Genomic DNA, 144,179 nt, shown 5'->3' with positions numbered 1-144,179 from the left:
ATTGCTATTGACTCTATATAAAGAGCTCCACCCAGTGCTCTGGGTGCAACACAGTGCCACAGCTTCAAGGCTGCAGGAGACCAGAGCAGACACTGGAGTGGTAGCAGCACCAAGGACATCGGCCCAGAGGATGGTTGTGTGGGATGGCTGTGCTGGTACAGAGGCCCAGAGGATGGCTGTGCAGACAGAGAGGCCCAGAGGACAGCTGTGCAGAGTCCCAGAGGGTGGCTGGGCAGACAGAGAGACCCAGAGAATGACTATGTGGGCAGAGAGGCCCAGAGGCAGAGACTGGCTTGCTGCATGCAGACTCTCTCTGAGTGAATGGGATTTTAGTGATTAACCTGCCAGTGTGGAAGTAAAGTTGGGTATAACCCTTTCACCCAAAAACGTTTTACTGTCATTTTCTTTGGTCACATTGAATCCATAACGAACTTGCCCGGGGACTAAAGCCTATTGGCAAGACATGTGGCTTTTCTTCTTTTCTGAAACATGGTAAGATATAATCTCTTAAAGTTTTTTAAAATTCACCTGTTCAACTCTGGACTTTCAATCATTTTAGAGAAGAGATGTTTCTGAGTATTGATTAAATTTCTTTAGTGACTATTGGTTTATTCAGGTTCTCTTTTGCCTTTTGAGCAAATATAGCTAATTTTTTCTAGAAATTGATCCTTTACTTCTCAGTTTTCAAATTTAGTGTCATGAAATTTTCATAGAACTTTGTTATTTTAAAACACCTCTAATCTATCATTCGCTATGATATCCTTAACTTTCCTAAGATTATTTTGTATATTTGTTTATATTTTGTCTTGATTTTTATTACCTATAGTTTATCTATTTTATTAGTTTCTTCAAAAAACTAGATTTTGGTTTGATAAGTGCTAATTTTTTAGGAAGCTAAAATTTATTTTTTAATTAATTGTTTCTATTCACTTTCAACCCACTCCTATCTGCCTATTCTAACCACCCTTGTCTTCAAACTGCTCTTGTTAAAGTCACTATTAATTTTGATGTAACCAAATTAAATGGACACTTTTATCTTCCTATCCCACCTAACTACTCAGCAGCAATCAAGCAATATAGAAACCTCTCCTTAATTTCTCTTTCATCAGATGTAACTACTTCCAAATTTTTCAGTTGATTAATATGGCACTGATATCAAACTAATCCTGCAAAATCATGCTTATATTGCTCTTTAATAATTTTCTTTTTAACATTATCTATTGGGTGTCTACTATGGAAAATAAAAATTTAGCTTTCTTTTCTATCCCTGCACACAGACACACATGTTTCTCATCCCTCCTCCCATTTTGGTTAGATCGTAATATCATGCATTATTTGACTTACATGTGTTATTCACAGAAGAATTATGGAGTAAACTACCCTACTTTTTCAATTCTTCACAACTGTTTTTCTTTGGAGTTGATCATTGTTGGGGTTTTGTTTGCTTATACTATCACTGCTTCATTCCAAACTCTCTGCCACTAATTTATATCTCTTAAGATGTTCAGACACATCAGGTATTTGATCAATTCCACCTTGAAAAAGCTCTCCAGGAACCTTCTGATCTGCTCCAATATGGGATAGTTGTTCTCTATGTCTGTGCGTACCATCATCTTAAGATATTTTTATCACTCAGGATTTCCTTCTCCACTCTGCTATATTTGGTCTCTTGTTTTCTATATACCCTATCTTCATTTATTCTGTTGGTTCAGTGGAGCATATCCTCCAGTAATATCCTGTGAAAAAAAAATGTGTTGTAGGTAAATTATTTGAGGCCTTTCATACTTGAAAATGGTTGTTTTTTTTAATATCACATTTTATGGACAAGTTTTCTGCATATAGAATTCTATTTTGGCAATAATTTTTTCCTGGAAATTTGGAGGCACTTCTAATGAGAAGTTTAATCCTATTTTTATTTCTATTCTTTCAAGTAACTTCTTTTCTTCTCTCTAGGTCCATCTTTTTGTCTTCATGTACTAAAACTTCACAGTGATATTCCCTGGTCTGTATCTATTTTTATTAATTATGTTGGGTATTTAATGTGCCCCTTCAATATGGAAATTTGTGTCCTTTAGTCAACATTTTCTTATTTGTTTAATAATGAATTCCTATTTTCTCTGTTCTCTCTTTCTAGAATTCCTTTTATGTAAATGTTAGACGTCTGGGACTAATTCTCTAATATCCTTATATTTACTCTGCTGTATTCCATCTTTATTTTTATTCTTTTTTCTGAGAAATGTTCCCAACATTATTTTCCAAACTTTTTATTAAGTTTTTTCTGTTCTCTCTTGTTTTTAATTTCCAATATTCTAGGGTTTTACCTGTTATTTTCAAATATTTCTTTTATACAGTATTTTTCTTGTCCTATAAATTTAATCTTTTCTCTGATCTCATTGAAGATATTAATACCATGTTTTAAAACCTTTTATCCCCTGCATAGTGTTGGTTTCAGCCAAGCTGCTTTTCCTTGTCAGTTCTGGTCTCTATCATTTGTGCTCAAGGCTTTCCTCAGATGTATGTTATCCTTGGCTGTCCCTATTTGAGTGAGATGACAAAATGCTGATGAAATTTCGAATACATAGGTGGGGCTTTTTACATGGGAGCCTTGCTCAAGGCTAATCTGGCTGTACATTTTGGGGGGGATATTCTGTTGATAGTATATTTAAGTCTTTCCTCTTCACTGTTCCAGTTTTGAGGGGAAGCCTCTTCAGATCTCCCACCTTGAAAGGTGAAGGAATGTCCACCAGCATTCTGGGAGCAAGCTGAATGAAAGAAGGGGATGGGGTGGGGTCTCAGTATTTTGTATGCATAGATTCACTTAAAGTCCATTTTCAGTAAAGCACTCCCAACCTCAGCTGTGCCTGTAATGCTCCAATATAGAGGTCCCTGTTTTACTCTCTCAAAATAATTAACCACCACTTTTCTGCTTGGATGGAGAGGGAACAGTTCTCTTAGAAGCATGGGCATGGGGAGAGGAATCTAATGATCTGAATTCTTCTTAGTGTTCCATTAATACTTCTCATGTTTACAAGCAGCCCTACATTTTTTGTAATCATTAATCTACAATTACATGAAGAACATCATTTGTACTAGGCTCCACCCTTCACCAAGTCCTGCCCACAAGCCCCACTACAGTCACTGTCCATCAGCGTAGTAAGATGCTGTAGAAACATTGCTTATATACTTTGTGTTGTACAGCCCTCCCCATACCCACCCCCACATTATACATGCTAATCGTAATGCGCCCTTTCTTTCCCCCTCCTTTATCCCTACCTTCCCAACCATCCTCCCCAGTCCTGTTCCCTTTGGTAACTGTTAGTCCATCATTGGGTTCTGTGATTCTGCTGTTGTTTTGTTCCTTCAGATTTTCTCTGTTCTTATGCTCCACATATGAGTGAAATCATTTGCTACTTGTCTTTCACCACCTGGCTTATTTCACTGAGCATAATACCCTCTAGTGTCATCCATGCTGTTGCAAATGGTAGGATTTGTTTTCTTCCTGTGGATGAATAATATTCCATTGTGTATATGTACCACATCTTCTTTATTCATTCATCTGCTGATTGACACGTAGGTTGCTTCCGTTTCTTGACTATTGTAAATAGTGCTGCAATAAACATCTGTCTTTTTCAAATTGGGCTGCTGCATTCTAAGGGTAAATTCCTAGAAGTAGAATTCCTGGGTCAAACGGTATTTCTATTTTGAGCTTTTTGAGGAACCTCCATACTGCTTTCCAAATGGTTGAAACACATTACATTCCCACCAGCAGTGCAAGAGGGTTCACCTTTCTCCACAACCTCACCAACACTTGATGTTGTCTTTTGGATGGTGGCGATCCTTACTGCTGTAAGATGATATCTCATTATGGTTTTAATTTGCATTTCTCTGATGACTAGCAATGTGGAGCATATTTTCATGTGTCTGTTTGGCCATCTGAATTACTTCTTTGGAGAACTGTATGTTCAGCTCCTCTGCCCATTTTTTAATTGGATTATTTGCTTTTTGTTTGTTGATGTGCATGAGCTCTTTATATATTTTGGATGTCAACCCTTTATCGGATCTATCATTTATGAATATATTCTCCCATACTTAGGGTAACATTTTGTTCTATTGATGGTGTCCTGTGCTGTACAGAAGCTTTTCAACTTGATATAGTCCCACTTGTTCATCTTTGCTTTTGTTTCCCTTGCCTGGGGAGATAAGTTAAAGAAGAATTCACTCATGTTTATGTCCAAGAGATTTTTGCATATGTTTTTTTCTAAGAGTTTTATGGTTTCATGAATTACATTCAAGTCTTTGATCCATTTTTTTTCTATCTTTAATCTACAATTACATGAAGAACATTATGCTTACGAGGCTCACCCCTTCACCAAGTCCTCCCACATATACCTTCGCTGTCACTGTCCATCAGCGCAGTAAGATGCTGTAAAATCACTGCTTGTCTTCTTTGTGTTGCACAGCCCTCCCCGTGCACTACACACACAGTATACATGCTAATCATAATGCCCCCTTTCTTTTTCCCTGCCCTTATCTCCCCCTTCCCACCCATACTCCCCAGTCCCTTTCCCTTTGGTAACTGTTAGTCCATTCTTGGGTTCTGTGAGTCTGCTGCTGTTTTGTTCCTTCAGTTTTCCCTTCTTCTTATACTCCACATATGAGTGAAATCATTTGGTACTTGTCTTTCTACGCCTGGCTTATTTCACTGAGCATAATACCCTCTAGCTCCATCCATGTTGTTGCAAATGGTAGGATCTGTTTTTTCCTTATGGCTGCATAATATTCCATTGTGTATAGGTACCACATCTTCTTTATCCATTCATCTACTGATGGACATTTAGGTTGCTTCCATATCTTGGTAGTGCAGTGACAAACATAGGGGTGAAACCGTCTTTTTCAAACTGGAGTGCTGCATTCTTAGGGTAAATTCCTAGAAGTGGAATTCCTGGGTCAAATGGTATTTCTATTTTGAGCATTCTGAGGAACCTCCATACTGCTTTCCACAATGGTTAAACTAATTTACATTCCCACCAGCAGTGTAGTAGGGTCCCCCTTTCTCCACAACCTCGCCAACATTTGTTGTTGTTTGTCTTTCCTATGATCGTGATCCTTACTGGTGTGAGGTGATATCTCATTGTGGTTTTAATTTGCATTTCTCTGATGACAAGCAATGTGGAGCATCTTTTCTTGTGTCTGTTGGCCATCTGAATTTCTTCTTTAGAGAACTTTCCATTCAGCTCCCCCGCCCATTTTTAATTGCATTATTTGATTTTTGTGTGTTGAGGTGTGTTAACTCATATATTTTGGATGTCAATCCTTTAACGGATCTGTCATTTATAAATATATTCTCCCATACTCTAGGATACTTTTTTGTTCTATTGATGGTGTCCTTTGCTGTATAGAAATTTTTAGCTTGCTATAGTTCCACTTGTTCATTTTTGCTTTGCTTTTCTCTGCCCAGGGAGAGATGTTCATGAAGAATTCACTCATGTTTATGTTCATGAGATTTTTGCCTATATTTTTTTGAAGAGTTTTATGGTTTCATGATTTACATTCAGGTCTTTGATCCATTTCGAATATACTTTTGTGTATGGAGTTAGAGAGTGATCCAGTTTCATTCTCTTACATGTAGCTGTCCAGTTTTGCCAGCACCATCTGTTGAAGAGACTGTCATTTCCCCATTGTATGTCCATGGCTCCTTTATCGTATATTAATTGGCCATATATGTTTGGGTTAATGTTTGGAGTCTCTAATCTGTTCCACTCGTCTGTGGCTCTGTTCTTATGTCAGTACCCATTTGTCTTGATTACTGTGACTATGTAGTAGAGCTTGAAGTTGGGGAGCGAGATCCCCCCCCCCCACTTTATTCTTCCTTCTCAGGATTGCTTTGGATATTCAGCGTCTTTGGTGTTTCCACATGAATTTTTGGAATATTTGTTCCAGTTCATTGAAGAATGCTGTTGGTAATTTGATAGGGATTGCATCAAATCTGTATATTGCTTTGGGCAGGATGGCCATTTTGACGATATTAATACTTCCTAGCCAAGAGCATGGGATGAGTTTCTATTTCTTAGTGTCCTCTTTAATTTCTCTTTAGAGTGTCTTATAGTTTTCAGGGTATGAGTCTTTCACTTCCATGGTTAGGTTTATTCCTAGGTATTTTATTCTTTTTGATGCAATTGTGAATGGAATTCTTTTCCTGATTTCTCTTTCTGTTAGTTCATTGTTAGTGTATAGGAAAGCCACAGATTTCTGTGTGTTAATTTTGTATCCTGCAACTTTGCTGAATTCCGATATTAGTTCTAGTAGTTTTGCAGTGGAGTCTTTAGGGTTTTTAATGTGCAATATCATGTCATCTGCAAATAGTGACAGTTTGACTTCTTCTTTACCAATCTGGATTCCTTGTATTTCTTTGTTTTGTCTGATTGCCATGGCTACGACCTCCAGTATTATGTTGAATAACAGTGGGGAGAGTGGGCATCCCTGTCTTGTTCCCGATCTCAGAGAAAAAGCTTTCAGCTTTTCATTGTTCAGTATGATGTTGGTTGTGGGTTTATCATACATGGCCTTTATTATGTTAAGGTACCTGCCCTCTATGCCCATTTTCTTGAGAGTTTTTACCATGAATGGATGTTGAATTTTGTCAAATGCTTTCTCAGCATTTATGGAGATCATCATGTGGTTTTTGTCCTTCTTTTTGTTTATGTGGTGGATGATGTTGATGTATTTTCAGATGTTGTACCATCCTCGCATCCCTGGGATGAATCAAACTTTGTTATGGTTTATGATCCTTTGATGTATTTTTGAATTCAGTTTGCTAATATTTTCTTGAGTATTTCCGCATCTATATTAATCAGGGATATTGGTCTGTAATTTTCTTTTTGTGTACGTCTTTGGTTTTGGTATTAGGGTGATACTGGCGTCATAGAATGAGTTTGGGAATATTCCCTTCTCTTCTGTTTTTGGAAAACTTTAAGGAGATTGGGAATTATATCCTCTGTATGTCTGATAAATTTCCGAGGTAAATCCATCTGGCCTGGGGGTTTCTTTCTTGGGTAGTTTTTGATTACCGCTTCAATTTCATTTTTGGTAATTGGTTTGTTTAAATGTTCTCTTTCTTCCTTGGTCAGTCTTGGAAGGTTGTATTTTTCTAGGAAGTTGTCCATTTCTCCTAGGTTTTCCAGCTTCTTAGCATATAGGTTTTCATAGTATTCTCGAAAAATTCTTTGTATTTCTGTGGGGTCGATCGTGATTTGTCCTTTCTCGTTTCTGATTCTGTTGATGTGTGTTGATTCTCTTTTTCTATTAATAAGTCTGGGAAGGGGCTTATGTATTTTGTTTATTTTCTCAGAGAACAAGCTCTTGGTTTAATTGATTTTTTTCTATTGTTTTATTCTTCTCAATTTTATTTCTTCTCTGATCTTTATTATGTCCATCCTTCTGCTGACCTTAGGCCTCATTTGTTCTTCTTTTTCCAGTTTTGATAATTTTGACATTAGACTATTCATTTGGGATTGTTCTTCCTTCTTTAAATATACCTGGATTGCTATATACTTTCTTCTTAGACTGCTTTTGCTGTATCCCACAGAATTTGGGGATTTGTGTTGTTGTCATTTGTTTCCATATATTGCTGGATGTCCATTTTAATTTGGTCGTTGATCCATTTATTATTTAGGAGCATGTTGTTAAGCCTCCATGTGCTTGTGAGCCTTTTTGCTTTCTTTGTACAATTTACTTCTAGTTTCATACCTTTGTGGTCTGAAAAGTTGGTTGGTGAAATTTCAGTCATTTTGAATTGACTGAGCCTTTTTTTGTGTCCCAATATGTGGTCCATTGTGGAGAATGTTCCATGTGCACTTGAGAAGAATGTGCATCTTGTTGCTTTTGGATGTACAGTTCTATAGATGTCTATTAGACCCATCTGTTCTAGTGTGTTGTTAGTGGCTCTGTGTCCTTGCTTATTTTCTGTCTGGTGGATCTGTCCTTTAGAGTGCGTGGTGTGTTGAAGTCTCCTGAAATGAATGCATTGCATTCTGTTTCCTCCTTTAATTCTGTTAGTATTTGTTTCACATATGCTGGTGCTCCTGTGTTGGGTGCATATATATTTATAATGGTTATATCCTCTTGTTGGACAGACCCCTTTATCATTATGAAATATCCTTCTTTATACCAGGCAAAGATCCCACCAAAAAAGAAAACTGCAGATCAATATCTGGTTACTTTCCTTGTTTTGAAGTCTATTTTGTCTGATACTAGTCCTGCAACACCTGCTTTTTTCTCCCTGTTGTTTGCATGAAATATCTTATTCCATCCCTTTACTTTTAGTCTGTGCATCTCTTTGGGTTTGAGGTGAGTCTCTTGTAAGCAGCATATAGATGGGTCTTGCTCTTTTATCCATTCTATTACTCTGTGTCTTTTGATTGGTGCATTCAGTACATTTACATTTAGGGTGATTATTGAAAGATATGTACTTATTGCCATTGCAGGCTTTAGTTTCGTGGATATCAAAGGTTCAAGGTTAGCTTCTTTAGTATCTTACTGTCTAACTTAAGTCGCTTAATGAGCTATTATAAGCACTGCCTAATGATTCTTTATTTCTCTCCCTTCTTTTCCCTCCTCCATTCTTTATATGTTGGGTGTTTTTTATTCTGTGCTCTTTTGTGTTTCCTTTGACAGCTTTTCTGGATAGTTGATTTTATTTTTTGCCTTTAGTTAGTATTTGGTTGGTCTGCTTTCTTTCCTGTGATTTTATTTTCTCTGGTGACATCTATTTAGCCTTTGGAGTGCTTCCATCTAGAGCAGTGCCTTTAAAATTCCCTGTAGAGGGGATTGTATTAAAGATGGCAGCATGAGAGGAGAGACAGAGGCTTCCTCCTAAAACTCAATACAATTAGAAAATTTAATTGGCACAACTAGTCCTGAGAGAGTAACAGGAAAGTGGACGTTGTCAGGCTGCAAACACCTGGAGAAAAGAGCAGACCTCACTGAACGGGGTAACATACCAGAGCTGTGGCTCCACAGGTCTTGAGCTCTTCCCTCACTCCAGCTAAGTGGTGGAAGGAAGAGAAATGGAGCAGGGATGGAGTGGAAGACTTGGGACTGCTGAATACCTAGCTCTGGAGATCTGCTCTGGGAGCACAAACCTACATTTCATAGTGCTTTCTTGAGACTCGCATGACTATTGGGTTGGAAAGTTAATACAGACACAGTTCCTGGGGAGACTGGGATTCTGGCCACTTGTGGAAAGGAGGAATCCTTATCCAGCTGCTCTGGAAAAAAACTTATACCTGTGTAACCAGCAAACTGGCTCACGCAGTGGAGACAGGCACAGCAGTCGGGAGGTGGGGAATAGCTCTTGCCTCCCCCCAGGCACCAGTACCACTCTCATGTGATGCCCGACATTACTTCAGGGGCTGAGCAGCTCCAGAATAGAGCTTCTGGACCCTAGAGGGCACCATATACAAACATGAAACGCCAAAGAAACCTTGTCCAGATTAAAATTATTAATACAACTCCCAAGAAAGTTTTAAATGATATGGACCTCATGACTCTTCCTGAAAGGGAGTTCAAAATAAAAATCATCAACATTTTAATGGAGGTACGGAAAGACATCCAAGAACTCAGGAATGAATTCAGGTCAGAGATCCAATCATTGAAGATGATGATGGAGGGTATTAAAAGCAGGTTGGATACAGTGGAGGAGACAATAAATGAAATAGAAACTAGAGAACAGGAATACAAAGAAGCTGAGGCACAGAGAAAAAAGAGGATCTCAGAGAATGAAAGAATATTGAGAGAACTGTGTGACCAATCCAAGCGGAACAATATTCACATTATAGGGATACCAGTAGAAGAAGAGAGAAAAAAGGGATAGAAAGTATCTTTGAGGAGGTAGTTGCTGAAAACTTCTCCAATCTGAGGAAGTACAAAGTCTCTCAGACCATGGAGATCCACAGATCTCCCAACACAAGACACCCAAGGAAGACAACACCAAGACACATAGTAATTAAAATGGGAAAGATCAAGGATAAGGACTGACTGCTAAAAGCAGCCAGAGAGAGAAATAAGATCACGTACAAAGGAAAGCCCATCAGGCCAACATCAGATTTCTCAGCAGAAACCTTATAGGCCAGAAGGGAGTGGCACGATGTATTTAATACCATGAAGCAGAATGGCCTGGAACCAAGATTACTTTATCTGGCAAGATTATCATTTAAATTTGAAGGAGGGATTAAACAATTTCCAGATAAGCAAAAGCTGAGAGAATTTACCTCCCACAAACCATCTCTACAGTCTATTTTGGAGGGACTGCTATTTGGAAGTGTTCCTAAGGTTGAATATCTGTCAGCAGAGGTAATATCCACACGTAAAGAAAGTAGAACAGCTAATTATGAAGCAAATGCAAAATTAAATTAACTATCCTCAAAGTCAATCATGGGATAGACAAAATACAGAATTTGGTACCTAATACATAAAGAATGAGGAGGAAGAAAATGAAGGAGAAATCGAAAAGAACCTTTAGATTGTGTTTGTAACAGCATACTAAGTGAGTTAAGTTAGACTCTTAAATAGTAAGAAAAGTAACCTGGAACCTTTGGTAACCACAAATATACAGCCTGAAATGGCAATAAGTACATACCTATCGATAATTACCATAAATGTGTATGGACTGAATGCACCAATCAAAAGACATAGAGTCAATGAATGGATAAAAAAACAAGACCCAACGATATGCTGCTTACAAGAGACACACCTTAAACCCAAAGACATGCACAGACATACAGAGGATATAATTCCCAATCTCCTTAAAGTTTTCCAAAAATAGAAGAGAGGGAATATTCCCAAACTCATTCTATGAAGCCAACATCATGCTAATACCAAAACCAGGCAAAGACCTCACGAAAAAAGAAAATTACAGACCAATATCCCTGATTAACATAGATGAAAAAATACTCAACAAAATATTAGCAAAACAAATTCAAAAAGTCAAGGGATGGAAAAAGATATTTCATGCAAACAATAGGGAGAAAGAAGCAGGTATTGCAGTACTAGTATCAGACAAAATAGACTTCAAAACAAAGAAAGTAACAAGAGATAAAGAAGGACATTACATAATGATAAAGGGGTAAGTCCAACAAGTGAATATAACCATTATAAATACATATGCACCCAATACAGGAGCACCAGCATATGTGAAACAAATACTAACAGAACTAAAGGAGGACATAGAATGCAATGCATTCATTTTAGGAGACTTCAGCACACCATTCACCACAAAGGACAGATCCACAAGAAAGAAAATAAGTGAGGAAGCAGAGGCACTGAACAACACACTAGAACAGATGGACCTAAAAGACATCTATAGAACTCTACACCCAAAAGCAACAGGATACACAATCTTCTCAAGTGCACATGGAACATTCTCCGGAATAGACCACATAATAGGCCCCAAAAAGAGCCTTGGAAAATTCAAAAACATTGAAATTCTACCAACCAAATTTTTAGATCACAAAGGTATAAAACTAGAAATAAATTGTACAAAGAAAGCAAAAAGGCTCACGAACACATGGAGGCTTAACAACACGCTCCTAAATAGTCAATGGAACAATGACCAAATAAAAATGGAGATCCAGCAATATATGGAAATAAAAGACAACAACAACACAAAGCCCCAACTTCTGTTGGATGCAGCAAAAGCAGTCTTAAAAGGAAAATATATAGCAATCCAGGCATATTTAAAGAAGGAAGAACAAACCCAAATGAATACTCTAACGTCACAATTATCAAAACAGGAAAAAGAACAAATGAGGCCTAAAGTCAGCAGAAGGAGGGACAAAATAAAGATCAGAGAAGAAATAAATAAAATTGAGAAGAATAAAACTATAGAAAAAATCAATGAAACAAAGAGCTAGTGCTTTGAGAAAATACTAGCTTGGTAGTTTTTGCCTCTAGCCAGACATATTCAGAGAAAAAGACAATCAACACACATCAACAGAATCAGAAACGAGAAAGGAAACATCACAACAGAACCCACAAAATACAAATAATTATTAGAGACTACTATGAAAACCTATATGCTAAGAAGCTGGAAAACCTAGAAGAAATGGACAACTTCCTAGAAAAATACAACCTTCCAAGACTGACCAAGGAAGAAACACAAAATCTAAACAAATCAATTATCAGTAAAGAAATTGAAGCTGCAATCAAAAACTATTCAAGAAAAAAACCCACAGGCCAGATGGATTTACCTCGGAAATTTATCAGACATACAGAGGATATAATTCCCAATCTCCTTAAAGTTTTCCAAAAATAGAAGAGAGGGAATATTCCCAAACTCATTCTATGAATCCAATATCATGCTAATACCAAAACCAGGCAAAGACCTCACCAAAAAAGAAAATTACAGACCAATATCCCTGATTAACATAGATGCAAAAATACTCAACAAAATATTAGCAAAACAAATTCAAAAATACATCAAAAGGATCATAAACCATGACCAAGTTTGATTCATCCCAGGGATGCAAAGATGGTACAACATCAGAAAATCCATCAACATCATCCACCACATAAACAGAAAGGACAAAAACCACATGATCATCTCCATAGACGCTGAAAAAGCATTCCACAAAATTCAACATCCATTCATGATAAAAACTCTCAACAAAATGGGCACAGAGGGTAAGAACCTCAACATAATTAAGGCCATATATGATAAACCCACAGCTAACATCATACTGAACAGCGAGAGGCTGAAACCTTTTCCTCTGAGATCAAGAACAAGACAGGGATGCCCACTCTCCCCACTGTTATTCAACATAGTACTGGAAGTTCTAGCCATGGCAATTAGACAAAACAAAGAAATAACAAGGAATCCAGATTGGTAAAGAAGAAGTCAAACTGTCAGTATTTGCAGATGACATGATATTGTACATAAAAAATCCTAGAACTGATATCAGAATACGGCAAATTTGCAGGATACAAAAATAACAGAAATCTGTGGCTTTCCTATACACTAATAATGAACTAATAGAGAAATCAGGAAAATAAGTCCATTCACAATTGCATCAAAAGGAATAATATACTTAGGAATAAACCTTACCAAGGAAGTGAAAGACCTATACCGTGAAAACTACAAGAGACTCTTAAGAGAAATTAAAGAGGACACTAACAAATGAAAACTCATCCCATATTCTTGGCTATGAATAATTAATATCGTCAAAATGGCCATCCTGCCCAAAGCAATATACAGATTTTATGCAATCCCCATCAAATTGCCAACAACATTCTTCAACAAACTAGAACAAATAGTTCAAAAATTCATATGGAAACACCGAAGACACCGAATAGCCAAAGCAATCCTGAGAAGGAAGAATAAAGTTGGGGGGATCTTGATCCCCAACTTCAAGCTCTACTACAAAGCCACAATAATCAAGACAGTTTGGTACTGGCACAAGAACAGAGCCAAAGACCAGTGGAACAGAATAGAGACCCCAGATATTAACCCAAACATTTATGGTTAATTAATATATGATAAAGGAGCCATGGACATACAATGGGGAAATGACAATCTCTCCACCGGATGGAGAATGTAAGAGAATGAAACTGGATCACTGTCTAACCCCATATACAAAAGTAAATTAGAAATGGATCAAAGACCTGAATGTAAGTCATGAATCCATAAAACTCTTGGAAAAAAACATAGGCAAAAATATCTTGGACATAAACATGTGCGACTTCTTCATAAACATATCTCCCTGGGCAAGGAAAACAAAAGCAAAAATGAACAAATGGGACTATATCAAGCTGAAAAGCTTCTGTACAGCACAGGACACCATCAATAGAACAAAAAGGTATCCTACAGTATGCGAGAATATATTCATAAATGACAGATCCGATAAAGGGTTGACATCCAAAATATATAAAGAGCTCATGCACCTCAACAAACAAAAAGCAAATAATCCAATTAAAAAATGGGCAGAGGATCTGAACAGACACTTCTCCAAAGAAGAAATTCAGATGGCCAACAGACACAAGAAAAGATGCTCCACATTGCTTGTCATCAAAGAAATGCAAATCAAAACTACAATGAGATATCACCTCACATCAGTAAGGATTGCCTCCATCCAAAAGACAAACAACAACAAATGTTGACGAAGTTGCAGAGAAAGGGGAACCCTCCTACACTGCTAGTGGGAATGCAAATTAGCTCAACCATTGTGGAAAGCAGTATGGAGGTTCCTCAAAAAGCTCAAAATAGAAACGCCATTTGACCCAGGAATTCCACCTCTAGGAATTTACCCTAAGAGTGCAGCACTCCAGTTTGAAAAAGACAGGTGCACCCCTATGTTTATTGCAGCACTATTTACAATAGCCACGAAATGGAAGCAACCTAAATGTCCATCAGTAGATGAATTTATAAAGAAGATGTGCATATACACAATGGAATGTTACTCAGCCATAAGAAAAAAACAGATCCTACCCTTTGCAACATGGATTGAGCTAGAGGGTATTATGCTCACTGAAATAAGCCAGGCAGAGAAAGACAAGTACCAAATGATTTCACTCATATGTGGAGTATAAGAACAAAGAAAAACTGAAGGAACAAAACAGCAGAAGAATTACAGAACCCAAGAATGGACTAACGGTTACCAAAGGGAAAGGGACTGGGGAGGATGGGTGGGAAGGGATGGATAAGTGCAGGGTACAAGAAAGAGGGCCTTACGATTAGCATGTATAATGTGGAGGGGGGCATAGGGAGTTATGTGCAACACAGAGAAGACAAGTAGTGATTTTATAGCATCTTACTATGCTGATGAACAGTGACTGTGATGGGGTATGTGGGGGCACTTTGTGAAGGGGGGAGCCTAGTAAACATAATGTTCTTCATGTAATTGTAGATTAATGATACCAAAATTTAAAAAAATAAAAAAATAAAAGGTGAAATAAAGATAGTCCCACATAAACAAAAACTTTGAGAATTTGTTGCTAGATGGCTAATCTTACAAGAAATACCAAAGAAAGTTCTTCATGCTGAAAGAGTCACCATACAGTAATTTGAATCCACCCATAGAAACAAAGAGTATTATTAAAGTTAATTATACAATAAAAGACAGTAGAATTGTGTATTTCTACTCTTATCCTTTTAACTGATTTAAAACAATATGTATATAATTTTATTATTGGGCTATATATAGAAATGTAATATATTTCAGATATATGACAATATATTATCAACCCAAAGGAGGTAGAAAGGAACAAAGTTGTTAAAGAAAAAAAAATGGTAACTTAAATGTATATGAATAAATGAAGAATTAATGGAACTGCATAAATTTTAAATAATTTATCACAAGCCTATTTCTATTTGAAAGAGACTGAATCCTGCCACTGGTAATAAGTCCCTGTCTTGACAATGGGTTTCAGCCCCGGGCAAGTTCACTGTGGATTCACTGAGAGTGATGAATGACAATGGAATGTTCTTGGAGTAAAAGAGTTTATTACCCTGCTTGCTATCCCAGCAATAGTTTGAGCACTAGAATTTTGTCTACACCAAACAGTCTGCTGGTCTGTAATACTCCTTTGTGTCTGCTTCTGCACAGAGCACTGGGCAGAGTTCTTTATATAGTAACTCAGTCAATAATAGCTTAATGCCTACAAGCGTGGAAGCAGGTGTGGAATTAGTAGCCTAGCAGCAGGCCAGTTACATAGTCAAGTTGTTTAGGGCCAGGTGATGATCCTGGGAAGAGGAAACCCAACTTCCCCACACTCCACCCCTGCAGGATTCTTGCCTCACAACCTATACACTCTCAGTCTTCCACAATGGGCCCTGTGTGAGAAACCTGGAGCATTGTAACCACATTCCACAACAGCAACAGAGGATAACAACAACATAGAGATAATAACAAAAATTAAGACACAACAAAATTTTGATACAGGTAACAATAATTTTGATAATCCTCAAGCCTGAGGAGGTTATTTCAGATATATTCAAAATCAGATATATTCAGATGAGTTCATGACTCACACTTAGTAGTGGTACTGATAAGGAGCTCCATGTACCCCAGCGAGTAGCAGATTTTTGCTAGGGGTGAGTGCCCAATCCACAAAGCCCTTAAGGGTGATAAGACACATGTTTTAATGACACCAGCATAGACAAATCCTGTCCATCAGGTAGGATGCATGTAAAGAGTTGTCCTGTGATAGGACTATAACAAGAAGGGGACCCTGCCCACATCTAGTATACCATACCTTTACCCTTCTCCCCGTGTCAGTTACTGATGGGTCTATATATAGTGCTACTAGAGGTGTATGCCCTGGCCATAATGATAAAACAAACTCCCGCTAAGGTGCTCCTACCTTCTTGCCTTTCAGGATATACTACCATGATCTTAGGGGGTCACTCTGCTCTTACTCCAGAAATGCACAGGTGGCCAGCTTCCAGGCATTGTTGGTCCATGTGTCGAAAGGTCCAAGGCCACATCCACTCAATGCTGTATCCAGGGTTTAATGCAATTGGTGCTGGCAGCAAGATATTATTCTGGTGGCCAAACCTCAGCTTTAATGATTCTTCATTGGTTTGTACTTGCAGTTGTGCAGGGGAGGCATCAATATACGTTAGCATGTCTATGGAGCTCAGTAGAGTGTCTCATTCAAACACCATAGCACTATCCATCAGCAAACTGACCATCCCCACAGACTGTTGGTGGCTGACTTCATTCAAGATTTTAACAAAACATTGTACCTCTCTATCATGCCAGCCATGGTAGGATTATATGGCACATGAAACATCCATTGATTCCCAAATCTTGTACCCATTCTTGTAGTGCTTGTCCAGTAAAGTGTGTGCATTGATCACTCTCAATTACCTGTGGTCAACCATAGGCTGGGCTGCAAAGAGACACTACAGGCCTCTTTTGGTCATCTGTTGGTCTGAACAATATGTAGGAAAATCAATCAGAAGTCCAATAGCTGTGTACACACAAGCCATGGAATATTGGTACCCTTCTCACATGGGCAGAGGCCCAATATACTCTATCTTCCACCTGATAAGGGGTATCAGCCCCATAGCTACTGTCTCATGCTGCTGTGGAACTCGGTTCAAGTCCGTTTTAGAGCACACGACACACTGCTGCCAGAGTCTACTAACTTCTACAAAGGTCAAAGGGAAGCCCCACTGATGGGCTACAGCCCACATTGTCTTTTGCACCACATGCAACAAACACTGATGTAACTTAACCATTGGGCTACATCAGAGGCAGGCTTTCCTTCTAGCCAACATACCTGGGCCAGTTCATCTGCTTCATCATTTCCTGGGAATACCAGTGGCAAATGACCTGTCACATGATATGCTGTAACTGTTTTAGTCTGACCACAGGCCCATAAGTCTTGCCACAATTCTTGCTCCCAAAGGGTCCAGTGACGAAACATTCAGTTGGCATGGTACCATGTCGGTAGTCACAGGGTCAAGTCCCTATAGATGGCCCAGGTGTCAGCACAGACAGATATTGGGGAGGGCTCCTGGCTGATAACAAGCCACACTGCCTGCAACTCTACCCATTGGCTGCTCTTCCCCTTACCAACTTCCATCCATATTGTCAGTCTTAGGATGGAAACGGCCCTCCATTTCAGGGGCTGCCCATGGCTGGAGCCATCTGTGTACTATGCATCTTCAGGTATAGGGACTCTTCTCTCCTGAGAAGGGATCTCTGTGACTAATGGCTCTAAAGTAAATTCTTCCTACCTTTCACTAGTATGTGCAGCCCAAAAAAACATTGGCATTCTTTGCTGAAGGGGCTACTAGAGATGGTGCTACACTGCTGTAGGTAAGCACCCCACTTGGCCAGGGTAGGTATTTGAGCCACACCACTCCTTGGCTTTTGGGTATGATCTCATACCTACCCCATGATGGAATAGGGGGTTATTACCTTTTATGTGGCCATTCCAGTGACGGGTTCTGCAGCCAGCAAGTTGTGATACATGACAGCAAGTTGTTTTTCTATCAAGGTGTATTGTACCACTACTCCTTTCCAGAGTTGAGACCAGTATCCAATAGGTTGGCGAGTTCACTCAAGCTGATGCCAGAGACCCCAGCCATAAGCATCTTCAGTCCCATGAACTTCCCGCTTACAGGGCTTTGATGGGTCTATCACACTCAAAGCCTGCATGGCCTTGAGTGCCTGCTTTACTGTAGTGAAGGCAGATGCACACATCTCATTCCAGTCCCACCTGATGCCCTTTCATACCCACCAGTATAAGGGCTTCAGAATTTGTGCCATGCAGGGGATAAACACTGTCCAGTAGCCTAGAAGACCCAAAAACTCCTGTAACAATGCCACAGTTGTAGGAATAAGGAAGAACTGGACTTTATCTGTGACTGCTTCTGGTATAACTTTAGTCTAACCCAACCAGACACACCTGAAGAATTTGACTGACACATCAGGTCCCTGAACCTTGGGGCTGTTCACAGCCCATCCTTTCTCCTGTAGATGTTGCAGCACTCTAGGTGCTGCACCTTATAGATCTGAAAGAGAATCAGACGGGAACATAATATCATCAATATGATGGTATGGCCTCACCATTGGTGGTTTCTCTCATGCTGCCAACTCCTAGGCTACAAGTCCAGTACAGATGGTGGGACTGTGGAGGTGCCCCTGAGGAAGGACAGTGAAAGTACATTGCCTTCCTTCTCACATGAAGGCAAATCGTTCCTGAATTTTCTGTACTATGTCAATTAAAAAGAAGGTATTAGAATGGAAAAGATCCACAACATAATGATATTTTCCTAGTTTGTGATGAGGGTATCCATCAGGTCTGCAATAGAGGGGATGACAGAATTCAGAGGGGGTATGACTTTATTCAATTCTCTGTAATCCGCAATCATATGCCAGGAGTTGTCTGGTTTTTCTCCTGGCCATAGTGGGAAATTGAATGGACTATGGGTGGGCTCTATAATATACACCTTTTCCAGTTTCTGAAGGGTTTCTCCAATTTCTTTATGCTCTTCAGGCAATTTGCATTTTTTAGTATTATTCACACTCTGAGGCATAGGAAAAGCTATGGGCAGACACTTAGCATGTCCCCTCAGAAACTGCCTTCACCATACATAGCTTCAGTCTGATCTCACCTGCAGTGGTCTGCAACTGTAAGCCCTGCTGGACATATATCCCCAAAATACACTCAGGGACAGGAGAGATATACACCGTATACTCCTTTGGGGTGGATGCCCTATATCCAAAGGGGTTTGAGCTTGTCTCAGTCAGATAGCCTTACTCCTGTATCCATCTACAAGAGTGGCAGTCCAGGAAACCACTCAGTGTTGCCATAAATCAGTGAAGATTCAGCTCCTGTGTCTAAAAGAGCCAGGACACATTGTACATTTACTGTAACCAATGAATTCATATTTCAACATGTTACCTCTGGTCACACCCTTGTCTCTCAGGGCAGGTACTTCAACCCTCCCCTCAGTCAAACCGTGTTCCCAATTACCTTCCTGTGTCGGCTCAAGTGAGGTTGGCTCGCTCTCCAGCAGGAAGTCTTGCAAACACACAGGCCAGACTTGTGGCTCTCTCTACAGGCTCTGCTTCTTGGTCCTCAGTGGCTGGAACTGCTGCTCTGGTTTCAGTTGTTGCCATAGCTCCAGTAAGATTCTATTTGACTTCCCATCTAATTTCTCTCTATCTTCTCTTACTACTATTAAATGAACTCATATCTGGGTCGTCTCGACCTTCATGGGGCCCTTTAAATTCTTCCTCTAAGTACCAGACTGTATTACCTTTCATGATCTCATTGTTTAGCCTTTCCCAAGTATCCTAACATGGGTAACTTCACTTATGTGCTTCCCTCAGAGAGGCGCATGAATGGCCCCTAGAGGCCATAAGAGGGACATGGGAGCCATGTGAAACACCAAATTTCTAATACCAGCAGCAAAAGACTCCTCATCTGAGCCATAATTCTCTGGATTATAGATGGAATTTTTCATGCCTCACTCCTGTAGCACCTGTTGGAGCTTACCATACATCTGCCATCTAGCAGGAAAGGATGGTAAATCACCCTTATTGGGCCATAAATGTCAAAGCACAGCCATACCCAAATCAAGGAGGAAGTGATGTTCTGGGGTCGGATGTGAATTTTGTAATCACTGCCTCAATGCAGGATTAATTGCCAGGGAAGCTGGCTTTCCCATCTCTGATCCAGACAGTACAATTCCATACCCTCCTACATCCCAAAGACACAAGATCCAAGCTGATATTGACCCTGAAGGCTTCTGCCAAGACCAAGAGCCCAAATCCACCAGTTCAGCCTGAGTATAGGGGCAGAGTGAAGAGTGCTCCATGACCTAGGGGAAGGGCTGCACCTCTTCCAGAGGAACCCGTGGTTGCTCCATATTTATTTTATTTACTACAACTGGGAAGGCTTTCAATAGAAGAGTGGTTGGTGCATCTGGCACCATCTCTTTGTCCTTCAATGGCTCCTCTTCCATATCTGGGGCTGATGGCACCTTTCTCTCCACTCCCCTGAGTGCCTCCACTGCTACACCCTTTTCCTTTTCTGAAGTACTTCACAGCAATGCCAGCTCAGTCTTCAAAAGCTCACATACCTTCACCTCAATACCTCACAGCTGAAATTCTCATGCTGCCTCTTCCTTTGCTTCCCTCAGGAGTATGTCCTCCTCCATGGTCTTTGCTTCCTTCAGACGACCTTGCAGTACCACTGTCTCATTCTCCAAAGAATTTTTACATCCTCCACTGCACTTCACAGCTCAAGTTCTTGTGCTGCCTCTTCTTATGCTTTTTCCAGGAGTCCATCCTTCTTCTTCACGGACTTTTCCTCTTCCACTGTGCCTCACAGCAATGCCATTTCATTTTTCAACAAATGTTTTACTTCCTCCACAGTACTTCACAGCTTGCATTCTTGTGCTGCCTCCTCTTGTATCAGTATTATTTCATTCTTCAACAAATCAAAAGCACTTCACAGCTTGTGTTCTCATGCTACCATTTCTCATGTCTCTTGCAGGAGCACATTCTTCTCATCTGTAGACTGTTTTAATACTGTGAGAAACAGGCAACCCATGGTTCCAGCTCCCTCATGGACACTGTGTTTCTCAAATGACCTCCTTATTATGCTTAAGTCCACCTCTACTGCCTCAGGTGTCACCTCCACCTGTCCTCAGTCCTGGGGTGGGACCCAACCCTCTAGGAGGCAAGACACCTCAGACCACATGCCCATTGGACTTGGGGCATATCTTGCCAATGGGTTTCATCCCCGGGCAAGTTCGCTATGGATTCAGTGTGACCAAAGAAAATGACAGCAAAACATTCTTGGGGTGAAGGGGTTATACCCAACTTTATTTCCAGGTGGCAGGTCAGTCACTATAATCCCATTCACTCAGAGCGAGTCTGCATGCAGCAAGCCAGTCTCTGCCTCTGGGACCCTCTGTCCTCACAGCTGACCTCTGGGCCTCTTTGCACAGTTGTCCCACACAGCCATCCTCCGGGCCTCTGTGCACAGCCGTCCCGCACAACCGTCCTGCACAGCCATCCTCTGGGCCTCTGTCCTCAGCGCTGCCACCACTCCAGCCTCTGCTCTGCTCTCCTGTATCCTTGCAGCCCTGCCACCATGACGTGCCCAGAGCACTGGGCAGAGCTCTTTATATAGAGTCAACAGCCATGTATTCCCCACAGGTGTGCAGTGAGCTAGTCAACCAGGGCCAGGTGAGAATCCTGGCCACAGGAACTCTCATTTTATCCACACTCTACCCATCCAGGATTCTCTCCTCTCAATCTATGTGCCCTTAGTCCTCTGCAATGGTCCCTGTGCAAGGAAGCTCTAACATTGTTCTCCAGCCTCTCCAGCAAAAACTCTTGCAGACACACAGGCCAGACTCGTGGCTCTGTCCCTGACCTCTGCCTCTTTGGTCTTAATGGCTGGAACTACTGAATTGGTTTCAGTTGTTGCCACAGCTGCAGAGAGATCCTACTTGGCTTCCCATCTAATTTCCTTCCATTTGCTCCTGCCCATATCAAATCAACCCACATCTGGGTCCAGGTAACCCTCACGGGGACCCTCAAATTCCTCCTCTAACAGGTCTTATTTCTTTCTGGGTTCTCGTTGCTTTAGCTACTGTATGTGTCACCTCGCATTTTGTAATCGCTGCCTCAAGGCAGGCTGCACTGTCAGGGAAGACAGCTTTCCCATCCCTGATCCCGACAGAACAATTCCATCCACCCCTAATTCCCACAGCCACCGGCTCAGCCTGAGTATAGGGGCAGACCATAGAGTGCTCCACGACATCGGGAGGGGGCTGCTCCTCTCCTTGGGGGACATTCAGCTGCTGGGTTTTTATTTTCTTTACAACCACTGGATGTGCTTTCAATACAGTAGGCGCCAGAGCCTCCAGCACCACCCCTTCATCCTTCCCCAGCTCCTCCATTTCTGGGGCTGATGGCATCTTTCTCTCCCATCCCCCAAGTGCCTCCTCTGCTACAACCTTTATGTTTTCTATGGTGCCTTGCAGCAATGCTACCTCAGTCTTCAGAAGGTCTCTTACCTTCAGCTCAATGCTTTGCAGCTGATGTTCTCGTGCCACCTCTGCCTGTGCTTCCCTCAGGAGCTCGTCTTTTTCCTCTATGGCCTCTTCCTCCTTCAGAACACCTGGCAGTGCTGCCATCTCATCTCTAATGGCACCTTGCTGCCAGCGCTCTCCTGCTGCCTCCTCCTGCATCAATGCCATCTCCTTCCTCAGGGAATCCACACAGGTTTTCAGCTCACGTTCTTGTGCCACCATTTCTTGGGTCTCCTCTGTAGACTTTTTTAATACTGTGAGAAGCAGCCAACCCACAGTCCCCGCTGCCTCACGGGCACTCTGCTTCTCAAAAGATCTGCTTACTATACCAAGGGCCAACCCTACTGCCTCAGGTGTCACCTCCACTTGCCTCCAGTCCTGGGGTGGGCCCCAGTCCTCTAGGAGGCAAGCCACCTCAGACCACATACCCATTGGGGGATGATCCACTGTCTCCCCATTCACAGGGGCAGCCCCCTGAAGCACCCCTCCCATAAGGGCAGCCTGTCTTTTTCCTTGGTCAAGAATGAACAATGCCAACTTTCACAAATTGCCTTGCCAATGGGTTTCATCCCCAGGCAAGTTCACTATGGATTCAGTGTGGCCTAAGAAAATGACCGCAAAACGTTCTTGGGGTGAAAGGGTTATACCCAACTTTATTTCCAGGTGGCATGTCAGTCACTAAAATCCCATTCACTCAGAGCAAGTCTGCATGCAGCAAGCCAGTCTCTGCCTCTGGGCTTCTCTGTCTGCACAGCCAACCTCTGGGCCTCTCTGCACAGTCATCCCATACAGACGTCCTCTGGACCTCTCTGCACAATTGTCTCACACAGCCATCCTCTGGGCCTCTCTGTACAGTTGTCCTACACAGCCATCCTCTGGACCTGTCTGTACAGTCATCCCACACAGCCATCCTCTGGGCCTCTGTCCTCGGTGCTGCCACCACTCCAGCCTCTGCTCTGCTCTCCTGCAGCCTTGCAGCCCTGCCACCATGGCATGCCCAGAGCACTGGGCAGAGCTCTTTATATAGTCAACAGCCATGTATTGCCCACAAGTGTGCAGTGAGCTAGTCAACCCGGGCCAGGTGAGAATCCTGGCCACAGGAATTCTCATTTTATCCACAGGGCATAAGGAGACACTCAACTGTCTCCCCATTCATAAGGGCAGCCTGAAGTATCCCTCCCATGAGTGCAGCCTGTTCTATTTTTCAATCAGCAATGAATCCTGCTGGCTATATCAGTTTTTACCTGAGAGTTTCAGCCCTGGACAAGTTCACTATATATTCAGTGAGACTGACAAATGACAATGGAACATTCTTGGGGTAAATGGGTTTATACACAGCTTTATTCTCCTGGTGATAGGTCGAGCACTAGAATCACATCCGCATCCAACAGGTCCATAATCCTCCTTCATCTTTGCCTCCATCCAGAGCACTCAGCAGAGCTCTTATACAATGACTCAGTCAATAATAGCTTATTGCCTGCAGTGTGTAAGCAGTAGCCTAGCAGTAGGCCAATTACCTCATCAAGTAGTTTAGGGTCAGGTGAGGATCCTAGCCATAGGAACTTCCATTTTCCTCACATCGTCATGCTCTTATGAAGGGTTCCATGTACTTGTAAAAATTTAGTAAAGTTGGTATGCTTTTATCCTGTTAATCTGTCAGTTTAATTTTTCAAAACCAACCAGGAACCCTAGAAGAGTCAAGGAAAACTTTTTGCACTCCTAGAGAATTCAGAATGAAAAGGGAATATCATCCCAAGTAGAGAAAGTGACACATTCACAGAAAAAGACATTCACTCATTCAACAAACATTGAGAACCTTATTATATGCCAGCAATATTTGAAAGCAGAGCTGTGAAGAATACTTTCTGCCTTTGTGATCCTTATATTCTATTTGGACAATACAGGTAATAAACTAAACATCAAGAAACAGATTAGGCCATTTCAGATAGTAAGAAATGTTATGAAAAAAATAAAATAGGATAATGAGAGTATGGGGTCAAATCATGGCTTGACTCCTATTAGCTATGCAACTTTAGGAAGGTTGTTTACCTTCTCTGTACCTTAGATTCCATCCTTATCTATAATATGGGATAATAACAGCATTTACTTCATAGAAACATTGTGAGCATGATTAATGTATATATAAAGGGCTTTAAACAGTATCTGGTACATTGTAAGACATAAGCATTTGTTATTATAGGCATGTGTGGGGAAAGTTGGGGTTCCTATGGCCAGGATCCTCACTGAACCTAAACCACTTGATGATGTAACTGGCCTGTTGCTAGGCTACTGTTTCCACCCCCATAGGCAATAAGCTATTATTGCACTATGTATAGAGAGAGCTCAGCCCAGTGCTCTACATGGAGGTAGAGACACTAGTGCTTGACCTACCACTGGCAAAACAAGCCGGGTAATAAACCCTTTCACCCCACGAATGTTCTACTGTCATTTATTTGGCCACATTGAATCCATAGTGATCTTGCTCAGGGCTGAAACCCATTGGCAAGAAAATTGGCATACTTGGGAGTATTCACTGTTGACCAAGGAAAACAACAGGCTGCCCTTATGGGAGAGGTGCTTCAGTGGGCTTCCCCTATGAATGGGAAGACAGTGGATTGTCCCCAGTGGGTATGTGGTCTGAGGTGACTTGCCTCCTAGAGGGCTGGGCCCCACTCCAGGACTGGAGGCAAGTGGAGTTGACACCTGTGGCAGTAGGTATAGCCCATGGTATAGTAAAAAGGTCTTTTGAGAAGCAGAGTGATTGTGAGACATCAGGGACTGTGGGTTGGCTGCTTCTCATAGTATTAAAAAAGTCTACAGATGAGAGGCACACACTTCTGAAAAAGACACAAGAAATGGTGACACAAGAATGCAAGCTGTGAACTGCTGTGGATTCATTGAAGAAAGAAATGGCATTGATATGAGAGGAGGCAGCACAAGGACACTGGCATTTAAGAGGTAAAGTCCATGAAGGAAAAGGATGGACCTCTGCAGAAACCACAATAAGAGGCAGTTTGAAAATGTGAGCTGTGAGGTCCAGTGAAGGAGGTAAAAGATATCTTACAGAATGAGGCAGCAGTGCTGCCAGGTGCTCTGAAGAAGGAAAAGGCCATAGAGAAAAAGGACACACTCCTAAGAGAATCACAGGAAGTGGTGGCATGAGAACGACAGCTGCAAAGCATTGAGGTGAAGGTAAGAGAGCTGCTGAAGACTGAGCTAGCATTGCTGTGAGGCATGGTAGAAAAAGTAAAGGTTGTAGCAGAGGAGGCCCTTGGGGGATGGGAGAGAAAGGTGCCATCAGCACCAGAAATGGAGGAGCTTGGGAAGGATGAAGGGGTGGTGCTGGAGGCACTGATCTCTCCTCTATTGAAAGCATGACCATTGGTTGTAAAAAAAAATAAAGACACAGTAGCCGAGGGTTCCCCTAGGAGAGGTGCAACCCCTCCCCAGATAATGGAGCACTCTATGCTCTGCCCCTATACTCGGGCTGAACTGGTGGATTTGGGCTCCCAGTTTAGGCAGAAGCCCCGGAGTCAATATCAGCTTGGCTCCTGCATCTTTGGGTCTTAGGGGTGGATGGAATTGTTCTGTCAGGTTCAAAGATGGGAAAGCTGTCTTCCCTAACAGTGCAGCCCACCTTGAGGCAGCGATTACAAAATGCACATCAGACCCCAGGTAGTCTCTCCCACCTCTATTGGCTTATGGCTGCACTTCCTGCTGTGTGGCCCAGTCAGGGTGATCTACCATCCTGCCCTGCTAGATGGCAGACGTATGCTGAGCTCCAACAGGTATTACGGGAGCTAGGCATAAGAAATGCCATCTATAGTACAGAGAATCATGGCCCAGATGAGGACCCTTTCACTACAGGGATGAGAAATATTGTGCTTCAAATGCCTCCCACATCCGTCTTTGGGTCTTTAGTGGCCATTCTTTTCCCTCACTTAGGGCAGCCCATAAGCAAGGTGACACATACAGTAGGAGACTTACGAGAGGAAGAAGCAATGAGAACGTGGACAGAAATAAGGTCTGCTACTCACAAGAAGAATTTAATGGGCCCCATGAAGGTTACAGGGACCCAGATGAGGGTTAATTTTATATGGGCAGGAGCAGATGGAAAGAAATTAAGTGGGGAGTCAAATAGGATCTTACTGGAGCTATGGCAACAACTGAAACCAGAGCAGCAGTTCAAGCCTTAAGACCAAAGAGGCAGAGATCAGAAACAGAGCTGCAAGTCCAGCCTGCGTGTTTGCAAGACTTCCTACTGGAGAGTAAGCCAACCTCACCTGAGTCCATAAAGGAAGGTGATTGGGGAATGTGGATTGACTGAGGGGAAGGTCGAGGTACCTGCACTGAGGGACCAGGGGGTACCAGAGGCCACATGTTGAAATAGATATCCACTGGTCCCCAGTGAACATATGATGTGTCCTTCGTCTGGTGAATACAGGTGCTGAATGTTCACTGATTTATAGTAACCCTGAGTGGTTTCCAGGGACCCCCACTATCATAGATGGATATGGGGGTAAGGCTAACAGAGAGAAAAAAGCCCAAATCCCTTTGGGTAAAGGGCGTCTATCCCCAAGAGTATACTGTGTATATCTCTCCGATACCTGAGTATGTATTGGGGATTGATATATTGCAGGGTCTATGGTTGCAGACCATTGCAGGTGAGTTTAGACTGAGAGTACATATGGTGAAGGCAGTTCTGAGGGGACATGCCAGGCACTCACCCAGAGTTTTAACTGTGCGTCTGTGGGTGACTAATATGAAGCAATACAAACTACCTGGAGGACATAAAAAAATTGGAGAAACCCTCCAGGAGCTGGAAAAAGTTGGTATTATAAAGCCCACCCAGATTCCTTTCAATTCCCAAGTGCAGCCAGTAAAAAAAAGCCAGATGGCTCCTGGCATATTACTGTGGGTTATGAGAATTGAATAATGTCATGCCCCTATGCAGGCTGCTGTACCCTCTATTGCAGACCTGATAGATAACCTCAGCTATGAACTAGGAACACACCATTATGTGGTAGATCTTGCTAATGCCTTCTTTTCCATTGACATTGAGCAGGAAAATGAGGAATAGTTTGCCTTCACATGGGAAGGACAGCAATGGACTTTCATCTTCCTTTCAGAGGGATTCATCCACAGCCCCACCATCTGTCATGGACTTGTAGCCCAAGACTTGCCTACATAGGAGAAACTGCCAATGATATGGCTGTACCACTGTATTGTTGATGTCATGCTCATGTCTGATTCTCTTTCAGATCTAGAAAGTGTAGCACCTAGACTGCTGCAACATCTACAGGAGAAAGGATGGGCTGTGAACAGTACCAAGTTTCAGGGACCTGGTTTGTCAGTCAAATTCTTGGGGGTCATCTAGTCAGGTAGGACCAAAGTTATACCAGAAACAGTCACAGATAAAGTCCAGGCCCTTCCTACCCCTACAACTGTAGCACTGTTACAACAGCTTTTGGGTCTTCTAGGCTACTGGACAGTGTTTATCCATCACTTGGCACAAATTCTGAAGCCCTTATACAAGTTGGTATGAAAGGGTATCAGGTGGGACTGGGATGAGACATGTGCATCTGCCTTTACTAAAGCAAAATGGGCAGTCAAGGCCATGCAGTCCTTGAGTGTGATAGACCCATCAAAGCCCTGTGAGCTGGACATTCATGTGACTGAATATCGTTATGTCTGGGGTCCCTGGCAGTGGCTTGAATGAAATCGCCAACCCATTAGATTCTGGTCACAACTCTGGAAAGGGTCAGAGGTACGATACACTTTCATAGAAAAACAACTGGCTGCCATGTATCACACCTTGCTGGCTGCAGAACCCGTCACTGGAATGGCCCCAGTAAAGGCAATAACCACCTATCCCATCTTGGGGTGTGTACAAGACTAGACCCAAAAGCCAAGGAGTGGTGTGGCATAAACACCCACAGTAGCCAAGTGGGGTGCTTACCTACAGCAGTGTAGTGTCCTCTCTAGTAGCCCCTTGAGTGAAGAACTCCAATGCTTACTGGGGCCAGTGACATATACTAGTGAAAATCAGGAAGAATTTATTTTGCACCATTAGTCATAGAGAGTCCTTATTGGGAGGGAAGAGCCCCTATACCCAAAGATGCATGGTACACAGACAGCTCCAGCTGTGAGCATCCCCCAAAATGGAGGGCCATAGCTTTCCATCCTAAGACTGTGACAATATGGATGGAAGATAGTGAGGGGAAGAGGAGCCAATGGTCAGAGTTGAGGGCTGTGTGGCTTGTGATCAGCCAGGAGCCCTCTGCTATAGTTGTCTGCACTGTCAGCTGGTCTGTCTATCATTGGCTACCAACATGTTACCATGCCAACTGGCTGACTGGTCACCAACCCCTTTGGGGGCAAGAATTGTGGCAAGACCTATGGGCCTCTGGTCAGACTAAGAGAGTTACAGTATATCATGTGACAGGTCATTTGCCACTGGCATCCCCAGGAAATGATGAAGCAGGCAAATTAGCCAAGATACGTTTGCTAGAAGGAAAGCCTGCCTCTGATGTAGCCCAATGGTTAAGTTGCATCAGTGTTTGCTGCATGTGGGGCAAAAGACAATGTGGGCTGTAGCCCCTCAGTGGGGCTTGCCTTTGACCTTTGATGAAGTTAGTAGAGTCCATCAGAAGTGTATTGTATGCTCTAAAATGGACTTACACCAAGTTCCACAGCAACATAGGACAATATCTAAGGGGCCAATACACCTCATCAGGTAGAAGATAAACTATATTGGGTCAGAAGGATATTGGTATGCTATGACTTGTGTAGACACAGCTACTGGAATTCTGGTTGCTTTTCCTACATGTTGTGCATATCATCAGACAACCAAAAGAGGCCTGGAGTGTCTCTTTGCCACCTATAGCTGACCACAGGTAATTGAGTGTGATCATGGCACCCATTTTACTTGACAGGCAATGCAAGAAGGGGTGCAACAGTTGGGAATCAAAGTGAAGTTTCATGTTCCATACAATCCTACCACAGCAGGTGTGCTAGAGAGGCACAATGGCTTGTTAAAATCCAGACTAAAATCAGATACCAATAGTTTGCAGAGATGGTCAGTCTGCTTATGGACTGTGCTATGGTGTTTCAATGAAGAGACCCAAAAAGGGAGCCCTGAGCCCCATAGACATGTTAACACATATTTCTGCCTCCCCTATACAACTGCAAATACAAACCACAGAAGAATCACTGAAGCCGAGGTTAGGTCACCAGCATAATATCTTACTGCCAGCACCAACTACACTAAACCCTGGATACTCCATTGTGGATGTGGCTTTGGACCTTTCAACACATGGACCAATGATGGCTGGCTCTCCTGGCATCTTGAGGGCAAAGCCTGGAAGCTGGCCTCCTGTGTATTCCTGGAATAACAACAGAGTGGCCCCCAAAGGTCACAGTAGTATATCCCAAATGGCAGAAGGTAGGAGCATCTTACCGGAAGTTTTGTTTTATCATTATGGCCAGTGCATATACCTCCAGTAGCACTATATATAGACCCTTCAGTAACGCCCACAGGGAGAGGAGTAAAAGTGTGGTATACTAGACCTGGAAAGGGCCCCCTTCTTGTTACAGTCCTATCATAGGACCACTCTCTTGCATGCATCCTACCTGATGGACAAGATTTGCCTATGTTGGTGTCATTAAAACATGTATCTTATCACCCCTAAGATCTTTATGGATTGTGAACCTCCTCTGGATTGAGAATTATTATAATTTTTCTTACCTGTATGAAAACCTGGTTGTATCTTAATTTTTGTTACTATATCTAAGTTGTTATTATTCTCTGTTGCTGTTGTGGAGTCTGGTTACAGTGCTACAGCTTTCTCATGCAGGGACCATTACAGAAGATTGAGAGCATGTAGACTGTTAAGCAAGAATCCTGGAGGGGTGGAGTGTGGGGAAAGTGGGGGTTCTTGTGGCCAGGATTCTCACCTGAACCTAAACCACTTGATGATGTAACTGGCATGTTGCTAGGCTACTGCTTCCACCCCCATTGGCAATAAGGTATTGTTGCATTATATAGAGAGCTCAGCCCAGTGCTTTGCACAAAGGCAGAGATGCTAGTGCTTGACCTACCACTGGCAGAACAAGCTGGGTAATAAACCCCTTTGCCCCGAGAACTTTCTACTGTCATTTCTTTAGCCACATTGAATCCATAGTGACCTTGTTCAGGGATGAAACCATTGGCAAGACAGTATGTATGTGAATGTTGGGATGTGGGGACTACATTAGATAGGGGAGTAAGGGAAGGCCAGAGTTGGGACCTGAAATGATGAGGAGCCAGCCATGGTAAGTTCTCTGGGCATTGCATTCCAGACAGTAGGACAGTTGTGGAGAAAGTGAAGGTTCCTATGACCAGGATTCTTACCTGGCCTTGTTTGGCTTGCTCACAACACATGTGTGGGCAATATGTAGTTATTGACTCTATATAAAGAGCTCTGCTCAGTGCTCTGGGTACAACACGGTGGCACGGCTGCATGCCTGTAGGAGCACAAAGACTCAAGTGGTGGCAGCACTAAGGACAGAGAGTGATATGGCTGTGGGGTCAGAGAGGCCTGGAGGAGGAGACAGAGGATTACATACCTGAAGACTGTTAAATGTAAACACAATTCTAGTACTCGACCTATTGCTGGGAGAGCAAGCTGGGTGATAAACTGTTTCACCCGAATAACATTCCAATATCATTCCTTGGTCTCACTGAATCCATAGTGGAGTTGCCCTCAGCTGAGTCCCATTGGCAAGACTACAGTTAAAGGCCTTGATTCTGTAAGGAGCTTGTGATATTAAAGGAACAGAAATAAGGACCAGGGCCAAACTGGCAGAAGCTGAGAAAACATGATGAGAAGGGGACAGGAGTTTCTCGCAGGTGACTGGCATCAAGGCAGAAAGACAGACCAGAGAAGATCTAGTGAAGAGGCCATGGGAATGGTCCCAGCAACAGAGGAGGAGTAAAGTATATGTGGCATTAAACAGCTATGTAGGAATCTAAAAAGAAGGCAGGATGATGGAGAACAGAGACAGGGTGAGGGGAGAAGGAATTATCAAGGAAAGATATCCAGATTCTTATTTGGGTGAAATGAGTAGATAGTGGTGCCATTAAGTGAGAGAGGGGAATAAGAGAATGAGCAGAGTGGGGTGAGAATAGAGAGAAACTATTAGCTTATTAGACATTCTGAGTTTGAGGCTCTCAGAAACATTCAAATCTTGCCTCTGTCTCTCCTAGCTCAGTGACCTTGGGCAAGTGTCTTGCCAATGGGCTTCAGCCCCGGGCAAGTTCACTATAGATTCAATGTGACCAAAGAAATAAAAGTAGAACGTTCTTGGGGTGAAAGGGTTTATACACAACTTTATTTCCACATTGGCAAGTCTATCACTAGAATCCTGTCCACTCATAGTAAGTCTCCAGGCATCAAGCTGGTCTCCACCTCTGGGCCTCTCTACCCACACAGCTGTTTCAGTCTCTGTCCTTGGCACTGCCACCACTGCAGCCTCTGCTCTAGTCTCCTGCAGCCTTGCAACCATGCCACCATGTCGCCCAGAGCACTAGGCAGAGCTCTTTATATAGAGTCAATAACAATGTATTTCCCAAATGTGTGTAGTGAGCTAGCCAACTAGGGTCAAGTGAGAATCCTGGCCACAGAAACCTTCACTTTATCCATAGCAAGTTACTATTCCTCTCTGTGCCATAGTTTTCTCATCTGTAAGAACTACCCTTGCCTCAGAGACATTGTGAAGATAACATGAGGTAACAACTGTAAAGCACACTGAACAGGGTCTGGCTTACAGTAAAGTAATTAGTAAACCTTAATTATCTTGAAGGCATGTAGTCATGAGCAAGTCTGAGATATAAAGTAAAGTTGCCTGGAAAGTAAAGTGCAGGGAAAAGACAGGTAATGAATAGTGAGAAATAAGACAAGTCAAATTGTTAAAAGCCATGAATGCTCCCTAAGCTAATGAATGCAATGGATGCTCTCAGAGAGCAACAGATTTGGAGCCTTCCATTGCAGCTCTAGAAAGGGACCTAGGTGTAGTGTAGCATAGCATGTTTCCTTAAAATCTCAATTAAAGGCTACAAGAAACATCACCTGTGCAGACGTGTTAATGTGGGATGGAGAGCTTTGTCTAGGAAGAAGACTGGAAACAAAGCAACTGAGACAGTTAAGGAGGCACCCTTACAGAGGAAGACTGAATACAGGACTGAGACAGATGCAGAAGACACTCCAAGTCCTGCTACTGTGACTGAAAAAGTGTCTTTGATTCTTGGGCCTCAGTTTCCCATTCTATAAAATAGGGAGAAAGGATTGGATCCAGGAATCTCTCTGGTCCCTTATAGATTAGACATTATAATTATGGGATCCAGGAAAGCAGGCAATGGAGCACTACTCCTAGATGGCAGAGAAGGCTTGATTCAGGTCTTGAAGGCCCATAGAAAAGTCAGGAAGCAAGTTCTAGGCCTATATCTGCCCAAGTGCTTGTGTGACCTTAGACAAAGTCCTTTTTCTCTATAGGACTCCACCTGTACAAAGAAAATATTGGTCTACTCTTGACTCATTCTGGGTAATTTCTGAGGCTCCATTTCAGACCTACTGAATCAGAGACTTTGGAGGTGGAACACTTTAAGAAGCCTATGAAGTGACTCTGACACATACTAAAATTTGAGAATCATTGTTCTAGATGTTTTAAAACTTTTGCAGGAAGGGAACTGAACTTTTTTCCTTCTTTTAGTTTAATTCCCATAGAACTCAATGAATTTTTGTTAACACCCCATAACCACCATCCAGAACAAGAATATTTCCATGACCCCAGAATGTTTCCTTATGCCCCTTCCTAGTCAATTCTTCCCACCCAACTCTCCACAACCATGCCCAATCTAGAACTTCATACAAATGGAATTGTACAATGTTTTACATCTGCCCTTTTTTGTTCAATGTAATGCCAAGATTTATTCATATTGCATTAATCAGTACATTATCTCTATCATTGAACAATTTACTATTATATGAATATACTATAGTTTTGTCCATTCTCTAGTTAATATTTGGGTTGTTTCCAAATTGGAGCTATTGCAAATAGTACTGCTGTCTTCTGGTGGAAAGAAGCACTCACTGCTCTTGGATATATACTCAGGAGAACCATCATCCCCCCTCCTTTTTAAATTAAATCTCTTTATTTTGAGCTCATTATAGATTCACATGCAGTTATAAGAAATAATACAGAGAGGATTAAAGACAGCAAGCAGTGTGAGGTGAGACAGAGGCCTCCTCCTAAAACCACATATAATAATAAAATATAATTAATACAACTAATCCTGAAAGAGCAACAGAAAAGAGGGCTGTGCCAGACTGCATGCACATGAATAAAAGAATAGACCTCACAAAACAGGATAATGTACCAAAGCCAAGGCCTGGTGGGACCCAAACTGTTCACCCACCCCAGCTCACTGGCCGGAGGAAGAAAAACAGAGCAGGGAGGGAGGGGAGGCCTGGGAATGCTGAACACCTAGTGATGGAGATTTGCTCTGGGACCACAAACCTACGCTGCAGGGTGCTCTGGTGATTCAGGTGGTTGGAAAGCTAAGACAGGCAGAACAACTAGATAAACTGAGACTCCAGCTGCTTGTGGAAAATGGGGAACCATATCCAGCTGCTCTGGGAAAAAAGAAAGGCAGGCATTCTGAGAGACTTCCTAACAGCAAGAGGGCTGCTAAAGGGGCAAGGACTGCACAGAGCTCACTGCTCAGGAGAAAGGACAGGTAGACAAAATTGTCCAGGTGCACTCTGCCCAGCAGGTTGGGAGCTTTCACAATTTTTAAGCACTCCAGAACCCTGGCTGGCTACACAGCTCCAATACCCCCTTCTGTGATACAAGACTGCTGCACCTTCCTCCTGGCCAGTCTGCATCTGGCTCACAAATTGGATAAACCTGCCCTGGTATTAGGCCAGCCATAGGGGAGCCCTGCCTACAGCAGGTACCAACACAAAGCATAGAGGCTTATACCTGTGTGCTCAGCCCACTGGTTCTGGCAGTGGAGACAGGCATATCAGGAAACAGCTCTTTCCTCCCCCCAGGCACCAACACTGGTCCCCTGTGATCCCCAAAATAGTTCCAAAATAGGCTGGGAAGCTCCAGAAAGGAGAGCTTCTGGGCACTAGAGGGGGCCACAAACTAATATGAAATGTCAAAGTAACCTGGTTCAAAGCAAAATCATACATATACCTGAGAAAGAGTCAAATGAAAAAGACCTCAGGAATCTTCCAGAAATAGATTTCAAAATAAAAATTATAAACACACTCATGGCAGTGCAGAAAAATATGCAAGAACTCAGGAATGAATTCCAGTCAGAGATCCAATTATTACAGAACACAGTATCAGAAATAAAACATACAATGGAATGCTTTAAAAGCAGATTATATATGGTGGAGAAGATGATAAAAGAAATAGAAATTAGAGAAGAGGAACACAAAGAAGCTGAGGCACACAGAGAAAAAAGGAACTCTAAGAATGAAAGAATATTGAGAGAACTGTGTGACCAATACAAATGGACAATATTCATATAATAGGGGTACCAGAACAAGAAGAGAAAAAGGGATTCAAAGTGTCTTTGAGGAGGTTAATTACTGAAAACTTCCCCAATCTGGGGAAGGAGGTAGTCTCTCAGGCCATGGAGGTGCACAGATCTCCCAACATAAGGGACCCAAGGAAGACAACACCAAGACATATAATAATTAAAATGGCAAAGATCAAGGGTAAGGACAGACTATTAAAAGCAGCCAGAGAGAAAAAGAACACATACAAATGAAAACCCATCAAGCCATCATCAGACTTCTCAGCAGAAACCTTACAGGCTGGAAAGGAGGGGCATGATACATTTAATGCAATGAAGCAGAAGGGCCTCAAACCAAGAACATATTATCCAGCAAGATTATCATTTAAATTAGAAGGGATTAAACAATTTCCAGATAAGTAAAAGCTTAGAGAATTTACCTCCTACAGTCTATACTGTGTATTTTGGAGGGACTGCTATAGATGGAAGTGTTCCTAAGTTTTAAAAGCTGTCACCAGAAGTAATAAAACCACAGTAAAGAAAGTAGAACAGTTAATTACTAAGCAAATGCAAAATTAAATCAACTACCCAAAGTCAGTCAAGGGATAGACAAAGAGTACAGAATATGATACCTAATATATAAAGAATGCAGGAGGAAGAAAAGGGAGGAGAAAAAAAGAACCCTAAGATTGTGTTTGTAATAGCATACTAAGTGAGTTAAGTTAGACTCTTAGATAGTAAGGAAGTTACCCTTGAACCTTTGGTAAAAACACATCTAAAGCCTGCAATGGCAATACGTACATACCTATCAATAAACACCCTAAATGTAAATTGTCTGAATACACCAATCAAAAGAAAAAGAGTCACTGAATGGATAAAAAAGCAAGACCCATCTATATGCTGCCTACAAGAGACTCACTTTAAACCCAAAGATATATACAGACTAAAAGTGAAGGGATGGAAAAAGATATTTCATGCAACTAACAGTGAGAAAAAAGCAGAAATTGCAGTACTTGTATCAGACGAAATGGATTTCAAAACAAAGTTACAACAGACAAAGAAGGGCATTACATAATGATAAAGGAGTCAATCCAACAAGAAGATATGACTATTATAAATATCTATGCACCCAACACAAGAGCACATACATGTGTGAAACAAATACTAACAGAATTAAAAGGAGAAATAGAATACAATGCATTCATTCTAGGAGACTTCAACACTCCACTCACTCCAAAGGAAAGATCAACCAGACAGAAAATAAGTAAGGACACAGAGGCATTAAACAACACATTAGAACAGATGGACCTAACAGACATATACAGAACTCTACAAACAAAAGCAGCAGAATACACATTCTTCTCAAGTGCACATAGAATATTTTGAGGAATAGATCACATACTAGGCCACAAAAAGAGCCTCAGTAAATTCAAAAAGACTGAAATTGTACCAACCAGTTTCTCAGACCACAAAGGTATGAAACTAGAAATAAATTGTACAAAGAAAATGAAAAATCCCACAAACACATTGAGGCTTAACAACATGCTCCTAAATCACCAATGGATCAATGACCAAATAAAAGCAGAGATCAAGCAATATATGGAGACAAATGACAACAATAATTCAACACCACAAAAATCTGTGGGACGCAGTGAAGGCCATTCTAAGAGGAAAGTATATTGCAATACAGGCCTACCTCAGGAAAGAAGAACAATACAATATAAACAGTCTAAACTCAAAATTAACGTAACTAGAAAAAGAAGAACAAATGAGGCCCAAAGTCAATAGAAGGAAGGACATAATAAAGATTAGAGCAGAAATAAATAAAAACAATAGAAAGAATCACTGAAAGCAAGAGTGGGTTCTTCGATAAAATAAACAAAATAGATGAACCCCTAACCATAATTATCAAGGAAAAAAGAGAGCCTACCCATATAAACAGAATCATAAATGAGAAAGGAAAAATCACTACAGACACCACAGAAATACCAAGAATTATTAGAGAATACTATGAAAAATTATGTGCTAACTGTATAACCTAGAAGAAATGGACAACTTTCTAGAAAAATAATACTTTGCAAGGCTGACCCAGAAAGAAACAGAAAATCTGAACAATCTACCAGAAATTAAATTGAATGGTAATCAAAAATCTACCTAAGAACAAACCTCCTGGACCAGATGGCTTCACCACTGAATTTTATCAAACATTTAGTGAAGACCTAATACCCATCCTCCTTATAGTTTTCCAAAAAGTAGAAGAAGCAAGAATACTTTCAAACTCATTCTATGAGGACAGCATCACTATAATACCAAAACCAGGCAAAAACATCACAAAAAAATAAAATTACAGACGAATATCACTGATTAACATAGATGCAAAAATGCTCAACAAAATATAAGCAAACCAAATTCAAAAATATTTCAAAAAGATCCACCATGATCAAGTAGGATTTATTCCAGGAATACAAGGACAGTACAATATTAGAAAGTATATTGCAATACAGGCCTACGTCAGGAAAGAAGAACAATACCATATGAACAGTCTAAACCCAAATTAATGTAACTAGAAAAAGAAGAACAAATGAGGCCCAAAGTCAGTAGAAGGAAGGACCTAATAAAGATTAGAACAGAAATAAATAAAATATTAGAAAATCCATCATCATCATCCACCATATCAACAAAAAGGACAAAACCCATACAGCTGTCTCCACAGATGCCAAAAAAGCATTTGACAAAATTCAACATCCATTCATGATACAAACTCCCAACAAAATGGGTATAGAGGCAAGTACCTCAAAATAATAAAGGCCATATAATGACAAACCCAAAGCCAACATCATACTTAACAGCGAGAAGCTGAAAGGCTTTCCTTTAAAATCAGGAACAAGACAAGGATGCCCACTCTCTCCAATTTTATTCAACATAGTACTGGAGGTCCTTGCCACTGCAGTTAGACAACACAAAGAAATAAAGGGCATTCAGATTGGTAAGGAAAAGTTATACTGTCACTCTTTGCAGATGACATGGTATTGTACAAAAAACCCTAAAGAATCCTCTCTAAAACTACCTGATCTAATATCAGAATTCAGCAAAGTTGCAGGATACAAAATTAATACACAGGAATCTTCTATTCCTATACACTAATGATGAAATAGCAAGAGAAAGCAGAAAAACAATTCAATTTCCAATTGCATCAACAAGAATAAAATACCTAGGAATAAACCTAACCAAGGAAGTGAAAGACTTATACTTTGAAGTAGAGCAAATCACACTAAAATTCATATGGAACCACAAAAGACCCTGAGTAGCCAAAGCAATCACAAGAAGGAAGAATAAAGCTGGGGGATTATGCTCCCCAACTTCAAGCTCTACTACAAAGCCACAGTAATCAAAACAATTTGGTACTGGCACAAGAACAGATCCATAGACTAATGGAACAGACTACAGAGCCTAGATATAAGCCCAACCAAAATTGTAAATTAATATATGATAAAGGAGCCATGGACATACAATGGGGAAATGACAGCCTCTTCAAAAGCTGGTGTTGGCAAAACTGGACAGCTACATGCAAGAGAATGAAACTGGATTATTGTTTAACCCCATACACAAAAGTAAACTCGAAATGGATCAAAGACCTGAATGTAAGTCATGAAACTGTAAAACTCTTAGAAGACAACATAGGCAAAAATCTCCTGAATATAAACATAAGCGACTTCTTCCTGAACACATCTCCTCGAGCAAGGAAAACAAAAGCAAAAATGAATACATGGGACTACGTCAAACTAAAATTCCTCTGTATGGCAAAGGACACCATCAACAGAACAAAAAGGCATACTACAGTATGGGAGAATATACCTGTAAATGACATATCTGATAAGGGGTTAACATCCAAAATACATAAAGAACTAAATACACCTCAACACCCAAAAAGCAAATAACACGATTAACAAATGGGCAGAGGACATGAAGAGACAGTCCTCCAAAGAAGAAATTCAGATGGCCAACAGACACATGAAAAGATGCTCCACATCACTAATCATCAGGGAAATGCAAATTAAAACCACCATGAGATATCACTTCACACCAGTAAGGATGGCCAGCATCTAAAAGACTAAGAATAACAAATGCTGGCGAAGATGTGGAGAAAGGGGAACCCTCCTACACTGCTGGTGGGACTGTAAGCTAGTTCAACCATTGTGGAAAGCAATATGGATGTTCCTCAAAAAACTAAAAATAAAAATACCATTTGACCTGGGAATCCCACTCCTTGGAATTTACCCAAAGAATACAAGTTCTCAGATTCAAAAAGACATATATAACCCTATGTTTATCACAGGTCTATTTACAATAGCCAAGATATAGAGGCAACCTGTGTCCATCAGTAGATGAATGGAAAGAGAAGATGTGGTACATATACACAATGGAATACCATTCAGCCATAAGAAAGAAACAAATCCTACTATTTGCAACAACATGGATGGAGCTGGAGGATATTATGCTCAGTGAAACAAGCCAGGCAGAGAAAGACAAGTGCCAAATGATTTCCCTCATTTGTGGAGTATAACAATGAAGCAAAACTGAAGGAACAAAATGGCTGCAGACTCAGAGACTCCACGAATGAACTAGTGGTTATCAAAGGGGAGGGGTGTGGGAGGGCCAGAGGGGAGGGAGAGAGAAGGGAATTGAGAAGTATTATGTTTAGTACACATGGTGTGAGGGGTCATGGGGAAGACAGTGCAGCACAGAGAAGGCAAATAGTGAATCTGTGGCATCTTACTACACTGATGGACAGTGACTGCAATGGGGTATGGGGGGGCTTGATAATATGGGTAAATGTAGTAACCACATTGTTTTTTCATGTGAAACCTTCATGAGTATATATCAATACATTAATAAATAGAAAAATAATAATAGAGATCTCATGTACACTTAACTCAATTTTCTCCAATGGTAACCTCTTGTGAACTGCAGTACAGTATCACAAACAAGATACTAACATTTATACCGTCAAAATAGATTGTCACTTTGTTTTTAGATTCTACGTTTAAGTGAAATCATATGGTATTTGTCTTTCTAAGAGCAGTAGACTCAGACACTGAGATGTGGTGGTTACCATGCAGCAGGGGTTGGTTAAGTGGGTGAAAAGGTGAAGGGGATCAAGAGGCACAAAATCTCAATCATAATATAAATTAGTCATGGGGATCAAAGTACAACATAGAGAATATAGTCAATAGTTCTGTGACATCATTCTGTGTTGACAAATAGTAACTACACTAGTGGGGATGAGGACTTAATAATGTAACTGTTAAATCACTATGTTGTATACTTGAAACCAATATATTATATGTCAACTACACTTCAATTAAAAAATAAACAAAAAAGTGAGTATCACTGCAAGAATCCCTCATGTTGCTCTCTTACCACCACACCTTTGTCTCATGTTGCTTCCTACCCAACTCCACCTATGCTTCCATAATTGCTGACAACCTGTTCTGTTCTCCATTTCTATAACACTGTCATTTCAAAAATGGAGAATTTTGATAAATGGCTTATCATTTATACTTATACTGGCTTAAAGCAAGACAAACTTACTACCTCACAGTTCTAGAAGTTATAAGTACAAAATGGGTTTCATTGGGCTTAAAACCAAAGTGTCAGTACAGCTACATTCCGTGTAGAGGTCCTAGAGGAGAATCCAATTTCTTGTCCTCCCAGGTTGTAGGGCTGCTTGCATTCCTCAGCTTGTGTGGCCCCTTCTTCCATCTTCAAAGCCAGCAGCTGACTCTGACCTTCTTTGATCTTTTTAACACCCTTGTGATTACAGTGGGTCTACCTGGATAATCCAGCATCATCTTCCTCTCTTAAAATCCTTAACTTAATCACAACCCCAAGTCCCTTTTGCCATGTAAGGTTAATATATTTATTGGCTCCGTGGATTAGAACATTTGACATTTTGGGGATAGCCATTATCCTGCATACCACATCCATCTTCCTGGAAGAATTAGTCCACCTGTCTTCCCTTTTTAAAACAAATATGCATAGCCCAACATACAAAGCATACAAAAGCAGACAGCCCCTGGCTGGAAGTGCAGGGGACCCAAGTTCCTTCAATTCCCAAGACAACATTTGTGATGATCATTAACAGAAACTTCTAAGGTTACCCCTTGTACACTGATGTTTTAGGGCCCTAGAATTCTATTTGCTACTTTAGAATGGAAGCTGTACAAGTATCTTCTCTTTCAAGGACAGGTCTGTTCTCCCCTGGACCCTGGTGAGAATAGTAAGAAGAAGGTACAGAGTAGTGGTTCAGAGCACAGGCTCATTTAGTAGATGGCCTGTGCTGATGTCCTGGTTCTACTACTTTCAATTTCTGTAACATTGGACAAATTCATTATATATCTTCAGAACAGAGGCTCCAAAATTTACACATTGGAATCGTCACACACACTGAAGCCTATGTCCCACTATTAAATTAAAATATGATCTGAGGATGTGGTCTGGGCTTTGGAATCTAAGATTCTAATATGCAGTAAAGTTTGGGAGCCACCGCCTCAAAGGGTTACAGCAGTAAGGATTTGTTTCTGTTTTTATTTTAGTATATTTGAGAGACAATATAATAATGGTTTCAGGTGTACAACATAGTAATTCTACAATTATATACATTACTAAAAGTTCATCACATTAAGTGTAGTTACCATCTATCATCACACAAAGATATTACATCATTGACTATTACTTTATCTGCTACACTTTCATCCCCATTATTACTTTGTAATTGGAAGTTGGTACCTCTTTAACCCTTTCATATTTAGGCCATCCCCCAACCTCCTTCCCTTATGACAACCAAGTGTATTCTGTTGTGTTTGTTCATTTGTTTAGTTGCTCACAGACTGTATCACTTACTTTTCCTTACAAGTATTGGCTCACCAAAATAGAACTGGTAAGTCAGACAGTGTTCCAGGTTCAAGACAGCCTGGAAGGTTTATCTGGGTCTGGGTCTGTTTCCACATCTACAAAATTGGGATAACTGTATCATGGCTGCAAATCTGACATGCTTTATAAACTGTAAGTTACTGCTCAACAGCTTTTGTACATAACACATACATACTCTCCATCTTCACTTCACACTCCACTCCCCACCAACTTTTACAACAGGGATTAAAGTAATTTCTCTGTCCTTGGCACTGCATTAAGTGAGGTATAAGGAGGTAGACAAGCTGGAGAGCATGTGTACCCAAGAAGAGTCCAGAAATACAAACCACCCATCACAAGTAACTCTGAAGTCCCAATGCCAAGCAAGTCCAGGAGCCTCACACAGTCAATGCAGGACTCACCTATACTGGAAAAGTCAGCCTGGAGCTAAGGGAAGGGCATAAGCCATTAAATCAAACAGTTCCTGTACCCTCTGGCAGTTATTCTACTTTTTCAAGTCCATTCCCTCTTTTATAAAATGAAGTCATATCCACTCCCCATAGGACTGAAGTGTGGATGAAATGAGACCATCAGAAAGTGGTCTATAGAGTGCAAATTACAGTGAAGTATCTTCTGGCTACCACAAAAGAAAGATCAAGTCACAGTGAAGTCTTCCTAAATTTTATTGGCATTGAAACTGAACATGGGTTGAGCATAAACCCCTCCAAATACAATTTTTAAAAATCAAAAATACACATACACAAAAACCTGAATACAAAATCTAACCTTTCTCCTGAGACTCCCTGGGGGTGGGTTACTGTCCTTAAGGTATCTAGATTGCCCCACAATTCCAGGTTTGAATTTAACTAATATAAGGCATATTAGCAAGAGAGTGTCAATACATTTCACAGCAATGCACATAAGCCTCCCCAAGGTCATGTGAGGGATTGTGGGGGTGGGGGTGGAGGAAGATCAAAGCCATGGGCTCTGGGCTAGAGGCAGTGCATGGAGGGATGTGCATGGAGGGACAGTATGACCCCTTGGGGACTGAACTCTGGAGAGAAGGCAAAAAAAAAAAGAAAGAAAGAAAGAAAACAATAAAACCAAATACCAAGCACTTTAAGAATGGATTTTATGACCTATAATGACAGATGACATCACTAACACTGAAAGCTTCTTACATTGTTTCTGGCAAAGTATTCTTTTATAATATAGTATATGCTTCCCAGGTATGGGGGTGGTAAAGGAATTAAGCCAAAATGATCCCGCCCTAAGACTAATATCTTCTAAGGGTACGTTAGCAAGAAACATAGAAATCAATATTGAGATAGATGCCACTAAGATACATAATACTGGTAGAAAGAAAAAGAGCACACATGAGACAGAGAAGAGGAAGAAGATGCTCCTGGGTCAGGGTGTGGAAGAGACCAGGTCAGAGGCCCCAACAGTTCTCTGGTTTACAGTTCCAAGGAATGGCACAGATGGTGGCAGGACCTAGATTAGAGGTTTGTCAAACACAGTCAGCACCCAGCCACCATCTTGGAGGGTGGTTACAGGAATTAACCCTTGAAGGAGTTAAGCAAACTGTGGCATCCAGGCCTCCCTCTTGTCAGTACACTTAGCTTCTTCCACCCACTCACCATTTGAGCCAACTGGCATCAACTCCAAGCCTCACCATACCAAGACCTGGATGGCCCTGAAGCAGGAGCTATGACCCAAGTAACTGTTAGAAGAAGTGGCCTGGGACCCCTGGCAGGGAAAATGCTGAATCCAGGTGTCAACAATTCCTTCCTTTGACAAAAGTCCTGGATGGGGCTGGCTGGGTTTTTGGATAACCATCCTTACTGTTCTAGCTGGAGGGGATGTGGGGATTGAACTGGGGAGGGACAGATCCCAAGAAGGTATGAAGAACCCAGAATACTAAGAGATAACCTCTTCCCACTGAGGTCACTTAAGCCTAGGCTCCCATAAGATATTGAGGCAGGACAATACAGGGGAAGAACACAGCTTTGAAAATCACTGTGTCACAGTTGCTTGAAGTGAATTGCCAATAGCCTTCTAGACTGTTGATGAAACATTGTACAGGCACTGTCTACCCCCACCTTACCCAGGAGAAAAACTAAGTCACTGAACTTAGGGACAAGGCTTACTGGGACTGAGTTTATAACAGGCACAATATGGGAGGTAGAGAGAAGTATGACAGAGCATCTTTTTTAAAAAAAAGAACCCAATCATTACAAAGCCTAAATAGGTCTAGAAGGAATGAGCATTGGGAGGCCTAATCCTAGGTCAGTTAACATCTTAGAGCATATAGCCAGGGCTCTGCCTCCTTCTCTAAGTCCTGTGACAAACACTCCAATTCTGAAAATCACAGGACCCTGAAGAGGAAGGTGGTGATGGGGCAAGGATGAGCTAGTTTTCAGCTTACTCCACACTTGACTCCTGCAGCACAGTAAATGTGGGGATTGCTTCCCAAATCAAGTCAGAAGGTGCCTCTCAGCTGGGGAAGTGGTCTCTTCTAAGGAAGCTAGATTGGATGGGACATAGAAGCAGGGTCCCACGGGCACCATAGTGGGTCACATCTCTCTGCCCAGAGTTGTGAGTGAGGGCTGAGAGCTAGGTTTGGTCTCATGGCTGAACTGAATGCTTAGCATGACTCCAGGGCTGTTCTAGTTAGTGGCTCCAGCACAGTGTGAGTTAGGCAAGAGTGTAGGACTATGTGGGAAAGGAAGAAGAGAGGAGGGGTCCCTAGAGGCTGAGTGTCCATTACATGGACTCAAACTCATCAATGCGCTGCTTGGTGTTGCCCTGCCGGATCTGGCGCAGGGTCTTGTATTTGTCTCGGCCCAGTCTCATGTTCTCAGCATGGATCATGTCATTGGCAGTCTTCTTGGACTCATCACGGGCATTAGCCAGCTCTGAAGTGAGGGCCTGTGAGGGTGCAAGGGGAAGAGGAGTTAATAGCTTCCTCCTCATTTTACCTCCCCTTATTTAACCACATGTATTCCCTCCCTCCCTCTCTCTCTGTTCCTCAACCAGCCCATTCTCTCTCCACCCACCTTACTACATGCATACACTTTTTTGAGACCCATTTCCAGCCCTGTTAGGACTATAGTGTGGCAAGAATAAAACAAAAAACACAAGCTCAGGGAATCAATGACAGGTATTCCCTGAGAGTAAAACAATGTGTGAAAGATTCAGGTAGGAATCAGGTCAGCTAAGTATTTTCTGAGTATGAGGTCAATGGAATACGGGAGGAGGATGGAGCAGAGAAAGGGAAAAGGTAGCCCAGAGTCTGTTTAATAACTGAGAAGGCCTACCTTTTAACCTCTCAGTTGAGAAAGGCTCAGGTTCTCATATAGCACTGAGACAGGCTCCTCTACCTAACCCCCATGATAAGCCAGGGAAGGCCAAGGGCTACTAAGTCAAAGTACATGGTCTCCCTGTTGGTCCTGCCTGGATACCTTCAGGTGCTTCTGCACACGCTCATTTTTCTCTGCCTCAGTGGTGCGTTCCTCCTCACTGCGGTCCTTGGCCATGGCATCAGACCGTAGGTCAGCACTGGCCTCTGCCCCATTCTCATCCTGCTCATCTTGCTCATTCTCGGCAGGCTCTGCCACATGAGGTGTACTCATAGCAGTCTTCAGCTCAGCACGGGTCTTCTCCAAGTCTTCTTGTACCATCTGAGCCTGTCCAGTAACAGAAGGAGAGAAGGACCAATAGTCAGACCAGGATAACTTGCAGCATCCTACACATGCCTAGAATGGCTCACTAGGAGGTACCAGGTAAGCCAAGTCTCTTCAACTGCCTGAATCTTAGTTTCCTTAGCTGTACAATAGGAGCAACTGTACCAGTTTCCCTGGGGTAATGGAGAATTCTGGTAAGTATCTGAGAAATAAAGCCTTGAGCTCCTTCTCCTATGATGTCCACTGTCAAGGAAGGATAGAAGGGGTATGGAACCCCAACCTAAGGAATTTAAGAAACTAGAACCTATGCATGTGGCATCACTTCCCATGATGCATTGCTATGGGCACTGTGTCTTACCTTCTGCTGCCATTCCACAGCTTCACTCTCCTTCTTCTGTCGGGCCATCTCCAACTGGGAGATACGAGCTGTCAGCTCTGCCATTTCCAAGGCCTATGGATATATTGGAAGCTTGTGAGTCTGAGTCTTCTGGTCCTCAGGGACCCCAGTTCCCCTGGGGAAGCAATAGGGAGAGCATGCTGCTCCACCTGCTTGCTATCCTAGAGGCTCTTTTTACCACAACTCATTCAGAAAGCACAGAGGGCCATTCCTATCCTCAGATCTACCATAGTACCCTATTAACTCAGAACCATTTCCTTCTAAGTCAGAGCTTCCCAGCTAGACTATAGACTTCCTGAAAACAAATTTCTATCTCTTCCTCACATAACCCTCCCTCCCTTTCCCATCTCCTCTTTCTCTCCCCTTTTCTTTCTCATTACTGCCCACTGCACAGCTAAGGACTTCAAAGTAAAGCTTTGAAGATGACTGTGTCACTGCCTGAAGTGTAAGACACCTCCCATTATCCTAGAATCTCAGGGCTCAATTAAGACTCTTCCCAGGACAAGTATGGAAAGGACACTCAAGGGTCACAAGGTGATCTGAGCAAGAGGAAAAAAAGCTTATGCATACACTTAACATTTTGGGTAAAGCTTCCCCCTGAGAATTAGGTCTTGCTTCCCTGCACAACCCTCCAAACAGTACAGGGGAAGGACACAGGTCAAGAAACTTGGACCACAGGCTCTTAACTTCTGTGTCACAGAACCCTTGGAAATTGTGATGCAAATATAGATGCTCACCCTGCACCCCTGAAAAATGCATAGACACATAGTTTTACATATGATTTTAGGAAGTAAACTGGTTCAGAGAGGCAAAAATGGTTTCTTATCCTTACTCAGCCACAACTGGGTGACCTTTGGCAAATCTCTTAAACCTCTCTGAACCCTAATTTCCTTAACTGGGTATATTATCCCATATGGATTAACCCCATTTGGTTACTGGGAAGAAGAAATAAGAAAGTAAGGGAAAGGGAAAAGTTGCTAAGATAGCTTGTAACACACAGCAGGTAGTCAATCAAGTGTATTCCCTTCCTTTTCTTTGTCAGGTCATCAGCTCAGATCCCCAAGGGCTAAGAAACTACAGAAAAGGGTTAGGAAAGCCTGTTTGCAAACGTTCCTGGGCTACACTAGTGACTTATCAGCTTACTTCTGAATGAGGCATACACTGAAGGCAGAGGCAGCTGTGAATAGGCAGGCAGACAGGGGAGGAAATTCAGGTCTCATAATCCCAGCCCGTTTTATAGCTTTACCAGCTGTTCCTGAGTCTTCTTCTGGTTTCGGGAGGCCTGCAAAAGGGCCTCTTTGGCCTCTTCAGCTTCTTGACGCTCTTTGGCCAGTTTTTCAGCCTCACTCTGGGCACGTTTCCGTTCCTGTTCAAGTTCCAGGGCTCTGCGGGTCTGTTCTTCCAGCTCTACCAAGAGAAGGAGGGGAAAATGCAATGAAGAGTGCAGAGATGAAGAAGGGACTCCTATCTTCTTTCCTGGAAATGCTTCACTCCAGAGCACAGCTGGAAGAAATCTTTGGGCCCTCTTCCTCTTGCCCATTCTTCATCTATCAGTAGCCACATCTGGATTATATGGCCTACATTTGCAGTTCGGGCAGAAGGGTCTCCATCTCCAACAAGTCAGGCTCTGAGAAAACTCAATCTCAAAGATGGCTCAAAGACTCACCTTGCTGAGCCTTCTTAGTCTGTTCTTCAATCTGCTTCAGTTTCTCCATCAGTTCCTCCTTCTCCCGTTCAATCTTCTCCTTCTCCTTTTCTGCCATCTCACGCTTCTTCTTCTCATTTTCTAGCAGAGCACTAGGAAAGGAGAAAGGGATGGAATAGGATAGCACAGCCACACGGAAGCCTTGGAATCCCCAAGGCTCTCTGGCATTAGACTCCCAGTCTCTACCCTTCTAAAACACTCAGGCATTGTGTGTTGGGACCACTCTACCTTATCTCCACATCCTTGCCCTCACATCATAGCCCCACACAGGCCAGTACAATCAGGGCCCTGTCAGTTTACCCCAGAGTCAGGAGACCCAACCTGGACATCTGGCTCTGCCATTAACATGAAGGTAATGTGAGTAAACTTTGTTATGTCACCTTTTTGCTCTTGCTCTCAGTACCCCTATGTGTAAAATGGCCTAATTAAGTACTTCCCTGTAGAACTTATGAAGTTAAAGGGGGACAAGTTTTGGCTCTGTGCTGGGATACTGTGCTTTAAAGCATGGTGATCTCTATGACTAAGGCATCAGTCCTCAGGCTTAACTCTACCTGCCCTCTGAAGCCCAGCTCTAGGTTACTTTTTTCCAGAATGTGTTGCAAATATAGAATATACATTTGCTTTTTCTTGCCCCAACATCTCTTCTAGGAGGCTTTATTTTCTTTCTTGGCTAGATGTCTTTCTTGTCTCTGAGCCCTCAGAATACTTGGCCTATCTATCCTCTCTCCATTCCTCCTGCTATTTTTATCCATAGCACTTCTGACCATCCCACATTCTACTTAAGTTGCTTCTTTGTTCTGTCTGTCTCTTCCTACTAGAATTACAGCTTCATGAGAGCAGGGATTTTTGTCTGTCTTTTTTTTCACTGCTCAGTACTTACTGAGTGAATGAAATGACACAGCAATTGTAGCTTAAACAGTTACGTATATACTTCTTTCCCCCACTAGACTATGAGGTCCTTGAGGACAGGTTCCTGCCAGATCCACCTGTATTAACTGCCCCCAATCTCAGGAAATTTTTTTCTGAATAAATGTGAACCTCAGTGTCTAACCTCTCATACATGACTGGAAGCTTCCTGAGGTTCCAAATTCTTTATGACAGAGTACCTACTAGAACACTGCTCTCAAACCTTAACATATATTGGGACCCTATTTTTTAAATAACTTATTGAGGTGAACATCACATAATGTAAAACTGACCATTTTAAAGTTAACAATTCAGTAGCATTTAGTACATTCACAATGTTGTACAAAAACCATGATGATCAGCTATGGAAGTACATTTTTCTGATAATGTTCCTTTCTCTTAAAAAAAAAAAGGAGTTCCTGTGTGGTGATCTCCAATAGGTTCTTCACAATGGTATAAAGGTCATATCAAAGTGTGGGCAAAGGGTTTGTTTGTGTTTATATAGAGGATCAAAGCCTAATTTGGCTACACAGAAAACGAATTAAGATATGATATGATGAAGAACTTCCAACATTAACATCCTCTGGAAGAGTCATTCCAGAAGATGAACATCAAAAAACTTCAACAAAGATCCTGGCGCTGCTGCAGTTGTAGCTGCATTCATCCCACCGGTTCCTGGACTTGCCATTGGAATGAAGAAGGAGATATCTAAGCTGGCCTGTGCATACAGTAAAACAACAAATTTGACTAGATTTATACTGTCGGAACTCAACCAAGAATTAGGAGAAGTGCAAGTTGCAGTGCTCCAAAATCGTGCAACTATAGACTATCTACTGTTAAAAGAACATATGGGATGTGAACAGTTCCCAGGAATGGGTTGTTTTACTTTGTCCGATTTTTCTCAAACTATTCAAATTCAGTTAGACAATATACATCATATCATTGATAAGTTTTCACAAATGCCTAGGGTACCTAACTGGTTTTCTTGGTTTCATTGGATATGGCTGGTAATTGTAGGTCTGCTTTTGTTATGTAGCTGTATTCCTATTATGTTAATGTGTGTGCACAATTTAATTAGTAGTTTAAAACCTATACATGCTTATGTTACTCTACAAGAAGATATGTCAAAGAAATAATCAAACTTCCCATGTTTTCTTCCATCTGCTACTTCTATAGCTTTTCTTCTTCCTTCCTAATTACAACCCTTTAGTAGAATTTGTGTCTCATATCGAAAATTACTGAGTATCATAATTCTTCCAAGTGTTAAAGATACCTCAAGACAAATGCTGGGCATGGAAGCTACAGGGCATAAATCTGCAAAGAAGTAAAAAGCTAACCTTTTCAAACAATATTGCTTCTCTCGAACTTACCAACTTTACATTTCCCTGTATGGCCCCGGAAGATGACTGGTTAGCCAGAGATGGGTAAGATTCCTCAAGGGAGGAACAACCTAATACAGGCACAGTCGCAGGGGGGCCATCAGGAGAGAAATTGGGGATCAACAGAGGGGAGGCTTAGAACCTCACCCCTCCTGTTTTGAGCGAAATCTTCTGCATCCGTGGATGTTTTGTTGCCCTTGTCTAGCTTGGATTAATACTTAGTCTATAGGCACACACCTGATCATCTACATTTGCCCTCTTACAGCACTAAAATTAAGTTTTCTACCTTTATCTTGCATCTACCTACCACTTCAGCATTTTATTAAAATAATAATAATAATAATAATAAGGGAGAAATGTGGGATTCACATATAAATCAAGTATAAAAATCAAATGAATAATCATATCTGACTTGATTGTTTATAGTTCTTTTGATGCGTGATCAAAACTGAAAGTTTCTGTGATATGACTGCCTTTGCACTGTTCACCATGTAAAAACTTAATCATTATGTAAGAACTTGTTCACCATGTAAGAACTTGTTCGGTATGCTTCAGAAGATTGGAGACTGTTGAGAAAGAGGCTTGGGGTTGATTAATGACTGTGCATTGAGTCCCCTATACAGAATTTTAACAACCATTTGATCAATAAATATGAGAGACGCCCGTTCAAAAAAAATAAAAATAAAAATAAAATAAAATAAAATAAAATAAAACTTAATAAAAAAAAAACCATCCCTATCTAGTTCTAAAACATTTTCATCACTCCAAAGTAAAACTCCATACCCATTAAGCAGTTTTTCCCATCTCTACCAGCCCCCATCAACCACCTATTTGCATTCTGTATCTATGTATTTACCTATTCTGGATACTTCATATAAATGGAATCATACAGTATGTGAAATTTTGTGTCCGGTTTCCTTCACTTAGCACAATGTTTTAGAGGTTCCACTTTGCTTGGTTCCTTTTTATGGCTAAATAACATTCCACTATAGGACTATACAATTTGTTTATCAAGTCATCCATTGGTGGACACTTGGGCTGTTTCCACCTCTTGGCTCTGCACTGTTATAAACACGTCTACACATGGCTTGTTTGGACACCCGTTTTCAATTCTTTTGAGTATATATCTGTAAGTGGAATTGTGGGATCATATGATAAAATTCTATGTTTAACTTTCTGAGGAACCACAAAACTATTCCCACAGCAGCAGAACCATTTTACATTCCTACCGGCAATGTACATTTCCAATTTCTCTACATTTTTGCCAGCCCCCAGTTATGGTATTGTTTTTATTTATCATAACCATATTAGTGAATATGAAGTGGTACCTCACTGTGGCTTCGATTTTCATTTCCCTAATGACTAAGGATGTTTTCATGTGCCTGCTGGCCATTTGCATATCTTCTTTGGAGACTTGACCATGTTGGATGTTATGCAGATTCTGAATCAGTTGGTCTGATGTAGTCTCAGATTCTGCCTTTCTAACAAGTTCCCAAGTTGATACTGATGCTTGCTGAGCCTTGTTGCACTTTGAGTAGCAAAGGGCTACAGTGCACAGGGACTTGGTGAGGAAAATTCTGGTAGCTTTGCCCAATTCCACTCAAAAACCCTATAGAATCCAGATTTAAATGCTCATGGAGTCTTCTGCTACTACAACTGTAAATTATCAGATAGCCCACAGCAATGAAGAGTCTGCCTAGAAGAGCAAAAACATGAGGGTCATAGACAATGGGGAGCTATGAAACACCCCTCCCTCCTAAGAGCCTGTGAAATCCTAGGCTTCTGATTCCTAGTTCCTGGAGATGGGGATGCCTGAGGGGGTGTCTGTCATCCCTGAACAGTTTCTCTTTCTCTCTGTGTACCAGGATGACTGCATGCCCTGCCTTTAGCAGGCCTGGCACCTTTGAAAAATTAAATTTCTTTCCCTGACTGTACCCTATAACCCAGTTCCATAGCACCTACCGCTCCATTTGCTTCTGATGCTTCTCCTCCCGGGCCTGTGCCTTCATCTGCTGTACCTCAATGGTGTCAGGCTTGCGGCGGCGCATGTACAGCTCATGATTTCCCATGCACAGGGCCAAGATGCGCTTGTTAATCCGTAGCCGGGGAGCATAGAAGACAAAGTCCTGGTGGGGAACCAATGATCACAATTTGAAGGGATAGAAGAAGGTGAGTTTCTGCCTTCTGAAAAGCTAAATCCAAAAGCACTAGAAAGATTTTCTCATGTTATAGATGGGAAGATTAATTATCAGAATAGTGAAGTGACTTGCCCAAGGTCAAAGAGCAGGTTAGTGGCTAACACAGTACTAGAACACAGGCATCTTGGCTCTGAAATCAGTGCTCTTCCCATCAAACCTGTTTCTTTCAACCTTTGCTTATGAAAAGCATCCTAAAAATACTCTCATTCCAGTTGAAAGACAGGAACTGACTTTATCTTCTAGTTAGGGATCCTGCTGAGTCTCAGGGGCCTCTCTTAGAGGTCCAAAAACAACAAAAACCACACACACGCACACACACACACAAGAAAGTCCAGTGAGTTTGAGTTCATTACTACAAATATCACTGGACCAAGGTCATTGGCTGATGTGCTAACCTGCCACTGAACCCAAACTACTACTGTCTCATATAGCTTGGGGTGCACTGGAAGTAGCACAAGCTCCAGAAGTTTTTTTTGCATATCTTTTTTGTATAACCAATGTATAAATGCCAGCTCAACCATTTTTAGCTGTGTTATCTTGGGCAAATCACTTCATCTCTCCGAACCTCAATTTCACTGATTACAAAATGGGTATGCCACCACATACCTGACAATGTTGTTGAGAGTTTAAGGAGACAACACACATAAAGTGGCTAGCAGAGGTAGTTCAGAGAGCTCAGGGCTGGAGAACAATGGCTGAGGCCTCATGAGAAGGGTCTGGGCCATTATGCCTTGCTGGACACAAGGTACATGAGAAGAGAAGACCCTCATCCTACTCCCAATCACCAACTTTCCAGTCTTGCCAACTGCAGGCAACTGAGTAGGTGTCAAGTGTGGCAAGCAAATTAGAGGAATGACTGGACCCAAAGCACTTTCTTGTTCTTCAGTTGCTCTGGAGAGAAGTCTTGAGAAGATAGCAGCAAAGTTATACCAAAAAGAAAGTCTGCAGGATCATCTTTGTATCTGAACTTCTCCTGGCTCTGTCCTTTGTGCACAATTAAATATAAATCAAGTTCATAAACAATTTCTACTTTCTGGATCCTAAAGGCTTTAAAAGATAAGAAACACTCTGTTTCCACCCCAGAGCCTTTGGTAGCAGAAGAAAGTGGCTAAGAGGCTACACTTGGACTGTCTGTGGCTTTCCCTCATCCATGCTGCTCCTGAGACACAGGTAGCAGGGTGGCACCAGGTACAGGATGCCATCTGGCCACTTCCTGGCTCATTTTTGCCTCCTGTTCCCACCCCTACACAAAAAAAAGTCAGAGAAAGGAGACAAAAAGACAATGACAGGATTGTTCCCAGCATTATCCAGGTTTTGCCAAGCACCTGTCTTGCCTTGGGGAGGTGTCACTTACCGGGGCTTTTTTGTCAATGGGTTTGATGACAAATTTCTTGTCATTGAAAGAAATGTTTCTGATTTCACTCCAGGGGAATCCTATCTTGGGAGTCAGTCTGTAGAAATAAAGACCAAGAATATCAGGAAAGAACAAGATGAGAAGGACATAGAGCATTGGTGCCTTGCTTTCCCCTCCACCAACTTCTCCCTTAAGATGGCAGACTCACTGACAGCTCAGCCAGTATCATCACATGCCACTAGGTCAGTTGACAGCACTGAGAATGCACAATGCTCCAACGAACATATTATTCCTTGCTTTTTTACTGTAACTTTTGCTAAGACATGGACCTTGTAACAATCTCTCACAAGAATCCCCAATCCTATTTAACTGGGACTCCTCTATCCAAGGTTGTAAAATTTGGAGAAAAGGTAAATAATGAGCTTCAAGATTCAGAAGTTACATTAACAGTAATCTATTGATCTCCATCCTCACCAAGGGAAGACCAAGGGGGAAAAAATAAGCCAAATGAGATAAAGCTGTAGCAAGAGCAATTATAGGCCAAAAGGCATTTAACATCATATGGGAGTAGTCCTAAAAATTAGATTCTATGCCAGTGCTGTCCCACAGAAATGTAATGACACCCACACATGTAATTTTAAATTTTCTAGAAGCCATATGAAAATAACTAAAAAGAAATAGATGAAATTAATTATGCTAACAGTTCATTTAATCTGGCACATCTTTTAAAGATATAAATCAGTATTTTAAAAAATACTAATGAAACATTTTACATTCAGTTTTTCATACTCAGTCTTCAAAGTGCTGATGTGTAGTTTATACTTACAGCACATCTCAATTCTGAGTACCCACATTTCAAGTGTTCAATAGCTATATGTGGCCAGTGGCTACCAAGGTGGACAGTGTAAGTCTAGTCAATGCAAGATGTAAATGCCTGAAGGAGGTTATGCATCCTGTCATATCTGGGCTGCTCTAAACTAGGCAGAAAAAGAACTATCCAGGTGGGAACTAGGAGATATAGTCTTATTACTCCATGGTGAGCCCTAGTGCTATTTAGAGTGGCCCAAATAAACTAAAAGACCTATGAGTTATACCTGTCATTTTGCTCATAAATGTTGAGACCGAGAGCATCTACCCCCAGCCACAGTTCTGAGCCTTTTTTGTTCTTGATGCTGAAGTAGTTCACACCATACATCTCCAGGTCCTGGGAAATCTTCAGATACTCCAGGACAGCATCCTCCCTAAACAACAGAATAAGGGGTTATAGAGGGGACCCTGTGAATTAGACCTAGGGAGATAGAAAGCCTACATGCTGTGTACTTCTGACAAGAATCTTGTCATTATGGGTGGGAAAGGGGATGGAAGGTGAGCAGATGATGGTGAAAAGCGTACAACATGACTTTTGCCAAGCAAAACCTGCTGACAGGAGCCTAAGGTCTGAGTTTCTGCAATATAATGAGTTGTAAGAAATACATATTTGGTCATTCATCCACAGTTCCTAAAGATACTGCAGTCTTAAAAGGTGAAATGGGTGGCTCATCATACTAATGAGAGACTTTTGGACCCCACCCAAGGGCAGCCTATAGCCAAGAATTTAGTCAATCATGACTATGCAATGAAGCCTCACAAAATCCTCTGAGAAGAGCTTATCATCACTCTCTTCCATCTGACCCTGCTTCTTGGTGAGACAGAGCTTCTACACTTGGGGAACCAGAACTCCTCCATGTGCCAGCAAGCCAGGTCCCAAGTTCCAGGAGGATAGAAGCCCCTTTATTTGGTACATTGCCCTATGTCTCTCTTCATCTGCCTATTAAAACTTGTATCCTTTTTGCTATCCTTTCTTAAACTGGTAAATGTGTTTTCCTGACTTCTGTGAGCCACTCTAGCAAATGAATCAAACCTAAGTGGGAAGGTTATGGGAAACTCCCATCTGTAGCCAATAGGTCAAAAGCATAGGGAACAGCCTGGGGCTTATGACCAGCATCTAGAGTTGGGGATGGAGGGCAGTCTTGTAGGATGCAGCCCTTAACCTGGGAATCTTAGGCACATTCTTAGTGGTGCCCAGATGGGGTGGTGATGCAAAAATGGAAAGATTTATTGCCCAATTAGACAACCCCCAAATAGTTTACCATGTTTAAAGAGCTCCTTCCCTATTTCTTTCTTGGGGATGAGCCTCTGGTGGCCCAGAAGCTCCCTAGAGATCCTGAGATCCCCTCCATTTCTTTATGGTCACTTTGGGCTACCAGTTCACAAAAAAACAGGGCTTTATAATGGCCCTGATTTGCCTTCTATCTCTAATTTGCCCTGTAATCTGCATTCCTGTTCTTCTCTCTCCAACATCCTCCTGTGTCCTTAGCCCTCTGCCACTTCTCCCTGTGGTACCACCTCATTCTTCTGGCAATGACAATGGAACCCACAGCTTCTAGGGCAGGCTTACCTGAGCATACCCCGATGCTCCTCATGCCACACCTGGATCCGCTCCTCCCACTGGTCCTTGTTGAGTTTGTGCTGCTCCAGGACTCTGGAAAGACAATGAGTAGTGAGTGGTTTAAAGTACAAAGCCCAAATGCAGGGATAAAGAGAAGCCCACTTAGCTTGCTGAGAGGTTGATGCAAAGAGGATGTAGAGTCAACCCACTGGGGTCACACTGGAAGCAGACTAAAATTACAGCAGGAGGTATTAATTGGACATAGGAAACTGCCACAGATGTAGGAGAGGTATAAGAATGGGTGACCAAGAAAGACAATGGAAATACCTTCCTTTGTATCTTTAACCAGAAAATCTGTAGTGTACTGTGGTCCCCAAGCCAAGCAGTAATGTATCAAGACTCGGTGCTGACTAGAGGGCCTGAGAGTATGGATAGGCCTCACAGAGGCATGCACATTCTCTCGTAGATCCTTGTGGGATCAACAGTTTGTGCTTGTGAGAACTCAGAGATGAGATTACAGTGTTTGGCTACAGAACAGAGAAATGAAGCCAAATGGCTTTGGGAGAAATTAATAGGTTCAACCTTCCAGATTTACTAAATCATAATCAAAGTTTACTTTAAACAAGCTACCTCAGATACCACAGGAGTGACTCAGGTAGAGTACCAGGGCACAACAATCCCTACCAACATCAGGTGAGTTCTGCATATGGGACTGAGGCTCCCAGAATGAAGAGGTTTTCTGTCCAATGCAAAAGCCTATGAAAGTGACCACTGGATACACTGAGAAAAAAACTAGGGTTAAAAAATCAGGGAGGTGGAGCCAAGATTTTAGCGTGAGTAGAGGAGCGGAAATCTCCTCCCCAAACCACATATATTTATGAAAATATAACAAAGACAATTTTTCCTACAATAGAGACCAGAGGACACAGGACAACATCCAGACCACATCCACACCTGCGAGAACCCAGCGCATAGCAAAGGGGGTAAGATACAAACCCCAGCCCGGCAGGACCCGAGCGCCCCTCCCCCGAACTCCCAGCAGGAGGAGAGGAGTCGAAGCCAGGAGGGAGAGGGAGCCCAGGACTGCTGAAAACCCAGCCCCAGTCATCCGGACCACAGCGCAGACACAGTGCATGAACGGGGTCCTGGATACTAGGGAAACAGGGCAGCAAGACCAGTGAGTGGGTCCCTGAGGCCGGCGCCTGAGGACAAAGAAAAGCGAGAGCTTTTTTTTTTTATTATTATTTATTTGATTTTGTTTTGTTTTGTTTTGTTTTGGCTAGTGCTTTTTGGAAGTCTTAAAGGGACAGGGCGGGACACTTAGTTCAGAGGCAGGGAATCTGGGGATCTCTGGGCACTCTAATCCCCTGGGCAGCAGGGAGCATGGATGCCCCTCACGAAGATAAATAGCTTCCCGGCCGCTCCCCCTCCAACATGTCTACACCATTTTGGAGAAGCTGCCCGAGACAGGTCAGGCCCACAGCAACAGCAGAGATAAACTCCATAGCAACCGGGCAGGAATCAGAAGCCCTGTCTGCGCGCAGCTGCCCAGCACAAGCCACTAGAGGTCGCTGTTCTTCCAGGAGAGGAAGGCCACAAAACAACAAGAAGGGAAGTTCTTCCAGCTGTCACTCGTCCCAGCTCTGCAAACTATTTCTATCACCATGAAAAGGCAAAATTACAGGCAAACCAAGATCACAGAGACAACACAAGAGAAGGAGACAGACCTAACCAGTCTTCCTGAAAAAGAATTGAAAATAAAAATCATAAACATGCTGACGGAGATGCAGAGAAATATGCAAGAGCTAAGGGATGAAGTCCGGAGGAAGATCACGGATGCCAGGAATGAGATTACAAAAGTGAAACAAACTCTGAAAGGATTTATAAACAGAATGGAAAAGAAGCAAGAGGCCATAGATGGAATAGAAACCAGAGAACAGGAACGCATAGAAGCTGACATAGAGAGAGATAAAAGGATCTCCAGGAATGAAACAATATTAAGAGAAGAGTGTGACCAATCCAAAAGGAACAATATCCGTATTATAGGGGTACCAGAAGAAGAAGAGAGAGAAAAAGGGATAGAAAGTGTCTTTGAAGAAATAATTGGTGAAAACTTCCCCAAGCTGGGGGAAGAAATAATCGAACAGACCACGGAAACACACAGAACTCCCAACAGAAAGGACCCAAGGAGGACAACACAAAGACAAATAATAATTAAAATGGCAAAGATCAAGGACAAGGAAAGAGTTTTATAGGCAGCTAGAGAGAAAAAGGTCACCTATAAAGGAAAACCTATCAGGCTATCATCAGACTTCTCGACAGAAACCTTACACGCCAGAAGAGAATGGCATGATATATTGAATGCAATGAAACAGAAGGGCCTTGAACGAAGGATACTGTATCCAGCATGATTATCATGTAAATATGATGGATGGATAAAACAATTCCCAGAAAAGCAAGAGCTGTGGGAATTTGCCTCCCACAAACCACCTGTACAGGGCATCTTACAGGGACTGCTCTAGAAGGGAGCACTCCTAAAAAGAGCACAGAACAAAACACCCAACATACTAAGAAGGGAGGAGGAGGAATAAGAGGGCAGAGAAGAAAAGAATCTCCAGACAGTGTATATAACAGGTCAATAAGCGAGCTAAGTTAGGCAGTATGATACTAAAGAGGCTAAAATTGAACCTTTGGTAACCACGAATGTAAAGCCTGCAATGGCAATTAGTACATATCTATCAATAGTCACCCTAAATGTAAATGGACTGAATGCACGAATCAAAAGACACAGAGTAATAGAATGGATAAAAAAGAAAGCTGCTTACAAGAAACTCACCTCAAACCCAAAGACATGCACAGACTAAAAGTCAAGGGATGGAAAAAGATATTTCATGCAAACAACAGACAGAAGAAAGCAGGGCTTGCAGTACTAATATCAGACAAAACAGACTTCAAAACAAAGAAAGTAACAAGAGATAAAGAAGGACACTACATAATGATAAAGGGCTCAGGCCAACAAGAGGATATAACCATTCTAAATATATATGCACCCAACACAGGAGCACCAGCATATGTGAAACAAATACTAACAGAACTAATGGGGGAAACAGACTGCAATGCATTTATTTTAGGAGACTTCAACACACCACTGAACCCAAAGGAGAGAACCACCAGGCAGAAAATAACTAAGGACACACAGACACTGAACAACACACTAGAATAGATGGACCTAATACACATCTATAGAACTCTACATCCAAAAGCAACAGGATACACATTCTTCTCAAGTGCACATGGAACATTATCCAGAATTAGACCACATACTAGCCCACAAAAAGAGCATCAGTAAATTCCAAAATACTGAAATTTTGGACCACACCAACTTTTCAGACCACAAAGGTATAAAACTAGAAATGAATTCTACAAAGAAAACAAAAAGGCTCACAAACACATGGAGGCTTAACAACATGCTCCTAAAAAATCAATGGATCAATGAACAAATTAAAATAGAGATACAGGGGAGGCGGAGCCAGGATGGCGGCGTGAGTAAAGCAGTGAAAATCTCCTCCCAAAAACACATAGGGCTATGAAAATATAACAAAGGAAAATCTTCCTAAAATAGAGACCACAGGACACAGGACAACATCCAGACCACATCCACACCTGCAAGAACCCAGCACCTTGCGAACGGGGTAAGATACAAGCCCTGGCCCGGCGGGACCCGAGCGCCCCTCCCCCCGGCTCCCAACAGGTGGAAAGAAACCGGAGAGGTTTTTTTTTTTTTTTTTTTTTTTTTGCGAGTGCTTTTTGGAAGACTTAAAGGGACAGGGACCCCATTGCTAGGGGGGCAGGGTGGCGGGACCGGTGAGCAAGTGCCTGGAACTGGCACCTGAGGACAAAGAACATCGCATGTTTTTCCCCACGGGACTGGTGAGCGGGTGCCTGAGACCGGCGCCTGAGGACGGAGGAAATCGCGTGTTTCCCCCCCCCTTTTTTTTTCTTCTCTTTTTGGCGAGTGCTTTTTGGAAACCTTAAAGGGACAGGGACCCCGTTGCTACGGAGGCAAGGTGGCGGGACTGGTAAGCGGGTGCCTGGGACCGGCGCCTGAGGACAAAGAATATCGCGTGTTTTTCCCTGTGGGACCGGTGGGTGGGTGCTTTTTGGAAGCCTTGAAGGGACAGGGACCCTGGTGCTAGGGAGGCAGGGCAGTAGGACCAATGAGCGGGTGCCTGGGACCGACGCCTGAGGAATAAAAAAAAAATTGCGTGTTTTATCCTTTTTTTTTTCTCTGTTCCCTCTCTCATTGTTGCTGTTGTTGTTTTGGTTTGGAGAGTGCTTTTTTGAAGTCTTAAAGGGGCAGGACAGGTCACTTAGACCAGAGGCAGGGAATCTGGGGATCTCTGGGCACTCTAACCCCCTGGGCAGCAGGGAGCACAGAGGCCCCTTACGGAGATAAATAGCCTTCAGGCCGCTCCCCCTCCAATGGGGCTCCACCATTTTGGAGGAGCAGCCCCAGCCAGGCCACGCCCACTTTCACAGTGGAGATAAACCCCATAGCAAGTGGGCAGGAAGCAGAAGCCCTTTCTGCGCACAGCTGCACAGCACAAGCCACTAGAGGTCGTTATTCTCCCAGGAGAGGAAGGCCACGAACCAACAAGAAGGAAAGCTCTTCCAGCAGTCACTTGTACCAGCTCTGCAAACTATCTCTATCACCATGAAAAGGCAAAACTACAGGCAGACAAAGATCACAGAGACAACACATGAGAAGGAGACAGACCTAACCAGTCCTCCTGAAAAAGAATTCAAAATAAAAATCATGAACATGCTGACAGAGATGAAGAGAAAAATGCAAGAGCAATGGGAAGAGATACAGAGAAAAATGCAAGAGCAATGGGATGAAGTCCAGAGGGAGATCACAGATGTCAGGAAGGAGATCACAGAAGTGAAACAATCCCTGGAAGGATTTATAAGCAGAATGGAAAAGATGCAAGAGGCCATTGAAGGAATAGAAGCCAGAGAAGAGGAACATATAGAAGATGACATAGAGAGAGATAAAAGAATCTCCAGGAATGAAACAACACTAAGACAACTATGTGACCAAGCCAAAACGAATAATATTCGTATTATAGGGATAACAGAAGAAGAAGAAAGAGGAAAAGGGATAGAAAATCTCCTTGAAGAAATAATTGCTGAAAACTGCCCCAAACTGGGGGAGGAAATAATCGAACAGACCATGGAATTACACAGAACCCCCAACAGAAAGGGTCCAAGGAGGACAACACCAAGACACATAGTAATTAAAATGGCAAGGATCAAGGACAAGGAAAGAGTTTTAAAGGCAGCTAGAGAGAAAAAGGTCACCTATAAAGGAAAACCCATCAGGCTATCATAAGACTTCTCGACAGAAACCCTACAGGCCAGAAGAGAATGGCATGATATACTGAATGCAATGAAACAGAAGGGCCTTGAACCAAGGATACTGTATCCAGCACGACTATCATTTAACTATGATGGCGGGATTAAACAATTCCCAGACAAGCAAAAGCTGAGGGAATTTGCTTCACACAAACCACCTCTACAGGGCATCCTACAGGGACTGCTCTAGATGGGAGCACTCCTAAAAAGAGCACAGAACAAAACACACAACATATGAAGAAGGGAGGAGGAGGAATAAGAAGGGAGAGAAGAAAGAAATCTCCAGACAGTGTATATAACAGCTCAATAAGCGAGCTAAGTTAGGCAGTAAGATACTAAGGAAGCTAATCTTGAACCTTTGGTAAGCACGAATCTAAACCCTGCAATGGCAATAAGTACATATCTCTCCATAGTCACCCTAAATGTAAATGGACTTAATGCACCAATCAAAAGACACAGAGTAATAGAATGGATAAAAAAGCAAGACCCATCTATATGCTGCTTACAAGAAACTCACCTTAAATCCAAAGACAAGCATAGACTAAAAGCCAAGGGATGGAAAAACATATGCCAGGCAAACAACAGTGAGAAGAAAGCAGGGGTTGGAGTACTAATATCAGACAAAATAGACTTCAAAACAAAGAAAGTAACAAGAGATAAAGAAGGATACTACATGATGATAAAGGGCTCAGACCAACAAGAGGATATAACCATTCTAAATATATATGCACCCAATACAGGAGCACCAGCATATGTGAAGCAAATACTAACAGAACTAAAGAGGGAAATAGACTGCAATGCATTCATTGTAGGAGACTTCAACACACCACTCACCCCAAAGGATACATCCACCGGGCAGAAAATAAGTAAGGACACACAGGCACTGAACAACACACTAGAACAGATGGACCTAATAGACATCTATAGAACTCTACATGCAAAAGCAACAGGATACATATTCTCCTCAAGTGCACATGGAACATTCTCCAGAATAGACCACATACTAGCTCACAAAAAAGCCTCAGTAAATTTCAAAATATTGAAATTCTACCAACCAATTTTTCAGACCACAAAGGTATAAAAGTAGAAATAAATTCTACAAAGAAAACAAAAAGGCTCACAAACACATGGAGGCTTAACAACATACTACTAAATAATCAATGGATCAATGAACAAATCAAAATAGAGATCAAGGAATATATACAAACACATGACAACAACAACACAAAGCCCCAACTTCTGTGGGACGCAGCGAAAGCAGTCTTAAGAGGAAAGTATATAGCAATCCAGGCACACTTGAAGAAGGAAGAACAATCCCAAATGAATACTCTAACATCACAATTATCAAAACTGGAAAAAGAAGAACAAATGAGGCCTAAAGTCAGCAGAAGGAGGGACATAATAAAGATCAGAGAAGAAATAAACAAAATTGAGAAGAATAAAACTATAGCAAAAATCAAAAAAACCAAGAGCTGGTTCATTGGAAAATAAACAAAATACATAAGCCTCTAACCCAAATAATTAAGAGAAAAAGAGAATCAACACAAATCAACAAAATCAGAAATGAGAATGGAAAAATCATGACAGACTCCACAGAAATACAAAGAATTATTAAAGACTACTATGAAAACGTATATGCCAACAAGCTGGAAAACGTAGAAGAAATGAACAACTTCCTAGAAAAATACAACGTCCCAAGACTGACCAAGGAAGAAACACAAAAGTTAAACAAACCAATTACGAGCAAAGAAATTGAAACGGTAATCAAAAAACTGCCCAAGAACAAAACCCCGGGGCCGGACGGATTTACATCGGAATTTTATCAGACACACAGAGAAGACATAATACCCATTCACCTTAAAGTGTTCCACAAAACAGAAGAACAGGGAATACTCCCAAACTCATTCTATGAAGCCAACATCACCCTAATACCAAAACCAGGCAAAGACCCCACCAAAAAAGAAAATTACAGACCAATATCCCTGATGAATGTAGATGCAAAAATACTAAATAAAATATTAGCAAACAGAATTCAACAGTATATCAAAAGGATCATACACCATGACCAAGTGGGATTCATCCCAGGGATGCAAAGATGGTACAACATTCGAAAATCCATCAACATCATCCACCACATCAACAAAAAGAAAGACAAAAACCACATGATCATCTCCATAGATGCTGAAAAAGCATTTGACAAAATTCAACATCCATTCATGATAACAACTCTCAGCAAAATGGGAATAAAGGGCAAGTACCTCAACATAATGAAGGCCATATATGATAAACCCACAGTGAACATCATACTGAACAGCGAGAGGCTGAAAGCTTTTCCTCTGAGATCGGAACAAGACAGGGATGCCCACTCTCCACACTATTATTTAACATAGTACTGGAGGTGCTAGCCACAACAATCAGACAAAGCAAATATAAGGAATCCAGATTGGTAAAGAAGAAGTTAAACTGTCACTATTTGCAGATAACATGATATTGTACATTAAAAACCCTAAAGACTCCACTCCAAAACTACTAGAACTGATATCGGAATACAGCAAAGTTGCAGGATACAAAATTAACACACAGAAATCTGTAGCTTTCCTATACAGTAACAATGAATCAATAGAAAGAGAAATCAGGAAAACAACTCCATTCACAATTGCATCAGAAAGAATAAAATACCTAGGAATAAACCTAACAAAGAAGTGAAAGACTTATACTCTGAAAACTACAAGTCACTCTTAAGAGAAATTAAAGGAGACACTAATAAATGGAAACTCCTCCCATGTTCATGCCTAGGAAGAATTAATATCGTCAAAATGGCCATCCTGCCCAAAGCAATATACAGATTTGATGCAATCCCTCTCAAATTAGCAGCAACATTCTTCAATGAATTGGAACAAATAGTTCAAAAATTCATATGGAAACACCAAAGACCCCGAATAGCCAAAGCAATCCTGAGAAAGAAGAATAAAGTAGGGGGGATCTCACTCCCCAACTTCAAGCTCTACTACAAAGCCATAGTAATCAAGACAATTTGGTACTGGCACAAGAACAGAGCCACAGACCAGTCGAACAGATTAGAGACTCCAGAAATTAACCCAAACATATATGGTCAATTAATATTTGATAAAGGAGCCATGGACATACAATGGCAAAATGACAGTCTCTTCAACAGATGGTGCTGGCAAAACTGGACAGCTACATGTAGGAGAATGAAACTGGACCATTGTCTAACCCCATATACAAAGGTAAACTCAAAATGGATCAAAGACCTGAATGTAAGTCATGAAACCATTAAACTCTTGGAAAAAAACAGAAGCAAAAACCTCTTAGACATAAACATGAGTGACCTCTTCTTGAACATATCTCCCTGGGCAAGGAAAACAACAGCAAAATGAGCAAGTGGGACTACATTAAGCTGAAAAGCTTTATACAGAGAAAGACACCATCAATAGAACCAAAAGGAACCCTACAGTATGGGAGAATATATTTGAAAATGACAGATCCGATAAAGGCTTGATGTCCAGAATATATAAAGAGCTCACATGCCTCAACAAACAAAAAACAAATAACCCAATTAAAAAATGGGCAGAGGAACTGAACAGACAGTTCTCTAAAAAAGAAATACAGATGGCCAAGAGACACATGAATAGATGCTCCACATGGCTAATTATCAGAGAAATGCAAATTAAAACTACAATGAGGTATCACCTCACACCAGTAAGGATAGCTGCCATCCAAAAGACAAACAACAACAAATGTTGGCGAGGCTGTGGAGAAAGGGGAACACTGCTACACTGCTGGGGGGAATGTAAATTAGTTCAACCATTGTGGAAAGCAGTATGGAGGTTCATCAAAATGCTCAAAACAGACGTACCATTTGACCCAGGAATTCCACTCCTAGGAAATTACCCTAAGAACGCAGCAATCAAGTTTGAGAAAGACAGATGCACCCCTATGTTTCTCGCAGCACTATTTACAATAGCCAAGAATTGGAAGCAACCTAAATGTCCATCAGTAGATGAATGGATAAGGAAGATGTGGTACATATACACAATGGAATACTACTCAGCCATAAGAAGTGGAAAAATCCAACCATTTGCAGCAACATGGATGGAGCTGGAGAGTATTATGCTCAGTGAAATAAGCCAAGTGGAGAAAGAGAAATACCAAATGATTTCACTCATCTGAGGAGTATAAGAACAAACGAAAAACTGAAGGAACAAAACAGCAGCGGAACTACAGAACCCAAAATGGACTAACAGGTACCAAAGGGAAAGGAACTGGGGAGGATGGGTGGGCAGGGAGGAATAAGGGGGGGGAAGAAGAAGGGGGTTTTAAGATTAGCATGCATAGGGGGAGGGAGAAATGGGAGGGTGGGCTGCACAACACAGAGAGGACAAGTAGTTACTCTACAACATTTTGCTAAGCTGATGGACAGTAACCATAAGTGGTTGTTAGGGGGGACCTGATATAGGGGAGAGCATAGTAAACATAGTATTCTTCATGTAAGTGTAGATTAAAAATTAAAAAAAAAAAAACAAGAAAGAAAGAAAGAAAGAAAAGGGGGATTACTCCTTGATAGGATAAAACTATTGGTAAATCAAAGATCAACACATGCTCTAAATATCCTTAATGTTGATCACTTAAAGGGTCTCAGATGATCAGCTATGGAGGTACTCTTTTCTGATAATATTCCATTCTCTTAATAAAAAAAAAAAATCAGTTACTGTGTGCTGACATCCAATGAGTTCTGCACAGTGGTATAGAGCGCATGTCAATGTGTGGGCAAAGGGTCTTTTTGTTTCTAGGCAGAAGATCAAGGCCTAGCTCGGATACCCAGAAAATGAACTAAGATACGATATGAGGAGGAGATTCCAGCATCAGCACTCTCTGGAGGACTTGTGCCAGGGGATGATCATCAAAAAGCCTCCACAGGGATCCGGACGATGCAGCGGTTGTGGCTGCATCCAGCCCACCGTCTCCTGGACTTGCTGTAGGAATGAGGAGGGAGATGTCTACGCTGGCATGTGCATACAGTGAGACAACGAATTTGACCAGATCTGTACTGTTGGAACTCAAGCAGGAGTTGGGAGGGGTGCAAGTTGTAGCACTCCAAAATCTTATGACTATAGACTATCTACAGTTAAAAGAACATATGGGATGTGAACAGATCCCAGAAATGGGCTGCTTTAATTTGTCTGATTTCTCTCAGAGTGTTCAAGCACAGCGGGACAATATCCATCATATCATTTTCACAAATGCCTAGGGTGCCTAAATGGTTTTCTTGGCTTCACTGGAGATGCATGGTAATTATAGATTTGCTTTGTTTATGTCACTGTATTCCTATTATGTTAATATGTGTGCGCAAGTTAGTCAGTAGTTTAAAACCTATACATGCTTAAGGTACTCTACAAGAAGATATGTCAAAGAAATAATCAATCCTCCCATGTTTTCTTCCATATGCTACATCTATAGCTTTTCTTCTTCCTTCCTAATTACAACCCTTAAATAGAATTCATGCCTCATATCGAATTTACAGAGCATCATAATTACTCCACGTGGTAAAGATACTTCGAGACAAGTGCTGGTCATAGAAGCCACACGGCATAAATCTGCAAAGAAGTAAAAAGCTAACCTTTTCAAACAATATGGCTTCTCTCTCACTTACCAACTTTACATCTCCCTGTATGGCCCCGGAAGATGACTGGTTAGCCAGAGACGGGTAAGATTCCTCAAGGGAGGAACAACCTAAGACAGGCGCAGTCGCAGGGGGGCCATCAGGTGAGAATCTGGGGATCAACAGAGGTGAGGCTCAGAACCTCACACCCCCCCTGCTTTGAGAGAAATCTTCTGCACCCATGGATGTTTTGCTGCCCTTGTCTAGCTTGGATTAATACTTAGTCAATAGGCACACACGTGATCATCTGATCATCTACATTTGCCCTCTTACAGCACTAAACTATGTTTTCTACCTTTACCTTGCATCTACCTACCACTTCAGCATTTTATTAAAAATAAAAATAATAATAATAATAAAGGGAGAAATGTGGAATCAACATATAAATCAAGTACAAAAATCAAACGAATATTCATATTTGACCTGATTGTTTATAGGTCATAATGCGTGATCAAAACCAAAAGTTTCTAGGATGAATGCCCTTGTACTGTTCACCATGTAAGAATTTATTCACTATGTAAGAATTCGTTCACCATGTAAGAACTTGCTCATTATGCTTCAGAAGATTGGAGACTGACGAGTATTAGGCTTGAGATGGAATAATGATTGTACATTGAGCATTGACCTCCCTATACTGAATTTTATTGTTGTTAACAACCATTTGATCAATAAATATGAGAGATGCCCTCTCCAAAAAAAAAAGATTAAAAAAAAAATAGAGATCCAGGAATATATGGAAAAAAAGGACAGCAACAACACAAAGCCCCAACTTCTGTGGGACGCAGCGAAAGCAGTCTTAAGAGGAAAGAATATAGCAATCCAGGCACACTGGAAGAAGGAAGAACAATCCCAAATGAATAGTCTAACATGACAATTATCGAAACTGGAAAAAAAAGAACAAATGAGGCCTAAAGTCAGCAGAAGGAGGAACATAATAAATATCAGAGAAGAAATAAACAAAATTGAGAAGAATAAAACAATAGCAAAAATCAATGAAACCAGGAGCTGGTTCTTTGAGAAAATAAACAATAGATAAGCCTCTAGCCAAACTTATTAAGAGGAAAAGAGAATCAACACAAATCAACAGCATCAGAAATAAGAACGGAAAAATCATGACAGACTCCACAGAAATACAAAGAATTATTAAAGACTACTATGAAAACCTATATGCCAACAAGCTGGAAAACCTAGAAGAAATGGACAACTTCCTAGAAAAATACAACCTTTCAAGACTGACCAAGGAAGAAACACAAAAGTTCAATAAACCAATTATGAGCAAAGAAATTAAAACAGTAATCAAAAAACTACCCAAGAACAAAACCCCCGGGCCGGACGGATTTACTTCGGAATTTTATCAGACACACAGAGAAGACATAATACCCATTCACCTTAAATTTTTCCAAAAAATAGAAGAGGAGGGAATACTCCCAAACTCATTCTATGAAGCCAACATCACCCTAATACCAAAACCAGGCAAAGACCCCACCAAAAAAGAAAATTACAGACCAATATCCCTGATGAATGTAGATGCAAAATACTCAATAAAATATAAGCAAACAAACTTGAACAATATATCAAAAGGATCACGCACCATGACCAAGTGAGATTCATCCCAGGGATGCAAGGATGGTACAACATTCGAAAATCCATCATCATCCACCACATCAACAAAAAGAAAGACAAAAACCACATGATCATATCCATAGATGCTGAAAAAGCATTTGACAAAATTCAACATCCATTCATGATAAAAAGTCTCAGGAAAATGGGTATAGAGGGCAGTACCTCAAAATAATGAAGGCCATATATGATAAACCCACAGTGAACATCATACTGAACAGCGAGAGACTGAAAGCTTTTCCTCTGAGAACAGAACAAGACAGGGATGCCCACTCTCCACACTGTTATTAAACATAGTACTGGAGGTGCTGGCCACAACAATCAGACAAAGCAAATATAAGGAATCCAGATTGGTAAAGAAGAAGTTAAACTGTCACTATTTGCAGATAACATGATATTGTACATTAAAAACCCTAAAGACTCCACTCCAAAACTACTAGAACTGATATAGGAATACAGCAAACTTTCAGGATACAAAATTAACACACAGAAATCTGTGGCTTTCCTATAGACTAACAATGAATCAATAGAAAGAGAAATCAGGAAAACAACTCCATTCACAATTGCATCAGAAAGAATAAAATACCTAGGAATAAACCTAACAAAGAAGTGAAAGACCTATACCCTGAAAACTACAAGTCACTCTTAAGAGAAATTAAAGGGGACACTAACAAGTGGGAACTCATCCCATGCTCATGGACAGGAAGAATTAATATTGTCAAAATGGCAATCCTGCGCAAAGCAATATACAAATTTGATGCAATCCCTATCAAATTTCCAGCAACATTCTTCAACAAACTGGAACAAATAGTTCAAAAATTCATATGGAAACACCAAAGACCCCGAATAGCCAAAGCAATCCTGAGAAAGAAGAATAAAGTGGCAAGGATCTCACTCCCCAACTTCAAGCTCTACTATAAAGCCATAGTAATCAAGACAATTTGGTACTGGCACAAGAACAGAGTCACAGACCAGTCGAACAGACTAGAGACTCTAGACAATAACCCAAACATATATGGTCAATTAATATTTGATAAAGGAGCCATGGGCATACAATGGCAAAATGAGAGTCTCTTCAACAGATGGTGCTGGCAAAACTGGACAGCTACATGTAGGAGAATGAAACTGGACCATTGTCTAACCCCACACACAAAAGTAAATTCAAAATGGATCAAAGACCTGAATGTAAGTCATGAAACCATTAAACTCTTGGAAAAAAACATAGGCAAAAACCTCTTAGACATAAACATGAGTGACCTCTTCTTGAACATATCTCCCGGGGTAAGGAAAACAACAGCAAAAATGAACAAGTGGGACTATATTAAGGTGAAAAGCCTCTGTACAGCAAAAGACACCATCAATAGAACAAAAAGGAACCCTACAGTATGGGAGAATATTTTCGTAAATGACAGATCCAATAAAGGCTGGACGTACAAAATATATAAAGAGCTCAGTCACCTCACCAAACAAAAAACAAATAATCCAATTAAAAAATGGGCACAGGAACTGAACAGACAGTTCTCCAAAAAAGAAATACAGATGGCCAACAGACACATGAAAAGATGCTCCACATCGCTAATTATCAGAGAAATGCAAATTAAAACTACAATGAGGTATCATCTCACACCAGTAAGGATGGCTGCCATTCAAAAGACAAACAACAAATGATGGCGAGGCTTTGGAGAAAGGGGAACCCTCCTACACTGCTGGTGGGAATGTACATTAGTTCAACCATTATGGAAAGCAGTATGAAGGTTCCTCAAAATGCTCAAAATAGACTTACCATTTGACCCAGGAATTCCACTCCTACGAATTTACCCTAAGAACGCAGCACTCAAGTTTGAAAAAGACAGATGCACCCCTATGTTTCTCGCAGCACTATTTACAATAGCCAAGAATTGGAAGCAACCTAAGTGTCCATCATTAGATGAATGGATAAAGAAGATGTGTTACATATACACAATGGAATATTACTCAGCCATAAGAAGAAAACAAATCCTACCATTTGCAACAACATGGATGGAGCTAGAGGGTATTATGCTCAGTGAAATAAGCCAAGCGGAGAAAGGGAAATACCAAATGATTTCACTCATCTGTGGAGTATAAGAACAAAGGAAAAACTGAAGGAACAAAACAGCAGCAGAATCACAGAACCCAAGAATGGACTAACAAGTACAAAAGGGTAAGGGACTGCGCAGGAAGGGTGGGAAGGGAGGGATAAGGTTTGGGAAGAAGAAAGGGAGGTATTATGATTAGCATGCATAATGGGGGGTATAAAGGGGAGGGCTGTACAACAAAGAGAAGACAAGTAGTGATTCTACAACATTTTGCTATGCTGATGGACAGTGACTGTTAAAGGGGTTTATAGGGGGGACCTGGTATAGGGGAGAGCCTAGTAAACATAATATTCTTCATGCAATTGTAGATTAATGATAACAAAAAAAAAGAAAGAAATGGGGGATTACTCCCTGATAGGATAAAACTAACTGTAAATCAATGATCAATACATGCTTTAAATATCCTTAATTTTAATCATTTAAAGGGTGTCAGATGATCAGCTATGGAAGTACATTTATCTGATAATATTCCTTTCTCTTAAAAAAAAAAGGAGTTCTTTTGTGGTGATCTCCAATAGGTTCTTCACAATTGTATAAAGGTCATATCAAAGTGTGGGCAAAGAGTTTGTTTGTGTTTATACAGAGGATCAAAGCCTAATTTGGCTACACAGAAAACAAATTAGGATACGATATGAAGAAGAACTTCCAACATCAACATCCTCTGGAAGAGTCATTCCAGAAGATGAACATCAAAAAGCTTCAACAAAGATCCTGGCACTGCTGCAGTTGTAGCTGCATTCATCCCACCGGTTCCTGGATGTGCCATTGGAATGAAGAAGGAGATATCTAAGCTGGCCTGTTCATACAGTAAAACAACAAATTTGACTGGATGTATACTGTCAGAACTCAACCAAGAATTAGGAGAAGTGCAAGTTGCAGTGCTCCAAAATCGTGCAACTATAGACTATCTACTGTTAAAAGAACATATGGCATGGGAACAGTCCCCAGGAATGTGTTGTTTTAATTTGTCTGATTTTTCTCAAACTATTCAAATTCAGTTAGACAATATACATCATATCATTGATAGGTTTTCACAAATGCCTAGGGTATCTAACTGGTTTTCTTGGTTTCACTGGATATGGCTGGTAATTGTAGGTCTGCTTTTGTTATGTAGCTGTATTCCTATTATGTTAATGTGTGTGCGCAATTTAATTAGTAGTTTAAAACCTATACATGCTTATGTTACTCTCCAAGAAGATATGTCAAAGAAATAATCAATCTTCCCAGGTTATCTTCTGTCTGCTACTCCTATAGCTTTTCTTCTTCCTTCTTAATTACAACCCTTAAATAGAATTCGTACCTCATATCGAATTTACCGAGTATCATAATTCTTCCAAGTGGTAAAGATACCTCAAGACAAATACTGGGCATAAAAGCCACAGGGCATAAATCTGCAAAGAAGTAAAAAGCTTTCCTTTTCAAACAATATTGCCTCTCTCTCACTTACCAACTTTACATTTCCCTGTATGGCCCCGGAAGATGACTGGTTAGCCAGAGACAGGTAAGATTCCTCAAGGGAGGAACAACCTAAGACAGGCACAGTCGCAGGGGGCTATCAGGTGAGAAATTGGGGATCAACAGAGGTGAGGCTTAGAACCTCACACCCCCTGTTTTGACAGAAATCTCCATCTGTGGATGTTTTATTGCCCTTGTCTAGCTTGGATTAACACATAGTCTACAGGACACACCTGATCATCTACATTTGCTCTCTTACAACACTAAACTATGTTTTCTACCTTTATCTTGCATCTACCTACCACTTCAGCATTTTATTAAAAATAATAATAATAATAATAATAATAATAATAATAATAATAATGGAGAAATGTGGGATTCACATATAAATCAAGTATAAAAATCAAACAAATATTCATATTTGACCTGACTGTTTATAGTTCATAATGCGTGATCAAAACTGAAAGTTTCTGTGATGAATGCCCTTGTACTGTTCACCATGTAAGAACTTATTCACTGTGTAAGAACTTGTTCACCATGTAAGAGCTTGTTCATTATGCTTCAGAAGATTGGAGACTGATGAGAATTAGGCTTGGGGTGGATTAATGATTGTACATTGAGCATTGAGTCCCCTATACAGAATTTTATTGTTGTTAACCACCATTTGATCAATAAATATGAGAGATGCCCTCTTAAAAAAAAAAAAAAACTTCAACAAAGATCCTGGCACTGTTGCAGTTGTAGCTGCATTCATCCCACCAGTTCCTGGACTTGCCATTGGAATGAAGAAGGAGATATCTAAGCTGGCTTGTGCATACAGTAAAACAACAAATTTGACTGGATCTATACTGTTGGAACTCAACCAAGAATTAGGAGAAGTGCAAGTTGCAGTGCTCCAAAATTGTGCAACTATAGACTATCTACTGTTAAAAGAACATATGGCATGGGAACAGTCCCCAGGAATGTGTTGTTTTAATTTGTCTGATTTTTTTCAAACTATTTAAATTCAGTTAGACAATATCCATCATATCATTGATAAGTTTTCACAAATGCCTCCTAACTGGTTTTCTTGGTTTCACTGGATATGGCTGGTAATTGTAGGTCTGCTTTGGTTATGTAGCTGTATTTCTATTATGTTAATGTGTGCACACAATTTAATTAGTAGTTTAAAACCATACATGCTTATGTTACTCTTCAAGAAGATACGTCAAAGAATAATCAATCTTCCCATGTTTTCTTCCGTCTACTACTTCTATAGCTTTTCTTCTTCCTTCCTAATTACAACCCTTAAGTAGAATTCGTACCTCATATCGAAATTACCGAGTATCATAATTCTCCCAAGTGGTAAAGATACCTCAAGACAAACGCTGGGCATAGAAGCCACAGGGCATAAATCTGCAAAGAAGTAAAAAGATAACCTTTTCAAACAATATAGCTTCTCTCTCCCTTACTAACTTTACATTTCCCTGTATGGCCCCGGAAGATGACTGGTTAGCCAGAGACAGGTAAGATTCCTCAAGGGAGGAACAACCTAAGACAGGTACAGTCCCAGGGGGGCCATCAGGTGAGAAATTGGGGATCAACAGAGGTGAGGCTTAGAACCTCACCCCCCCTCCCCTGTTTTGATAGAAATCTGCATCCGTGGATGTTTTGTTGCCCTTGTCTAGCTTGGATTAATACTTAGTCTATAGGCACACACCTGATCATCTACATTTGCCCTCTTACAGCACTAAACTATGTTTTCTACCTTTATCTTGCATCTACTTACCACTTCACCATTTTATTAAAAATAGTAATAATAATAAGGGAGAAATGTGGGATGCACATATAAATCAAGTATAAAAATCAAACAAATATTCATATTTGACCTAATTGTTTATAGTTCATAATGTGTGATCAAAACTGAAAGTTTCTGTGATGAGTGCCCTTGCACTCTTCATCATGTAAGAACTTATAAACTATGTAAGAATTTGTTCACCATGTAAGAACTTGTTCGTTATGCTTCAGAAGATTGGAGACTGTTGAGAATTAGGCTTGGGGTTGATTAATGATTGTGCATTGAGTCCCCTATACAGAATTTTATTGTTGTTAACAACCATTTGATCAATAAATATGAGAGCTGCCCTCTCAAAAAAAAATGAAAATCAAGAGACTTGGGTTCCAAGTCTGGCTCTGCCTCAAATGAGATATGGGAGAGGGAGCAAATCAGGGTGAGCACCCCTATGCTTCTACTTCCTTAGGCAGCAAATAAGGATAATGCCTGTGTTTTTCATTCTGTGTGTTGTTGTGATGGTAAGACAAAAATAATGAGTGTTAGGCTAGTAAGGATGGCCACCATCCAAAAGACAAACAACAAATGTTGGCGAGATTGCGGAGAAAGGGGAACCGTCCTACACTGCTGGTCAGAATGTAAATTAGTTTAACCATTGTGGAAAGCAATATGGTCGTTCCTCAAAATGCTCAAAATAGACTTACCATTTGACCAAGGAATTCCACTCCTAGGAATTTACCCTAAGAATGCAGCACTCAAATTTGAAAAAGACAGATGCACCCCTATGTTTATCGCAGCACTATTTACAATAGCCAAGAAATGGAAGCAACCTAAGTGTCCATCAGTAGATGAATGGATATAGAAGATGTGGTACATATACACAATGGAATATTACTCAGCCATAAGAAGAAAACAAATCCTACCATTTGCAACAACATGGATGGAGCTAGAGGGTGTTATGCTCAATGAAATAAGCCAAGCGGAGAAAGAAATACCAAATGATTTCACTTATCTGTGGACTATAAGAACAAAAGAAAAACTGAAGGAACAAAACAGCAGCAGCATCACAGAACCCAAGAATGGACTAACAGTTACCAAAGGGAAAGGGACTAGTGAAAATGGGAGGGTAGGGAGGGATTAGGGTGGGGAAGAAGGAAGGGGGTATTATGATTAGCATGTATAATGTGGGGGGTGGGGGAAAGGGGAGGGCTTTGGAACACAGAGAAGACAAGTAGTGATTCCAGAACATCTTACTATGCTGATGGACAGTGACTGTAATGGGGTTTGTGGGGGCGACTTGGGGTAGTGGAGAGCCTAGAAAACATAATGTTCTTCAAAAAAATAAAAATAAATAAATAAATAAATAAATAATAATAATAAAGAGTATTAGGACTCAAGTTTAAAGTTTACAAAAGCAGAAATTATCAATATTGAAAGACTGTTTGAGATCTCCATATCCCTGGCTTGAATATTTCTCTCTCCACTCTGAACCACTGATACAAGAGGTCTAAACCAGTGAAAAGGATTGAGAAAGTAGAACCAGGGATGAGGTAAAAAAATCAATCCATCTCTGGTTCTCTATATAAGCATCTCTTTCTAGGGTAAGGAAGTTCTATAACCAGGCAAACAGAGGGAAGAAAACCTTTTTATTTTGAGAACCAGACAAATAACAAGGAAATACCATATGGAAATGTGTCTCTCTCAGTAGCATAACACTGTCTTCAGACAGACCCTAGTGGAAAACAAAAGTTCCTGCAAGGCCCTGTGTAATAGGTATTGGTCAGAGTTAGGCTGCCATCCCCTCTGGCCAGACAGACACTGAGAGCATCACCTTACCTCTGTGGCAGCAACTTGTCCCCAGCCAAGTAGCCAGACTTGTGGACTTCCTTATTGAAATCACCATACTTGGACTGGACAGCATAGGAAGCCAGCAGCACAGCAGTCTCAGGTGGGCAGTAAATATCATCATTGAGAATGCCCTCCTTCACTTGCAGGAAAAACAGGCGCTGTGTGATATCCTGGATCAATTCCTCAGATACATCCTCAGGGTAGAACTTGGCCCGGAACTTGAAGAGCAGGGGGCTTTCCTTCCGCACATCCTGGGCAGTGACCTGGGGGAAAGAGGGGGTTATGAGCTCTCAAAAAATAAGACTTTTGGGGATGGGGAAGTGGTTGTAGGATAGGGAGAAGACACTGAAAGTTCACCAATTTGGGTAATCCCAAAGAGTTGGGTGGCAACACTCCTGGTAATTCAGAAAACACACACATTACATTCATTGGGGACCCAATCCCATATCCACAATTGCTTTCTGTGAGACCATTTCAGGAAGAAATCCCCAACATCCACTGATAAGCCCTCAAGCCACCATCATCTGACAATATATCCAACTACCCCCAATTTCTGAGAATAGGCTTAAGATGGCTCCTCTTTTAAGGCTCCCCAACTCTATAAATTAGGAAAGTAAAGACCAGGATGAATGCCTGAGGCCTGGGAATTGGCTAAGCAAGAGCACAAACCAGACTGTCTTTTAAAGCTTCAAATTGGCTCTTCAACAGCTCCATAATTGCGCAGCAAAAATCTCCACTCTTTGGGAAAATACCACTCTACCAGAAGAAGATGGGGCGCCCATTCCCTGCATACAATCCCTATAAGCCACAGGAGAGTCTGAAGACCTCCAAGGACAAAGTCAGCCAGTTTGAGAATAATGAGATGGAAGACTGTCATTTTCATGAAGCACTGCTGCTTAAAGGTGGAGAATTTCAATGGACCTATACTCAAATGACCCCATTTGGAGTTCACTTCAGATATATCAAGAAAAGCGAAGCATCTGTATGAGGTTCAGGTACCAGCTGACAGGCAAAGGAAGGGACAATATTATTAATAAAGACTTTTAAGATTATTTCTAGTTCAAAAGTCTGTGACTCTTTTTAACAAATCTAAAACCCTTGAGTCTGTAAAGAAAAAGGGATAATAACCCCTCTTAAAGACCCACTATGGCTATGGTATTAAACAAGACAAAAGTTCAAGGCAGACCTTCTCACAGAAAGGGCAGAGTCCCTACTTCCTTGGATACTGACCATTCTCACTGTTAGAAGTCAAAGTGGAGACAGACCAGGAATTTGTCTTCACTTACGGCTCTTATTCTGATCCAGTGGTCAACAGACTTCCCAGTTAAAAACAATACCCTAGGTGTATAGGTTTGCCAGCTAACACATGTTAACCCTCTGAGCAAAATCTGGTAAAGGAAATAATTCAAAACCCGACATTGGAATAAGCAGTTACCTTCTTATTGAGTTTCAGCCAAGTGGAGAAGCCCTTAGTGTCCTGGTATTGCAGACCAAAGAACCAAACTTCCCTCAGACCGATAGTCTTCACCACCTAGAAGAAAAACATAAAACAACCATTGATTAAATGCCTGCCCTGTGCCAGGCACAAAGGACAAAAAAGTGGAGCCCTCATGCTACCTGACCTTAAAGGACATAATGTGCCCAGAGTCTGGCATGAAAATACACTTGGGCAGCAGTCAAGACGTGATGCAGCATCTCTGCACAAAGTACTTCTGCAGAGGTAGAGAATGGATGTATTACTTATGAGCAATACAACACACCGATAACATTAGACCATTATCTTCCTTAATTTTCTTTTTGTAATTTTACTATCATTAATATACAACTACATGAGGAACATTATGTTTACTAGACCCCGCCTATCATGAAGTACCCCCCACAAACCCCATTACAGTCACTGTCCATCAACATAGTAAGATTCTGTAGAACCACTACTTGCCTTCTCTATGCTGCACAGCCCTCCCTGTGTACCCCCACATTATACATGCTAATTGTAATGCCCCCTTTCTTCCCCCCCTTATCCCTCCCTTCCCAGCCATCCTCCCCAGTCCCTTTCCCTTTGGTAACTGTTAGTCCATTCTTGGATTCTGTGAGTCTGCTGCTGTTTTGTTCCTTCAGTTCTTTCTTTGTTTTATACTTCACATATGAGTGAAATCATTTGGTATTTCTCTTTCTCTGCCTGGCTTATTTCACTGAGCATAAAACCCTGTAACTCCATCCATGTTGTTGCAAATGGTGGGATTTGTTTTCTTCTTATGGTGGAATAATATTCCATTGTGTATATGTACCACCTCTTCTTTATCTATTCATCTCATCCACTGACGGACACGTAGGTTGTTTCCATTTCTTGCCTACTATAAATAGTGCTGCGATAAACATAGGGGTGCATCTGTCTTTTTCAGACTAGGCTGCTGCATTCTCAGGTTAAATTCCGAGAAGTGGAATTCCTGGGTCAAATGGTATTTCTATTTTGAGCATTTTGAGGAACCTCCATACTGCTTTCCACAATGGTTGAACTAATTTATATTCCCCCCAGCAGTATAGGGGGTTCCCCTTTCTCCACAACCTTGCCAACATTTCTTGCGGTCATTGTCTTTTGGATGGTGGCGATCCTTACTGGTGTGAGGTGATATCTCATCATGGTTTTAATTTGCATTTCTCTGATGAATAGCGATGTGGAGCATCTTTTCATGTGTCTGTTGGCCATCTGAATTTCTTCTTTGGAGAACTGTCTGTTCAGCTCTTCTGACCATTTTTTAATTGGATTATTTGCTTTTTGTTTGTTGAGGTGCAAGAGCTCTTTATATATTTAGGAAGTCAACATTTTATAGGATCTGTCATTTATGAATATATTCTCCCATGCTGTAGGATGCTTCTTGTTCTATTGCTGGTGTCCTTTGCTGTACAGAAGCTTTTCAGCTTGATATAATCACATTTGCTCATTTTAGCTTTTGTTCCCTTGCCCGAGGAGATATGTTCATGAAGAAGTCACTCATGTTTATGTCCAAGAGATATTTGCCTATGTTTTTTTCTGAGAGTTTTATGGTTTCATGACTTACATTCAAGTATTTGATCCATTTCGAATTTACTTTTGTGTATGGGGTTAGACAATGATCTAGTTTCATTCTCTTACATGTAGCTGGCCACTTTTGCCAGCACCAGCTGTTGAAGAGGTTGTCATTTCCCCATTGTATGTCCATGCCTCCTTTATCATATATTAATTGACCATATGCTTGGGTTAATGTCTGGAGAGTTTATTCTGTTCCACTGGTCTGTGGCTCTGTTCTTGTGCCAGTACCAAATTGTCTTGATTACTATGGCTGTGTAGTAGAGCTTGAAGTTGGGCAGTGAGATATCCCCCTACTTTATTCTTCCTCCCCACGATTGCTTTGCCTATTCGGGGTCTTCGGTGGTTCCATATGAATTTTAGAACTATTTGTTCCAGTTTGCTAAAGAATGCTGTTGGTATGTTGATAGGGATTGCAGTGAATCTGTAGAATGCTTTAGGCAGGATGGACATTTTGATGATATTAATTCTTCCTAGCCAAGAGCATGGGATGAGTTTTCATTTGTTAGTGTCCACTTTAATTGCTCTTAAGAGTGTCTTGTAGATTTCAGGATATAGGTCTTTCACTTCCTTGGTTAGGTTTATTCCTAGGTATTGTATTCTTTTTGATGCAATTGCGAATGGAATTGTTTTCCTGATTTCTCTTTCTGCTAGTTCATTGTTAGTATATGGGAAAGCAACAGATTTCTGTGTACTAATTTCGTATCCTGCAACTTTTCTGAATTCCGATATTAGTTCTAGTAGTTTTGGAGTGGAGTCTTTAGGGTTTTTTATGTACAATATCATGTAATCTGCATATAGTGACAGTTTGACTTCTTTACCAATCTGGATTCATTGTATTTCTTTGTTTTGTCTAATTGCCGTGGCTAGGACCTCCAGTACTATGATGAATAACAGTGAGGAGAGTGGGCATCCCTGTCTTCTTTCCAATCTTAAGGAAAAGCTTTCAGCTTCTGGCTGTTCAGGATGATGTCGGCTGTGGGTTTATCATATATGGCCTTTATTATGTTGCCCTCTATACCTATTTTGTTGAGAGTTTTTATCATGAATGGATGTTGAATTTTGTTGAATGCTTTTTTAGTGTCAATACAGATGATCATGTGGCTTTTGTCCTTCCTTTTGTTGATGTGGTGGATGATGTTGATGGATTTTCGAATGTTGTACCATCCTTGCATCCCTGGGATGAATCCCAGTTAGTCATGGTGTATGATCATCTTGATGTATTTTTAAATTCGGTTTGCTAATATTTTGTAGAGTATTTTTGCATCTATGTTCATCAGGGATATTGGTCTGTAATTTTCCTTTTTGGTGGAGTCTTTGCCTAGTTTTGGTATTAGGGTGATGCTGCCTTCATAGAATGAGTCTGGAAGTACTCGCTACTGTTCTATTTTTTGGAAAAGTTTAAGGACAATGGATATTATATCTTCTCTGTATGTCTGATAAAATTCCGTGACAAATCCATCTGGCCCCAGGGTTTTGCTCTTGGGTAGATTTTTGAATACCACTTCAATTTCTTTGCTGGTAATTGGTCTGCTTAGACTTTCTGTTTCTTCCTTGTTCAGTCTTGGAAGATTGTATTTTTCTAGGAAGTTGTCCATTTCTTCTAGTTTTCCCAGCTTGTTAGCATATGGATTCTCATAGTATTCTTGATGATTCCTTGTATTTCCATGGGGTCTGTCGTGATTTTTCCTTTCTCGTTTCTGATTCTGCTGATGAGTGTAGATTCTCATTTTCTCTTAATAAGTCTGGCTAGAGGCTTATCTATTTTGTTTATTTTCTCAAAGAACCAGCTCTTGGTTTCATTGATTTTTTCTATTGTTTTATTCTTCTCAATTTTGTTTATTTATTCTCTGACCTCTCTTATGTCTCTCCTTCTGCTGACTTGGGGCCTGATTTGTTCTTCTTTTTCCAATTTCAATAATTGTGACATTAGACCATACTTTTGGGATTGTTCTTCCTTCCTTAAATAGGCCTGGATTGCTATACACTTTCCTCTTAGAACTGCTTTCGCTGAGTCCCACAGAAGTTGGGGCTTTGTGCTGTTGTCATTTGTCTCCATATATTGTGTGATCTCTGTTTTAATTTGATCGTTGACCCATCGATTATTTAGGAGCATGTTCTTAAGCTTTCATGTGTTTGTGAGCCTTTTTCCTTTCTTTGTACAATTTACTTCTAGTTTCATACCTTTGTGGTCTGAGAAGTTGGTTGGTAGGATTTCAATTTTTTTAATTTACTGAGGCTCTTTTTGTGGCCTAGTATGTGGTCTATTCTGAAAAATGTTCCATGTGCACTTGAGAAGAATGTGTATCCTGCTGCTTTTGGGTGTAGAGTTCTATAGATGTCTATTAGGTCCATCTGTTCTAGTGTGTTGTTCAGTGCCTCTGTGTCCTTACTTATTTTCTGTCTGGTGGATCTGTCGTTTGGAGTGAGCAATGTGTTGATGCCTCCCAAAATGGATGCACTGTATTCTACTTCCTCCCTTAATTCTGTTACTATTTGTTTCACGTATGTTGGTGCTCCTGTATTGGGTGCATATTATATTTATAATGGTTATATCCTCTTGTTGGACTGACCCTATATCATTATGTAATGTCCTTCTTTGTCTATTGTTACCTCATTGTTTTGAAGTCTATTTTGTCTGATACAAGTACTGCAACACCTGCTTTTTCCTCCCTGATGTTTGCATGAAATATCTTATTCCATCCCTTGACTTTTAGTCTGTGTATGTGTTTGGGTTTGAGGTGAGTCTCTTGTAAGCAACATATAGATGGGTCTTGCTTTTTCATCCATTCTATTACTCTGTGTCTTTGGATTGGTACATTCAGTCCATTTATATTTAGGGAGATTATTGAAAGACATGTACTTATTGCCATTGCAGGCTTTAGATTCATGGTTACCAAACATTCAAGGGCAGCTTCTTTACTATCTAACTATCTAACTTGACTCAGTTATTAAGATATTATAAACACAGTCTGATGATTCTTTACTTCTCTCCCTTCTTATTCTTCCTCCTCCATTCTTTATATGTTAGGTGTTCTATTCTGTGCTCTTTTGTGTTTCTTTTGACTGCTTTTGAGGGTGGTTGATTTTATGTTTTGCCTTTAGTTAGTATTTGGTTAGTCTGCTTTCTTTATTGTGATTTTATTTTCTCTGGTGATATCTATTTTGCCTTAGGAGTGCTTCCATCTAGAGCAGTCCCTTTAAAATATCCTGTAAAGATGTTTTGTAGGATGCAAATTCCCTCAACTTTTGCTTGTCTGGGAATTGTTACCTGCATTTCCCTCCTTCATATTTAAATGATAATCATGCTGGATACAGTATTCTTGGTTCAAGGCCCTTCTGTTTCATTGCATTAAATATATCATGCCGTTCTCTTCTGGCCTGTAAGATTTCTGTTGAGAAGTCTGATGATAGCCTGATGGGTTTTCCTTTGTAGGTGACCTTTTTTCTCTCTCTGGATGCCATTTTAATTATTATGTGTCTTGGTGTTGTTCTCCTTGGTTCCGTTTTGTTGGGAGTTCTGTGGGCTTCCATGGTCTGAGAGACTATTTCCTCCCCCAGTTTGGGGAATTTTTCAGCAATTATTTCTTCAAATATACCTTCTATGCCTTTTTCTCTCTCTTCTTCTTCTGGTACACCTATAATGTGGATATTTTTCCATTTGAACTGGTCACACAGTTCTCTTAGTGTTCTTTCATTACTGGAGATCCTTTTATCTCTCTCTCTGCCTCAGCTTCTCTGTTTTCCTGTTCTCTGATTTCTATTCCATTAACGGCCTCTTGAACCTCATCCATTCTGTTTTTAAGTCCTTCCAAAGATTGTTTTATTTCTGTATTCTCCCTCCTAACTTTATCCTTTAGCTCTTGCATATCTCTCTGCAGGTTCATCAGCATGGTTATGACCTTGTTTTGAATTCTTTTTCAGGAAGATTGGTTAAATCTATCTCCCCTGGCTCCCTCTCCCTGTCAGGGGTTGTCTGTGTGATTCTGGACTGGATCAAATTATTCTGCCTTTTCATGGTGATAGGGTAGTTGTGGGCAGTTGGCACATGTGTTAGCTGGGAGAACAAAGTCCCTTCCTGCTTGCTGTTGCCTTGCCCTCCACAGAGCAGTTTCCAGTTTTATTTCCTAAGCCTCCATGGGCAGTGCAGTCATCAGGGCAGCCCAGAGCCCTGCGGGGAGGTGCAGGTGTGCCAGGTGTACTCTCCTGCGAGAACAGCTACCCTTTGCAACCTGTCCTGGCTTCCTTTGTCTGAGCGCCCCGGCAGGGCCTCAGAGTCTGGCCAATGCAGCTGCGCAGGAGTCTCTGGGTGGTTGCTGTGGGTGTGGCTGCTCTCAGGCTGCTCCCCTGCTATGGCAGGGTCACACCAGAGGGGGAATGGACAGAAGGCTGTTTATCGCTGTGAGAGGCTTCAGAGCTGGGCTGCCTCCCAGGTGGCTGGAGTGCCTGAATTTCCCCGGGATTCCCAGCTGCTAGGCTGAGTGTGCCGGGATGCTTCCGTCCAGCTGTGAGGCCCCTGTCCCTTTAAGACTTCCAAAAAAAAAGCGCTTGCTTTTCTTTTGTCCCAGGGGCACCGGGTGTGGGGACCCACTCGCAGGTTTTATTGTTCCATTTCCCTAATATCCAGCACACCATGCAACAGTGTGTCTGCACTCCCAGTTCCACTCCCTCCCCACTCTGACTCCTCTCCTCCCGCTGGTGGGCTGGGCTGGGGGGAGTGCTCAGGTCCCGCCAGGCTGCGGCTTGTATCTTACTCCCTTTGTCAGGCACTGAGTTCTCGCAGATGTAAATGGATCCTGGCTGTTGTACTGTATCTTCTGGTCTCTCTTTTAGGAATAGTTGTATTTGTTGTATTTTCAAAAATATATATGGTTTTGGGAGGAGATTTCCACTGCCCTACTCATGCCGCCATCTTGGCTCCTCCCCTATCTCTTTTAATTTTTATAAGAGCCCTATGATATAATTATAATTTGGCCTATTTTACAGATAGTTAGAGTAAGGTTCTGAGAAGTGAAGGCTCAGTTAGCAAGCAGCAAAGTCAGGTCTGACTCCAAACCCACTCAAATACAGTGCTTTCTGCCACCTCCTTCCCTCTCTTATGCCATGCAGCTTCCCACTCCCAGGAGGATTAAAGGCTAAAGGTAGAGATTGTTGGCTTAACTCCTACATCTTGTTCTTCTGGGTTGCTTTTTCATCTTTACCGACTGGGAATAATGCCCACACCCTTCAGACTGATTTCCATTTACATTGCCCCAAGTAAAAAAGCTTGAGGAGACAGACACAGCAGGGACTGTGGTATCTACACACCCCTAAGCTGTCCTGTGCCTAGAGGTTGAAATGCTTTTTCCAGCCCTCATTAGAACCCAGTCATGATTCCCCTTACCACTCACACAGGTAAAGAGTGAGAATGAGGGTGGAAACAGAGTGGTTACCTCAGTGTACTGAGGAAGTGCCTGGTGTTCTGTACCTCTTGGATAAATAGAGGCAGGAAAGGAAGGCCAGCCAAGAGAAGACAGATGAGGTCTGTTTTCCAGTTCTTGACATTGGCATGTTAATGGTTCTGGCTGGGGCAACTGTCACGGCATGCCCACCACTGGGAATGGAGGTAGTAAAGCTGAACCACATCCCAGTGAAGTAATGCTGGCATCATGCAGTCTTCTTTATCTTATCTTTTTGTGGGGGAGAATGGGAGGAAGTGGGGAAGTGAGGCAAAGAAATTTTATTTATGGAGATAGAAACAAGGAACAAGGATCCAAGGTTGCTGATGTCTTTCTCTGTGAATAAATAATTATCTCCCCTCAATACACACACACACCTCTCCACTGTATCCACAAAGTTTCTACTATGCATCCAAATCCAGGCCCCATAGTCATTCCCAGAGCTTCAGGAGCCCCAAGGAAAAAGTAGCCCATATTTATTAAGTACCAGTTATACACCAGGTACTGAACACTCAACAATACCAAGATTGCTATTATCTCCATTTTATAAATGAGGAAACTAAGGGTGAGAGGCAATCTGTCTAAAACTGTAGAGCCTAGACTAGAATCTTGAGGTATAAGACTCTAAAGCTTGCACCCTTTCTTCTCTAGCATGCCATCTCCTAATGCCAAGGGCTCACAGGGCTTAGAAGCCCTGGGGTTTGCAAGGGCCTAACTGTCTTTTTAGCCAGATAATGAACTCCACATCGAGGTATGGTTCCTAGCCTTCCCACTAGGTTCAGCCAACAACCACGTTGGAAAGAAGCCATATCCCCAAGTCATCAACCTTCACTGCCCACTGGGGTATGCAAGGTAGTCACCCTTCCCTTTTATAGCTTCAATCAGGTATCAGGCCCTTTCATAGCTTGAATCAGGTATCAGGAAACTTGAGCAAAAATATCACTTCTGTCTCCAACTTGCTGTGGGACCTTAAGGCAGCACATTTCCCTCTCTGGGCCTCAGGTTCCCCATCTACCCAGCTTTCCCATTTACTACAAGTGGTGCAGTCTAAATGGCCTCTTTCTTCTCTCAAGTTCTATCATTCTAAAAATTAGGTTATTTATAAATGACTAAGAAATGTAATCCCATTTCCCACCTACCTCCTGCGGACTTGGGTAACTAGGAATGTATTTAGAAGAGATACATGTGGGGGTAGGGGTATGAGGAAAGACTGGATTCAATGGCAAGGTGAGTCCATGAGTCAAAATTAATAGGCAGTAGGAATTGTCAGCAGGTTTCAGATGAAGAATCCAAAATGCTCATGCTGAAATGTGATATTGGCTTTTTTTGGCAGAAGATAGAGGGGGAAGGTGTGGACAGAAAGATTTTTTAAAGCACCTCTTTTATCCTAGACATAAGATAGGGCCCAATTAGTAGTTCTAATCATTTTCCATAGGGTTGCAGAATCATAGTGTGTCCAGATGCAGTTGGTGGAAGAAGTAAATTCCAAAAAACAATTCAGCCCCAGGGGAGAAAGAGACCCCATAAAGATGCTGAAGATGGACCATTAGGGCAAGGTTGCTAGGTCATGGTGGGGTGGGGGGCATACTGGGAACAGAACTGGTAGAGCAGCAACTGGCCTTTGCTTGTTCCAACAGCCCAGTTGTAAAGGCTCAGGAGATTCTGGAACTAAAAGGAAATGAGGCAGGCACACACTACGTAGCCAGTCTCAGAGGTCCCAGAAGTGAGGTCCTTAGCCTCCTTATTCACCAGATTCTCTGTTTCACTAGTGGGATATGTAGAGCTGTAATAAGAGGAGGATCACTAAGAGCCAAAATTGTTCCAGGATCTGGAGTACCTCTGAGGAAAAGCTGGGCAAAGTAATAGCTAAAACAGTATCCAAAGAAAGACCTCAGGATCAGCAGGGAATTTTAATTCTCTGAGCACTGCCTCCTCTTTACAAACACAGAGAAATCAGATGCATATAGATTTCTCACTTCCTTAGTCTCCATGAGCAACATCTCTCAGCCTCCACTTTAGTTCCAAAGTGAGGAAGTGAGGGTGTGGGGGAAGGAAATATGATCTTAAGTCGGAATTGAGACCCAACAAGAACAAAGGATAAAAGAGATGACCCCTGGACTCCAGGCTATAAGGAAATCTCCAATTAACATCCACAGGGTACTGGGAATTATTTGATCAGGCAACTGTTGGCCCCACTTTCAACTTGGGAATGAGGCAATCTTTGCTTCCCCCTATACTTCCACTCCACAGGAAAAAGAAATCTCATTTTCTAGTGGGAGACATTATTATCTAGGTCCTGGTTTTTGGAACAACATCTGTGACTCAAGTCAATAGGGGTCCTTACGATTCCACTCTAAGAAATTACTCCACCTGAGAAAAAAATTATTTCTTGGCTGACTTTGCCTGCAAACAGCTAGCTCATCTGGCCTGAGCTAGATCTCTCAAAGCTGGCACGGAAGAAATCCTTAAGCTGCAAAAGACAATGAATGCTTATATATATATACACCCAGGGGGAAAAGGAAGTAGATGGCCTCAGCCAGAATTTCTTTGAAACCCCAGGTTTAATCTTAATGATTTGTGAAAATTTTAAATTCTACTTAAATATCTGTTTTAATTATTAAAGAGGTAATATCTACAAGTAACTCCAAAATACTAAATTACATTCATCCCACAGCTCTGTGTATCTCCTGAAACCTGCCACATATACCTAGAGGGGCTAGGACTTCAGTTTGTAAGACTCTCTGTGGATTCTACTCATCCACACAATACAACCCCCCAAAAAAGACTGTGGAGCACTATGGGGTTATTATTAGCATCCTAGAAGCATAAACTGGAAAATTGGGGCCCTGTGAGGGGAGGACATTTGCCTCTGAGAAAAGACTCACTAATTACAAGGAGGCATATGGATATAAGAAAGAACCCCCTTTTGCCTCTTTTTCTGTATATGAAGGCTGCCTACACCTTAAGACTGTGGACAGGAGGGGAAATCAGGTCAATTCCAGAGCCCAGAGCCCCTGTTCCTATATCCCCTGTGCATCTATCTGAGTAAACAAACTAGGGACATAACTAGCCACTTCAGAAGCCCAGAGCAGGACTGGGAAGCAAGGCTGGAGCCTCAAGAGGAAAACGGCATGAGAAATTATGTGTAAAATTGCATCAATGTCCAAACACCTGAGGTCCATTGAGATCCTATTACAGGCTTGGCAATAGCTTCATCAACCACCCACCCACAAGAAAATCAATGCACAACTGTAAAGTTCCAGGACAGGCTGTCACCATCGCTGCTTCTGCTACTCTACACTGCCTGTGCTCAAGTGGCCACCTGCTCCACAACACAGAACATACTCAGCTGCAGTTCTAAGTTTAGGGACCAAACTTTCCTCCACTCAGAACAGGAACAGGCAAAAAAAGGGGAGGTCTGAGAAAAGTGGAAATGCTCTATGCCTTGGTTCAAGCCACTCTACCACTGCCTAGCTTTCTAAACTTAATCAGTCTTTTTCCCTTCCTAAGCCTCAGTTCCTCATCTATAAGATAGGGATACTACTATTATAATAATAGATAGTAGTTACCTTATTAAATAGAAATAGAAGAGAAGAAAGGGTCGCTGCCTTCAATGCAGAGTCCACAAATCCTAAGAACTTTATTGAGCCAGAAAGGCTTCTTGGTTTCGTGGCTCCCTTATCTGAATTCCCAGGGCAATTTCCACCTACCTGTTTAGCCCTAACAAGAACCAACATCAGAATGGCCTGCTTATGCACCAGGCACTTTGGTCATTTGAAAATTAAATAAAACCACAAAATCTCTGATATTAGTGTGACTACCATTTTACTGAGGAAAGCAAAGTCCTAAGAAGCTGAATGAGACATCCAAGATCACACAACTAAACAGCTGGACAGAATTTGAATCTGAGGCTCCCACCAAATCCCATGCAATAATTTATACACTATACACCACCTCTGTATACAACCTGAGCCTCAAGGGTGTTTCTTTCATACTGTGTGGAAGGGGAGTTGAATGTACCTTTCTGTGCTTCCATAGATTAAGAAACTCCAAGTCCCTGAAGGGCAGAGATGGTGTCTGAAAGGTGTCTGAAATTATAGCATGGGATTTGGTGGCAGTCAAGGATTTTGCTTTCCTCAGTAAAATGGTTCTCTTCAAAACACAATAGATCTTCAGTCAGTACTAAATCAGTCAGTGAATAGATAAATGAATGGATGCTCTGAGATTTCACCTTTCCTCCAGAGAACAAAATTTGGAGTGGCGAGCTACACCAAAGTTAAAGCTAGAGACTCCAGCTGGGGCGGAGCCTAGCAGATAGTTCTGAAACTCATGATGCAGCACTGCCCCCTAATGTTGGGTAATCAAGCGCTTTCTCAAGAACTGCAGGCTTCAGAAGCTGGGCGGTAGGGAAGGCAAGTGACAGAATTGCTGTAGCAAAATGTGTTCTCTCTCCTCCCTAGCAATGAGCACACTCACAAGAAACAAAGGTAAACAGGAGAAACCATGGGCCCTACTTCCTTTTCCCACCAAGGGAAAAGGGTCTCTTCAAACTATGGATTCTTGGGTCTCTTCAGGCTACGGATTCCCACTGTTGCCTATTATTTATCACTGGTGCCAAGGAGTGTGCTTCCTCTCTCTAGTCAACTTCCGCTCTGGTCATCCGCCAGACAGCTACTGAGTTCCAGGAGGCCCCAAAGTCAGCTCCGTCCTCCTATGCCCTGGTTCCACCAGGAGGGACCCCTTGAATGATGGGTCTCAGAAGCCAGACAGAATGGACTTCCTCCCTTATGCCTCATCAAGTTAGAGAAGAGAGCATATCCTCCAATGGCCTGTGAACACGTACCTCTGCAGATTCCCATCTAAGTTGTGTGCCAGATGCTCAATTCCTTTTCCGTGTCATTTTTATCTACGGGGCCCCAGCGCTGCTCCTTCCTTCCTACAACAGCACCTCAGAGATCTCAAGACAGAACACATCTTGAGTTTTCTCTAAGCCAAACAGCTTCATTTGCCCCAAGCAGAGTAGTGCAGTGGGGAAGAAAGTATAGTTTTACAGTCAGAACTGTTTGAGACTCCATGTCACAACTTATTAACTACATAAACTAAGGAGGTTCTTTCACCTCTTAAAGGCAGGATCACTGCAAGGATTAAAGCACCTAACAAGAGCTAGTCCATAGTAGGTGCTCAATGAATGATATTTCTCAAAAGACACTGATCTTTTAGATGAAAAGTCATGAATTTCCTTGGTTTTCACACTTTCTTTTTCCCAACAAGTATGAAAGAGTCAAGTATCTCAAGGGCTTTGTCTGGGAAGCAGTAACTTTCAAAACTAGCACATCAATCTGGCCAGAGCTCCCTAACATCTGGGCTTCCCTCAGAACCACACCCACAGTACACAAACCAAACCAACATTAACAAATTACCAGGCCTTGTGGTTTTTCTAAGTTAATAAACTTCTTTGTTCAAGGATTTTTCTGCCCTAGGCTCTAAATTATGTCTTCTTCACCCTCCACAGCTATGTCCCTCCAATGCAAATGGACAAAGTACCCAGTGTTGATGGCAGAGGATCACATCATTTGGCTTGAGAGAGTTGGGTATAGAACCAGGGCTCTGGGAAGGAGTCTGAGTAGAGGCCAAAGAAGCCTCTGGTTCCCAGCTGGACTATAAAATCCACACTGGCTGATACTCTTCCCTCTATAGCTACTGCCCAGAGCCCAACAGCCTACATATTATATTAATACTTTCTCCCTTTTGTCCCAGACACAGTAAGAACACTTCATCCATGAATAGATGTGTCCCCTAATAGGTAGCTACCGCCTGTACCTGCTGGTATATGCCAACTGCTAGTCATACTCAACTGAGGCATTTCTCTCATTTTTATAGAAAAGGTCAATTTTAAATCTGAATAGTGGGGTTAGAAATGGAAATGAAGAGACATGGAATACAGAAATAAATGCCAGAGATAAATTTCAGAGATACAGGGATATTTGAGAGATCAGTTAGACACTGTAAAGATGGGGAGACTGAAGCTCAAGGGAGGGAAAGGTTTGTGTAAAGTATCAGGAGAGTTAGTGGTAAACCCAACCATAGGACCCAGGATTCCTAACTTTTTATCCAGTGCCCTTTCATCTTCACCAGGATGTCACTTTAAAAGCTCTGCAATATAAAAACTGCATGCAAAGGGAGAATGCAAAACCTTGATGTGATCAATATGCATTCAATCATTCCAGACTAGCATTGAAATTACTTGCAAGCTATGTGAATGTCAGCACATTACTTTAATTATAGTAAATGTATGTTTAAATGTTCCTCTAATTTGAACTTCCACAAATTAAATATCAATGATTACACTTCACCATTTAAAACAAACTCCAGAAAAAAAGCAAGTTCCAGCTAAATCCAAAATTAGACACTCTTGAGGATCATCAAGTTCATCTCCCAATTCTAAATGATTGAGACAATGTCATGGCATTTGACAGCTATCATTTATTACATCTCTAGTACACGATGGATGCTTCACATAACACTCACTTCCCTATTTGTATTTTCTTATCATCCTCACCTATTTCTAATATATCCTTTTGGATTTTATGTATCCTTATAAACCACCATAACAAATTTTTTGGGTAACAAGTGAGATATAAAATACTTTTTTCATAATCTCACAAAAAACTTATAAAGTAGGTATTAGACCCACTTTTTCACCCCCTCAGATGAGAATATAAACCCAGAGAAGTTCAATAATTTCCCCAAGGCATAGCTAGAAAAATGAAGATTTTTGTTTCCTCAAAATGGGGCCAGTACTAAGTCCTGCACTCATAGGGCTTTCTAATGGTCAAATGGTACACAAAATGCCTGTCACAGTAACTAACATACAGTAATCCCTGGACAAATGTTAACTTTCATCTGTATTAGCCATAGATAACAATTTTCCCACTCTACCATGTGACATCAGGGACTTAAGGGGCATGCCCAAGCTGTCCCCAGATTTCTAGCCATCCCTTCCCTTTTACATGGAGACCTGAATGGAAACAGTCCCCTACCAGCCCCACATCCATTCTCTCCTTCTTTTCTCCTCACCAATCAGGAGTATTCACAGGAATAGAATAATTTCATTTGAATACAACTTCCTTTGTCTTTCTTCCTTCCCATTCCCAACTCATGGGAAAAGTAGAGGGACTCAGAAAGAGCACAAAGGACAAAGGAAAGCAAGAGGGCCTGGAAAACTCATCAAGGTGACATGTGGTTCCAAAATCCTGGACAATGTCAGACCCCACCACCACCTCACCAGAGGCTGATGAGAAAATGGGATAATGGCCTGTCTGGAAGAATCCCAGCCTCTGGAAATGGGAGACCCATTTTTGCACCTAGAAGGCTGGTCACAGATGACACACTTCCTTAATCCCTGGAGACTCTTTGAATACTGAAAGATTCTATGGCCCCCACCTGGCTATTATATTACATAGCACAGCCCTTCTAATAATAGTTAGTCACAGTAAAGGTATACCCCTTGGGTGAGAGATGGGAATGACCACATTAATACTATCTCCATGGCATGACTGCAAGAGATAAAGTACCCTACTATTGCATTCATCATCCCCAGCTGTGTCTTAAATCCCAATGTTCCTTTGAGGGAAATATACATAGAGCACACTATCTTAGGGAGAATAAATTGGTTTCCTTCTACTAGCAAGAAAATAATATGTGACAGAGGCCATGTGGTACAGTAACTACAGTGTGGTGTTCCAATCACAGCCAGATACTAGCTAGGTACAATTAAGTTATTTAATTTCTGAGCCTTATTATTAAAAGAGAGAAGGGATCACTTACAGATTTTAGAGTTGAAAAGAAGGCTCTGTGAACTAACATTTTTAGAGTATCTAGCACAGAGTCATACCCTGCTCACTGTTTTTTTTTCCTACCACGTTCAGGACCACAGATAGGATTAACTAGGGGTATCCTAGGTGTGGGCTGCCAAAGTTAAACTTTGCCTCCTTTTTTATTAAGGCTGGGGCCAGCCTTTGTTTAAACCTATCTTGGAAGTACAAGTAGGAGAAGAGATTACCAAGAAATGTGTATGTGACGGGAGCTTTTGGGAGAAACAGAAGAGGCTAAGGATCAAATTCCTTCTTTACCTGGTCAAACAGCTGCTTGCCAGTGGTGTTGGGCTGGATGGCAAACTCCAGCTCTGCATCCATGGTGGTCACACGCACATTAATCTAGGATGAGATCAAAGAAGGCAAGTTAGTTGTGTGCCTCTGTGCTCAGCAGAGCCTGGGACAAAGGTCTCTGTTCAACCACAGAAAAGGGTCCTATTATGCTGTGACCCTGAGCAACTTAGACATTGGTTGGAAGGGAGAATATTGAAACAAACAAACAATAACTCACCCCCAGCTCCCAACCAGCTTACAGAACACAAAAAACAGAGCCACAAAGAAATCCTTGCCAAGGGGCAAACAAGTTAATGCAAATCAGCCTACTATCAAGAGAAAGCAAGTGCTGACTATACTTTTTCTTCCAGGAAGACTGTCCCACCTATACCAGCCAGCTCCATGCTCACAGCATTCTCTCCCCATCTGTGACCTACAGCCTGGAATATTTATAGTTCTGGCCTTTGCAGAGGCAAGTGAAGGTCAGGATAAAGAACACTGGTTTCCAAACCTAGCACTTTAAGTGGTTCAGTCTACAACCTTGGATGTCTTATCCCCTTACTGGGCCTTAGTTACCTCATCTGTGCAAGAGCAGGAATGGGGTGGGGGATCAATTACATTAGGTGATCTCCCAGGACCATTTCAGTGCTGACGTCTATGGTTCTATATACCAACTTGCATTGTTAACACTTCCTGTATTGATCGCAGTGGTCTCCCCAGGCACAAGAAAAGAAAGGGGCCTCAACAGAGGTAGGTGTGGGCAACATGGAAATGCTACCAAAGTTAAGTCAGCAGTTGGAAAAGGAACAGAGACAGGCCCAGATGAATGTAACAGGTAGCCGCACACAGGAATTCATAGGCACTAGGCAAAGTACTTTCCACCTTTACAGATAGATCCCCTAGACCAAGTCAATGATAGCTGAAATTTCATCAGTAGAGATTTGTTCCTTTGGCTAAAACCTTGGCAGTGGTGGTAACAGCAGTAACAGCAAAAATAAGCCACAGATTTCAGGTTTGGTGACTGACTAATCGTTAGGTGCTTCATATGCACTACCCCATTTAATATCAACAATCATCCTGTGAAGTAGAGTATTACTTCCATATTGGTTATGAAGAAATATATATCTGTCTAGAGTCACATCACTAGTAAGTGGGAAAGACAGAGTTTGTATTCAGATCTAAGTCCAAACGTCACAATTTAAACCAATGTGCTAAACTTCTCTTGGATCAAATAAAAAAATATATATACCCTCCATTAAAAGAAATCAAGGATTAGTTTTTAAATTGTTGGGACATTTTGCTTAAGTAATCTATATGATACAGCCACAAGATGGGCTATTACATGGTCATATAAAATATTTATGAAAACTATTTCAAGCTCAGGGAATATACTTTGGTATTTTTAAGTGAGGAAGAGTAAGCAACAGATTACATGAGCTCAACTTTGTAAAAAGTTATGCACATAGAGATTAGAATTACACCCAAGTGTAAATTAGTTGATTTTTGGGCAGTGATCTTTTAAGTGTGCTCTCCCTTCATTTTCTAGTATGCTCACATACCACTAATACTGGCTGGGAGGGGGACCAAAAATAGAATTGTCAAAGATGCAAATCTTCATGGAGTGGGTAATACACTAAGCCTTATCAGTCTTTGACACCTCTAGGCCTTTCCTGAGCATAAGGGTCAGTTAGTGGGGAAGAGGGGCCTGACAGCCATTTTGCCAACTAAACAATTCTGATGAGGAGCAAGCCTGGGGAACAACTTTGTAAATAAATCTCACCAGGGAGCCAGGGAGGAAATCTATTTCAGGATTGACAATGGAACAGGAAAGGCCCTGAAGGCAGGAACAAGTAAGCCAAGTACTCCAGTGGGAGACGGACAAGGTTAGCCACCTTGACTCAGTGTTACCCTAGGCTTCCTGCCAATCCAGTTACCTCCATAGAATGAGGCCCTTGTGAGGTAGGGAGAATGAGACCCCCATTGGCTGGATTTGGCCTCAACATTTAGCCTAATATCACCAGAGCAGGGCATGGGGAACCTCAAAAGGCCAATGACTGAGGGGAAAGAGTGGAAAAGGGATGGGACACGGGCCTTTGAGTACACTGAAATTCATTCTCACCTCAAGGTCTCTGTCTTTCTTAGAGTTCCCTCTCCAGTACCCAAGATTATATGGCTACTCATAAGGTGTTGCCTTATGAGTACTAAGCAAAGGGATATGAGAGATACAAAGATATGGCATAGTATATAGACTTAGAATGGGAACATTTTATATCTTGACCTTTTTTGTGCCATGGACCCTTCTGGGCAGTCTGGTGAAATCTATGGAACCCTTCTCAGAATATTTGTAAATGCATGAAATTAAATAGATACAAGAGACAAATTATATTGAGAGTTATCAAAATGTAATACGTGCCTTTTTTTATTAAATTAAGTAATTACCTAGCACTAGGTCTTACTATTTATCACTACTGTAATTATAATTTTACATTGAGCATTAATGATATTTTGAAAAATCTGTAATTTAAATCATGATATAAAAGTACCTTAGATTCCCACCAGTGACAAAGTTACAGGTTACTGCCATTACTATTGCTTGGGTTTGATTGTTTGCCTATATTTGTAACTGAAAAAGGGGCTAAATTTCAGTGATAGTTTAATGAAAGCAAACACGTAATCTTCCTCCATCCAAGTTGATAGATCCTTCCCACTTCAAATTATATTCATGAACCCCATGGAGGCCCAAGGACTCTAGGCTAAGGAGCTTCCTATAAATGTATTTCAGTTCACCCAATATTAATGGAACACTATGTTTAAGGAACTATGGTTGGCAGTAGAGCTAAAGAACCAGTCCCTGCCCCGAGGCCCTTACTGAATTACAGGAAAACTCTAATATACAAGGGATACCCTGAGAAGTACCATAGCAGAACAGAAGAAATATTTTGTGGAAATAAGGAACCACAGTTCAAAGTGGTAATCTTCACTGTTCTCTAAAGATAAGCTGGAATTTGAAAAGGGGAGACTATGGGTGTGAGAGGAAGGACACCTAAATGCCCCAGGTAGAGAAACCAATACATGCAATGGCCCAGAAGGAGATGCAGATGACCTGTTGAGAAGCAAGCATGCAGGCCTACTCCAGAATGAAAGACGCCTATAGAATGAAAAGTGGGCAGGGAGGCTGGGAAGGTAGGTAGAGGGCTTTGATAGCTATACTAGAAAGCCTGACCTTAATCCTGTAGACAGCAGCCAGCCAGCCTACAGGTTCTCAGCAAGGTGGGGCAGGATCACAACAGGGCTTTTCTAAGAAAGTACCCAAGGAGAAAACTAAGGAAAGGGGTGGGACTCTAAGAAAATATTCCACAAGCTAGGAGTTCCCTTTCATTCACACAACTGGGAAAAATTTGTAAAGTAAATAAACCAGTGTTTCTCACAGATCATGTTCAATCTACCATCTTCAGAGCCTGGCCCATTAGCCCAAATATTTAATTCAAATATTTCTTAAAGAAAGGTTTCTTAAATAAATCAGTGGGTAGAAAAGGACCCAGCCTGGGTTAGGAATAGACATGTTAGAGACTAGTGTTGTTTATGCTTCATCCCTCCTGGATACAGCATCACCCCAGAACAAAGGGGCTCCTAAAATCTAAAGATGTCCAGCTAAAACCAAACTGGAACCTACTTCTCCAGAATCTTTGCTTAGGGTTTCTGCCACTCCACTTTGGCTGCTTCTCCAGATAGCAGCCTGAGGTACCCTGATCTTCACAGTGGAGACAAATAATCTTAGGTTTAAAAAAAAATTAGAAAGAAAAGCAAACACAAAGGGACTTCTATTCTTGCCACCACATAACTTAGAAGAAAATATGAGTCATGAAGACAGGGTCATGTGTCTGTGCTTTCCTGCTTTTCTGTTGTGTCACAGGTAGGGAGGAGGTAACACAGGTAGGGAGGAGGTAAAGGTAATAATTTAATTGGGGCCTCAAGGTGATAGGGAAGAAGTCTTGACCAAAAAAGAACCCTTATTCTCCCTTAGACTAATTTGGGACACAAGTGTGTAAGATGAGCTGCAGGCTCGGACACACTGCCACGCAGGGCCCAATGGATGTGCAACCTAGTGGGCACTCAATGCCCTAAATTTGTGCTTGGCCTTTGCAATCTCAATGTGAAGAAGAGGGTTACCTATTCTGGAAAGCAAGAACCTGAAAATAAAGCTTCCAAAGTCAGCAGAAAGTTCCCAGGCAGCCCCCTCAGCTTGACAAGAGTAGAGGAGTTAGTCTGGGTGGGGAAGCATTTTAAGACATGGTCCCCAGCAAAAAACTAAATCCCTGCATAAGCTGTCTTAGAATCTAGGCACAGTCTGAGATCAAAGACTGTCTCTCAGAACATTGAGGGTTTAAGGAACAAAACAATGTCTGGGTGTGGTTCTGGTGGTGTGGGGCTCACAGCACCCTCTCATACACACTAGCCCTCCCACCCCTAGCCCAAGAACAATAAATCCACTGTTATTTATTGAACAATTGAACACAGACACTTCCTACACGGAGCCCTTCAGTGGACACTAATGAGCCCATCTCAGTGGTCTGCTATCCAAAGCCTTCAACAAACTGGGATTTCTTCTGTGTCCCTGTGGTTAGCTGGCCTGAGAAACAAAAATTACCAAGCCAGATGTCACCTCTGCCTTGGCTGAAAAAGCAGTTGGGGTACTTTGGTCTTTGGGCCTGGCAAGTTTCAAACGAGAGACCCTCTCTTTCCCTAGAGCCAAGAGCACCCAAGGTGAGCAGCAGCCAGGACACAGTGAGGTGTTCAGGGCAGTGTTTTCCCTCTCTTGCCCCATGTCACTGAACTACAGGATGGCTCTTTCCTAGAGAGGAGTTTGGGGAAGAGAGAAGAGAAAACAGAAAGAAGAAATCTAATAATCACAAGTAACATGCCTGAAGGGCAGACCTGTAAGTCCAACTTATTGGCATTACTAGCCCCACTTCACTGCTAAGGAAACTGAAGCACAAAGAGGCAGGTGATAGAAAAATAGAAATGAATGCTTACTGAATACCAACTATGTGCCAAGCCCCATCACTACATCTCACTAACATCTCTGAAGTCAAATTTACTCAGCCAGCAAGTGGTGAAGATGGGGACTTCTGGACACTCCTGGTGCTACTTCCACGACTCCACCCACCTCTCTGATTATGCTGATCTCACTGATGTTTTCAGACACTGCCTTGGCAACTATTTTAGCCAAGGCTCAAACACTCTGACATAAAAAGCCTGGTCACATATGGGAAGCACTATTTGGGAAGGCCCCCTGGCCAGGGCAGAGCTTAAGAGTCAGCCCAATTTGGTCTTACTTCAATCACCTCACCCCCCACCTGCCACCTCCACATTCTTCCTGAGGGCCAACCACTTCTGGGCTTTCAGTGGAGCTGTTGGTATGGAGAAGGCAAACGTAAGTGGGGGAGAGGGGTGGGGCAGGATGAGTCCTACCAGACCAACCCCATAACTTCATATCTTCCATGGTAAGATAGCACTCACCACAGTGTCACCCAAACTGCCTATCTCATTATTTAGGCTCCAGCACTCACCATTCCCTGCTGCCAGAACTGAGGCCAGGCCAGGGCAGAGCCTGGTCTGTCTTGCCTCTTGAGAAGAAGACTCAAGCAGCTGTTTTCCATAAGGGGGAAAACAAGGGTTGCTTTGAATCTCCAGTCTAGGAGGCATTCTCCTCCCCCACACCCTCTCCACTGACTCACTCACTTCCCTGCAACTCAGCCTCTTCCCCATTGACTTGGAAGTGGTACCTGGTACAGTTATCTGATCTGACCTCTTCCTGCTTATTTCCACACCCTTAACACAGTCAGCAAGACCTGCCTGGGGTTAACCCTTCCTATGCCTGTGCCTTTTCCCAGTAGTTTCTAGTAGTTCTTCAACCACTCCAATTGCTGCAGCCAAGGGCAGGAAAAGAAAGACAGGGTCCCTTTTCAGTTGCTTTGGCCCAGTCCTGCCCTCCAAAAGCTCCCCAAGAAGCATTTCAACTGGGGAACAAGAGGACATTGGAGACTGGGTGTTAATCCCCCAGTCACCATACACTTGGGAGAGTCACCACAGATATAACCAGCCCCTCTTAGCAATGAAAACATTAACTACTTGACCCTATGGGAGGAGAGTTCAGGGTTAAGGCCTAAACTGGAAAGGTTAAAAAAAGATTATTTTAGTAAGCTGCAGCTTCCCCATTAATCCAGTCTTAATTGCATGGCCTTTTGCTCAAATTCAGGCTGAGGGAGAGTCCCCCTCTTCCTCTCAACACATGAAGGTCAGGGAGGAAACTAGCTCCTTACCGAGCATACTTAACTCCTGGATTTACTTTCAATATCAGTTCAGCCACACTCCAGGAGATGATGATACCCAGACCCCTACCCACATGCTCCCTCACCCTGGCCAGCTCATCTCTCCTTCCAAGCACAGGGGCTGCCCCACCAGCTCCTTAGCATGGCCATTCCTCTTTTGTACTTACTCAAGATTTCAGTCTATTCATCCTGAAATCTCATCTGGCTCCTCCAGAACAACACCCTTCTGAACTTCTCATCCCTGTTGGCCAAGGGAATAAACAGTCCAGAATTCCAAACTGTCAGACCTGAAAGGGACCTTGGAGACCATTTGATTCAAACTCTGTAATAGACAGCAGGGGACACTGAGATCCAGAGAAGGGGAGGTACTGGCCCAGCGTCACACAGCTGCTAGGAGTTAAAAACTTAGCTCTTGATCCACTGTCCTATTTAGTAAGCCACAGATCCACCCTGGCACTTAGAAAACAAGTAGACACTTCAGGCAAACCACTGCTGATTTGGAAAGACTACGTGGAGAAAGCTGGACCAGCTTGCTTCCATGATAAACTACAAGCTGGCACTGCTTGGAAATCCAACGTTCAATATAGAGGGTGGGCCTAACTTTCAGGCTTTAAGACAGTCACCACACCCTTTCTGGGGAGACTAAACCTTACATAACATGGAAGGAAATTCAAAGATCCCTGGTTTCTAGGACACCTTCTTTTGCAAAAACGGGTAACTGACTGGGAAGGCCCCCAGTAACAGGCACAGCCAAGACCCACACTGGAGGCTAGGGGAAGAGGGTTGGTACACAAAGCAAGATAAGAGGCAGGGAATTTGAGGAATGGATGTATATCTACGTAGTCAAGGACAAGAGCTTCTTCAATTACCATAAAAAACTTTGAAGTTGCTGAAATAAAAGGTGGGGGGAGAATGACCATCATTAGTAAACTAAGTCCTCCCAAATGGACAAAGCCCCTCCCTGGGGCCACAGCCAGCTGGGCTTCAGTCTCTCACCTCAGTTTCCTGCTTGACCCAGCTTCCTGCCCTCAAGTTACATGAAAAGAATTTGTAGACTAGAAACACAGACTATTTGCATCTGCCTGGAGATGCCAGTTCTACACAGAGCACCAGAGGAGTGCTCTACCCTCTCTGTTCAGGAACACACTTCAGCAACATCCAGCACCAGAGCTCTGAAGTACACTAGAGTTAATCCAAGCCTCAACTTGAGTTCTATCCAATGCTCATGAGATTTCTGCCCTGTCCTGCGCTCCAGAGAGCTAAAATCACTCAAGTCAACTATGCAGGAGCAGGGGAGGCTTCTAGGCCAAGTTAAAAAGCATCATTCTCAACCCCAGAGCCAAGTTTAGGGCAGCTTCATGACAACCTTGCTGGTAAGCCAAGAACCAAACCCAGTATCTGGGGAACCCACAAAGCTGGAATCCTCATCCTAGAAATAATGGTCTCAGCAATTTGAGGAGTGAAGCAGGGTATAGTAGAAAGAGGCCTTGGAGCCTCTTTGGCCATTGTCTCTCTAAAATCTAGTTTCCTAATATATCAAGTGGACTTAATAACATCAACCTCAAAAACAGGGTTATTGGGAAATTTAAGTCAAAATAATGGACACAAAAGTATTTGCCACATCATAAGTAGAATGTGATGATTACTAACCTTTTCCTTTTAAGCCATATTATTACAAATAATCCTCTCTGTCAGGAATTATTCAAAAGAAAAACCTGTTTGACTGCAGGGGCTATAGAGGCTACCCAAGAAGACCTCCAGAGAGGACTCTTTCACTGTGAGGGCAAACTCTAAAATGTGATTAGATTTCTAGTTGGTTAGACAATGTGAAGCCATGCCTATCAGGTAGACACACACATATCCTTGCATTATCTTAAATGCTTTTTCTTTTGGGAGGGATGGGAATTTTTCCCAAGAAGTAGAGCTCTGAGGGGAGACAGAAAACAACAGAGTGTCTCTGTCCTTTTCTACTTTGTCCTTTTCAAAAGCAGCCTGATCAAGGTCTTCATTCTGGGCTCTGCCTTATCATTTTCTTCACACTTGTGTCCCACTAACATACACAAGTCCCCACCCCCTCAACAAAACCTACCAAGACCCCCGAAACTCCTTCAGCTGGAATCCAGAAAAATCACAAGCTGCCTCATCAGAATAATCTGGGGAAATTTTTAAACACAGATTCCCAGGCCTCACCCACTGAGATTCTGTTTTATTACATAAGAAGCAAGACACAGGCACCAGCAATTAAGAGCTTCAGATAGGGCTTCAGATTTGGGAACCTCTGGCATGGAATGTAGCCTCTCACAGGCTGGTATTAACATGGCTTAGAGGGATGCTTGATGGAAGGTGTGGATAAAATGAAGGTTCCTGTGGCCAGGATTCTCACCTGGCCCTGGTCGGCTAGCTCACTGAACACTTGTGGGCAATACATTGTTATTGACTCTATATAAAGAGCTCCATCCAGTGCTCTGGGTGACACCATAGTACAACTGCAGGAAAGCAGAGGCTGGAGTGGTGGCAGCGCCGAGGACAGAGACTGGCTTCCTGCATGCAGACTTGCTCTGATTGACCTGACAACGTGGAAATAAAGTTGAGTTTAACCCTTTCATCCCAAGAATGTTCTACAGTCATCTCTTTGGTCACATTGGATCCATAGTGAACTTGCCTGGGGCTGAAACCTACTAGCAAGACAGAAGGGAACCACAGCAAGTAGAGGACAACTGTGGAGACATCTGGGCCACTGGGCCTGGTGAATGGCTCTCCAGAGTTGAACAAAGCCCACCTCAACAAAAGATAAGGGATACAACCAGTCCCAATACTGCCCCCCAAACTGCTCTGGCAACCTGGCCTCCCTATTTGTAAAGTAGGGCAGGGATTGTCCTTGCTAGTCTCTACTTAATATCCTCACTCTCCACCACCACAGGTACTACTGTGCATTAAAGCAGTGTCTCAGTTCTAGGAGGAACACAGCTTTGTATTCTGAGAACTTCTGTGCAAGATCCAGCTCCATCCATAACAAACCATTAGCTTTCAATCTTCCCACCTGAAAAATGGGCCAACCTGGCAGTTTTGTGCAGTGCTAATGTGGCATTTCCCAAACTCAACTGATCCTAAGAATCATTTGGAGCATCACTAGTTTAAAAGCACAGATTCCTAGACCAATTCCAAACTTTCTGAAACAGACTCTCCAGAGCAGAATTAGTGGTTTTGCTCCAGGTGATTCTTCTTATCCTCAGAGGTTTAAAGAAACATCATCTGGCACAGACACTGTTGAGATGAGATGAGAGGTCAGACTGGAGGTCTAGTCCTCCCAAATACTTACTGGCCTGGAGATCGTCATGACAGGGACCTTGAGGTTAAGACCGAGCAGAGCAGGCTTTGCCGGCAGGAGAGGAAGGAGGGTTTGGAATTCCAATCAGAAAGCGAAGTGTCCTCTGCAATAGCCAAACCCTCAAGGCCGTTGTCCAGAGTCTTCCACCATCTTCCCATCTGGCTAAGGATCAAATACTAGGACTAAACAGCTGGTGCAAATACCTCAGCTGCCAAAACACATTGATCAAAATGTTCTAATTAGGGCCCTAATCAAAGCCTCTTGAGTTCTCTGCCCTTTAAACCCTCCACATTCATTGTTTCCTGGGAGAACTTTCAGGTTAGAAGCAGACTTTAAATGGCACTGCCTTTCCTGAATGCTCAGGAAACTTGGGGAACAGAAGAGACATGTTGAGGGGGTTCTGAATTTGCATACAGAAGTGTGCAGACTGGGGTAGGGGGGTGAGGGCAGAGGTCTAAGATAGGTGTGATTAATAGTGGTGCACTGGAACCAGCTCACATTAAAGCTGATCATTCACAGCTCTTCACAACCCCTCCTTTAAGCACCTCATGTTGGTAGCTTGAAATCAGCCACGGTGAGAGGGATCAGTAAATAGTACAAATCTTGGCTTCACTAGAGAGTTTGTTCGTAAATATTTACCAGTGCATGAGGCACATGTGAGGTAAGCATCCTTAGGGCCAGTTTTACAAATGAGGAAACTTTTCTTAATGAAGGGAAGCAACTGCCTTGGTCAAGAGTAACAAATCCCTGGCTCTCCCTACCAGCAACCGAGGAGAGCTGGAATGGAAGCCCACCCTTGTCAATAATGCAAAGGGTTCTTCAATTGGCTAAAGGCCAAACAAGGGTACCCAGCATGCCTGGTGTGGCACCAAAGAAAAAAAGCCCGGGACTGAGACATGAAGGCAACCAGAGACAGTCTCAACCCTACCAGAGAAAGGCTGGAGAGAGGAGGGAATGGGCTGCAAAGCCCCAGTGAAAACCACAGCACATTCTAAAGATCTCTTCACAAATACTTGAGAGAGAGAGTATGGGCCCTGCACACCTCAGACCACTACAAATCCCTAGACCTCTTGAAGGCTCAGTTTCTCCACACGTAAAAGGCGAGTAATAATGCCTATCTCACAGGATTGTTTGGAGGACATTATCTCCTTTACTTACGGAAAGGACTGGCTTGACACCTAGCAAGTATTAGATATTTGATACATTTTAGTTCCTTTAACTTACAATCTCATTATCCAAAATCCAGATTCTTCCAGTGCCTGTGGCTCACCCTTATACAATAATAATCCTAGCCCCATGTGAACAGTGATTTACAGTTTAAAAGACACTTGTCTACACACATTCCCTCCGTGAATTCATTCTGTCTGAAAGGCAGGGCAGAGACAAGCACCTTTTCATAGAAGGGAGAAATGCAGGCTCAGTGAGGTAGGCAGCAATTTGGTCAAGTGTGACAGAGACAGGACTAGAACCTAGGTCTCTCCAACTACTAGTGCAGTTCTTTGCCCTTCCATATTTCTCTTACTTAAGATTAATCAGGATCCAGAGGCTTACCTATTATAATTTATTTCATCCAAGAAATCTAGTGGCCTCTGGCCTGTAGCTCTGTATCAGGGTGCTACAAGAGAAGCTCTCCTTGGCAAGGGAGATGATCTAGGAAGCACAGGGTAAGAACAGTCTTTCTTGTGATGGAAGGAACCCCAGCATTAGCTGGGAGCAACCAGCCAAGAACAGTGGGCCAGAAATTAGTTCTGGGTTTGGTACCAGTAAATTTAAGATAGTCCCTTCCCCTCTAGGTCTGAGTGTCCCTAATAGTACTGAGTAGGTTTTTCTCAGTAGTTTTCCATTTTATAACTTTTGTAGCAGCTTATTGCCTCTTCACTCTCCCAAACAGAGAACTGTTCCAGTTGAAGGGGAAGGCTGCAATACCCCAAGTGGTTCAGCCAAATACAGATTACAAACCACCCGATTTAGCAGCTTGGAAAGAGAGAGCGCTGCAGGTGTTAACTTTCAAGCATTCTACTCATCTTAACTCAGTCACTGATTTCTTACAGGACTTAAAGTACTCTTTGGGACTCAGTTTCCCCATCTGTAATATGAGGTGGAAGGACCTCATATGGCCTCTAATGGCTCTTTTAGCACGGTGATTCCAGGAAAGGGGAGCCCAGAAATCCCCATGCTGGAGAACTTTGAAGAGGGACCAGCAAGAGTGAAGCCCCATCCTTATACCCCAAAGAGCCCCTCCGCCTGGTGACTCTAAAGTTAAATCTTTAAGCAGTTCCTCAAGCACTGGGTAAATGGCCGCTGGGCGGGTGGATAGACAGGCAGGAAGGCAGGCACCCCACCCTCTGTTGCACAGGAAGCTAGCTACATCCTCTTTTCCCCACCCTAGCCAGCACATCCAAAGGTCCCCAGCAGAAGTAGTGGGGGCAGGGAGAAGAAGAGGACAGGACCTGAAAGGAAACTGAATATGCAAATCACCTCAGTGTGTTAGTGAACCACCTGGGGGAGGGGAAGGATTAGGGCCCTGAGAAAGAGCAACAAAGCAGCTCCATTCTCTACGGCGGCCCAGCTCCCTCAAAAAAACCTTGCCAAAATGGCCTATAGTTACTGGAGTCACAAGGTATGGTCTGGTACAGTGGGTGCTAGGGCCCACCTACTCCTTGACACTAGGTTTCTCTGGCCTGAAGAGCTGGGCCTCGTTCACAGATGTTTAGTTATTTCTTCGGATAAGAACACACAGACATGCTGTGTGGGGGTGGGTGGGTGGGTGTGCACATGAGTGAACACTCAGGAATACAGGGGCTCTTCGTGCCTCTCAAAGGGAAGGAGGCAGGTACCAACCTGCATGGCAACACCACCGACCCACTTTCCCATGCTGGCCCCCATACCCTGTGACTGGGGTCCAGCCCTCCCCACATCCTGTTCTCAGAGAACACGTGGTTGCTTGGGGAAAGATAATGTCTTACCACACTTCCCCTCCCTGGAGGAGGCTTTGGTTGACTGCGGGGGAGCTGGAGTTCTCTGCCTGATCAGGATGAATAATCTGCAGTAAATCTCCCAGTTTCACAGGCAGGAACAGGAAGGGTGGCCAGCTAAGATTGGGAGCACCTTCCACACTGAAGGATCTAATGCCTAGAGACAGAGACAGTGATGGTCCAAAATACTTCCTAAAAATGAATTTTCTGGAAAAACACAAATTGGCAACTTCTACATTTGGAAACTGGAAGATAACATGTCAATGTTCTTCTTTGATTAATGAAGCAGGGGATGCAAACACAATAAACTTCTATTTCAAAAGGGTCCCAAACATCTGTCAAGTCTCATTACTTATGGGTTTTAGTACAAGCATTTCTGCTAAAGTAGCATGATTTGCAGACAGAATCTTAATGGGCCTAGACTGGCTTCAACCCCTTGGAAAAAGAAAATGACTTCAGACCCCTAAAGAACAGCAACTCCAACAAACTAAGAGGGAGGGTTGGTCAGGGGTACCGCCGCCCAAATCTATTCACTGTTCAATTTTCCTTCACTCCTCTCTGACCAGTTGACTCCCTGGCTCCCCTTTGTCTTCCCTTCCCAGGCTATAAGTAGCAAAGAATGTGGCTAAACATTCCAACAGAATATTCATTCATGTAGGGTGAGAAATCAGAAGGCAGAAGCCATTCCACAGCACTGCCGCACTAAGTGCAGACCTTTAGTGCAGCATGATTCTTGATTTGGCTTGTATGGGGAACCTTGACCGACCACCCCTAAAACAAGATGAACCCACTCCCACCCAGCTGCTCCCCGACACTTAATCTTGAATTCTAATCTAACTCCTGTCCCCATCAAGGAAAGAGGTTTATCACATAGGCTTTAAGAAGTACTGACTCTTAGCACCTTCTTCTGGTGGAAGTGCCAAAGGCTGAAGATTTGCCTCATACCTACCCTGTGTATTTCTGTTTCTAGGCACTAGCTCAGTCTTCATTTTTGTCATGTTCACCTTCCTGCAAACAGAGAGTATAAAGGACCCAAACAATGCCCTCAAGCTCTGTGGATCTGTGATTGTTTTGGCAAAGTCCTAGAGTAGGGGGAAGGTCAGTAAGAGAGAACAGGGACATGACATCCATCTTACTAATTTTGGTCCCTATGTAGACTGATATAACTTCCCTAAAAAGTGGCTTTGTGTTTTTTTGAGTTGATAAAGCCACATCTTGCTCTCCAAACCACAAATTCAGCTACCAACTTACTGAGATGGGTAAAAACTGTTTAACCTACTGAGCCTACAATAGGGTTTTTAGCACCCCTACTACCACCCCAAACATCATCTTCACACACACACACCAGCAATACTGAGGTGAACATGCATGAAACCACTTACCCTCCACACACTTAGACACAGCAGAGTTCTTTGGGTAGAGTTAAGAAGCTCCCTCCCCCACTGCCCTAACTTTGGTCTAGTTTCTTCAGATAGCAACAGGAAGAGGTCCACCAGAATCTTTATAGAAACTACCCAGCAGCCTCCCTAATGGCCCAAGCAACAGACATTGTTTCATAATCCAAAGTGAGCCCTAAAATTTTACCTACAGTTCTAGTAAGACCTAGAAGCAAATACAGCCACCTTTCACCTACCTCAGGTATTTTAGAAAGGGGCTGCTCCCCTAACAGATACACACACATGCTGGTTCCATATACCACCAAGTTAGACATCCAATATGGCCCAGACCTTGACATGATTCTAATGCTTGCACAAATGAATGTGCCAAAGTGAGAAGCAAGCATGTGAGAGTATTTTTATTGGAGGGGGTGGAGGGACAGCGGGCAATGTGCAGCCAAGTAAATGGGGAATTACCATTGTATACAGACAAGGCAGTGATAGAGGTAACCAGAGGGAACTGTATAAACACAAAGTGGCATCCGGAACACAATGGAGAAGGTGGAAAGGCAGAAGGTTTCTAGAGGAAAACCTGACCTATTCTGAAGGGTATGTAAGATTGTCACAGGGAAAATGGGTTAAGGGGAAAAGGCAGCTCTTGATGTCCTAAGCAAAGAAAACATCATGCACAAGGACACAGAGGCAAGAAAAACATGTGCCCTCCAATTGCCATAGGGCAATATACGGTATGTGAAAACTCTACTAAAGGTAGGAAGTTAAAGGATCACAGCCTCCTTTCCAACAGCAACCTGACCTACTTCTCAAAATCTGTCAGAAGAGAAGAAATACAGACCTTTCTGCCATCACAGTATTAGACACCAGCTTGTCAGATTTGAGGGAGAGTTTTCCACAGGCAGAAACAGAAATCCCTGAAGACAGACAAAGTGGCTTAATATAGAAGATACAGGTAGGACGCTAGCTCTGTTCTGTACAGCCCCACTGAGGCACCAACTTATCTTAATGAGCACTCCCTACCCTAGCTCCCACAAACCTCAGGAGAACTACTCCTCTGATCTTGAGGGAGCCTACTACAACTCACTTTTCAGCCCACATGGAAAAGCTGTCTACCTCCAGATAGACATGGAAGGGTGACCAGACTAAGATCCCCTCTCCACCTATCTCAAACACACAGAGAGAGAGAGAGAGAGAGAAAGAGAGAGAGAGAGAGAAAGCGAAAACTACCAGCATAGCAAGAGAGGGCCTGGGGTGGGCCTCAGCCACAGATGCCTGGTTTCTGCAAAGGGGCGGAGTAAGAGTAAGGGTTCCTCTCATTTTCTCCTCTGCACATCGTCTATTCTTCCCACCCCATGATGATCCTGTCTAACCTGGGCCTCATATACCTCTTCTCCTTTTCCTCCACTCCCTCATCCTGGGACTTTCAAGGCTCCCCAGAGCTGGGATTCCTCTTCACAAAGCAACAGGTATACCTATCAGTTTCTCAGATTCTTTCTCTAAACAGAAGACACAGTGGGATTTTGCCACAAACTAGGCCAGTTATTGGCATAACTGTTTCAAATACTCATCTATTAAAAGAAATCATACATAGCCAGTGCAATACAGGGAGCACACTTACAAATTAGAGGCGAAGCCTAACTAGGGTCCTAAAATTATTTGATCCCAAATACTTCAAGAAGACAAAATATTCAGCATGAAATTAAGAGGAATGGGTTATTTATCAAGCACCATCAATATTTCAGACACCCTTTTAGGTGAGTTCTTTTCTCCCTCAAAAATCCCAGGGCAGTGGATATCATTATCCCCATTTTATAGATGGAAAACTAAGGCTCAGAAAGGTTAAATGTCTTACCCAAGGTCATGCAGCTATAAATAATGGTTGAAAATGATTCTACGTAATTGGTCTACTTCATTTATCTGTGGCTACTACCCTCCTTTCTCTCAAGTCACTTTGAGCAATGCTGACCAGACCTCTATCCTAAAGTCATGGGAAAACCTGAGGCAACTCTACTTGTATGCTCACCATTTTAACTTGTCACTTTAAAATAATTTAAGCTAACTTCATTCACTGACTCTCCACAAATATACTTCAGTCCTTAATGGTCAGAAACATCTTTGAATGTTCCATAAGCCCTCACTGTTGGGGGTAGAGGTGCAGGGTTTTGGAGACAATAGGAAAGGAGAAAGGAGGAACAGCCCTGGTGATTGCTGTCACCCCTTGTGCCCTGGTCAGAAAGCTTAGTGTTTGAGTCTCCCAGGCCTAGCAGCCCGGAGGTGCATGGGCATCTACAATCCTAGATGTGTTTGGAGAAGGGCAGGCACAGCAGAAGGGAGAAAAGAAGGCATTCTAAAGCAGATCTTGTGCAACAGCTCTTAGGGTCCTGACCTAACCAGGAGAGTGACTCAGTCTTGGCACCACTCTCTTTCCATTCCAGGATTCCCAAAGACCTGACATGAATGGGCATGAGTACCCAAATAGGCATATACCCATATACACACATAACAGCTAACAGTGAAAAACCCAGAACACTGAGTATAATGGCTAACAGATGGAGCTGGGAATGCCTGTCTAGGTAAGCCTATCACTAGGGTTACACTGGGGTATCACCCCCACAACTCCAAACAGTTTCATTGTCTTGCTCCAAAAGTAACCATGATTTCTGCTGTTCAAGCATGGTCTCACAAGAACACAAAGGAGGCAGCTTCTCAAAATTCCAGACTTGATTTTAGGAGGCTCAGCAAAGCCAGGGAGGAAGTGACAAGAAACAGAAAAGAGCTAGCCCCCTGCTCCGGAATCCCCTGTTGAGCATAGCTTTGGACTATGGTGTTTTTGCTTTGAAATCACCCTTATTACTATTAACAGTAACTGCACACTTACCAGATTTGGGGCCATCTGGAATGAAAAGCTAAGCCTTACACAGAAAACAGCAAACTGGAAGAAAGCATCATCTATCTCGTTCTTTCCACTCCAAGGATACAATTTTAATTCTATGCCCCATTATTATGACCACATGTGTGTACCAGAAGGGGACAAAGTGGTTTGGTTAATTAGTGACTAACATGAAAGAGGCTGTCTACTAGCAGTCCAACTATAAATCAGAATTCAAAGGCCTACTATGTGCCTGGTTCAGGAAAGAGGTGATGATAAAGGAGTCACTGAGTTTATAAGAAATTAGTATACAACAAACTGGTAGTGTAAAGCATACACTACCAGGGGTTGGCGAACTGTTTCTGTGGGCCACCTATGTCTCTGTTGCACATTCCTCTTTTTTCTTTTTAACAATGTTTTTTAAAATGTGAAACCTACTCTTACAATACATACAAAATAGGTCTTGTGGGCAAGTTTGCCAATTGCTGGACTAGACTGAATATTAGCAGACTAGTAACTCCACTATCCACAAGGCCTCAAACCTGGACTAACAGCTCTCTTCACTTTCTACTTTCTAAAAAAGATGGGCAGCAAAGGTCTTATCTGAAAGTTAGCCAAAGATAAGTAGCCCAGACGATTGTACACAGTAGCCTAATCTCTTCCTAAGTGAAAGCATTGTAGAGAAAATAGGTAATAAGCTAAGACCACTATCTTCCCCAAAGGCTCATTCACATACCAGAAAGGCCCTGAGCCAAGCTGATCCCCCTTAAGAGTAGGCCACAAGCCAGGGGCTGAGCCAAGGAATTCCTGGTCCCTAGGTTTCAGGCTCAAATCTCTAGCCTTGAAGAGCAAGAGGCATGCATGAAGAAGAAGTTAGTTATGGGGACCTTCCCAGCTGGCTTCTTATTAAGGGCTCAAGAAACAAAAGGATATATATGTGGCTTGCTTCTCTCCCTATGCCCTTAGAAAGGGTCTGGAGAATAAAAGAAACCAAGGGCTGGAGATGCCAAACTCAGCAGCAGGGAGATATAAGAATGAAACTAATGCCAACCACAAAGCTCCAAGGCTAGTGGTCAACACCTCACACAAGTTTTCTCTCTGGACTAGATCTAGGATCCTCAGGGTCCAGTTAGCACTCCTCTCACAAGGAAGTGGTAAGAAGAAAGCACCATTCAGGACAGCCCAACTTCTAAACTCCTACTCCATGCCCTGGCTCCTCACACTTGTCCCTCCTATAGGAAAAAGGTATTACCATTAAGAACTGTGGGTTTCTGGATAGAAGGGGTGCCACTGATGGCCAGTGTGCAGATGCAGCCCTTATTTCCCCATTAGTTTCCAAATTCTGCCCCCAGAAGAGAGGGCTTCTAGGGAATCTAGTCTGATTCAAGGGAAGGAACAGGAGAAGAATGCCTTTGAACCAACTCAGCAGTTATTGAGCAACAGCAAAGTGTCAGGCACTGAGAATACAAAGATTATGACAATCCCTTACTTCAGTGGGTCCCCCACTTAGTGGTGAAAAGATGTTGGATCCCACAGAATGCAGTGTATACTATGTTCACCCTAAAGCTCCCAGGCACCTTTTTCTCCAAATAAAAAGTTCCTTTCCAGGCTGGCAGGAAAAGAGAAACCAAGATGTCTTCTTGGTGCTGCCACATTCTCCACATGAAGTATCTTCTTGTGCCCCTGGGAGAACTTGGAACAAAGTCCCCTTTCCTATCACAGAAGTAAATTATTCTCTAATTAGGATGCCACATATAAAACAGTAGTAAAATGATTAATCAAAGACTACATTGTGATAGGGTGTCAGGGCTTGTGGGAGAAATTGGTACACTCTGAAAGTACAGTAGCAGAGGCTGGGGTCCAGTCAGGTGTAAAAACCACCCAGCTGAAGCAGGAAGCAGCAAAAAAGCAGTCTTCCATTCCCAAGTACCTTACCTTGAACACAGGGCAGCGCCCCGACCTAGCACTTGTGTATGGAGCTGAGGAATGAAGTCACTGGGTCATTGGGCTCATTCACCAACTCCCCATAATGTTCCCACTAACTGAATGCTTTGGTGCCCACTGCATTACTCACTTTTCATCCTGTCCTATTCTTTCTTCCCTACCACCATTGGTCTGCACATGCCCAGAGAGTGAATCTGTGCTCTAAAAAGAGCTGCTTACCTCCCTTGGGTCCAGTTAGTTGCTCTGAACCCCGCCCCTTCCTCCTCACTTGTTGGGGTGGAAGGCGCCTAATTTGCATCTCATTCAGGCCCACTGACCAAGTTTAAAGGCTGCCCAATTAGCTGCCAGTGCCACCTTTACCTCCAGCTACAGAAGCAGAGTGGAAAAAACCCTGGACAAATTCACGACTCAGCTCAGCTGTATCCCAGGCTCTGTGGTCCTGGGCATAGGCCTCCCCTTTCTCAGGTTCAGTTTTCTCTGATGTAACATGGAAAGACTTGGATTAGGGATATAGTTATCAATGCTGGCCCAACATTAGAATATCCTAGGGAAGCTCTTAAATAAATACTGATGCCCAGAACCCTAAGCCAGAACAATTACTCAGAGTCTACATGTGCTTCCTTCAAGCTGGCCAAGAACTGCTAACCCAATGATCACAAGACAAAGAGTCTAGCTAGCACTATGCAAAACTCAGCCAACTACTATAAGGAAGGCAGCTCTAACAGTTAAAACTCCACTTTCATTTTAGCCCCTAGGGCCACAGGGTCATGAGTTCAAAATTCCCCTTTTCCCAACCTTGCTTCAAATTCCAACCAAGCTTCCTGCTTCCACAGCCTTTGGCTACTCTAATGAGTTCCCATGTGACAGTGTCACATTCCCGAAGGCTTACCAATTTCTTGTGACCAGGGACTATCTGGACAGGGACTACATACTATCTACTCCATGATGTCATTCTATCACCTGTTTCTGGTGGGTTCCCTAAGAAGTACATTTGCAGAGGACCTCCTTCCCTCCTTAGCCAGAACAGGCATGGATGACTCCTGCCACCCTTGCCTGCCTACTCCTCCCAGTTTTGCTCCCAAGGCCCTTTTGTGAATGTCTCCCCTCCAAAGTCAGACATAGCTGACCACTCCAAACCTCTCAGAGTGGTAGAATTGCCACTTGGCCCAGCTCCCCACAGAATGAGAACATTTCTGAGAGCTGTGTGCTACCATCCCCCTACCCAAAGTGGGGGCAGATCAGCCTTCATTGTTGGGGGATTACAACATTTGTGAATAAATCAGACTTTCAGAGCAGGAATAGCTCTCAGAGATTAGCCAAACCAACTTCCTTGTAGAACAGACTGGCTCCAAAACAGGTACAGGGCTTGGCCAACATTGCCCTAGGAAGCCAGCAGCAGAGCCCAGAGTAAACTCCAACTCTTCAACTCCAGAAGAGTGTTCTTCACACAATTCCTCAATCCTCCACTCAACAAAACCTTGGAACAATGCTCATTCCCAACCAAGGTACAAGGTATAAAACTAAACCCTACATTCATTAGGCCTAAGCAGTTTCCAAACAATTCACACTTCCTAACAAGCAACATCTATGTGCCCAGGAACAAGGCAAAGCAAGTAAGTTATTGGTTCAACCAGGTGGAAAGCTCAATTAGCATTGATGGCCATGGTCTCACACTAGCAAAATGGGTGACACAGGAAGCCAGCTATAAAACAAGAGTCAGGTCAGGCCCCAAGCAGGGAGAACACAAAAGCATGACAGGTAGAGATCCCCACACAGACCCCAACTACTAGAATTCTCTCTGAACTTTATTCTTGACCCATGACATTTTAGGAGAAACTAAAGGGAGGTTGGTCAATTACAGGAACAGAAGAAGGGGCTAATAGGCTCAGAACGATGGCCTAACCACAACTACAGCATAAGTCCATGCCTTTGTGAATCAACACTTATCTCCTTTTTCCACACTGCACCATATGCTGAATCTAAAACCAAAGGCTTCTGTTTCCTACTCAAGTTCTATCTCCCTTATTTATTAGCTGAGTAATTTTTGCAGAGTCACTCAACTCAGCTTCCGCATATGAAAAAGTAGAGATAAGAATTCCTAACCTGCCAACGGGAGAAACTTAATGAGTATCAAATGACATAATAGTAGTGGTAAAAAGGGCTTTGACAACTATGATGGGTATCACAAACAAAGAATTATCAGTATTTGTGTTGGGGACTCTTGAGTCCTCATTCCACAGAATGAGGAAAGCTAGGAACACTGGAAAATAACTGCAGGGCAATGCCAACCCTGTAAAGGGATTCCTTCAATTCACATCTGATAGGACTATTTTAAACAGGGAACTACTTGGAAAGCAGGCGGGTATCCCCTCAACTTATAACTCCCACCCATTATCCAAACTCTTATATTCTCTTTTCTGGCCTACTAAACATCTAGGTTTCAGAGGAACTTGCCCAGAACAGCTCTTGGCTCTTCCTGACAAAGGCTGAATCCCCCACGGAGTTGGGGGAAGGGAGAACTGTTCAAAGCCTCCCTGGAATAACATTCCATGCAGGGCAATCTCATGAATGGTCTTTTCTACCTCCACTCTTTGAAGAGTTGCCTACTTCCCAATCCCAGTCTTATAAATCTGTCACCCCTACCTGAGTTCACAGCACAGAGGGATGGTCAGGGAGGGCATAAATGGAAAGTAGAAGCTCATCAATTCCATTTCTCTAGAGGCCAAATTTCACCATTTTCTTTGTGGTTAAGATCAGTTATCCACATCAACATAAGAGTAATACGCCATGGATAATTCAGCAGTAGCAATCTAACCACTTTACACTGGGAATTTTTTCTGAATTATTTATCTACTTATGTCTTGCTTGGACTATCAGAAGAATCAAGAGAGTTTGCATTCCCTGGGCTCACATGGCTTAGAACAAGCAATCCATAGGTAGCTGGGAGAACAAAGTATTGTTACAGATAAATGAGAGCTGATTATATGGCAATGCATCACTGATCCCAAATGGTCTATAAATGAGCTGTTCCACAGAAGCCAACTTTTCCTGTTAACTGAGGCTTACCCTTTTAAGGATTCTAACTATTTTTAATGGTGAGGTGAAAGTCTTTCATCCACTGACACTCTACTGCCTTTGTCAACAGAGACTCTTAAAACATGATTTAAGGTTCTCTGAGCACCTGAATCCTGTGTGCTTGATTTTCTACAGAACTAACATTTAAGGGCTTTCCAATGTTATCCAAGTTTCCCATCAACTCTGAGGTTAGCATTTATCAACTCCACTTCACTAATGAAGAACAGGTTCAGGGAGGTTAAGGGACTTCAAGGTCACACAGCCAGTAACTGCTGAATCACAGATCTTCCTACAAATCTGGCCTATTAATAAATGCCTGGAGATATTTTTGGATCCAAGCCCTCTCAAACAGCCCCCAAAATTCTTTAAAACGTCATTCCCTTTCCCTTTTTGGAGTCTGATCTTAGAATTCTCCCTGCCTCACAAGGATTCAGAAAGCTCCAACCAACATGCAGGCAGCTTCCTGTTTGTCTAATGGGGAAGGCAATAATGCCTGCAGAGGCCTATAGGCCTGGCCCAGTATAGGGCAACTTCTGGTGGCAGAAGGCTCCAGGATTAAAGGCTGGGCAAGCAGAAGCTCTTCTCCATCCACTGTGAAAGTTTTGGAACTAAGGAAAGAAGAGAAGTGTGGGGTATGCCAAGAGTGGGCAGAAGAGGGCCTGCATTTCTTATAATTCTGCTTTTCCTTGCCTAGTCTAGCTCTTTAAACATGATCAATATTCTCAAGCTAGCAAGCTTGTAAGATCTTAAGTGGCCACTGGGCCAGAATTATTTTTCAAAATAGATTGTGTATATATTTGTATTTCACAAATCACTATGTTCCTCAGCTCTTCAACTGGATGGCTCAGCTACAGCTTACCACTCTGCAAAATTCCACTTTCCTGACACCTCGACAAGATCCCTGGTAAGTATGGGGGCTGGGTGGGGAGGAAGTCTAATCCAGCTATATATAGTGCTCTTATTTGGGGAAGACTGAAAAAGCATGTGCCCATCATGAACACACATACATGCATACATACACACACACACACACACTCATACAACTTCTTGCCTTAAACTCAGACAGCTATGGCAACCAGAGGTCTTCTGAGGAACAGGGTTCTCAGTCAGGTACCGTTTGGAATCAAACTACCCCAAACTGGCAATAGCACAAAAGAGGGAGGGGGCTACATTAAGCAGAGGAAAGAGGTTTACCTTACTACCAATCACTCCACTAAGATCATTTAGGCACAGGTGGAAATCACAACAATGTCTAGATGTGCAGCCTACAGAGATTGAAGAGGGGAGCAGCTTTTATCAACTTACACTTTATGCCAGCAGAAGGGTCTACAATTCCCATCTACTCCAGAAAGCCTTCTCTCTCAAGAAGGCAAGGCCTTACAATGTCGTCTTTATTTTCTACGCAACAAAGAGTATGGGCCCTTTTCATTTGTGTAGAATTTAAGTGTTCTACCCATTTGATAAGTCGCTTATTAATGAGAGAAAACATGTTAAAATCTGATTTGACATAGGAGTTGCAGACCCTTCTGCTGGCATGAAGGGTAGGTTAATAAAAGCGGCTACCCTCTTCAAGCTCAGTAGGCTGCACATCTAGACATCATTGTGATTTCCACTTGTGCATTGGCCACTACATAGTAAGTAGAAAAAACACGTTGTAGAACAGTATGGATTTGTGTTATGTATGTGTTCAAAGTAATTTATGTATAAATGCACTTACAACAGAGTCTTAATTTACATGACTAGTTAATGATGGTTCTGTCTGGAGAGTAGAGTAAGGGGCAGAAGAGAACAGATTTTATAGTTTTGACTGTTGTTTCATTTCTTACAGCAAAGATATATTTTTATAATGAAAAAAATGAACATCAAAAATTGTAAAATAAATTCTGTATTTAAGTCTGCCCTATCAAACACAACAGATTGTGTCTGTTAACATTCCTTGTACAGTGTCGAGCACTGCAAGAAAAGAGGAAAAGTCCTTTAAAGACATGATGACCTACAGAGGCTCTCACAATTTTAGGGCACTGAACCCAGTCTAGCAGGTATAAATCTATACCTCCCAATGCTGGCCATATCTTTCTCTTGGGAATGGATAGGAAGAGTACTTCCTACTTGCTCTCCAAGTTAGCCTACCTTGACTAAAGCATGCCGGAATCTCCAAAGATATGCAGCTCTGGGCCCTAGGGCACCCTGGGTGATAGTTCATGGTAGTGGTGACAACAGCAGGAACAGCAGGAGAACACAGCACCTGACTGCCCCAACATGATGATCTAGAGGACCTCCCTGCTGTCCTCCCTGATCTGTGCCTGGCCCTGCCCATCCTGGAGTACAGGAAACAACCCCTAAACCCAGGGAGCACATACCCCGCAGGATTATATCACACACTGTGGCCCTGCCTGCTGGCCATGCCACATGAGCAGCACACCTACAAAAAATTCAAAAATTTAGAAACTGGGTAATGCTTCAAATATGCACTTCAGGGTCAAACTTGACTTCACAGAGGCAAAAGGCAGACAAAAATGCTTGCACGGATGCCTGTTAAAATCCCCAAGAACTTTGATCCAAATATTCCCTCTTGGCATGAACACTACTGTATTATGTGAAGACATGAGAACACTGAGTGGAAACTCACTGTGGTCAAGCTAGTCACTCACAGTAAACAAGCTCTCCAATATAGAGATAACTCCTGGCTCCATTCTGCCAGGGCCCAACTGGGTCCACATTAGGTAATTGCCAGTGGGCCACTGGAATTGTTGTTTGGCTTTCTAGTAGACTCAGCAAAAGGACTCTGGGAAGACAATTCCAACTTGACAACAGTAGCTATTAATCTATGTATTCAACAAATATTTGTGGAGTATCTCCTCTATGCCAGGCACTCTGCTAGGTACTAGTGATACAATGGATAGTGGGAAATTGTCCCTGTTTTCATGAAGCTTACATTCTTAGTGGGATAGGCTGATAGAATTGAAAGAACACACTTCTGAGAATCTTGGCTTCAGGAACTGCTTCTGCTTCTGACTCACTATGTGACCTTCAGTAACATATCTTCCTCTTGCTGTGTTTTATTGTTGACTAAAATATCTTCTGTAGATTCATGCAATTGTCTTTTTATACAACATAAAATCCTGAGGTGGACTGGGGATTTTCAAATGGCCAGGACAGAAGCAAGAAGCCACACATAGTATAAAGAGAAAACAAAAAGCACATTATATAGAGGAGAATCTCTTTCCAAAGACCCTGAATCTGGCTTCAATGGTTCCCCATGAGCTGTTTGTCTAAGACAGGAAGGATATGTCAGTGACAGATACACAAGACCTGTCCTTCCAACTGTGTAAGGCAGACTTTGGGCCACAAGACCCAGAAGGTGTCCAGTTTCACTGCAGTTTCTATAAATATTTCTACCTCCAACTGAAAGGATGTTAGAAAACCCTCTACTCTAGTACCACTCATTTGATGTTCAGAGGCTGGATGTGAAACACACAAAGGACAGAACTTTAAGAGGCCATCTACAGTAAAAATTCTGGGGAATCCTGGACCTACCCTCCCTCCCTCTCCTGTGCCCCACCCCTCACAGGAACTTTTCAGATGCAATAGTGCCTGAATCTTCACCATAACCCTAAGAAGTAGGGTGCTTCTCTTCCTTCCATTTTACAGATGGGAAACAGATCTGGAATGGTTTACGAAGTCTGCACTGTGGGTCACGGCCAGTGAGGCTCTCTCAGGCTTCTCTTTACAGGTGCCAGTGCACCCTTCCCTTCTCCATGGTGTATTTTCTCTTTTACTAGTGCCTAAAATGCCCTACCAAGTGCTCATCCAACACTGTTTGATCCCTTGCACACACATTACTACTGCTTCTCCCTCTTCATGTCTGTCATAGACGACACACTCTTCAAAGACATGCCCATCCCTAACCACCTTCACCTGGACAACAGCCCCTTCTTGAGATAGGGGAAGTTAGAAACTTTCAAATCCAAATTTGCTGAAGGAGAAAGCCTGGGAACCCAGATGGCTGCAATACGATATGTAAGTATCATAACTAAAATTCTTATAAAGTATTGTAAGCACACAAAAATTGGTACAACTACCTGGGAGTGTTAAAGAAAGTGTCTGGTGGAGGTGATGTGGATGTGCAATGGAGTGAAGACAAACTTGACAATGCAAGCTGAAAGAAAAAGTATGTGCTAGAGCTGAAAGATATATGAGAGATGGCTTACTTGGAGAACTGTGATCCCATATTGCTTTAGGAACAAGTGTGAGATGAATCTGGAGAGGGAGCTCAGATGGAGTCAGGTATCAAAGAGCTCTCCCTATATGCCATGCTAAGGGGTTTGAATTTTCTTTTGCAGTGTTATAAATATTGGCAAAGGCTGGGAATAAGCTAAATGACCTCCAAAAGAGTAATGGTTAAGTAAATTATGACATAGCCACTGGATGGAATTTTGTACATTCATTAAAATGTTCATTTTTTTAAACCAAACAGGTCTTATGTAACTTTTTAGTGATGTGTTAAATAGAGATAAAGTAGGACTTTTTAATGCACATTATGATTGCACCATGGAGAACTAAAGTACATATATGAGACGTAACAAGAAATACACATAAATAATGACTACTATGTTAAAATGGTGATTTTATGAAAGATTTCTCCTTTTGCTAAACTTTGTCATATACCTTATTGGGTTTTATAAAAAGGGAAATATAAAAATGAAGAACCACTCTTCCTCCATTTGACGCCTCTTTCCTTCTCCCCTTCTCCCTCCTCCAACTGCTTCCTTACTCTTCCTTACCAACAGCCATTCTAACCTCCACCCGTAACTGGAATCCTTAACAACCCATGTGAGGTCCCTAGGAAGAAAAGGCTTCCAACAATGTGGCTGTTCCCAGCAGCTAGTTCCTGCATGGCCCAGAAGCTGTTTGAGCACAATGCTGGGGAAGAATGTTACACCCAAAAGCACTGCCCAGTTCTATCCAACTAAGCTTTCTTTAGTTATCACCTGCTCTAGGAACTTTTTCCTCTGGAACAAGACAGATGCCAGGAATACATCTATCTTGCTCTCCCTCTCTGGGGATGGCGCTCAGGGCAAGTGAAGATAATTTTCATGGCCACTTGCTCAATGGCTAAGATAAAGCCTAGGATCCTTGACTCACAAGCAAGCACGGTACAAAATTTCACTACGGGGGAAGAAAGGTGAGAACAGATCCAGCCAAGGGTACACTATCTCTAGGAACTTAGTTATGCCCCATCAGGACCTCACAGGAAATTCAAAATCCCTCTTCTTTGATCCAAAGGAACGCATATTCATGAAATGCAGGATCACTTGAAAGCTGAACAGTAGATGTGTGGCAATCTCCCTCACTAGAAATTCTTCCCCTTCCATATGCTCAAGCCCACATTATCTTCTGCTCCCCATCCACGGGCATAGACATCAGTAACAGAAGAAGGGGAAGAGGAGCTTAGCAATCTAAGACTGGCCAGAAGCAGTTTCATAGCCCTAAGGAGAGGGATGTTGTGGGGGAAGGGGACAGAGGAAGTCAAATCTCATTTGCATTCAGTTTTGGTTTGTTTCTTGGTCTTCACCTTCCCTGCTGGAACAATGACCAATTCAAGGGTTATTCTTCCTGGAGTTACCAAGGACCCAAAATAGTCAGCAATTACAGTTTGTAGGCTGGACTCCAAGGCCCCATCCAAAGCACTCAGTCAACAGCTGTATCTCCAACCTAGGATGCCCACAGACAGCTCTGCAGTAGGTGGATGTAATACCTCTAAGCAGAGAGCTCTGTGGTAGATGGTAGATATCTCTAAGCAGAGCTCACTGAAATAAAGAGGGCTACTTACACATTTATTAGCTGGAAGGGTGGGGGCACAGGGGAACAACACTCCCAATGCCACTGTAAGGAAGAGAGAGCAACTTCTCCAAATAGTCACAGCTTTTATGTTCTGTTACACTGTTCCCAAGAAACCCTCACTATCTTAAAGACTGGGCACAAATAATCATAAAGTCAGAAAAACTGAAAGTTCTCATTTTACAGATAAAAAAACAGATACACTGATTCAGACCACTATTCTTTTCATTGTACCATTTCTACTAAAAAGCATTTTTCAAAAACCAGACAGGTGCTAAACCTTCAAGTATCAAAAGCTTGGCTCTTCTAACCTAGGGGCTAGACAGTTCAGGAATACAGACTAGGAGACAAAGCGACAATGGACTCAGCCCACTCAAGAAAGCCAAGAAGCCTAGGCATGCAAACAGTACACACAAAGAACTTAACCTAAGGCCTTACCTACTCCAGAGGAATAGTTTCATATGCTGAGAGCCCCAGTCTCACCCCACCCCCACCCCCACCCTCTGAGCCTTTTCAGGCCAAGCAAGACTACTTCTAGGCTATGAGAAATCTAGCTAAGAAGCTAGAGGGGGGTCACCAGGCAGGGTCAAGAGGGAAAGGAGAGATAAGAAAGCAGGGTGGAAAAAAAAAGAAAAAAAAGAAAGCAGGGTGGAAAAATCACAGCCATTCCAGAGCTCTCCCAGCGTCCTCTCTCCTCTCCCAGCGTCCTCTCTCCTCTCCCACTCCAGTAAACAGGATCCTACTGGCCCCCCAACTCCCCACCCCAACCCCAATTAAAAAGCCTTACCTCCTGCTCTAAACAAGCCCTAAAAAAGGAGAAAAGAAAAGTTTGCAGGTGATACTATATAAACTTGAGGAAGGTATTCCCTGTAGCTAAGGAGAACAGGTGACTAGTTGAGGTGGCAAAGGGCACGTGAGTGGGGAGAAAATAGCCAAATAAGGTATACTTCTAGGGAATCATTGGAAAGGTTCCAGAAGCTGACGTAGCAGGGAGGAAGCCTTTAGTCATCAGTTTCCTCTGGCAACTGGCCTAAGGCTAGAAGGCAAACTCCCAACATTAGGAAATACCCAGGCTATGGCAGAAAGAAGGCAACCAGGCTAGCTTTCCCCAGGTCCACCACAGGTCCTGCTGGAGCAACTCTCCAAGGACCTGCAGAGAGGAGCAGGGTAACTCTGAAGCAAAGGGACAGATGTTCCCACCAGGCATATGCTAGGCCCACCATGGCCCAGGTGCCAAGAGAAATAAGGAACCCAAGGAAGGGAACTTGGCTCTACTCCAGTTACATATTTCTGGTATTACTGATATTTTCATGATAAACAAAATTTCAAAGGCAAAAGAGTTAAGTGACCTGTTTTCAGCAAGAAGTTCTGTGGGTCAGTCAATCTCCCAAGAGTATCTGCAAATAAGTTTGGAGGGAAATTTAGCTCACTTTTAAAACCCTCACAGATAGCAAAGATTTGTACAACTTAACTAATGACACCCAAATTGGCTATTACCTTGATCCCTCCAACTCCATACCACAGATTAGTCAGCCCCTGTTAAATCAGGTAAGAAAGAGCCTCTTGGTGTACTTCATTTAACCTTCAGGCTGAGATTACTGGAAAAGGATGGTGTGGGGATTAAGCTACACAGCACGATCAAGAACCCTATCTAAACACACTTCAATGGAGAAAAATAAGCTTTGATCCTTCCCAGGTATTTAAAGGAAGCTATAACTAAAAAAAAATGAAAGAAATGCTGAGTAGGCCTGACAGGTATACCTTGGTCCCCCCTCCTAGGCTCTGGCCTGTCACCTCCTATATATATATATATATATCCAGGAAAGGATTTCTCAGGATTATACTATGTTTTGAATGGCCAAATGCCCATATGTCAACTTTTCTCTCATTAGGCCCTGACTGATACCCTAGCCACACAAAGTTATCTACCAAATTCCTATAAGGTATAAGGATCACCAGGGACAGGAAGAAACCTCAACCTTCAAAGTCACCAATCATGGGAGCTACCTAGCTAAACATCACTCCTAAGCATACAGTGGTAGGTCACAGACCTAGGAACTGTGTCAGCATTTACCTTACACCAAAACAAGCCCACTGAAAGGAGCATCAAATCTGTTTCTGTCATCAGGCACAGCCAAAGAGCTGTGCTTTGGAAGTCACCCAAAGTCTACTTCTACAAGTTCAAGACCCACATACTGCAGCTGGGTCCTGGCTAGAAAATGCCACCCTTCTCAACCTGTCACAAGCACACACTAAGAAATCCTCTCCTCATTTCCATACTTTCCCAAATACCTCTCATAGCAAAGTCATTGGGAGAACTGAAAGCTGTTTTCAGGCTGCTGGCCAAACAGAGTCATCACTAAGCAGTATTCCTTGGTTTAGCTCATATGGAAACATGAAGGATGGAGCCTCTCACACAGCTACTCAGACAACAAAGACAATTAACATTTCTTTTGATTAATTCACCCAATACTGGGAAACACGAGGTACTGTCTCCCCCAATAAGCCATTTCAGAAGGTCTGCCAATGAGACAGGACTGTTGGTTCCACCTGACCCTAGAAAGAACAACTTGGTGTGCACTCATATGCAGCTCCCCCTGAAACAATCAGCACCTCAAGCCTTCAGTTCACACAAACTCACTTTCAAGAAAGCACTGGCCTAGGGCCACCTGGTTTACACCCATGTACCAAAACCACATCACTGTTCCACCAAGAACTGGTCACCACCCCTGAGTGTACACATCCTTCAAGACCCTGCTCATGTTCCAGCAAACCCCCTTCTCAAAAATCTACAGAAAATGTCACATGGAGTACGTTTTTCTCAAACTCTTAAGTGTTAGCTCTAAACCTCCAATGAAATAGGAGATCTTTGAAGGCAGCATCTGTACCCTCCATTTGATTATTTGTTTCCCTTACAGTCAACAGTATCTAGTAGCTACCCATGTTAATGGTGAGAGTGTAGCTGCCGGCCTTCTCTTACCCATCCTGTCTAGTACAGGGTTGGGCATATAGCAGTTCCACAAATTATAACTAACAGTTGCATAGTACTTATTAGATGCTAGGCACAGTTCCAAGCACTTCACAAGAATTGCCTCATTTAATCCTCACAACAACCCTATGGGACAGGTACTATTATCATCTTCACTTTACAGTGGAGGAAAATGAAGCACAGAAATTAGGTAACTAGCTACACAACTAGCTGGTCACAGAGCTGGGATGTAAGCCCAAGCAGCCTGGTTTCAGAATCTGTGCTTTTCCCCACTACTCTATGATCCCTTTCTACAATGGCCTGAAAAGTCCTTTTTTGGGCTAGCTATGTGGCCTATAATACCTAGCAACTCTGAGAGTAGTGAGGGTTGAGGCGAGGAGACTCCACACTCTTTAAATGGTCGCTACAGCAGTAAATACTGTCACCAAAGTGGAAAATACCACAATGTTCTACTTACTCAAGGAACAGGTCAAGCTGAAGTACTAAGTCAGAACACGAAAAGGTCAAAGATCAACATTTAAAATGTCAAAGAGAAAGCAGGGAATTTGGGTAAGAGGCAGGCAGGAAGAGAAAAAAGTCATTCTGAGGTCCTCAGAAGAACTGAGTCACCCACTAACTGAAACCAGCTACAGCAGAAGCTATTTAGGGGAACTCCATTGCAGCCATCTTGTTAACATAGTCACCACAGAGCCAATTCTCTGGAAGTTTGTGTCCCTTGGGTGAAAAGAGTTATCCTTCCAAGACCGGCAAGTCCAGTGAGAGACCACTAACTTGGGAATCAGGGAAGCCAAGTTCTCCTTTCAATACCATTACCAACTTTATGAGCACCCTGCAGCAAGTGCCATTTAGAAGGCAAATATTAAAAGTTCCTTCCCTACACTGGGAGCCAAGCCAAGTTGGATTTTGGTCCCAGCCCTATTACCAGTTCACTCAAATCACTTCCCTTTTCTGGGCTTTGGTATCCTCATCTAAAACATACAGATTGAACTAAAAAGTTTAAGGCCAGCTCAGTTGCTCTGTGGTTCAAAATACACCAGTGAGAAACCTAGACCATCCAGAACAATCACCTAAAGGGATGCTTAAGGCTGAGGAAGCTCTTTGTCATCCTAAGTGCAGATTCATGCGGAATGCAGCACCCCACAACAGCCAGCCCTCAGCTCAGTGGTGGTAGATACCTTAGGAGGTTGGTTTAAGCCCACCAACTCCTCCATGTTTATGAATATATCTGACTACCATACTCATGAGGTTAAAAGTAAATTTGAAATAAAACCTAGTAGCTTCTTAGCATTTCAGCAGAACTACACTCTGAAGTTCTGGTAATGATAAGACAGTTGTAAAAAAAGGAAGGTCTTTTCCCCTCTCTATCCTTTTTAACTATTTTTTTTTTGGATCATAAAGTTTTTGGGACCCTCTTTGGAATCCCTAAAAAGAGATTGTTTTGAATTCTCAATGGGTTCTTGAGTTTTTGGTTTGGAGTTGGAAAGACTCCTCACAACTAAGTCCCACCTTTCTCCTTGTATAGTTGGGGAAACTGAGACCTACAGATAGAGAGGTACTGATATAGAATGATGCAGCATGTCAGTAGCAAAGCTAGGACTGGAATCTAAGTCTTAGAGGGCCTTTTCTTGGTACAACCTCTTCAGTTTGCTGGATTTTGTCTTGATTCAACAGATTAGGGGAAAGGTGATCAAGCTGTCACTGATGGGATCATCCATGTGAGCACATGTAGAGTCTGGCTACCAGCACACAGTGAGAAGAAAGGGGGGGGACCCTTAAATTCTCAGTGTTTGAGCCTCTTCAGTCAACCCACAGCCTTCACAATGTAGTCTCACTGGGTTTCCTTTTTGTTCCTCAGTAATTAGCCCTTTCACGTCCAAGATGATAGAAGAAATGGCTGAGAACACTCATGCCAGTGTTCTTGTAGGAACTACTAATGAAACCAACTCCCAAGCTAGAAACTCTCTATTCTGAACTTAGGACCCAGGAAGAACCAGCACTCCAGAGGTGTAGAGGGACAAAAAAACGCATTTTAGCAAGTGGCTATTCAACTTTGCATTGCCAGCATAGCCTAGCACACTGCCTGGTACATAGAAGGCACTCAAATTTTGAGGAAAGAATGTCTAAAAGAATAAATATATAAATAGAAGGCTTGAGTCTGTACCATCAAGGCTCTCAAGAACATCAGTACTGGAAGGGCACCAAGAGTGTACCTGTTCCTAATATGGTTCCCATACGACAAGCAAGAGAGACTGAGAGCCTGAAGAAAGGACTTGCCTAAAAGCCCACTTCATTTGGATGTCATTACTGAGAACAGGGAAGATGTTCTTACATGAATAGAGAAGAAGAAAAATTCTCAGTTCAGTGTTACTTGCCATTTCCCAACACCCACCTTACAAATCAATGAAGTCCTGAACTAACCCTCCAAGTGACTGCTCTTGTACCACAAATCAGAACTGGAACTGAAAAGTTTTTCAGCTCTATCAAGCATGAAATGGGAGGAGCAATGAACAGCAAAGCCAGTCAACCATGACAAGACCAGCTCCTTCCACTTGACCAAGAGACTGCCCCAAAGGAAACCAGATGTACACTCTTTCTTTTCCCTTTTGGGGCAGAAGACTAGGTAGGGTGGGTCAGGAAGAAAACACTGTGAGTTGGGCAAAATGTACATGATAAACGCAGTTATATCTTTGGAAGTACAGAAACAGACTGTTCCCAACCTGTAAGGATGTCAATTTTCAGCAGCTCTAGCCAGGAAAGTCCCAGTCCTAGTATTGTTGGTAGCCATCTCTAGTCCCCTCTGGGGACCTTGAGTCTAGAAATTCCAGTGAGGGGGATTTCCAGGAAGACACAATGAGACCTGGGCAGAGCTGTTGCCAAGCAACACTATTAGAATATAATTTAGCATAAATGTGGCTGTCATCTCATCTCATCCAGAGGGAACTGGATTTGGAGTCAGGGAGATAGACCAGATGACCTCAAAATGTCCCTTCCAGCATCACTGCTCAGTAAAGCATCTCTGAGAGGTAACAGAGAGAGAAAGGAAGAACATCTCTAGGACAAGCTACTGTTACAGGTAGCTAAAGAATAAGGGAGAGTTAGCCTACTACCTCTGTGACCCACTCACAGAACGATCTTCCCCTCTCCAAGCCTAACATGAGAGAGTATAGATTAGTTGGTACCTTTAAGGGTCCCAGGAAGGCACTTGCCCCACCAACCCTTCTCTGCCCAAAAGGCTATTCAAGAAGCCTGGAAGAAATCCCCCAGATTGCTCCTGCTCTTTCTCTATAATCCACACTTTCACAAAGGGTTGAATGAACTGGAGAAACAAAGAAGTGGAGAAACGCAGGACCCAAACAGTCACCCTCTCCCACATAACATCCATTCCTGATCCCTCGCCCCACCCTGTGCTCTACAGACAGGACTGGTTCAAGGGTTCTGACCCTAGTCACAAAGTACCACTTTAGTGCCACTCGAGTGGCTCAAGCAATGCTAGGAATGGCAAGAGAATAAACAGTCCACATAGCCCCTGTTAAAGTTTAGCCAAATGCAGAGCCAGAAACCTTCAAGAAGCCAGACTCTACATCTGCTCACATAGATGATCCCATCAGTGACAGCCTGATCACCTTTCCCCTAATCTGTTGAGTCAAGACTAAAAATCCAGCAAACTGAAGAGGTTGTACCAAGAAAAGACCCTCTAAGACTTAGATTCCAGTCCTAGCTTTGCTACTGACATGCTGCCTCATTCTATATCAGTACCTCTCTATCTGTGGGTCTCAGTTTCCCCAACTATACAAGGAGAAAGGTGGGACTTAGTTGTGAGGAGTCTTTCCAACTCCAAACCAAAAACTCAAGAACCCATTGAGAATTCAAAACAATCTCTTTTTAGGGATTCCAAACAGGGTCCCAAAAACTTTGTGATTCAAAAAAAAAAAGTTAAAAAGAATTGGGAGGGGAAAAGACCTTCCTTTTTTTACAACTGCCTTATCATTACCAGAAAATGTGGATGGCAGTTACTAAGTTTCTCCATTCCAGCTACTAAACCAGACTCAGAAAACTGGCAACTATCAGTAGAATCCAAAAATCGGTGGTGAGGGAGAACAGAGGGGCATATTTTAACAGATTTAAGGTAGGCTGGGCTGACTATGGGTGACAACTGGCTGTAAAAGTGAAACCAACCCCAGACACTGTGTAGACAGAGTTCATATGAATGAAAGGATTTATTTTTCCACTACCCTTCCCTTGTATGTCATACTCCAGAAATAGCCTGAAGCACACTAGTGAAGGAGTGGAGAACAGGGAATTTTCTCCCCTCATTAAAGTTACTAGCTGGTAATACAGTGAATTAGGGTGTGCCCCTGGATGCCTCAGCACTGGGATAAGGACTGAGAAAAGTAACAGGAAGCACCCTGTGTCACCCCCAAGTTTGAGCGGTAGATCACAGGAACAACAACGTTGGTTACTTTGCCCAAATTATCAATTTCCTTTCATCTGAGGACTAGGAAAGCCTGAGAATAGGGGGCAATTTTCTTTGGGTAGGAGAAGATATTCAACTTCAAGAACCCCATCATTTGAGTCAGAATAGTGGGCCAATGGGATGATCAAAAAGCCTGGAACCCAATCTTGGTTCTATCACCATGTGCCTAAATATCTTAGTTTAAAAGAGAGAAAGAAAGAAGTTGTACTAGATCGGTTTCAAATTAAGATTCTATGATCTTAATAGGCTTAATATAGTTGATTTCTCCTAAAGGTTGACCATTCCTTGAGCCAAACAGCATGGAAAAGTCTCCAAAGTTTCAAGGCTATCAAAATTCAGCCCTCTCCATACAATTTGATTCGTTGCAATTAATCTGCATAGAAATGCCTTTAGTATTCACCTTCAGTACCCGAGGCCTGACCTCAAACTGCTCAGATTCGTCTCTCTACATACTCAGGAAAAGGACCACCAAGTAATTTTCTTTGTCACTTTTAACTGAGAGGCTGGTTAAGGCAACTTCGAGACAACTTCCAGCCTGACCAAGTTGTACTTAAAGGCAAGATATCTCAGAATTGAGGAGAGATGCCACTAGGAAAGAGAGGTCATGGGGCAAAGTCTATTCCCAGACATCGCTCACCAATTTAGGGAAAGCCACACCTTAAAAGGAATCAAGGAATAACACACAGAAAGATAAATCCAAAGGGAGGCTCCTGGAAGGATCTTAATAATCCTGTGCTGGGAGAGGCAGTGCGTTTTTCTCCCACCCTCTTTTTGAAACCATCCTCTCTCACTTTGTGTATTGTTGGGGTGGGTGAGCCAAGTTTGGAAAAGCCCCATATCATAAAACCACAAGCAATTTTTAAAAAATGGGAGACACATACTTGTTGAAAACTTGGCGTTTCTGTAAGACAGTGTTCTGGAAAGGCAAGAATGACTTGGCAGCAAGTCTGGAATACAGCAACGTGGCAACCAAAGCTCAGCACACACCCAAAGAACTGGGACCCCCATGCCTCTCCTCCAGGATCCTCAGATCCTATCAAGACTACTAGAGTCACTCACTATCTCAGCTCTACAAGGCTCAGGCAGTCCAAGGGAGAGGGGTGGAGGAGCACCACATAGCCTAAGGCCAGCACAACAATCCCCTCGGCCTAAGGGATACAAGCCAGGGTGGTCACCAGACCTTCCCGAGCAAGGGAAGGGCCGCAGCAACCATTTGGCATGAGTTGCCAAAAGCAAGCAAGACTCTTTATTGAAGCACATCCCTCCCCACCCCTATCTCCGGGCATCCGGGCCCCCTAGGCTCCACTCCCAGGAGGCTTCTGCTCTCCTCCAAACAGCCAGTAGGGTGGAGACCAGATCCTAGAAGCTACCACCACCCTGGAAAGGTGTGGCCCCACAGGGGAGAATCCACACCTCACAAAATAGCTCCAAACGCATAAGAGATGATAGAGAGACATTAAATAATGGAAGGGTAGGGATTTGGGGAGTGGAGAAAAGGAACCACTCTTCTCCCCTAGGAAGTAGGCAGCAGACCACTCCTCAGACTGGCGCCTAGTGAAGAGTTAACGCGCCTGGGTAAAAGCAAACAGCCTCGATGAGCCCTCTACAACTCTCTCCGCCCCTCCTAGTGGGAAACAGCTGGAGCCATCTGGGAAGGCTGTGGGAAAGGTGAGTGGGGGTGCGGAATCCGTCCTAAGCAGCTGCCCCCCTCATCCCTGATTGTGGACCCCCAGCGTCTCCTGGACAGTGGCAGGCTTGCCCCAAACAGGCGCCAGTTCCTGGACTGGGGTAAGTGTTCTTTTTCCGTGTCCATGGCCCGTCACGAGCAAGACACCTTGGACCCCCAAAGAAGCGGTTCCTACTGTCACATCCTCTGGGATGTGAATCCGCTGGGAACTAGAATATGAGAAGGAGGGCCGCTCCTCGGGTTCCACACTTTCGGCCCGGAACCACCTCAACCCCGAGTGAATGCCAGATCAGGACTCCATGCCAGCCACTTCCTACCCCAGGCCTCGGCGGAGGGAGCGCCGTCCTAAGCAGGCGGGCAGCTGGCCAAGCCCGTAGCCATCAGCAAGGGGCTACAAGAGTCAGCTAGAGACTCTGAGGCCGACAGTGCCCACTCCCGGCACTCACCGTCTTGGGCATGGTGGCGGCAAAGGCGACGAAGTTAGCGAAGTTCGGCTTGGCGCTGTCGGGCAGGGTTGAGCACACACTACACACGGCTCTAAGTACAGGGGCTGGGGGTTCGGATTTGGTCCCTCGCTAGCGTCCAGGAGACTTGCTCGACTTCCTGCTAACGGGCCACGACTTCACAAACCCCACCCAGGAAAGAACCGCCCCGGTCGCGCCACCCGCTCCTTTATGTGGCTGGGCTTCCGCGCCGCTCCCCGCCCTCGCGCCCGCCTTCTCGCGGGCCGTCAGCCTCGCCCCGCCCAGCGCAGCCCTGCTCAACCTGGTCAAACTAGCCACGTGGGGGCCGAGCTGGGCCTGGGTGTCCCGAGTGCGTGGGGGGGGGGTCACTCCACCCCGCGACCCAGGCCCACCCTGGTTCTCACACCCCCTTCACAGCCCCCAGCTCTCCTCATCCGGGCCATTCTGCCCCACCCCCAAGCAGGGCTGGACCCTGGGCCGCACCCTGGAGGAGCTCGCTGCCTATAAAATGTGACGTTCCCTCTCAAGACATCTCTGACTCTTAAAAAGTTCTTCCGCGGGTATCTGAACTCCTCTCTGTGGTTCTGCATGTGGACCTCAGCTCTGCTTCCTGGGGCCACACAAATCCCCTGCTGTCCCTAACAACTGTTCCAAGATCTAAAGACCGAATGACCCCCTGACACTTTTCACTTGACTAAACTGCCTCAGTTCCTCCAACACTTTGTCCATTCTCTTATTTAGGATTCTATATCATTTTTTCCCATCATATTTCCTCTCCATCCTTGTTCAATCCCCATTTTCATAAGAATTAGGCTCCTCTTCCCCATATCTGTCCTCTCCTCACTTTGCTTCCTTCAAATCCCAGTCTCCACCTTCTTCAAATCAGTGCCCTGATCCTTTAGCCCTTCCCCCAACACATTCACTGATGTAGGTGTTCACTTTATGATAAGGCTATAATTCTCAGAGTTTAGATGCACCCTCCCTCCCACACTCCCTTGGGATGTGCCTGCCAGCACCCTTTCTTCTTCTTGTCAAGGTCACAGGATGCCAGGACAGCAGTGTTCTAGACTGTTGTGTGGCTAAGTCTGGGTTTTAGTTTGAAAGTGACTGGCCTTAGACCTTTTTTCTCCCATCTGATGGCAACTTTAGAGGCATGGTCTGAGTATTCTTTGTGAGACAGTGTATCACTTACCTCAGGGATGATGAGCCATCTTGAAGCAGTGGAAAGGATATTTGTGAGAGATGGTCAGGACACCTGGCTTCTAGTTGTAGTTTTGCCATTAACTCACTCTGTGACCACGGTGTGGCCATTGATAAGTCCCTTCCCCTCTCGGCTATAGTTTCCCCTTCTCTAACAAGAAAGGGCTAGAGTGCTATGCTTCCAAGGTCCTCTCCCACTCCAACATAAAAGGAGAAAGGAAGTAGACTCCTGGGACAATGGATGAGTCTAGCAAGGTTGTATAATGACTGGCCTTGTATTTGCATTCAGGAATCACCAGTCCTATCTCGTGCTCCTCTGTTTTCTCAGTTCAAGTGTGCCTGCAAGTCAGCGTGCCTCAGTTTCTCTCACTGCTGCCAAGATTCGTTGACGTGAGCTTGGGTAATGAAAGTTCCCTGCCCAAACCATTTCCTTGAACTGAGCAGTTGACTGGAGGAAGAGATGCACTCCCCAGAAAGACACAGGAGCAGGGATACCAATGACAGCCAATCACATTCTTTGATATTGTCATGGCCCTTTTTTCCCAGTAGTTCAAGGAACTCACTGATTCCCTCATTCACGTTCTAGAGCCCACAAGGGCCTGGAAATAGGCTAAGTTTATAATGGGGGAAGGGAAATTGACTGAAGACTTCAACTTTCATTATCCATTCTGGAAAGTGGAAGTCCCCTGTGTGTCATTCCCCAGGTCCCATGCCAACACTCCCCTACCACCCAACATACCTAAAAGAGAAGTGGTCCTAGTCCAAGCAGGGGAAGGGACGTCAGAGGGTAGGGAAGCTAAAGAAGTTGATGGAAAGAAGGGGCAAGAGAGAAGGTTGGGGTTGGCCCTTGGGGAAGAGAAGGGTGAGAAATGAGGGGAAAGCATAAACTATCAAACTTGAGTTTGATATCCTTGACTTTTAGTCCAGCCCCCATTCAGATCAAGGGAACTGAGGATCAGAAAGAGGAAAGGACTTACCCAAGATGGGGCAACCAGTGTGGAAAATGGATTCGGGGGTAATAGAGAAGACAAGGAGCTCAGTTAAGTTGTTGAAATAATATAAGCAGGAAATTTTGAGGGGAGCCAAGGAAGTAATGATCTCCAACTCCCCCACCATACACACACACACACACAACCACTTCACCAGACAGAGGCTGGTCATGGTGATTATGTTCAAGCAGGTGGACTTTGCTTGAAGGTTAAAATTGAAACTCTCAGCTAGGAGGGACCCAACACAGTAATTCCCCTGTCTCCAGAGTACAGCAGAAGCAGCTAAGGTACTCTCTTTTTCAAGACGGCCAGAGAAACACACTTTTGTTTCCTACGTCCTTATAAAATACCTCATGTGTATATGGGCAGAATTTCTGATCTCTCCCCACCCCATTCCCTACTATGATCCTGTTTGAATTGAGTTAGCTCAATCTTCCTGGGGCTAGAGTAATCCTGACAATTAGGTTTTGATATGATAAGGTTTATTCCAGTGTTTGTATAGAGAAGACAAGGAAATAAGGGCGAAACATCTCACATGCTATTGTGGGTGAGGGAAATAGGTCTGAAGACACTTGGGTTTTTAGAAGAGCTGAACTGAGAAAGTTCAAGGAGGAACAATCAAGTATTTTTAAAGCTGTAAAGCTAGGTGAGGGCCAGTATGAGCAGAGGATGGTACCGGGGCATTCTGGAGCTAGGAGTCCCAGGAAGCTGGGGGCATCTGAATCAAGGGATAGGAGATGCAAAAGGAGATTTGACCAGCACTTTAGGGCCAGACATGGGGGTACAGGTGAAAAGGCTTAGGATTCTGAGGGGGCTGGAACTGTTTCAGAGCTTCAGCAAATCTGGACATCAAAGTCAAGGGAGTGACGAGCAGAAACTGCATAACGCTGATTTACGTGAAAGCCTATGCCAAGCTTAAGAGGACATGTTATCACCTCCCACCAAAGATCTAAGCTCACTACAATAAAGAAGCTTCTGCATTCTAAATAGCATTCCTTCTTCAGAGTACATGATAGTGCAGGACAGGTAATACCAAAGAGGACTGGGTAGGAAGCAGTCCTGAATCCCAGAGATACCCTCCATCCCCCCACCCCAATCATTGGATGGAAGTAGTTGAAATTTCCCCATCACTCAGAATTTTCTAAGGGCTGCTTTTCATTCTTACCACTGTTGGAAAGTCCTTCTTCACAGCTAAATTAGATCCCCTCTGCTTCACTCAGCATAATTGCTCTTGGCTGATGCTTGCAGAAAGATTTAACTAAGCTTCTGAGGTTGTTCTTCTCCATTTGCCAAAGAGAAATGTGGCAGATAGTTGAAACAAAACATTAGTTTGAGATTGTCTAACCCCATACACAAAAGTAAACTCAAAATGGATCAAAGACCTGAATGTAAGTCATGAAACCATAAAACTCTCAGAAAAAAATACAGGCAAAAATCTCTTGGACATAAACATAAGCAACTTCTTCATGAACATATCTCCCCAGACAAGGGAAACAAAAGCAAAAATGAACAAGTGGGACTATATAAAACTAAAAAGCTTCTGTACAGCAAGGATACCATCAGTAGAACAAAGAAAACAAATCCTACCATTTGCAACAACATGGATGGAGCTAGAGGGTATTATGCTCAGTGAAATAAGCCAGGTGGAAAAAGACAAGTATCAAATGATTTCACTCATCTGTGGAGTATAACAGCAAAGAAAAAACTGAAGAAACAAAACAGCAGGAAACTCACAGAGCCCAAGAATGGACTAACAGTTACCAAAGGGAAAGGGACTGGGGAGGATGGGTGTGAAAAGAGGGGTAAGGGGGAAAACAGGGCATTAGGATTAGCACACATAATGTAGGAGGGTGGAGAAATGGGGAAGGCAGTATATAAAGAGAAGACAAGTAATGATTCTATAGCATCTTACTATATTGATGGACAGTGACTGTAATGGGGTATTTGGGGGGGGGGACTTGATAATAGGGGGAGTCTAGTAACCATAATGGTGTACAAGTAATTGTACATTAATGATATCAAAATTAAAAATTAAAAACCATTAGTTTGAGGCCGCACATGCTGAAGCCTTCTCTCTCTTCCTTCCCATAATAGTCCAAGCACTAGGTACTTGTGCCCTTTACACAAACAGAGAATAGATGGGAGAATATACTGCTGTCTCCCCCAATGTAAGAGGTGCTTTTGGTACAATACAGCTGAGATTAAGAACTACAGCAATAAGAATATCTTACTTTTAACCATCCTCACTCTTCCACTGACTTCTTGGGAAAAAAAAGCTAGGATTTGGGTAAAAAAGGAAAACATAAACTTAATGAGGTACTTATCATTTGCTGAGACACAGAAAAGCCATTTCAAAACCTAACAAGAGCCTTTAGAGGTAGAAATGAGGAAACTGAGGATCAGAGGAATGAAGTGACTTACCCAAAAGTCACATTGTTTCTTGATGGTGGGACAGGGATTTGGGCCCAGAATTTGTGAGACCAAAGTTCATCTTCTTTCCACCAACCTGACCTGTGACTGGCTTTCTTAGTCCTAAGCTGTGAGCAGGAAAATTAGAGGAAGGAGTTTGCATTTTAGGATTTATATCAACCCAACACCCCAGAGGTCAGATTAGACAGCTTAAGATAGGGGGTAGATTGATAATAAACTGTGGTCTTGCCAGGTATCTTGCCATCTTGCCAATATCAAGTGCCTGGGAATATATAATATTAATCATACTAATGGACCACAGTGAATGGAGAGGGAGCTTCTCTCTGGCTTTTCCTCTGATAAGACTGGAAAATTTTTTTTATTTTGGTATAATTAATCTACAATTATATGAAGAACATTATGTTTACTAGGCTCCCCGCTTCACCAAGTCCCCCCAAAATACCCCTTCACAGTCACTGTCCATCTGCATAGTAAGATGCTGCAAATCACTACTTGTCTTCTCTGTGTTGCACAGCCCTCCCTGTGCCCCCCATGCACTATACATGCTAATCATAATGGCCTGTTTCTTCTTCCCCGCCCTTATCCCTCCCTTCCCTCCTATCCTCCCCAGTCCCTTTACCTTTGGTAACTATTAGTCCATTCTTGGGTTCTGTGATTCTGCTGCGTTTTGTTCCTTCAGTTTTCCTTTGTTCTTATACTCTACATATGAGTGAAATCATTTGGTATTTGTCTTTCTCTGCCTAGCTTATTTCACTGAGCATAATACCCTCTAGCTCCATCCATGTTGTTGCGAATGGTAGGATCTGTTTTTCTCCTTATGACTGCATAATATTCCATTGTGTATAGGTACCACATCTTCTTTATCCATTCATCTACTGACGAACATTTAGGTTGCTTCCATATCTTGGCTATTGTAAACAGTGCAGCGATAAACATAGGGGTGCACCTGTCTTTTTCAAACTGGAGTGCTGCATTCTTAGGGTAAATTCCTAGAAGTGGAATTCCTGGGTCAAATGGTATTTCTATTTTGAGCATTCTGAGGAACCTCCACACTGCTTTCCAAAATGGTTGAACTAGTTTACATTCCCACCAGCAGTGCAGGAGGGTTCCCCTTTCTCCACAACCTCGCCAACATTTGTTGCTGTTTCTCTTTTGGATGGTGGTGATCCTTACTGGTGTGAGGTGATATCTCACTGTGGTTTTAATTAGGCTTTCTCTGATGATTAGTGATGTGGAGCATCTTCTCATGTGCCTGTTGGACATCTGGATTTCTTCCTTAGAGAACTGTCTATTCAGTTCCTCTGCCCATTTTTTAATTGGATTATTTGCTTTTTGTTTGTTGAGGTGCATGAGCTCTTTATATATTTTGAATGTCAATCCTTTATCTGATATGTCATTTATAAATATGTTCTTCCATACTGTAGGATAACTTTTTGTTCTATTGATGGTGTCCTTTACTGTACAGAAGCTTTTTAGCCTGATATAGTCCCACTTGTTCATTTTTGCCTTTGTTTCCCTTGCCCAGGGAGATATGTTCATGAAGAAGTCACTCATGTTTATGTCCATGAGATTTTTGCCTATGTTTTTTTCTAAGAGTTTTATGGTTTCATGACTTACATTCAGGTCTTTGATCCATTTGGAGTTTACTTTTGTTTATGGGGTTAGACAGTGATCCAGTTTCATTCTCTTACATGTAGGTGTCCAGTTTTGCCAGCACCATCTGTTGAAGAGACTGTCATTTCACCATTGTATGTCCATGGCTCCATTATCAAATATTAATTGGCCATATCTGTTTGGGTTAATGTCTGGAGTTTCTATTCTGTTCCACTGGTCTATGGCTCTGTTCTTGTGCCAGTACCAAATTGTCATGATTACTGTGGCTTTGTAGTAGAGTTGAAGTTGGGGAGCAAGATTCCCTCCACTTTATTCTTCCTTCTCAGGATTGCTTTGGCTATTCGGGGTCTTTGATGGTTCCATATGAATTTTTGAACTATTTGTTCCAGTTCATTGAAGAATGCTGTTGGTAATTTGATAGGGATTGCATCTAATCTGTATACTGCTTTGGGCAGGATGACATTTTGATGATATTATTTCTTCCTAGCCAGGAGCATGGGATGAGTTTCCATTTGTTAGTGACTTCTTTAATTTCTCTTAACAGTGTCTTGTAGTTTTCAGGGTATAGGTCTTTCACTTCCTTGGTTAGGTTTATTCCTAGGTATTTTATTCTTTTTGATGCTATTGCGAATGGAATTGTATTCCTGATTTCTCTTTCTATTAGTTCATTGTCACTGTATAGAAAAGCTACAGATTTCTGTGTGTTAATTTTGTATCCTGTAACTTTGCTGTATTCCGATATTACCTCTAGTAGTTTCGGAGTGGAGTTTTTAGGGTTTTCTATGTACAATATCATGTCATCTGCAAATATTGACACTTTGACTTCTTCTTTACCAATCTGGATTCCTTGTATTTCTTTGTTTTGTCTGATTGCCGTGGCTAGGACCTCCAGTAACACCAACGTGTAACAATAACAGTACACATAACAATAACAATAACTGTAACAATAACACTAGGGAGAGTGGGCATCCCTGTCTTGTTCTTGATCTCAGAGGAAAAGGTTTCAGCCTCTCACTGTTCAGTATGATGTTAGCTGTGGGTTTATCATATATGACCTTAATTATGTTGAGGTTCTTACCCTCTGTGCCCATTTTGTTGAGAGTTTTTATCATGAATGGATGTTGAATTTTGTCGAATGCTTTTTCAACGTCTGTGGAGATGATCATGTGGTTTTTGTCCTTCTTTTTGTTGAAGTAGTGGATGATGTTGATGGATATTCGAATGTTGTACCATCCTTGCATCCCTGGGATGAATCCCACTTGTTCATTGTGTATGATCCTCTTCATGTATTTTTGAATTCGGTGTGCTAATATTTTGTTGAGTATTTTTTCATCTACGTTCATTAGGGATATTGGTCTGTAGTTTTCTTTTTTGGTGGGGCCTTTGCCTGGTTTTGGTATTAGGGTGATGTTGGCTTCGTAGAATGAGTTTGGGAGTATCCCCTCCTCTTCTATTTTTTGGAAAACTTTAAAGAAAATGGGTGTGATGTCTTCTCTGTATGTCTGATAAAATTCTGAGGTAAATCCGTCTGGCCCAGGGGTTTTGTTCTTGGGTAGTTTATTGATTACCGATTCCATTTCATTGCCGGTAATTGGTCTGTTTAGATTTTATGTTTCTTTCTGGGTCAGTCTTGGAAGGTTGTATTTTTCTAGGCAGTTGTCCATTTCTCCTAGGTTTTCCAGCTTGTTAGCATATAGGTTTTCATAGTATTCTCTAATAATTCTTTGTATTTCTGTGGGGTCCGGCATGATTTTTCCTTTCTTGTTTCTGATTCTGTTGATGTGCATTGACTCTCCTTTTCTCTTAATAAGTCTGGCTAGAGGCTTATCTAGTTTGTTTATTTTCTCAAAGAACCGCTCTTGGTTTCATTGATTTTTTCTACGGTTTTATTCTTCTCAATTTTATTTATTTCTTCTCTGATCTTTATTAAGTCCCTCCGTCTGCTGATCTTAGACCTCATTTGTTCTTCTTTTTCCCATTTTGAAAATTGTGACATTAGACTATTCATTTGGGATTTTTCTTCCTTCTTTAAATATGCCTGGATTGCTATATACTTTCCTCTTAAGACTGCTTTTGCTGCGTCCCACAGATGTTGGGGCTTTGTGTTGTTGTTGTCATTTGTTTCCATATATTGCTGGATCTCCATTTTAATTTGGTCATTGATCCATTGATTATTTAGGAACATGTTGTTAAGCCTCCATGTCTTTGTGAGCCTTTTTGCTTTCTTTGTACAATTTATTTCTAGTTTTATACCTTTGTGGTCTGAAAAGTTGGTGGTTAAGATTTCAATCTTTTGGAATTTACTGAGGTTCTTTTTGTGGTCTAGTATGTGGTCTATTCTGGAGAATGTTCCATGTGCACCTAAGAAGAATGTGTATCCTGTTGCTTTTGGGTGTAGAGTTCTACAGATGTCTATTAGATCCATCTGTTCTAGTGTGTTATTCAGTGCTTCTGTGTCCTTACTTATTTTCTGTCTGGTGAATCTGTCCTTTGGAGTGAGTGGTGTGTTAAAGTCTACCAATATGAATGCATTGCATTCCATTTCCTCCTTTAATTGTGCTAGTATTTGTTTCACATATATTGGTGCTCCTGTATTGGGTGCATATATGTTTATAATGGTTATATCCTCTTGTTGGACTGAGCCCTTTATCATTATGTAGTGTCCTTCTTTATCTCTTGTTACTTTCTTTGTTTTGAAGTCTATTATTTCTGATACTAGTAGTACAACACCTGTTTTTTTCTCTCTATTGTTTGCATGAAATATCTTTCTCCAACCCTTTACTTTTAATTTGTGCATGTCTTCGGGTTTGAGGTGAGTCTCTTGTAAGCAGCATATAGATGGTCTTGCTTTTTTATCCATTCTATTACTCTGTTCCTTTTAATTAGTGCATTCAGTCCGTTTACATTTAGTGTGATTATTGAAAGATATGTACTTATTGCCATTGCAGGCTCTAGATTTGTGGTTACCAAAGATTCAAGGTTAGCTTGTTTACTACCTTACTGTCTAACTTAACTCACTTATGAGTTGTTATAAACGCAGCCTGATGATTATTTCTCTCCCTTTTTATTTCTCCTCCTCCATTCTTCATATGTTGGGTGTTTTGTTCTGTGCTCTTTTTAGGAGTGCTCCCATCTAGAGCAGTCCCTCTAAACTACCCTGTAGAGGTGGTTTGTGGGTGGCAAATTCCCTCAACTTTTGCTTGTTTGGGAATTGTTTAGTCCCTCCTTCATATTTAAATGACAATCGTGCTGGATACAGTATCCTTGGTTCAAGGTCCTTCTGTTTCATTGCATTAAATATATCATGCCATTCTCTTCTGGCCTGTAAGGTTTCTATTGAGAAGTCTGATGATAGCCTGATGGGTTTTCCTTTGTAGGTGACCTTTTTTCTCTCTCTGGCTCCCTTTAATACTCTGTCCTTGTCCTTGATCTTTGTCATTTTAATTATTACGTGTCTTAATGTTGTCCTCTTTGGGTTCCGTCTCTCGGGAGTTGTGTGTGCCTCCGTAGTCTGAGCAACTATTTCCTCACCCAGTTTTGGGATGTTCTCAGCAATTATTTCTTCAAAGACACTTTCTATCCCATTTTCTCTCTCTTCTTCCTCTGGTACCCCTATAATGCGGATATTGTTCCTTTTGGATTCGTTTCACAGTTCTCTTAATATTGTTTCATTTTATCTGGAGATCCTTTTATCTCTCTCTGCTTCAGCTTCTATGCATTCCTGTTCTCTGGTTTCTATTCCATCAATGGCCTCTTGCATCTTATCCATTCTGCTTATAAATACTTCCAGAGTTTGTGGCACTTCTGTAATCTCCCTCTGGATGTCTGTAATCTCCCTCCGGACTTCTGTAATCTCCCTCCAGACTTCATCCCTTGGCTCTTGCATATTTCTCTGCAGCTCTGTCAGCATGTTTATGATTTTTATTTTGAATTCTTTTTCAGGGAGACTAGTTAGGTCTGCCCTTGCTGATCCTTTCTCAGATGTTGTTTGAAGTATCTTGGACAGGACCAAGTTTTTTGGCCTTTTCATGGTAATAGCAAGGGCTGTAGGCAGGTTGTGGGTGTGTTAGCTCAAGAAGAAAGTCCTTTCCTGCTTCCTGGATGCCTTGCCCTTCTCCACTGCCTGTGACGGTTTCCTGCACTCCTGGAGCAGCCACTGGGTTAGTCCCCTAAGCTGCTGTGGGCGGGGTGTCTGCCAGAGCAGCGCGGAGCCCTGCGGGTAGTGGCAGGCACGCCAGGTGCGCTCCTCTGTGCTAGCCGTGACTCTGCCGGGCATTTCTGTGCCAGCAGCAGCCTTTGAGTCTTGCCCGGACAGCTGTACCTTGGGCTGGGATTCTGTTCAGGTTCTGGGAGTGCTCCTGCTCCCTCTGGCTCTGCTGCAGGTGTGCACGGGCCTCTACCGGGCTCCTCTGGCTCCCCTGCCGCCGGTGCATGTGAGCCACTCCCAGTCTATTCGGTTGCACCACTGCAGGCTCGCACAGCCTCTCCTGGTCTCCCCTAGTGCTGTTGGCACACGGATCTGCTCTCAGTCCTTTCCGGCGCTGCCATCCCTGGCATGTGCTGCCACTCTCCTGCTACTGGGCCGGTGTTTCAGGGTCCATACCAGTTGGAGGAGCGACTGGAAGGCTGCTTAGTGCTGTGAGGGGCTTCAGAGCTGCACTGCCTCCCCGGGGTTTAGGGCGCCTAAGTTTCCCTGGGATTCCTAGCTGCTGGCTAAGTCCAGCTATGGGGTCCCTGTCTCTTTAAGACTTGCAGAAAGCACTCGCTTTTCTTTTGTCTCACAGGCGCCAGTTGCGGGGACCTGCCCACTGGTTTTGCTTTTCTGTTTCTCTAATATCCAGCACCCTGTGCACCTTGTGTCTGCGTTCCAGGTGTGGATTTCTAGAGCTGGTTGTTTAGTGGTCCTGGGCTTTCACTCCCTCCCCATTCCTCCTTTCTTCCTGCCAGGTTTTTGGATGGAGGAGCATTCCAGTCCCACCTGGCCACGGCTTGTAGCTTACCCCCTTCGTGTGATGCTGAGTTCTCGCAGATGTAGATGTATCCTGGCTATTGTACTGCATCCACTGATGTCTCTTTTAGGAAAAGTTGTATTTATTGTATTTTCATAAATATATATGTTTTGGGGAGGAGATATCCTCTGAACTACTCACGCTGCCATCTTCCCGTGATCCCCCTTAAGACTGGAAAATTTTTAAGAGATGCCCCCCAGCATCCGGTGGCCAGTGACCAGAGACTACATACATGTGGTCAGTCTGCCTGTGAAGCCCAGAGAGAAAACAGTGCACTGAGCATGTGCCCCTCCATGAATGGCCCTCAATTCAAACTGGATACACCTAGAAGGAAGCTGTCCTCCTGTCCACCCCACCCAGGCCTCCAGCAGTGACTAGGTTCCTCATTCTTTATGAGGCTCTGGAAGGGGTGCTCAACCTGTTCCTTCCCAGGGGCTCTCCTTCCCAACGGTTCTGTATCTGTTGGTGGTTTGGCTGTTAGCACCATCCTTTGTGTGTATGATGTCATCATCTTTATCTCTCCTCTGCCTGACCCCTGCCATCTGTTCTCTGTCTGTCCTTCGCAACTTCTCTCCCTGCCATCTCCACTGCCAGCACCCTAGGTCATCCCTCATCAACTGTCCCTGGTCTCCCTGCCTCCAGGATGCCCCATCCAGACCATCCTCCACACGGGCCCCATGGTTATCTTCAGAAGCACAGCCATCACCAGTGCTCAGTCATCAGGTGACCCCTTCTGCCCAACACACACACTGAACCTTTGAGGCCTTCTCCTCCTCCCACAGCTCCTCAGCACAGCCCTTCCCCTCAAGCCAGGTTACTCTCACCACATACACACAGCATTGTGTGCTTGCTCTTGTCTGCACGAGGCCCTCCCTTGATCTCTGCTGTCCTCCTTGTGCTCTCTGCCTCCCCCCAGCTTCTGTAGTGACCAAGGTCCACAGTGCTCATCTGGCCTTTCTCCCACATCCTGCTTTGTCTTGTCAACTGCTGCTTATTTTTTTCTTTTCCTCTGTTCCAGGCTGGGCCGTAGTTGCTTCCACAAATCGAGTCACATTTGTGTTCTGTGCAGAATCTCAGAACACTTCCAGACATGTCTTTGGAGCTCAGGACAGATTACTCAGCTAGGCTAGAATAAGAGAGGAGTCTGCCATTCTCATATCCAACTCTGCAGGCCTATATTCTTATATTATGTCTAAATTCTCTAAGGGCCCAAATTCCTCCTTATGCTGCCTCAAGTTCTTCTGTTAGGAGACAAGGCCAATGGAACAAAGCCTTCTATTCATATCTCATTGTTCCTTCTCCCCCAAACCAAAACTATGTCTCTGTCTCTGTCTCTGTCTCTCTCTATATATATGTGTGTGTGTGAGAGAGAGAGAAAGGAGAGAGAGAGGGCAAGAGAGCTCTGCTACCTTAAGGAAACTCTCTACTGTTCATAAAGAGGAATTTACAAGGACATTCGCTGCAATACTATAATAGTTAAATGACACAACATAAATGCCCATCTTAGGGGACCGATTATATACATAATAGTATATCCGTATAATGGGATGCTGTTCAGCCTTTTAAAAGCATTAAGTACAATGAAAAGAGGGTTCTTTAATCTACTATGAAGTCACCAAAAAATATGAACAGTATGATACCACTTATGAATTAAAAATATCCAAGTGTTTCTACATATGTTTATAAGTCCCCAGAAAAGGAGAAAGATGCACAGTAAATGGATACCAGGTGTTACCTCAAGAGAGGATACCAGAGGAAGAATTTTTACTTAATGTATGTATTTCTATATTATTTGATTTTTTTCAATGAGCCTTAATTACTTTTATAATTATATGAAGTGGTAAAAGGAAAAATAAAGTTGAGGAAGAGGAAGAAGGGGAAGAAGAAAAGCAAGGAAAAAGAGAAAATTCTGGGAGAGACTGTAGAAAGGTTGAACAAAAGAATCAGGATCCAAAAAGTTTATGACAAGCCCAAATGATGGTAAAGCTTAAAAGTAGAACAAATGTAAAGGTTGTGTTTGAGTCCCATTAACCTTAAAACTAAAACAATCTGTTAGATTACCAACAAAAATTGTTTTATTCAGGAATAGCAGAGAATTGCAATCCAAGACATGCAAGGGACAGCAAAACCATAGGTATGTCCACAGAGCAGAGAAGACATTCGCTCTTTTATAGAGGAAAATGTCCAAGTTAGGAGGGTTGTTTCTATGCAAAAAAGTCTATTGGAGTAAACTGGGAAGTCCCACATATTGTGGCTTCTCATTGGCTGAGTTGTAACAACAGTCTTTCATTGGCTGGGCTGGGGGAGAAGGGGGAAGCCTTCTTCTTCCTGCTGGGTAGTAAAGCAGCTAAAACAGTATGACATCCATCTCTTCCTGCGGGATCTGAAATATACAAGGAGTGGTGGGCAGGAGAGCTTCTCCTGCAGGCCTCTCTAATGCCACGTCAGTGAGGTTTCCCTTAATTAACTTTCATAGTCCAAATAGTTGACCTAATGAGGAAAAGATGGGAAAGATGTGACTTTGCAGCAGTATGGCTAAAAAGAGCTCTGAAGTTTTACTTGATAATAAACTCCATAAATGTTAGCAATGAACTGTGGCTTTCAGGAGAGTTAATTCAAACCTAGAAGGCTAATATCTAGGAGGAAGAAGACATTCCAGCCTTCTTCTTCTGGGTCAGGTCCCATCTGAAAAGCCATATCCTGATATGGTCCCCCACTTTAAGGACACGACGCATGCACTAGGGTATATCCATAGGGGAGTTAGGTAGGTGGGGGCTGGGACCCAGGACCATGAAAAACAGTAGGAGTATCTGAGGTTGTTTGAAAAGACTCAAGAGGATGTTATCTATGTCTTTGGATTTCTGAATGGCCACCTTGAGAAAAACGGAACATAAGGGCTCTATATAGCCAAAGAGCAGA

General features: G+C 42.5%; 1 protein-coding gene across 1 annotated transcript; it reads right to left on the bottom strand.

The window, feature by feature from the left end:
- Positions 1 to 42,703: 42,703 nt before the first annotated feature.
- Positions 42,704 to 130,217, bottom strand: MSN (moesin). Its single transcript, XM_037017101.2, has 13 exons — positions 130,001 to 130,217; positions 92,635 to 92,718; positions 77,433 to 77,528; positions 75,986 to 76,260; positions 56,101 to 56,184; positions 54,758 to 54,904; positions 53,664 to 53,760; positions 52,074 to 52,237; positions 47,788 to 47,918; positions 47,368 to 47,528; positions 46,083 to 46,175; positions 45,503 to 45,727; positions 42,704 to 44,969 (listed from the first exon to the last, which is right to left on the bottom strand). The coding sequence occupies exons 1-13, from the start codon at positions 130,010 to 130,012 to the stop codon at positions 44,805 to 44,807; spliced, it is 1,734 nt and encodes a 577-aa protein (XP_036872996.1). The 5' UTR covers positions 130,013 to 130,217; the 3' UTR covers positions 42,704 to 44,804.
- Between the last annotated feature and the right edge of the window lie 13,962 nt (positions 130,218 to 144,179).

Source organism: Manis javanica, chromosome X, assembly GCF_040802235.1.
Source record: "Manis javanica isolate MJ-LG chromosome X, MJ_LKY, whole genome shotgun sequence".
Taxonomy (NCBI): domain Eukaryota; kingdom Metazoa; phylum Chordata; class Mammalia; order Pholidota; family Manidae; genus Manis; species Manis javanica.
Note: the sequence above shows the minus strand (reverse complement) of the source record. Positions and strands in the feature narration are given on the sequence as shown.

Coding starts and splice junctions, on each gene's coding strand:
- MSN (XM_037017101.2), bottom strand. Junction 52,238..53,663: donor CCATTGACAAAAAAGCCCCG/GTAAGTGACACC, acceptor GTTCCCCACCAG/GACTTTGTCTTCTATGCTCC. Junction 47,919..52,073: donor CATCAGAAGCAAATGGAGCG/GTAGGTGCTATG, acceptor CTCCTTTCCTAG/TGCTCTGCTAGAAAATGAGA.